Here is a 123803-nt window from a genome sequence, read left to right on the forward strand (position 1 = left end):
TTTTAGGAATTCTTTTATTGCCAGCCTAGCAAGCCTTCCAAGTGAGGAAGATACTCTCAAATTGTTTTGTGGATAGCAGAATGAATAAAGCCCAGCTTTCCATAATTCACATTCTCCCTTCACACACATATGTGCATAAAACAGCACCAGTTCAGTGCTATATAACCCCTGTTTTAGCCCTCCATGCTCTGCTCTCCTGAGGACAACTACCAAAACATCAGCTGAAGGGGAATGAATAAAACAATATCTGTACCTAATCTTTGAAACCCCACAAAAAGAAATCAGTCAGCAGTGCCTTAACTTCCTTGCCAATTTTACATAATTAGAAGCAATTCTACCTTTGGAATTCTGCAGCAAATCTTCACTGACCAGTACGCTACTGAAGAAAGAATCTGCTGTTTCCAGGGCTAGCAATAAGACAGGCTGGATGCTTTTACAAATAACCTAAAGAAAACAGAGTCCTGTCTATCTATTCACCTGAGTATAACAATGCCAAAGACACTAAAATACATAAAACTTCCCTTATGATTATTCTGGATCTCTCTAGACTACCCCCAATTATAAAGATTTGCTTGAGGAAAATTATGAACACATAAATGCAAAGAAGGATGCTTGCAAACTTGAGAATTTACCTTCCCCTACACCACAATGCTACAGGTTTAACAAATGATTCTTTTGAGTCTGGACGTGGCCCAAGCTCTCTTTTGCAAAGCCAAGTTGGACTCAATTCCTGTTAATAGAATTTCCATCACCCAATAAATCCTGATCTGCTGGAAAAGTAAGTTGTTACACTGAAACCATCCATTATTTAGATGAGATAATTATCTGTATAAACTTAATCTCTGCATCAATCAAGGAAAGACAAGCGTAAATGGTGTTTTTTCTCCAAGTATTTTAAGTAACAGGTGAAAGAGAATGGGGGGAGCAAGTAGGTGCAAATATCAGAATGCACGTTGATGGCATTTAAAACACCAGTCTCCTGTTGCCCTTCATTCAAAACCAGCTACGGCCATCAAGGAAACTAAATTTTCTGGCAGTCTGCTTTTATTACCTACCAAGGAAATGCTGAACGGGAAAATAGGTGCCACAGCCACAGACCAAGGAGCCCCCGTGAGTGGGGACAGCAAATCCTGCAGCTGTGGAGACCCCCACAGAGCTTTTACCCCACCAGATGTTCAGAGGAGGTCTGCAAAATACAAGAAAATCTTTTTGCCCATGCACGTAGAAGTCTTCCAGGGAGAATCAGGTTCTTGCAACAACTCAAAATTCAAAGATACCATCAGTAATACCAGCTGCATCTGTGGGGTGATGTTACGCATCCATCAGTGCACGTTTCCACGCATTTTCTCCTCCAAAATACAGCAACCCAGGACAAAAGGCACAAGCACACTGCATTCCACCCCAGAAAGGATGGAAGAATCACTTCATCCCAATGAGCAACACATTTTGTTCAGTAATCCCTCCAGGAGTGTGTGCATCCCGGAGTCTGCTCCAGGGCCACACTCCAAATTTCAGATAATTTAAATTACATCCAACAGGTTGCTGTAATGGCCTATTCTATGTACTATATGGATGGCCCATTCTGAATAACTATATAGAACTTGCACAGAACAACAGACTGCTACCATAAGGTGAAGTTTGTAATGGAGTTTAAAAGATAATACTAATAATAGCATAATAGAGTATAAAATATATGTCATATATACTATATAACACAGCATGTAATATTTTATATGTAATCATATAATCACGAAATTATATTAGTATCTTAGATGTTACACATTACATCATATAACATCATATTACAAATATATCAATAATATTAAAATATTACAACATTTCTGGCATTCATTAATTTTAATATTTAAATAGAACCAATAGAAGGTGGTATTAATACATCATTAATACGTAGTATTGCTTTGCTGCATTGTATTGGTAATTATATTAATGATACTGTATATCATGTTTTATATATTATGTAAATAATACTGTGCATTGTTATATTATGCACATATATTATGCATATGTGTAACATGCATATTTTATATTAGTATTATATATATTATACATATATATATGTATATTTTATGTGTCTACATACATATATACACACCTATACATATATATACTCATACATACACGTATATTAGCATATATTAACATATTAATATATAAACATATATTAGATTATTTTTATATATTATATATGTATACATTATATATACACACACATATGCATACACATATATATACACATACACATATATGTCTGTATATATTATACATATATACCTGCATATATGTATAATTACATATAAAATACATAATAATATAGATCATACACATATATACATATAATAGTAATATGTACGTATAAAATATATATATGTGCGTATATATATATAAAATATAAATATATATAAATATATAACAATATATAATAGATATAATACAATAGTTTAATAAGAGTTTTAAACATGTCTACCCGGAAACTTTTGAGCTAAATGACCCAAGCACCTCCGGCGAGCCCAGCAGGGTACAGTGTATCCAGAGGCCTCCTCATTATCTCCCGCTGCTGCCGATACTTCCAAAGCTGTAACAACACCCTCCGCAGGATTAAGGAGCCCGGGTACAGCGCTCCGGAGCGGCCGCGGAGCCGCATCCCGGGGGGAGCAGCAACCCGTGGGAGCAGCAACCCGGGGGAGCCGCATCCCGGGGAGCCGCATCCCGAGGAGTCAAACCCCGAGGAGCCGCAGCCCGGGGCAGCCGCTCGGTGTCGGGGTCCCGGTCCCGCACCCACCTGCGGGAGCTCCGCCGGAACGCGCGGTCCGCGGGCGGGGCCGCGCCCGGCAGCGCCGGCTGTGACGTGACGGGCACGGGAAGGAAGCGACACAGGCTCGGGAAGCGCTCCCGGGGGCGAAGGGGGGGGCCAAAGTCCGCAAGAGACAGTAAAATTATTATTATTATTATTATTATTATTATTATTATTATTACTATTATTACTATTATTACTATTATTATTATTATCAACAACAAAACAACCCAACAATAACAATAACAACAATAATATCAGCACAAAGTTTTATTAGTAAATTACAGATTCGGCGTGGTAGTCGGTGTGTTAGTCTCTCAGCTACCACCTCATGCTAGGAGTGCATGGAGGTGGGGTTTGGATAAAGGGGGAGGGTGAAAGGGGAGAGAGGAAAAAAAAAAGGGAGATTAAAGATGGGGAGGAAAAAGGGAAGGAAGGAAGGAAGGAATTCGGAAGGAAGGAAGGAAGGAAGGAAGGAAGGAAGGAAGGAAGGAAGGAAGGAATTCGGAAGGAATTCGGAAGGAATTCGGAAGGAAGGAATTCAGAAGGAATTCGGAAGTAATTCGGAAGGAAGGAAGGAAGGAATTCGGAAGGAATTCGGAAGGAAGGAAGGAAGGAAGGAATTTGGAAGGAAGGAAGGAAGGAATTCGGAAGGAAGGAATTCGGAAGAAATTCGGAAGGAAGGAATTCGGAAGGAAGGAAGGAATTCGGAAGGAATTCGGAAGGAATTCGGAAGGAAGGAAGGAAGGAAGGAAGGAAGGAAGGAAGGAAGGAAGGAAGGAAGGAATTCGGAAGGAAGGAATTTGGAAGGAAGGAAGGAAGGAAGGAAGGAAGGAAGGAAGGAAGGAAGGAAGGAATACAAAGGAAGAAGAGAGAAAACAAAAGAAAGAAAAAGAAAAGTAAGAGGGAGGGAGGGAGAAAGAAAGGGAGGGAGGGAGGGAAAGAGTCAGTCCAGCTGATGGGATGGCCAGGATCCTGGGGACTTCGAGAGTCTTGCGTGGTCTCATATCCCCTGCAGATTAACCTGTGGCTGATCGCTTCATACCCACTCCTGTGCAGATGCTGCCTTTTATTTGTTATGTCGGAGAACAAGGATATTTGTCCCAGAAAGGTGCTGCCTCGCCTCCATATGGCCCCTTTTCCATTCTCACATCTTGCTTTTCCTCTCAGGCTCCCCATGGCCAGCAGCAGCAGCATTGCTCCAGTTTCCCCACCAGAGCACAATCCCAGCTGGCAGCTACCCCGCTTCCCTCACTCCATGCCCTCCATTATGTACCAGAAAGTGGGCAGCAGCCTCAAAATCTTCTCCTCCATCCTCCTGCAACATGGATTTTGGGCATGCACTCAGGTGGACGAAGGAATACCTCTAGAGATAATGGGAAAAATCCACGTTATTGGAGGGTATCATGAGAGCACAAAAGGGTCACAACAATGAAAGCACACAGGGAAAGAGCTGGGCTTGTTCAGTCTAGAGATGACCGAGATGGGATCTTATTAGTGCATATAAATGTCTCCAAGGCCGAGAGCATCCGTTTGACTACTCTGAGGTGTTTCAGTTGTTACGTGTGTTCACTTTCCTTTCTCCAGAGAAGTTTTAAATAAAAAATAGCAAGTGTTTACTGCTGGGCAACTAAAGCTGCAGGCTTATGTTCTTTTAGTGGCTGTATTTCTGTCAGGATTTTGGTTTTCCTGTAGTAGTTGTCCCTAGGCCGGGAGACAAGTATTTTGGGTACATGCTCAAGTCAGCTTTCCTTCTTCATCTGTGCTTTGAGAAGCACAATAGCATATAGGGGGAAGGCTCTCCAGGAGAGCAATCCTACCCCACTAATGTGACACATGTAATTAACTAGCATTTAAATTAACATCAGGGACAGTCAGCCCTGGATCCTAGTGACTCCTTTTCAGCCATTGTCTTGATCCCTGCTGTCGAACAGAGACGTAATGCTGGCAGGCTGACGCTGGCTGCTCACGTTTGCCCGACATCAGAAAATCCAGTGTCAGGCTTTGGCTTTGGCACTGGTACAGGACAGCCCTGACAAGCCTCACACAAGGGAATTGCTGAGCTGGCTCTCACCTGGCTTTTACTTTCTGAGAGAGGGTGGAAGGAAGACATTCAGAGAGAGGGCAGAGGCAGGTTGGAAAGCAGGCTTAAGTGAAGAGATCAGCATGCTCTTGACATCTCAGGTCTCAGATTAATTTTATCCCTCTCGCTCCCAAACCAAGACTAGCCTTTTCTGGGACATGTGTCTGAAATTCCCAGAGGAACCTGGAGGAGACAGGCACACAGCTCCCCAAACTGATCAGTTTATTTAAACAGAATTGCTGCTGAAAGTCAAGAAGGGATCCGGCTGTGTTCCTTCCCTGGTTTCAGTAGGATTGTCATGTTGCCTAACACAGTTCAATCAGCCAAATCACTGACTGGGCCTGGCAATTCAGAATTTACTTGCACTGCCACATGTGTTTATTTGTTGTGCATCCAGGTGTACCTGGTGTGAACTGTTTCCCCCTCAGATCAGGCTGTTTATAATATGGTGTAAGTGCGTAAAGAAAAAAGGAAAAAAAGTTGAAAAAGAAGGAAAAAACAGGAAAAAAAAAAAAGGGAAAAAAAGAAAGAGGTTTCTTTATGCTACAAACATCTGCTTTGCAATTAACCAGTTTTGTTTTGGCAGGTTTTTGATACACTACTGTAGATATCTGAGCACAAAATTAGTTTTGGTTTTAATCCAGTATTTATGACAAGAATCTTCTCAATCTTCATAGTGACAGATGCACACAGAATTACTACTTGGAGCATGTCTCACTGTTGCTGTGCTTAGGAATGACATGGATTGCTGTGAAGTTTGATATTTAAAAATGTGTTCTGAGATCTGAAAGAAGTGCAACTCCACACTAATTTTCATTATGGCACATAGCATTTCTTGAAATTTCAAGGGCATTTATGACTCAATGGTTAAATTTGCTGCATAGGTACCACATTATGATGCACAAGTCTTCATTTTTTTTTTTTAATATATTTCTTAAATAAAGTGTGGACATTGTTTCAAAGTCTGAGCTAAGAAAACCTTGTGCTCTGATGGATTACATTTAATTAGGTTCTCCTCCACACCTCTATTTTAGTTTCCTATATCATTTTGACTTAGAATCACCAAATCATAGGATTGTTTGGGTTGGAAGGGATATTCAGGATCATCCAGTGCCACCCCCTGCCATGGGCAGGGACACCTTCCACTATCCCAGGCTGAGCCCTGTCCAACCTGGCCTTGGACACTTCCAGGGATCCAGGGGCAGCCCCAGCTTCTCTGGGCACCCTGTGCCAGGTCCTCCCCACCCTCACAGGGAAGAATTCTTCCTAATAACTGCTTTAAATCTACCCTTTTTCAGCTTAAAGTTATTCCACACCTCAAATCCTGGGGCCAATTTTGAGCACCTCACTCCAAGGAGAACACTGAGGAGCTGGAGCAAGTCCAGAGAAGGGAATGGAGCTGGGGAAGGGTCTGGAGCCCCAGGAGCAGCTGAGGGAGCTGGGAAAGGGGCTCAGCCTGGAGCAAAGGAGGCTCAGGGGGGACCCTGTGGCTCTGCACAACTCCCTGACTGGAGGGGGCAGCTGGGGGGGTCGGGCTCTGCTCCCAGGGAACAGGGACAGGAGGAGAGGGAACAGTCTGAAGATCTGCCAGGGGAGGTTTAGGGCCTTAGGTTTGGATATTAGGAAAAAAACTCTTCACTGAAAGGATGATCAAGCATTGGAACAGGCTGCCTGGGGAAAGTAGTCATTTTGTATGGGTGAAAAGTGAAATTCTTATTACTCAAGTAACTTGAGTACAGAAAAGGTGACAAATCAAAAAAATAATCACAGCATCACGTACTCAGTAACTTCAATAAAGAGTGGAGGAATGTCAGAAAAATATATTAGAGAATTTGATTCCTATACGAGACCAAATTTTTGCTGTGAAAAGAACAGCTTTTAGAGATCTTAGCCTGAGGAAAAGCACCTTGAAGAATATCCTTTAAAAAAGACCACAATATGCTCCTTAAATGATGAATGCCAGTGGAAGAGCATTTTCATTTGCCTGAAGGACCTACAGAAGGGAAGAGTCTGCCTGCCCATGAACTTCCACTGTCTCCTAGCCCAAGGATTATCTGAACATCAAACATGGTGACACATAAATGACACATTGTGTAACAGCGATTTGGGCAGCACTCTGAATTTATTTTTGTATCTCATGTTTTCTATTGCAACATTGCCGTGGCAACACATGTCCAAACATTAATTTACTGAGCACCAAGAGAGCACTGGGTTCCAGGCTAAGCCAGAGCCCATTGGAAATCAATGCTATTCTTTCTCTTCCCTTTAAAAAGCTTTGGGTCAGGCCATTCTTGGTATGTTTGCGCTGAGTGCCAAGAAAGACTTACGTTTAGTAGCTTTTTTAATAATCAAATTTACGTTATACAAATTCCAGCTCAGTGGAGAGTACTTGAGGGAGATGGAAGCTTTTATGGGATCTAGGATATGCACTTATTTTCAAGCAAATTAAGGCTGGTCTGGTAGATGGTGTCAGCAAATGCCCTACTCCCCTCATCTTTGAGATTATATAGCCAAAGAAAAACGGGGCAGTGAAATAATGTGTATAATTTTGGTCCTTGTAAATTACGTGAGGGTTGCAGCAGTCACTTTGGTAACCAAAATTTTCCCATCATGTGCTTACTGTATCTTGGACTGCACATAAGTGACACGTGAACAAACGGTGTTTGTTTGACATTATAACATAAACAGCAGAAATTTCATTTTACTCCTGTACATTCATACCTTCTTCTTAGAAATATCTCCCTGTGCTTTACATGGTTTTGTCTCTCAAGGCAAAAAGAGCCTCTCCTTTTAACATCCTGCAATTCTCATCACTTGAAAAAACATTTGCAGTTTGAAAGAAAACGAGGGACAACCTTGAGTGTGAGGCTCTGCTATGGTCTTCAAATAAAGAACAATTTCTTTTTCAGGCTAATGACATACTCTTCAATGTGTTAAGTAATGAAGTACTAACTAATATAAAATGTGTTTCTTTTATTTTATCTCCATAATATGTGTTTCTAAAGGAAATGGATCTTCTTCTAATACCTCACGCTCTTAACACTTCAAATTAACGCAAAATATAGTTACTATCATGCAAAAGTTGATTTCTGCTGTTATTCCCAATTGATTACTTTATGGTGAAACACAAATCATATTCTGCCCCTTTGCTAAAAAAGCTAATAAGAAGTGTTAGAGTGTTAAAACTGTGTATTTTGAAATCCACCTGAATAAAAAACATGTGCATTTACATTTGAAGTTACAATTGTTTTAAACCTAACTACCTGATTAAAATCATCACGTGGTACACAAATTCTATTCACATGTTTTTTTTTCAGGGATATTTTGTTTCTTTCTGCTGTTTCCCCATTTGCTACCAAGTAAACAATTGACTGACTACCAGCATAATCTATACTATAAAGCATTGCCTTTAATGCCATGGACTTTTTTTGGTAAGTATTTTGTGCTTTGTTAAGTTTATAACGGCAGCAGTGTTGTGTTTTGTGTTGATTTAAAATCCATTATAAAATGATTTCAAAGTTACAACTGAAAGGTGCATTTAACCCTGATATAGCAAAACGCTCACGGTGGTTCAGCTGCAGAAGGGGATGCCAGGTCTAGGGATGTGACAAGTGGTTTTTATGATAAAATCTTTTTTTTATCAGTAAGATGGAAGATGAACAAAGGCAAATGGGTGCAGCCTCAAAATTCCTACAGAATCTCTCCCCTAAAGAAAACTTTTCCAAAGCATGGGGAACTACTTCTTTGTGGGTTTACTGTTCTTTTCTTAAATAACTAGTACCTAAACTCAAGGAAAAACGTCTTCATCATTTGCTGCTAGGCCTTTACCTGGGTTGTTTTTCTGCCCAAAATGTGAACTAGCACAATATGATGTTACCATGACTTTTTTTCCACAGATGAGAGCTCTGACTTTCTGTGTAAAACCTTGTGTTACCAAAAATGTGTGGAGGTAACTCCTGCCTTGGGTGTTGCTGTAATTATGATCCCACGGCAGAAAAGTCATAAGGGAACAACGATATGAAGTGTCTCACCAGACTTTATCAACTGCTCTGAAAGCTACATAAAATAAATAGCCAGAAAGGGGTGCCAATTCTATTTCAGCAGCGTTTCCAATTAAAGCAATCCTGTCACAACTTGTGCACAGGTGCTGTAAAATATGAACTCTTCATTTTATTCCTAATCAATGCACCTAGATCATCCTACTCACCCCCTCTGTTCTTCCTGTTAATTTCAGCATATTTCTGTGTCTTCATTCAGTACTTCACTGGAGATTCAATACTTAACTGGAAAGGTTACATGTGAGCTCCCACAATTTAAAAAAACAGCATGCACTCATTTTGTTCCTTCTATGCAAAAGTCAATTTTTAATCCAGAAGTAACATTTAACAAGACTGTGTGGCTTTCAGTAGGCATAAAGGAGAAAAAATTATTGTTTTTCTAATGACTCCTCCATCTCCTGATCAGCTCTCTGTTTGTGCAGGTGTCTGTGGATTACTGGGTTGAAAATAGGTAAAGGAGGGAGGGTTCCACAATATTCACCCCTTTTTTTCTCAGCACTTTCTCTGTTAGTAAATGAACCCTCAACACGGGTTCAGCTACGGGTGCAAGCTGAAAATTCTTTATTCTAGGCATCTCTACTGCCCAAATAAAAATGTAGCTAGTTAAGCACTTTCTTCTTCTTCTTCTTTTCTTTTTTTCTCCAGCTTGTTTAGTTTTCACTTCTGCGGGACTAACACATCATTTGCCTCCCTCTGGGCTCTCCGTCTTGTTTTATTCTGTCACTGTGGAATATCATCACAGTGTGTCTTGTCAGGCTGATAACTGGGCAAACCCTTAAACTCATACCTCTCTTTCACTGATCTACCTAGATCTTGTCATACAACATATCTCCAAACCATTCATTTATCTCATTTATTTACTTATTTATTTATAAATAAATTTATTTACTGTTTATTTACGCATTTAAGATTCTTGTCTGCAATGCTTCAGCTCATTAGAAAGACTTTCAGCTACTTTCTAGTTGTGTTGGAGACAGGTATTTTCAGTATTTCAGAAACTAATGGGACATGTAACAGGTATTTAGCCGCTGCCTTACTCTTTACTATATATACTGACCTGATTTTCTGCAGTTTTCTCCTACTTGCACTGTTGTTTCATATTCAAGTAAAGAAAAAGGATCCTGCTGTCAGGCAGCTTCAAGAAAAACTCTTGTTCATGAAGCATATCTGGAATATGACTGCATGGTGCCCAGGCATCTAAAAAATACAGTAGATATTCAACAAAATTGATTTTTGAGAACACCTGCAGAGGTTTTTTGCAGTTACGTTTCGACGTTTTGTGTCAGTATTGTGTGATGCATGTATTTATTTTTTTGGTGAGAGAAACAGAGAGAGAGATATTGAAACAATTGTTCTGAACAAGGTAAAAAGATACCTTGGTAGATGAGAATAATTAGTGAACTCTGGGTTAGTACTGCCATGCAAAGGATGAGCTAACTTTTATCTGAGCAGTACAAGGAGGAAGGTGTAAAAGAAAACGCAGAACTCTTAATTTGGCTTCAGTGGGGCTGTGTAAACAGGAATTTGGTGAGTCAGCCTACATGGAAAAGGAGCTTCACTAAGGGTTCCTCGTAAAAAACTATTTTCTTTCCCTGATTTATGCAATTTGTTCATCTCTCAGACATGCAGAACTTATTACTTTGCGTGCAGTTTTGGGCAAAAGGTGAAGGACTACAGTCCTACTTTTTACTGTCTTCCTGCTAACCAGTAGAAAACTGGCATCTTGAGAAAACAGTGTTTAGTGTGGACAGGAAAAGTTCATGCTGCTTTACAGATTTTTATTTCAGAGTTGGGTGCTAAGGATAGTGCATAAGTACTTGGTCAATACAACATTACTGATCAAATACATGAAACAGCAGACGAGGTAACAAATCTGGATGGATGCTGATGATGACAAAGTGCAGTGTTAGTAATTCTGTAGTAATTTCTTTCCTTAAAGTGAAGAACAAAATTAAACTGAAGTGAGAGACATATGGTATTTGGGGTACCCCTGGAATCTATAATGACTTGTTATTGTTACTTTCATTATTTTTAGTAGTTGTGCTCTAACATCTGCCTAATAGTTTTGGAGGGGTGGATAATTCTGCAGAACTTCATGGAATGATACTAGAAATACTGCATGTTACTGAACACAACCAAATACAATCCCTTTTAATGATATTTATGTTTAATTGTGCAGACAAGTGGAAGGTTTATAAAGAAGATAATTACATATTTATATAAGAGTAAGTGCAAGATTAAAATAACTTTATCTGTTCATGCTTCAATTCTTATTCTAGTGTTCCTCCCCTCCCCCCCCCCCCCCCCCCCCCAAGTTTTTAATACCAAATACTATCTAGGTAGTTTTGGTATATTTTAGCCCAGCTAGTCTCACTCTGTTGCAATCTGTGACTTCTTCCTAGCAGTTATATTGGAAGTAAATACAGCAGCATTCTACCCATAGTAAAGTTACTTAAAATGTTTATTTTTTATTATTTTTATTTAGCCTAATTGCCTTGAGGAGGTGCTGAGGACTGGTTTCCATTCCTATTTTAGAACATCAGTAGGAGGTATGGGAGGTAGGTTCCTGTTCTTAGCCAAGAACTGAGATGAGAAGTGTAAACAGAAATTAGTAAGTCCAAAAATTTTAGGTACTGTGGTGAGCTGAAGTAGGTCAATCTTCTATTTCTCATGTTTTTACTGCAGTTTATAGAAAAGTAATTACATTCTCCTCAGTGAGGTAGCTATTAAAAACTAGGAGAACCTGTTATTCTTGAAAATTATCACTGCAAGCTATTACAAAATCAGTATACAGACGAGGAAGCACTTCATCACTTCGGGGTTACTACAAGAAGCAAGTGCAAAGCACTAAAATTTCCTTAACAAGGTACTTGCAGCTTTGGTTAAAAAGGAATTAAATAAATCATTCGTATTGATCAAGGAGAGCTAATCTCTGCCAAGGCCATTCCAATATGGAATTACTCAATCAGTGCAGACCAGTTTTTCTTGAAGCAACACTGGGAAGAGCCATTTACTACTTAACCTCATATTCGCCCCAGGTACAGAAGGACAAGGCTGCCAGAAGGCATTTGCAGCTCAGGAATGAGGCGGATTTTAAATTAAGAAGTCTGCGCATAACACCAGAACAGGTGGAGCATCGTGATCTTGGGAGATCAACTTCAAAATGTTAAGAGCCTGTCTAAATACGGTACACACTAATTAAACCACAGACTAAAGCATCTGATCCAAATTTTGTGTGGTGATAGAGTGGAAAGAAAAGTTGTTCAGAGCTTGTCTGGCTCTGCCTCTCTGTTTTACTCCCTTCTGTCGTTCTGTTCATGCGGAATTTCACTCCTCATTTTAATGGGTTTGCTTGCAGTGAAGCAATCGTAGCACACCCCGTAATTCCTCAAGCAGAGTCACCGGCATGCAGAACCGTTCCTCAGCTCTTCCAAGGTATCACCGCAACTTTCCCTGTTGTCCTGAACTCACTGGGCGAGTGAAACGCAGGGAAATGTTGGTTATTTGGCAGAATAGCGGCACCCTGTGGCTCGTGCTTGACTTGGCTTTGAAATATTTAAAACCCTACCGTAAAATCTCTCCGGCTTCCTCTGGTGCATGCTGGTTATTACCATAACACAAGTCAGAAGTCATTCTAGTTCATGAAAGGGGGCAGATTTCTTTTTAGAGACCTTGATGCTCCGCATATGAGATTAGAGTGCTCTGGGGGGCAAGAATATGACTCCATCTTCAAAACCAAAAATTTCGTGTGTACTTATTTTCATTACTTGCAGAAAGCCATGAAGCCATCTCTGAAGTAATTTACAGGCCATTATATGTCCAAAAATAGGGATTAAAATTAGTCAAACTGACCTGGACTTCAAGTAGGTCCTCAGGTAGGGCTTTGTGAACCTGATCCCCTGGTATTTAGAAAGCTAGTATGTATTATTTTGATTAATTTCTGAAATAAGGGGCCTGCTGCTAATTTCTGGAGGCCCTGTGTTCTGCTAGTGCAAAGGATTCTTAATAATGAGGCAGTGTTCTGACCACCTTCCTGTATCACACCTCCTGTGCCCCCTGTGACACCTCTGAGTGTCACTGTCACTCATGGCAACTTCAAAAAATCCTGCCACACCTGTCAAAAAAAGCGAGGCAGTGACACAGCGTCAAAGGAAGCCACTGTCTGCACTCTTATTTCTCTGTTGTTTAATTTATTCTTTGTAAACCGACCCTAATATCACTGCCACTTGTCCCACAGCCTGTGTAATGAAATTTCTTTATTAAATCTTTGCAGGGGCGAGTGCTGTACTTGGAAAGAAGTGAAAATGACGATATGTTTCTGGTTTTTGCTGGCCACCAAATTTTCAGCACTCAGGAGGGCTCAGCACAAGTCTCAGGTGATGGATTTTGTTCCAGCAGCACAGATGTGCGCCTTGGCCATGCAATAAAAGTAATAATCAGTGTTTCTAGATGAGTAAAGTGTAACTGAAGCACCCAGAGAAGTCCAGAAAGAGTTTCCACTGTGTTTTGGGTGGAGTTTTGGTTGTGTAGGTCAAAACAGCACTTAACTAAGGTCATGCTGCCCAGAACCAGAACCAGCCTGTGAGTGAATCTCTTCTATCTGTAGGTTTATATAACTTACACATGCTTATTTCATATGCCCCATCCTGATTTTGCACCCATATTTCAGGGTTTTCTCTCAGACATTGAAGCAGCAGCTGAACAGCCCCTGGTAGCTGACATTTCCTCAGATATATTTAAATAAGAACCACAGTTTCAGAGCAGAAGTTGCCACTCCAGTTGGGGCTGGGGTGGAGGCAACACTACTGAGGCAAGAAATCCCAGAGCAACCTGACAACAAATGTAAGAAAAAAAGGAGGAAGAGAGCAGAGAGAGTGGTTGGTAAGTGTACAATTGCGTAAGTGAGAAGAAAGAAGATCCCTTTTATTTAGTTTTTCTTTTTTGGCAGGTATCTATCAGATTATCCCCTCTATGCAGAAACATGACAGCAAAAGTGTGGAGATACCTGACTTGCTTTAAAATGACTGCAGTGGATCCATAGCAGGTTAGATACAACCCTGTAGAGCTCAGTTTGCCCTAATGATAAGTTAATTGGCATGTCTAAATACTAACAACTGCTGAGTGTTGTTATCGGTATTTACTCACAGGCTCGTATTTTCAACAATCAATGATGCCAATAACACCCTTCCGGTTTGAGTTGTTGGATATTCCAGCACAGGCTTAGGAAACAACTCCATGTTGTTTAAAGGAAACTTACAGAGAAGAGATCCTGAAAAAAAAAAAAGTTTCTTTCTCCTGAACTTTCAAGTGGGGCTGTGAAAGGAAGGCATGATTTTGAAATAAACATCAGGTTCCATAAGTACATTTGCAATCATTTATCCACTTAGGTTCTAATGCAGAACAGAAGTAATGACTTTGACACATTAGAAGAAAACACAACTGAAATCTGTCAGGATGACATTTCAGTAACTGTGCTCCATCCTGTCTGTAGTGTTGGATGGAGCCATTAGCAGTTCAAAACTCTCTGTAATTAGGTGCTTTGAACATTACCAGAAGTCTGAAGCCAGTGTAGAACAAGATTTTTAGGTCAAATCTGCTTGTATTTAATGTAAACTGTACAAAAGTGATAGTGAAATAATAATAAAAAAATTGCAAATATTCAAAATACAGTATAGAGCATGTATGTTTGGGGTTTTTTTTCCCCAAAATTTAAGTTGTGTTTAATGTTAAAATGTATTTTACCATTTGGAAGCATATAAAGCTTCCTGTGTTGTGCAACATGTAAGTAAGGGGTAACTGGCAGGCAGGCTGGCTAGGTTATTACAAAATTTGCTGGAAACTTAAATGAAGATTCTTATACTGTCTAACATACAAAACTTCTTTCTGAAAGAAAGTAATTTAATGGTAAGCTGATTTATATATGTGTAGATCTTTATATTAATCTCATAGACCTAGCAGCTGCTTTGTAACCTGCAAGTATTTAATAACAGAAAAAATTGCTTTAAAAATTTACCCTGATTTTTATGTTCTCTCTGAAAATTTCCTGATCAATAAGACTGCAGAAGTGTTGCTTTTTCTTCCCTCATAATCTGTTTTTTTGAAGATGTTATTCCATGGGGGGAAAAAAATGAGGTATGTAAAGTGCCACAACTTCACCAATTTGGTTGTAAAAATATATACTGCTGTTATGGGTTATATGCAGTACAATTGGAAGAAACCTAATTATAATTTATGGAGAGTAGCTCACATTCAAGCCTGGACATCTAGTATTAGGAAAGCTAACAATGAGCTGAATAAAGGAGATGGATTCTTCATCAAAAACTCAGGTCAGGTAAAGCCCAGAAACATTTTAGGCAGAAGCACCTTTTATTTTCAGAGACTAAAAACAACCATTTTTTCCCCTCCTTTTCTGAGGGAGGAGAATAAAACTCTTTGAACCCTGGTAGCTTGGAAAATTCTTGTCCTGATTTGAAAAATGACTCCTCAAGAGTTTTGCTCAGTAGAAGGCTATACCTCAGAAATAAAAAAAATGTAAATAGCTGCTTAACATAATATAATTTAAGCTATAGACACATTCCTGCTTCACTATAACAGTGGTTATTAAACTTATTTAATAAATTAAAAAAATATATTACTACCTTATAAGATATAGTTATTTAACAGTAGTAGTATTCTGTTCATAGACTTTTGCAGAGAACAAAGACTAAAGCTCTAAAAGAATCCTTTTGCTGTAGATATAAAAATCCTAAGCAATGTCTTTCAAAATAAGAACCCTTCCTCTTAAATATCTTTTTTTTTTCACCTAGACTTCTACATGAGACAGGAATGTCTGCTTTAAAGTGTATTTTGGAAGCCATACTCTGGCTTTCATCCAGAGCTCTCTGAACCGTGCACTGCAAACACACAGGAGAGCAGTTTCCGCCTAAAGTCTGGCTGCCAGTGCAGCACTTGGAGCTGGAAATCAACACAGAGGTGTTCGTGTTGACATTATTTACATTATTTCCTCCATTAGATTTGTTTATTGCAGTGTTGGGAATGAATTGGTATTTTCTACATAACAGCCTTGACTCCTTTCACCTGCGGAAGCTACCCAAAGAGTCTCCCTCGCCCCTAAGACTGAATGGTTTCCATGAACTTTGGTTGTTGTGTGGACTTAAATGCATTATAGCATCTGGAGTGGCTGCAATCACAGCACAGTGAATACAATGAAAAGTACTGTGCAAGTGTTCCCTTTCTGTTTTATTTCATCTTTTCTGGTTGTGGATCTATAAGGCACCACATCAGCTTCTGTATCTCTCAGATGCTGAAGTGTAAAAGTAATTAGTTATTTCTGGTTTATTATGTGGGAGAAAGCAAAGGTGATAGCCTAGTTTCCAGAGTGATGTGAGGGCAGTACATCATTAAAAAAAAAAAAAAAGAAAAAAGGGTGAAATAAATAAATAAACAAACAAACCCCAATGAGTAATAAAAAGTTATAAATTAATATTGAGCTGTGGAGTCCAGACACACACTGAAGCCTCTGAGCCTGATCTATTGCCCCCAAGAGCACAGTGATTTTGTTATCAAAAAATGCATAGCTGTAAATATAATAGCCTTATTGATTTCTCTCCCCTTAGGTACCAACATGAACAGCAGCAGAGGAGAGCTGTGCTAAGCACAGGCACATCTTGCAATGCCTCAGAATTTCACACAGCATCTCCACGTTTTCTTTTCAATCCTATTTCCATGAGCTTCGAAGCTCTGAGATAAAGCCAAGTGATGATAACAAATAACCAGTGGCACCTAATTGAACTTCAGGCTACTGAATTAGATAGGAAGGAATGTGGCAGCGTTTCCTACTTTTGCTTTTCTAGCCTGGCAGGCCTTTGTAGTCTTTCAGATTTCCAGCTCTGCCAGAAAACGTCGCTGCTAATACACACCACTCATGTTAAATTGGAAGAACATCCCCTTAAGTGTTTAAGCCAAATTCGAAATGCAAAAGAAGTAATCCCAAACCACAATTTTATTTTAAAGAAGTAAATAAGAAAGTACTAAATCCTTGAAGAGGGTTAATTAAATCTTCCACTCTTTTAAATGCCACAGGATGTTATATTTACACGGTGAGCTAAACACATGAGGGATCTCTGAGGATTCCCACCACAGCTGGCAGGGCAGCATTCAGTGCCAGGTAGCTCATGGTGCTCCAGAGTCTGGGACCCAACTGAGTGATACTCTTCTTCTGTTTGCTTCACACAAAAGCTGTGACGGATTTACACTGTAGTTTTACGAGGCTCTCACCATCTTCATTTTTCTACTCTGAGGATGAATTCGCCTAATAATTAATTATTCTGCTTTTAGTTTTCTATAGAACAGATTAGATTTGAAAAAACAACCCTGTAAACTGAAGAAATTTGTAGCTGCCAATTTATGAGGCGGTTTGCCTCATTTTTCTCTTGTTGAAGTTCTCTTTAATGTTAAATTACACAACACATCAATTTCAGGGGGTTTGTAGCAGAGTTCTATCTCAGGAATTTTACACGAATGCCTCTGCCACCAAATCTGTTTCCTTTGCTTCCCTACTAAAATGTAATCACACATCAAGAAGTCACAGTGAACTGCAAAAAATTAATTTTATGTTCTCATAACGTACTAAAACCTGCAAGAGAAGCACTGCATCTTCTTGTGGGTCCAAGAAAACCTTTTATCTGAACAAAGAACAACAACTGTGTCTAAATGTTACTTGAACAAATCAGATCTAACTTCCAAGTAAGGTTCTTCATTTATGTGAATGGGTTTTTTCCATATTGTGCAATCTAAACACAAATCTGGCAAACCTAACAATGTTCTTATTAAAAGCTTCATTAGATTAGGGAACTTTTTGCAAATTATAGAGCTAATTTCTGTCACCTCAAACAAGCATACTAATATATATCATCCATACACACAGGGTCTGGTATTTGAACAGGAGAAATTACAGTTTTGCACTAGCCACTGAATAAATAAAAATTGTATGCCGTGATTGTGCTGACCACAAGCACTTTTCCAGAAAATGCGAGCAAGTACTCAAGGGGTGTTTCTGTAGTGTAGAGGTTATCACATCTGCCTCTCATGCACACATTCCCTGGCTGGTAACAGGGCATAAAACACTCAGTTAGTTCCAAATTTACCAAGTTGGACTCTGTGATTTTAAGGATCTTTTCTAACTTCAATAATTCTAAGTAGAGAAAGCTGAGGTTCGTCTGTTGTCACCACACAAGTAGAAATTACTCTGTTGGATTTGAGTTGTGCCTTGGTATGGGTGACATTTACATATGTTCTTTCTCACTCCTGTGTATGTTATCAGCCTGAAAACCCACAATTATTGCTGCAGAAGAGCAAGCATTTTCCCAGATACACAATTTTATTAGCAAGCTTCAAGAATTTGAAGTGGCAGGTCGTCAGAGCCTAGTGCAGTCAGGTATTTTGGGCAATGTTTTTCGAAGTACTAGAGGTTCACTTATAATGGGATGAAAGCTTACTTTTACGAGGTAATACTGCAAAACAGTAAAAGCAAAAAAAGTCTTTTTATTCTCTGCAATGGTGATTATCTATTCTGTTTATTTTTACACCAGTCTGTTAATTTATATTATGCTGTCTTAAAAATAAAAAAAGTATGTTAACCAAGAGGTACCCTCAGAGCCATACCTTCAACTGAGACATTCAAAACGGGAGATTACAGAAAAAAATTAATTAAAATTTTGTGTTTGTGTCAGTTTTTTTCCCTGCATGTTTGAGCAGCTATTTCATTGAAAGTGCTATTGCTTTCTTTTCCTTATCTGCACCAGGAACCAGAATTCAAAAACGTATTTGAAATCCATGGGCGCTGCATTGATGGGGAGTCAAATTCTTTGCAGAAATGTTGTGCATGCAATAACATATAATACAATAAATAATGCTGATATAAAATTATATACGATATAATCACATATTTATACTCATATATTTTTTAATATAAATATATAATTTGTCAATATTGTATATAAAATCTAGGATTACTATGACTTAAGAGTTTGTACCTTATAGACAGTGGTTTCTGTTACTGCTAGCCTAACACCAGCTATTACATGAAGGCCATATGATAGCTTGATTGTCAACAGTACTAACAAACGTGGTAAAGCACATCTGATTGATTATGTCAGTGATTGTATGCTATTTATGGCCCAGTGGCTCCAAGGGACACAACTGGTTGCATAAGCTAGAACTTGTTTCTTGCACAAGCCTTCTTGACAGACCTGACTGTTCCACACAAAGGTTTAAAATCTAGCACAGAAAAAAACCCCAAATAAAATACTTTAAAAGATGCTCGGGTTCCAAGAACAAATACAAAGTCAGTAGCATAGAGATGGTGAAAAGATAAGGAAGCCAACAGCTTCTGGGAAGCATCTCATGGAAATGGGATGCTTCAAGGTAGTAATGTCCCTGAATAGTGGTGTTTCAGAATGGAGCATAATACCCTCCCTGGGAATTATGATTACTGCATACTGAAATGTTACAGAAAAAACTTGGTTTTGAAGAAGAAAATGCTCTGTCAATCAGGCTGCTGTAGTGGTTTTTCCAACAAAGCATGTATCTGTCGATAAGACTGAAGATGCTGAATGTTGTTGTCTCATGACGCCAGCAAGTATTTTTTTTCCACCTGATAATAAGTTTTCTGCTGTGTAAGAGTTACCGTTCAGGAACTAATTCCAGTCCTGAATGTCCTTCTTTTTTACCTATGTTTTCAAATCAGAAATAATTCCATTTTATATCTAAAGCTTTCATAGTTTTTTTCACTTAGATATTTGAAAGCCTGTTATGTACCCAAAGCCACATAAAAAAATTCAGTCAGCACTTTTCAAATTTTCCTGTTTCTCTCTGATACCACATAGTTATTACATATCATACCAAGATTCCCACCAGGGGTCATGCCCAGAATTAGGCCCACAGTGCTTTTGCTGGAAAAATACTAAGAAATGCTTAAAAAATAATCCTGAAAGGCAGGATGGATGTCTTCGAAAATCTGCACAAATCAGATGCTATTCTTGCATTATCTCTTTCATACAATTTTACTTAATCCTTTCTCATTCCTCATTTGGATTACTGTTTTTGGTTTTACTGCTTATTATATCTGCATTTATTTGGCACCTTACTTCCTTTCCCTTTTTTGCATTTTCGTTCTCCGGTCTGCTGCCTCCAGTTCCCAGAACCTTCATCTTTGAAGTCTAAGGCCAGGCTGTGATCACCCCTTCATTTCAACTAGGCCTTCTAAAGATCATTCTGGTTCCAGCGATCCTCTTTTCCCACTTTTCCTCTTCCCAGTTTGAAAGCAAACAGCAATCCACTCATCACTGACAAACACTGTAAGCTTGAGGCATTCAGGAAATGCAGCACCAATCCATCTGAGGTTAAAGAATGATGAAACCACTTGTAGCTCATAGTCATATCTCTATCTTCTGAGAAGGAATACCTCATCCTCCAACCATGACACTATGAAATTGTGGACACGATCTTGTGAGAAACAAGCTCACTCGATTTAAAATTTTAGTGGTTTATTAATAGACAATAGGGGACAAATTAAAAAATTATCCAGCAAAGCAGAGGGGTTGCAGCACTGGGTACCCCGCTACAGACAGGGTATAGCCAGAGGCACACCCTTCTAGTTAGAGGATACAGCTTTATTCTCCCAGTGATGAACGTAACTCCTCCCTAGCCCAGCCTCCTTGAGGTGCTCTTACTGGTTCACTATTCTCCAATGGTGGTCTCCCAGTTGCTGAACATGTAACCAGAGCTAACACCCATTTCCCTCCCCTTAGAATACAGAACCCTTAACCAGAACACGTAACAATTAACTCGAATACATACTAATTAACAGTAACAATTAACAATCAACTCACTCTCGTAAATCTTTACGAAAGCCAACCTTGTTAGCTATATCAATCTGGACTGTGACTGCAAATTTTATATTAATTTCAGATTAACTGCATTAGAAAAAACTTTTCTATGCAACAACTGGATCAGTCATGTTATGTATTTCCACATCTAGCTATTTTTAGATCAAATAATTTAGCTGGAAAAATAAATAAAAGTGAAAATATTGAACAGCATGGTATGTAGGTGATACTTTCTGAGCTGTCTATATACATGTATATTTTGTGCTCATATAACTCTTTTTCTCAGTAGACAGTGTTCAATACTCCTTTTCACGACCTGTGTTCTTCCTTCTGAAGCTTTACTACTACCCAGTGTCACTCATGTGTGTTCACAATCTCTTGTGGGTGTAATAAATGCCTTGAGCTGCTGATACAGGCAAGCAAAATCTCCCTTGTGATTTCTGCTTGGTGTCTAGAATCCAGATATTCCATGCAGTAATTTGAAAGCTTTTCTTTCTCAAGAAAAACCCAGATCAAAGACATCATTATTTATTTTTTTAGAGAGTCATTCTAGTTCATTTTCTGAGGGCTTTTTTAAACCATTAAGCTTCAGGTCAAAACAAAACTGTCATTAGTTCCATTAGGGTGAGATAATAGAAATATCTTGATTATGCTTTTTTTTCCCCCCCCTTGGAAATTTGAATATATTGCCTACAGATGGTATTGCAGCTATTACAGCTGTGCTCCTTCCTCACACCCCACCATGACAGGAGAATAAAATCAGACCATGCTTCCACAAACAGAAAGATGCACAAATTACAGCCCTGCAAAACGCAAAGAGCAAAATTCCATCTCTAGGCGAGAGAGAGGAAGGAGGGAGGAAGGAAAGTCTGGGGAAGGTGCTGTCAGCTGTGGCAGAGACAACGCCCCAGGACAGTGCCCTCAGGAAAGGCAGAGGAGGATGACAGGAAAATGAGCACGGGATCTCCTGGTGCAGGTGATTTTAGACCATTTCATTTGGACAAAACTTGGTGCTGTGGGTCAGCAATTTCCTCCAGAACAGTTGTAGGGCTTTTTCTCCCCACACTGTTGCCCTAGGACACGCTGGATCTGGGTGGGCCCAGGCTGGGAGCATTTGTCGCTTTCAAGCGGCAAGGAGCTGTCAAGCAGCCCTGATACCGTGGGGCTGGCACTGCTGGGGCTGACAAGATCTGCATGGTCTCGGGAGGCTACAAGGAAAGGCAGAAGGGTCAGCAGCGTGGCCACCTAAACCCTGGGCAGAGGAGTCCATCGTGGCACCCACAGCCCTACTGGAGCCCAGCCCACTCTCAGACCCTGCTGCCAAGCCCTGGACACAGCTCAGGGGCACCCAGGGGCTTTGCCTCTCACTGCTGCCCCGGCCAGCACAGACCTCACTCTCCAGGGGCTTCAGATGTTCCTCAGTCAGGAGCAGCTGCACTGGGTTCCCCGGGCACTGCAGAATCAGCACAGCCACAATTCTCAGCACCCACAGAAGCAAACGAGGGACTGGTTGTGAGCACAAAGAGCTGCAAACCAGACAAGGCTCAGCTGGGCCCTTGTGCTTACTCCTTCCTCCTCAGTGTGAGCACACGCTCAGCCCATACAGAGCCCAAAATTTCTGCTCTGGAATCTCACCCCTCTCTCTCCACCTGCTCCCTCCCTCCTGGCCACAGGCAGATGCCGGCATTGCCCCAGCCACGCCTCAGACCTCCCAGTGCCCAGCTTCGGCCGCTCTCCCGGGATGGGGCTCTGCCGGACAAGGAGGGGAAAGCGCTGACCCCCAGCACCACACAGAGCCAGGCACTCCCTTGCTCCTCTGACTGCACCATTTCCAGTTCCTCCATGGAGCACAGGACAAGAGGCTCAAGCCAGAAGGTGTCACGGCCTAGGTTGGCACTGCCCTTCTGCCTGGCGCCTGAGCAGTTGGAAACAAAACAATCCAAGCTCTTGAAAAGTTGGATCCCCATGGTGAGCACTGGCCACACCAATGGCTCATTCTGCTGCTGACAGGGCCAGGAGAAGATGCCAGGATGCAGAGCCTGTCCCTGGGTGCAGCCTTATGGACATCCAGTCTCCATTTCCACCTCTCTCTGTTTCTGCTGTGCTTGCATCTTGTCTACAATGACACTGCCCACCCAGGGCCTCAGCAGGGAACTCCCCCAGGGACACGTCCCCTTCCACCTGCAAGCGACAGACAAGCTCTGGCACCACGTGGTGCCGCTTCTTGGGGATGCACCAGTTGCCACTCTGAGCTCCAGATGGGGACTCCACAGCCAGGTCTCCATCCCAGGGTCGCTGGGCTCACCAGGCTGCACTGCAACCCACGGTCCCCAGCAACACCTATCCTGAGAACAACTCCCCAACGCCGCGAGAAATCTCAGGAACCCACAGCCCCTTTACACCAGCACGGCACCCACAACCTGTTTCAGGACACCTTCCTCACCCTCCCTGTGTCTCTGCACTCCCCTCAAACCCAGGACTTCGCTGCCAACACCCCAAAGCCATCCCAAAGCCACGCAGTCCCTCTGGCCACTTGGGGTCTCCACATGTCTATGCTGTAGCTACTACCATCTCCCTCAGCACCACATCAGACTACTCTGGCTCGGCCAAGTGCCTGACAGCTGTTTCAGTCTCATCCCATCGATGCACACCCTGGGACCAGCAAGGAGCAGCCCTCCAGCCCCTCATACCCAGCACTAGCCACGGCTACCCACAGCTACCGTCAGGTACCCCTGCACCCTGGGAGCTCCCGCCATGGGGGGACTGAGCTCCCACTGCCGGAGTCTCCCTTGAAAAGGCCCGCCTGGAGCTCCCGGGGCCATCTCCAATTCCAGCCCGCGCCTCCTCAGGCGGCAGCGCCGCTGCTTCTCCTCACGCCCCTCGCCGCTCCGGGCAGCTCCCACCCAGCCCGGCCGGGGCAAGGACGGCGAGCGGCACCAGCGCCCACCCACACACCCGAGACTCAGGGAGCCCGCAGCAGCGGCACCCGCGGGCGGGGGGCACTCGGCATCCCCACAGCCCGGGCTGGGGCAACCGCGGCATCCAGGAACCCTGTAGTGCCTGGGGACTGCACCCTCAGCACCCCCCACACCTCATGGGTTTGGGGAGAAATCTGTATGGGGTGGCATGGCCGGGTTTTAGTAGCGGGGGGGGGAGGGAGGGTGGGCTACGGAGGTGGCTTTTCTGAGAAGGCGCTGGAAGGTTCCTCCCTGTCCCGCAAAGCCAATGGCGCCGGCTCCAGGACGGGCCCTGGCAGAGACCGAGCCAAGCGAAGGTCGTATTAACGCTTCTGCGATAGCATATTAAAGTAGGGAAAAAAAGCCCCAAACAAACCAGAAATTCTCGAGAGTAAGTATCTTAAACATATTAGAATATATGTACGTTCAAGAGTCACGATGCCCTTCCTTTCCCTAGCAGTGCTGGAGACGAGCACATGACATTTCTTCTTCTGTAGATTTGCGTCCCTCCTTAGGTCTCTCACTGCGAGACCTAAGCATTTAGTCATTTGAAAAGACGATTTCATTCCTCGATCACATGCTGGGTAGGTAACTATCTTTCACTAGGCCGAATAAAATGACCTCTGAGGTCCCTATGTAGCTCGCACTTTCGCCTCTAAGCGAGCGGAAGCCGGAGATTCCAAGACTGGGGAAAGACACCGTCCGCGACACGGGCGCTGGGAAAAGCGGGTAAGGGGTTAAAAATGTCTGTGGGTCTGGCCGGGGGCGGTCCGGGACAGGCGGAGGAGGGGCTGATCCCCGCCGGCCCCGCCGCGCACACCGCCCCTTGCTCAAGTCCCGGCGGCGGCGGCTCCCGGCGGCGGCTCCCGGCGGCCGGTCGGACGGGGAGGGCGCCCTCGGGACAGGTAGGCACTGACCGGACCCGTCCCGTCCCGTCCCGTCCAGTCCCGTCCCGCAGGTGCCGGGTGCGGGTGCGGCAGCCTCGGAGAGGAAGGCGGGGCTGCGGCAGCATCGTTCCCGGAGCGGGGTTTGCCCTCGGTAGAAGCATCCTCGGGGTAGCGGATGGGATGCGGGGCCGCCCGCGGTGCCTCCGCCTTTGCAGAGCATCCCGGCGTGTTTGTCCCCGCGTTTGTGCGGGGTGGCCGGGCTGGTGGGGCGGGATGCGGGAGCGCTCCTGCGGCTCTCTCCAGCGGTGCCAACCCGGGACGAGTCAGTTCAAGCTCTCCTCAGAGCACTTTTTTTTTTTTTTTTCGTTTCTCCGCTAAGTGTCTGTTTTCCAAGGTTATCCTTCGTTTTCACGGAAGGCTTTTGGCAGTCTTGAGCAGAGACTGGAGCGAGCGTACGCACTGGAATAGAGAGATGCTTGTGTATAGATGTAAATTAGCGTGACCTGCACGTGAAAATGCACATCTGTTTAATACCTTGATTTCATTCCAGCATATGTGCCTCAGCAGAAGCTGTCTAGAGAAATTGTCAGTTGGTATCCTGCACAGGTTTTCTTTGGGTGACAGTAATAGTAGTGAAAACATTTCCTATTTTGTTTTTCAGGCAAGGAGTAGGTTCGATTTGGAAATGTAGGCACAAATCAATTAGGAAAAATATGCAGCTGCTTTTCCTCGAGTGAGCTGGGAATCGAGAGCTTTTGGTAATCTTATTAATTACTTAAATGTTGTTGCCAGTCATTGAGTACTGAAATGTAGTCAAAGCGAACATGCATTTCTTAGAATCACATACAACTCTGAAGTTTTTCCAAAGCACCAACTTCTCATTATAGAGTCAGTTTAAAACCTCACTTGGAATGTGTCATCAGTATAGAAGATGCTTCATAGCTTATTTTATCAAGTGGGTAACTGAGCTTTGGCAGCAGTGTCTTAGAAAGCTGGTTAACATAATGACTCTATTTAGGAAAAATGTTTTTATCCAGCATCTTGGAAGAACAACAAAAAAAAAAAACCTCCAGAAAGACAAGCCTGGAGAGTGGCATTTGTTTCCGAGCAGATAAGCTGCAGACCTTTGCTGAAAAGTCTTAAGATTTTTTGATTGAGCAGCGTTTCTGATGTGAGACTGAAACTGAAAGCTGGCTTCAGTTGCCTTGTCAACATCCCTAAATGGTACTTGTGCCCAGTAGCACAGTACTGGGAGGAAAGCATATGTAATTAGGTGTGTGTGTTCTTCTTGAAGTGAAGGGAGGGTGCAACTGTCTGAACTGGAGACAGAATTTAGGAAAATACCAGGCCAGGTGGTCAAATTATCTGTATTGGTTTCTAGTTACTGGCCCTGCAAATGAAATAGTATTGTCTAGTTTGATTGCCCATCTCAAATCAGAAAAACCAGGTGGGCAGGTGTGCTCCAGATTTTTAAAAAGCTGGACAAACTGTAATTTAGAACCAAGTTTCTACTTGTTTGGCTGTGTAGCTCATGCACCTGCCCAGCATCTATATATGTCACCTTTTGTAATAAAATCTGTTTAATTTTTTTCACACAGCCAATGATGTGGCTTTGTTATGCAATCAAGTTTAAATGTATATTGCTCCCACAGGGGGTGAATTTGTAGCATTATGATTAGTATTGACTGTTAATATGATGCAGAGATGCCATGGCTTTGTGCTTGGCTCCTTAGTGTGTGGTTTTAAGTCTGGAGTGTTAAAAGTCTCTGACAGAAATGAGCAGTTCACAGGACTGGCCATGAAATTTCTGTTCTTGCTCACTGATTATAATCCATATCTGGCAAAAAAGTTCTAAACTGTAGGCAACTCAGTGACCTGTGTGAAGTCAGCTGGCTGTGTCTATTTAATTTCCCTAGAAATAGAGTTCCTCTTTTCTGGTCTATCAGGTGGTAAAGTGGTCCAGAGGTGTCACAGTTCTCCAGGGGCAAGGCTGTGCACCCCAGGTTTGAGTCCCCACAGACAGAAACTGTCTTACCTTTGCCTCAGGGGGGAGGCACCTCAGCCCTTTGTGTATAAATTTCACTGTTTAGATGTCTGCTTAAAACTCTGATGTGATAGCTAATGCCATCATTTCAAATGTGACTGGTGGGGTGGGAATGGGCACCTGGAGGACCTGTCCAGGGGTTACAGTCTTAAATGAGCTGTTTTGAGGTGAGCAGAAGGGTTTGACCAAGTGAACAGTCCTTTGGTGACTTGCATAACCATGTTTTCCACAATCAGCTGTTCAGCTGTACGGGTACACACATCCCGCTAGGGAAGCAAGTGCAGTTTAACAAAAGCAATTAACTCAATCTATGCAAAGAACACAGGAACTGTGCATCAACATACTTAAGTTTGATTAACATCTAGCAGAGTTTGGAGTGGCCTTTTGACTGCAGCTGGTAAGGATCCCTTGAATTTATATTCAGATTAATTGGCAGGAGTTTTACATGGTTTCTCTACATAGCTTTTTCTTGTCTAGGCATTTTCACTTTATGAAAATGACGTGGGGAAGCAAGGGAAAAGGGGAAGCATGTGGCTTTTGAGGAAGGTAAAAACCAGATTCTTTGTGTATGTGCCACAGTTTCAGTCAAACCAAAGATATGTTGGCTAAAAAAACCCCAAAGTTATGTAGATAGTACTGTAAGATGGATGTGGTCCCGTATTTTTTTTTTTTTTCCAATTTATTTTAAGGGAACACAGCATAGATGAGTAATGTTTCTTTAGGTAAGGACTGGAGTGGTGTAGTGAAATGACAGTCAAAGTTGTTACATCCTTACTCCTGTGAAGTGGTGTCTTCCTTGATGAATGATGCCAGTAGAATCAGATTTCAGTATGTAGTAGTTATGTTACTGACTCACTGCCAGGAATTTGATCCTGGATTTTAATATTAACAGATTAGTTTGTCAGTAATTAGTACTGACTTCATATGCTCCCGTCAGCATAGCATAAACGTAGATATAACTGCAGTATTTCTTCATCTCTGAGAAGAATCTGTGTCTTGATATTCCAAATGGTTTTCTTCTTACTTGTGAAAAGAGTATGTATCATCTCAAGCCATCTGTCAGAAAACTAGGAGAAATATTCTGTGGAGGGATTTGCTTTACTGGAATAGCTTTATTGATTATGTCAGCATTCATGTTAATTAACCCATTCAAACTGTCTGGTCTTTAATTGATGTTTTGCCTGTGTAAGGATTTGTGGTTCATGCCTTTGGATGTACATGTTAGGTTTATATTAAAAAATGGACAGCTATCTCATCTTGTTTTATCTGTGTTTCACATCTGATTGTCAGAGAAATTAGCCCATAGTCAGCAGTGAGATACTAATTCTGAGCTCTTTTGATGTGCAAGACAATGAAAAGATACAGCAGAAAACATAATTTTAACTTTGACATTGACTTGCTGTGTGACCTCAGGAAAGAAATTTAATTGTTTTTCTGTTGCTGTAAAAGGACACCCTTCTCAGGCTTCTCAGATCATTTTTGTTGAACACACAGAGATGTGAGTGTGTGCAAAATTCTTTTTTCAAAGACATTTGAATATAAAGACCTCATATTACTGTGTCATTTTAGAATTAGGATTACTGGCATGAAGACCTGCAGCTTGTATGGCTCTAGTGTCCATCACTGCAACCACAGGAGATGTAGAACAGCGCAAGAACAATACCAAAAAATGATCTTGCCTTTTATAATCTAAACTTCAAGATAAAAGGCAAGAGGAAATAAGGAAAGACAATGAAATAATGAAAACAGGTGTCAAGCTACAGTCACGTTATTTTTCTTCAAAAGTAATGGAAATTCCTACATTTAAATGGATTAATAACAGCTCTTTTTTTCAGATGAGAGTCTTCAAATAGGAGACAGTGAAGAACTACTTCTCTGCAATACCAGGTATTGCCAATGATGGCTGGAACCCAGGCCTTGCTAAAAAAGGGGTCAGCATCTTGTAAAGTACTGGAAATGTTGGGCGTGGGAAGAGACCATGAAAGGCAAGGGGCATCTCAGAGAAGTCGTGACCTCAGGATGGTGCAGAAGGTGAATTTTTCAGGCTGGACAAGAGGAGACAGCAGGGTTTGTGGTCTGGGTAGAATCTTCCAGGTGAGAGTCAGGGTGGCCCTGACCCATCCTGGTGGTGTTTCTCTGGGGCAGTGCTCATCTGGAAGGGTCTGCTCCAAGCAGGGGGGGAGAGAGGGTGTAAGGTGTGGAGAGGGAGAAAGGCTGGCTCAGGCTGCTTAGTAAAGAAAAATGATCCAGAGGAGGATAATGTGTCGTAGTAGGTTGTTGTGTGTTTAGGGCAACTGGCATGTGTATGAGTAGTACCAGCGTGGAACACCAAACCAGGGCTCAGAAGAAGCTACATTACTTTGATGGACTGCAAAGGAAAGAAAAATGAACTGGACAGAAAATGGTATGTGAGCTGGTAGTTTGTTGTTCCATGCACAGCCCCATTTCTTTTGGGAAGAAGCCATTGCTTCCCAAAGTTTTCTGCACATCACAACTATTACATCATGAGTTCTTCCCAAAAAGTGCCTGTTTCCTTCCGGGGTAGGTCCTGTAAGTCCTGTTCAGAGTGACTAGTGCTGTATTTCAGGAGAAGCTCTACAAGACAAACGTTTTCAGTACAAAATTATTCAAGAGACAGGGCAGGAGGATGTTGTTTTTAACATGGTTTGGTTTCAGCCCTGTGAGACTGTTTTTTATTCATGAAAGCAGAGACATCTGTGCAGGGTTTCAATGAGTTCAGCATGTTTAAAGCAACTTTTGAAGTTTCTCCTATACAGAAATCTTGTCTATCTATTTTTCAGAAAAAATTTTTGGAGGGGGAAGGGTTCGGTGTTCTTGGTGAATTTAAAGATTTTACAGAGCAAGTAGTAAAATAACATTGTCACCTGGTAAGTTACTTGTCTTTGTCCTGTGGAAATGCTTTGATTTTAACTTGCAGGCATTTTTCTGAAGTACAGGAGAAAAATGTTCAAGGTGGAGATAACTTTGACTTGGGATTTTTTTTTTTTCCCATCCCCCCACTGTTATTTGGAGCACAATCCTCTGCTATCAAAGGCCTTAGGAAAAGTGATTTAAAGTGATTAAAATAAATGATGGCTATGTTACGTTACTTTCCCCGCTCTTCATGTGGCCCATAGAGAAGCTTCATAATCGGTTGATTTGGATGAGAGCTTTTGAATCCTGACTTTTAAAGTTTCAGCGTTGCTGGGCTGATTAACTAAAGAGCAGCAAAAGAGTTTCGATCTCAGGGCCCTGCCAAAAGGAGCCCCCAAAGTGAGTGTTTTGTGTGAAAGCATGCCTTGCAGTTTGAGCCCAGAGTGACAATGATTGTAACACAATGCTGCTCATGTGACAGTGAGACAAAGAGGCCATTATGCATGGCTGACTGGCATCAGATCCTCCAAAAGCCAATAGTCAGACCAAGCTTGATCACCCTGAGAATCTGAACGCACTGGAAGCACTTGCACGTTAAAAAAGAAGAAAAAGATGTGTGTGTGTGTGTGCACGCCAAGGTCTGGTTAAGGTATAAGTACAAAATGACATAATTGATTTGTTTATGTTTTTTTGGAAGCTGCTGTCAGGAATCAGCAAAAAACATGTAACATAGCATTGAGAGCAGACATAGTGGGAATAAGATGGAGTATGCCAACAGGCCAAGTGGATCTTCCCCTTCTTTTGCTTCTTTGCTCTGTTGCTTGCTTCTGTGTGCTTTTGAGCATGTATAGCTGAGTTTTAATTTCCTCTAAAGTGTTTACTAAATTTTGGACCACACTGGTCTGTCAATACACACATGTTATTATCACTGCAACTCAAACACAAATAATGGGTATGTGTGTTTGTGGGAAGCATTTGTCTGGTGATTTATAAACCCTCTTCAAAGGGTTCAAGAGCTCTTGATACATGAAGAAATGTCCCTGACAAGTTGTGAGCTGTGGCAGTCTTGGTCCCAAAGGCAGCAGGCTGGAAATACACTGAGTAAATAGGATACAGCAGCTGGAGTGGAGAGCTCTTCAATTAGAAAGGTATTTGTTTAAAATCAACTGGTTTGTCTTTGCAGCCTTGAGGGCTGGATTGACTTCTCCAGCATATGGGAGGTGGCACCTGATGATGGCCAGAGTTAGTGGTGAGCACACCCTGCAAAGAGGTTTGGCCTTATTCCCTAACTACTGCTGTATGTCACTTTTCCTTTTTACTGTTTTCCTACGATAAGAAAAATTTCACAGTCTGCACAGGCTGCCCAAATCCATCACTCTGTCACCATTGAAAATTGGAGGCTGCCTCTTTAATATCCTCTTTTTGCTTATGAAAACCCCACTTAACTCTCTGGTCTTCTTCCCTCCGACTTCCTCCTGCTTAGATGGTGAAAGTATAAAAGCAGAACAATGATTTGGGCCCTTTTTCCGGCACGGCCGCAGCCAGTGCGGGAGCTGTGTGTGGGCTCCTCCGGATCTGGCGGAGCCCCCTCGGGACAGAGCACTGGACAGGATATTTACCCCTGGCTCCCCTGTTTAACTCGTGGCTCCGCTCGCTCCGTAATGGAGCTTTCCTGCCTTTTTAGTCCATGCCACATGCGGGTGACCCGAGCAAACCCTGTGGGAAGACAGAAGCCCTGTTGTGTGTTTGTAGAGCAGTTGCTCGGAAGCTGATGTACAGCTGTGGCTGGGCTTGTTTGGAAGTGAAGAGTAACTTGATATTTTAATCTTTTTTTTTTCTTCTTCTTCTTTTTTTTTTCCCCCTTCTCCAGACTGATACTGCAGATAACAACTGTTTCTGAAGGGTACCTACCAGTGAGATTGAAATGTGTATTTTAAATTCAGGGATAGAGTTCATGAAGATTTTATCAGACTGCAAAGAATGTCCTTGCCTTCTTTTTTTTTTTGTTACTATATTAGTTTTAGCTAGTTTCATTTCTTTTAAAATAAAAGGTGTAACTGTACAGAGGCTGAGAGTCCAGTTTTCTTACTTGCATTGAGTAAACCAGGAGTGACTCAAGTGAGATCACTGAACTTTCAGAGTAACCGAGGTGAAGTTCATGATCCCAGACAACGCTGTTCACGCATTTTAGGGTCTGTGAAGACACACATCTGTGTCATCCAAATATACTGAAGCTGCCTCCACCAAAGCCAGAAAAACTGGCCTTTTTTAATAGATAATTACACCTTCTTTTAGACAGAAGTGGAATTGCCAGAACTTCAATGGACTCTGCTGAGAGTGCATATGATGCTCTTTGTGCTTCAGGATTGGATTAAAGGCATTACACATTGCAGATTCTGCTCTGCAGGTGTGCCACAGGTCTCCATCATTTTAAAAGAGAAGATGGTCCTGAAGAAAAAAATCACTACTTCCAGGGAACTGATTTAAACTCTGAACCCACAAAATACTGCACTTTTAATTATTGAATAAGAAGATTGGGTGAGTAGTTGTTGAAAGACTAAAACAAAAACACAGCAAGAGAGAAGCTTCCTTGTTTTAAGTATCCCCACTGCTTGTCAGTAGATTTTTCCGTCTCCATAACCCAGTTCAGAGAGCTGTGAGACTTAATCTCATCTCTGGAACAATATTGTTCCTCTGCAACTTTAATGCACTTTTTAGATATGCTCCATTCTTTCTTGTTGAACACTAGTTCACGCCAATTTGCATTATGTATGAATAATGACAGCCAGGATATGCATTCATGGTAAGTGAACCTCAAAGGATGCAGTGACTTGGGATTCTGGTCTGCACCACTAATACGCAGGAGAAAATTTTTTTTGTGGTTTTGGAGATTGCCAACATTTCTGTGCATATTTTGACAGTGGATCAACTTCAGAGAGGAGATTTTTGTTTAGTTGGTTTGCTCAAGTAGTGCTGGGATGCAGGAAATGCCCTTTCTCATCTAGCCCTGAGAGAAGTTGTGACAAAAGCCTGAGGTTGCTGCTGCCTCTTCGTCTGCACAGGGGGGTTTTTGGAGTTAAGTAGAATCCATTGCAGTCACTCCAAAAATGTCTAGTGCCACTGAGTAACATTTCTGGAGCCTGCCTTGTAGATACACGCTTAAAACTTTATCTTCTTCTCCTGTGGGGGTCTCTCAATTCACTTTTTAAAATTACCCTGCTTTCCGTTGCATGGCCTATCACCAGGGAAATAGCAAAGCTTTTGTACGCTGTTGTTTTCTCTTAGGCATATGTGTGTCTTTTTCTTCATTGCTGTTTCCAACAAGAACACCAGTGAGAAAAACAAAGAAACGAGAAAGACTGACAAGAGGGCGTTATTGGCCTCTTCAGAGGTGACCCAAATCTGTAAGAAAAATTCTCAGTCGTGACATTTGGTGCAGTGACTCCTTTGTAAATATTTAAGACCCAGAAGTCTGTATTTCATGATTTGCTACGCCAAGTTAGTGCCATAAGCAGGATGCTCATGTGGCAGAATACCAGACTGAAGGCATGGGTCCTGAGTTGGTTGAAAATGGAGACTAGCAGACCTAAATTCTGTTTTCAGCTCTGCTGTTGACTTGTTTTGTGAAACAAGATGAAACATTTAGACAGGAGCTCAATACTTTCCATGTGCAGTTTGGTTATTAAGAGTAGCTTCAAGAACAAAAAGCCTTGTAGTGTTAGAAGAAGTGTTGTAGATCTTGTGGGGAGTTATGTCAATTAAAATACTGTTATGTGAGATTACTAGATAATGTGTATCTAAAATAAATATGCTTAAGTGAGTGCTATCTTTTGCTATATTCACTAGGTTGAGGGAAAACAGATATCTGCAAAAGGAAAGAGACCTCAGAGTAGAGAGCTATGTGGAAACTTTCTGGACCCCCTTGTAGCGTGGAGCAGCCTTGAACTCTCCTGAGGGCGCAACAAAAACCTTCAAACAGTGAAAAAGAGCATCTGCCCTGGCTTGTCTCACCCATTAGGGCAGACTCCTTCCAAAAAACAGTCACTTGCTCTCCTGGAGGGGGAGTATTAGAGTGTCCCAATCTGCCCTCCAGAGAGAAGAAAGATTTATACATGGATTAGTTCAGTGGGCAGCTGACAGGTTGGGTCAAGCCAAGCGCCCATCGCTTGCCCAGCCTGTGGTGGACAGCTCTGCTTCAGCTTCCAGCACAAAAGCATCCTTCTGCCTTTCAGGTGCAGATGCAATGGATATTGGTGCAGGTTTTGTTGCTCTTCCACACATACTCTTACCTTTCTTTGCACTCTCTGGAGCAGCAGAGAAAATTGGTAAGGAAGGTCAAATAATCCCTTACTCCTTACTGGATGAAGTGGATGAAAAGTAGCTTTCAGCAATACTGCAGCTGGCCTGTCTGTCTTCATGCTGACAATAGCAACATACATTTCTGTGCTCTTGGTAGAAAGCCTCTGTGAAATTGGAAAAAAGAAGTTAGTTGAGCGAGAAAGTGTCGTTTTGGTTTGTCAGGATGGTAGAGTTTGGGTTCTAGAGTTTGGGTTCTAGAGCCATAAGAAGATCAAATGGTCATAAAACCAATTACTGGCCAGCTCAGGATACCTGGGGTTTTTTACCAGGTGTCATGATCTCTGAATTTCAGAGATAAAAAGCAGTTTGATGAGTTCAGGTTTCATCCCTAGTTTCCATACAGGTCAGAGGAGAGTGTCCATTCTGGTTTTGCTCTTTGCAGGAGCTCCCTCTCTGTGATTGTCCAGTCCCTTTGCAAATGCTGCGCTGTTTGTCACTGTCCCCTCAGCCCTTTGCTCATCTGCTGGCAAAATAAAGCACCACTGAATGTGAAATTTCACATGGTGGCAATTTCCAGACTCTGGGTTGCTTATGTCTCTCTCATCCATTAATGAGCATGACACATTTACACATTCAGATAACCAGTGCTCTTCCTTCTGAAAACAGGGACTGCTTTTATCTTAAAAAAAAAAAAAAAAAAAAGGCACAATTTGCAGTAGTTACTTTAAATTTTAATGAGTGACTGAACCAAGGCCAATGTTCCTGTAGTTTTAACTGAGAGGCAGCAGAAGCTGTAACAGAGATGCTGCTAGTGCCAGTTGGGCTATAAGTTGTAAGTCTACTTTACAAAGTTTGCCTGTTTTCTGGCACAGACTTGACACATACACTCCAGTCAATCAAAGTAAAGTGCCTAATAACAGATGTGGCAATTAAGCTGAAGAATTCTGTCTCTCTCGTTTAATTTTTATTACAGAGAATAACAGAGTACCTCATTAAACCCACCATCACAGAGATCTTTTTTTTTTTTTAATTTGGCATAAAAATGTCTGCAAAAATTAGATCTCTGAATAGGGGGCCTTGTTATTAAAGGTGCTTTGTCAGAAAACGATACGAACAGACCATTTTTGTATGACAAATACGTGCTTGTGATACTGCTGTCCTTTTGCACACTGCAAAGAGGTACAGGCTTAAAGAAGTCAACATGTGTCCTGAAGGATAATATTTTGTGGGATTTAGGGCCTTGTGCTCAAGTTAATAAAAACGTGGTCTTGATTCTTTTGGGTTCAAATTAAACTGCTCTCAGCTGAAATTAGCAGCAAAAGTTTAAAAAGGATTCAGATAACCTGTAACCCAGGTAAATTAATACATTAAAGTAAGAGAAGTTTTCTTGAAAAGCAGTATTAATTGCAACCAAAAAAAGTTGTCTTCTGATTGTTAGAGCTTCTAAGGCATTTGCCATCATTAGTTTCTTTTACTGCTATATTGGGCACTCTTTTTAAAAAAAGATTCATCATTAGAGAAAATCAATTTAAGAATTTAATGATTTGAGGTGTCTTAAAATTTATGGTAAGAGAAAACCAATACTGATGTTGGTAGCAGTTTTATTTCTTGGAGGTTCTGTTTATTCACTAAAGCACAGCATCTTGTCCTACAGCTTCAGCTGATACTCTAGGAGTGTATTGAACCAGTTTGTGCCTGTGTACATTTGCCTGCATGTTTATATATCCTCAGTGTGCAGAAAACTTGCAGACAGCACTGGCACCTGACAAGTTGAATTTCTCCCCAGGATATTTTTTTTTTTCCTCTGCTGGCAGATAGGGAGGCTAGGCACTAGACTTCCACAACTGCAAACATGGTTTTAAGTTTGTATTACTGTTTATAAAGGATGCAATGTGTTAAGCCAGTTTACTGTGAAAACCACATTTTTGCATATTGCTCACTCTGTAGGCCTCTTGAGGTAATGTTTTAATCCCTATGAAAGTTCTTCAAGGCAGAAGTTCTTCAAGACTTAAACAGAGATAGGATTTAATAGTGGGTTGGTTAAAAAAACTACGATTAACCAGTCACTTTTGGTTTTGCATTATGTTCTTGCATTTTCCCCTTTGAGTGCAGGAGTACCACATCCATTCCAACCTCTGCAAATAAACAAGATAAAAGATAGAAGTGAGTGAATGAGCTGCCAAAGGAAACGCTTTTGTGTTCCCCATTCATCTGCTAGAATGTTTCGAATTTTCTTTGTAGGGTGGTGGTGGCATGTGAAGCTTTGTACAGTGAATCATGGATGCTTTGTTTGCTGGAGGTGGAAAAACTGATCAGTAATGCATTGAAATGTTTCAGAAGCTGTTAGGGGAAGTGGCATCAGAATTAATTAATTTTGGCTTTTCCAAGCAGATCGTTTGAAAAGTGATGTTTGTAAGCTGTGATAAAGATTTACAGGAGTGCAATGCTTGGTGTAAATCATGAAAACAGGAGCTAACTGGATAGACAACTTTATTTTCTCTTGGGTATTATGTGCAAAATGGCATTTCACTAGATGGTTTACAAGGACAAAGGCACTGAAGCAGAGTTGCCAGCAAATTTTTTCACAAATTATAGCATCTTGTGAGCAACTAGTAGTTATTAACGAATGCAGGAGTTCGTATGTCTGATTTCGTAATGAAAGAGTCCAGTGAAAGGCTGTGACAAGTGCAGGGAGCTGCAGACTGAAGAATTTTGCCAGTGATAACAGAGGCTGTGTCTAGGAAAGGGAAGAATCTAATGTATGATGAAAATATATGTGGAAAAAGAGAACATGCATGTGATGGGGGAGGGAAGGAAACAGAGGCTGTCTTTGAAGAGGGCTGAAAAGCAGAAGACTTTTAAAGGAAGGTGGGCACATTTGAAATTGATCCTAAATTGCATAGGAAGCTAAAGTAATTATCTGAGTCCTTTGATTGTAGTGTTTTATATCCTGGCAATAAACTGGAAGTGACACGGTGTTTGGAAAGCTGGTAATAGGAAAAGAGGGGTCACAGAAACTTTGGCCAAGAGAGGGTAAAACCATGAATGATAATTTCCACAGCGGTGGAACCAGGGCACTGGTGTATTTAGGCAACCACAGGATTGTCCCAGGCAACTTGTCAGCAACCACAAAGTTTTCACAGTTACATTCACGAGTGCAATGTCCTTTTTTATGATTTCCATTAGGAAAAAAAAAAAAAAAAAAAAGAAGTATCAGAAATCTATGTGCTATATGGCTGAGGGACTATGACAGAAATTTGATACAGATATCTTGATCATGTAACCCTATAATAAAGCTTTCATACATGCTAGTAATACCAAATTTCAGAAATAATTCTCCTTAAACGCATGCATTCAGGCATTTTTACTTAATCTTATAATCTTCACCTGTGCCATTAAAACAGACCTGGGATTAATATAAAGAGATGTTTCAATAAGGAATACTTTATTTGAAAAAATATTTTAAAATATATCAATTATGCAAAGAAAGGGGGAGGAGGGGGAAGAATGTCTGTCTATGTGGATATGATTTTTTGTCACAAGCCTATACTGTATAGACTCTATTAAATTACATGTTATTAGTGTTTTCTTCTGAGAACTAACTGTTAACTCCCAACGTCCACCCTGGGAAAGATGCCTGGGGCTGAGAGGTGCCATCTGTGTATGGACCTGACATAGTTTTTTATGTTTCACCTGAAATGTCTTGTGTAAAAGAAGCATATCAGGATTTATGTTTGAGGTGCTATTTCATTTTCCCCGAGTGTGCTTTTCAGATACTTTGGTTTGGATTCTACACAGCATTAACTGTCTTTATTTGGTAACTTTTCATTTGAGTGGGGAAAAAAAAAAGGGGCAGCATATTTAGCCAAAGGATTTTTGTTAACAGCTCATCCTGTTGTCTCCCCCTGGAAATAATCTTTAAACATACAATACCATGTGCTGTAGGTAACCTTAATGGTTCAACACCTATACTTCCTATGTGCCTGAGAAAAAAGGAAATATTTTCAAGTGAAACGGCCCTAATTTATCAGACAATGACAGCTACAGTGAAGTGACCCCATGTTTGTGATGTTTGGCAGCCTTCCTCTGAGGAATAATAATGAGTCCATCTGCAAAAGTATCTGGCATGCTGGCATTTGTCTTTACCATGCCTCCTTGCCTTGTGCGGACTTGACTTCCACTGAACTGTCTTTTCCTGCCCTTTTAATGCTAATTTGAGGGAGAAGAGGACTGATAAGTGGATATATGGCCTGTGCCAGCTTACCAGCTACAGAAAATCTCACTGAATGGCAGTAAGTGAAGTCAGCAGGACAAAGAGAATCTTGCTTTTCAGCAAGTTTCCTAGGGGAAACCCTCATGTGATCTTTGCATTAAGAACAGGTCTTGTAAAAGACACTGCTGAGTGTTCTGCAGGGAAGGACAGAGTCCTTGAGGACCTCGTTGCGATATTCCCGATATTCCCGATATTCCCGTGCCTCGGGTCTGTGCTGCAGCATGATCAATGCCATCCAGCCGTCCGTTCTTTCTGGAATCCTGTGGCATTGCTAGTGCACAGCCAGGTGTTTGGCAAAGTTTTCTGTTTCCTCTCGTATTTGCAGGTACCTTACTTCATTCTGTGCTTGTAATTACAATCCAAGAGGTCGTTTGATGCTTACAAAACAATGTGCTGTGTGACAGCTACCAACCTCTCTGGGTTTCCACCAGAAAATTTTTGTGTTTAAGTAGAAAAAGATCCAAAAATACAGTTCATATCCAAAATTTACTCAGTTTTACAGGTTTAATGCAGTTTGAAGGGTGCTATCATTTAATATTTGATCATGTATTACTGCATTTCTTTTTAGTGGGAATGGTAGAGAGATGCATTTTGTGCAATGATAGCATTACTTAAAGGACTGTAATGCTGTAGTTTTCAAAACTGGTATTTCCATCACATATGGGCAAATAAAGCCTAGTCTCCTCCAGATTTGTGCATTATCACTGGATTCTCTGGAACTCCACAATTCAAGACTTTTTCTGCTCTCTTGCTTCCAGTTTGAGTGACCAATAAATTTACAAGTTATTGGGCGTGAGGCCAGAGCACATAGATAAACACTGGGATTACATAAACCTCATTTCCTTAGAAGCCTCTGATAATTAAAGAGAGCCTGAAAAATAAAAATGATCTAATCTATTAAGCAAAGAAAAATGGCAATTGATTACTGATTTATTTTTCTTAGTAACATAACTTGAAAGAAGTAGCAGCATATCTGTCTCCATCAAGGAGACTCGTTCCAGCACATTCAGCCTCTGATTTGGTTACTCTTCAGACACCAGTCTAAATGAGTTGTTTTTCCCACGTGCTTAGCCCATCTTCAACACCTTTGGGCTCTCCAGATGTGTCAGTCTGTTTCAGAGTGAGCTTTGAAAGTAAAGCAGTACAAGAGAAGAGGGTCAGATCTGATTAAGCTGCATCAAGAAGGGCCCTTATAGTCATTGATCGTGGAGGGTGTGAAAGGGTCCTTCAGATTAGGGCACTATTGGGTTATCCTTTAGCAAACTCTCATGCTGGCTGTCCAGATCCCACACATTTTCGGTCAGGCAGTCTCAGCTTTGCCAGCTTTGTCTGTCCTGAGATCCCCTTGACAGTGACCATCAATGCTGCCTTTGGAGTGATGTATTTTGAGGATTTGAGAAAAGACCAGTCAGTTTCCATTTGCTGTGACTGTATATCTTCAGCCAGCCTAGGGTCTGTGTGATAATGCTCCTAATTCAGGTTATTATGTATTTGCTTTATGAGTGAGATTTCATGTGACAAAGTGTCAAACTGATTTACTGATTTCCAAAGGGAAAACTCCTTCTGCTCTTCACCCACTAATTCCCTAATGTAATCGATAAAAGCAATCAGTTGTGGGGGTTTTTTTCACAGAAGCTAACATGGGATTAATCATCATTGACAAGATTAGGTCAGATTCAAATTTTGTTCTGCCTGACATCAGTCATGAGTGAGATGTTTTTATAAGCAAATTGTGTCCCTGGTAGAGAAGCTGAGCCTCAGGAGTGAAGAGTGTTATGAAAAAGACTCCATAAGAAGTGAAAGACCAAACAATTCCTCACCAAAAAATGTTTAGAAAAACTTTTCTCTCATGTGGAGCTGCAATTTCCAGTTGTAGGTAGCAGTCACCAAGTCTGCATGGGGTGCTGAAGTCAAAGACACCTGCAAGGGGCTCTGCACTGACGGCTGGTTTATAGTTCAGCCTGAAATTTGAAGGAAACTATGATGGACAGAGAGAAGATTTTGTGAAATAGCATTTGCTGTACGTGTAGGTTGATGCCATGTCAGTGCAATTAAGAATAGCCTATGGAGAACAGTTTGATGTCCCTGTGCCCTATCACTGCAGAAAGGCAGGACTGAGTGCTGTAAAACCTTTGAGATACTACGACAGAGTACGAAAGGCTCTCACTACTCTGAAGTTTGTCTTCTAACTAAATGGCCCGTTCCTGCTGCATTTTTCATGTTTCAGTGGTAAAAATGCTTTTGCAACAGTAATGGGAAAGCTGCATCAGCATTTCCCTTGGTCCTGGGTCTATTATGTCATGCTAGCAACTGTGTCGTACTATTCTCTGTTGCTCATGCAGTTCTAATCCTGGTTAATTCTCTGGCAGCACTTGATTTTGCTGACCAACAAATACTTGTTTGCAGCCTTGAGCATCCTTCACTTCTTTTGCGGTGCCCATCATACCTTCCCCTGCCCCCCCCCCAGTTCCACCTGTATTTATTTAGCTTTTATTACCACAAATCTGAGGCAGAGCTGTGTGCCCTCAGTTTTGCCTGTGGCTCTTCTCTGGGTGGGTGGAGAGATTAATTTGTAAACGTCTTAATTTTCACCTCATAGAGAAGAAACATTTTTTTTGCTTTTTTTTTAGTTATTTGTTGTTTCTCTGGTTTTGATCCTGAACTCTACATGGGAAAAAAAAAACCCTAAACCAAACCAAAACTGTCAACACAGTTGGTAGTGGCAGGGAAAGTGCCTAAAAATCTCAGATATTGGGTATTAAAGCTTAAGTCTGTGTGTTTATATAGTGCATGTGCAGGACTTTTCATCTGCTTGCTAGTGAGACACATGGCAGTTCATGTAGTTCCTCACATTTAAATGTATTTTAGGGGAGTACCTGTAGTTGATGGGAGTATATTCTGTACACCTGTTGCACCATTTTGAAATGAGCTTGTTGGTAATTATAATAAGCCTTGTGACCAGGTTAATTTTTTAATATGACTATTATTGATTATCTGATTTTGATATAATAAATATATGAGTTAAATTTCCTTAATTAGTTTAGAGAGACTTGGGGAAGTACTCTACAGTTGTTTCATGCAGCTGCACTGCTTTCCTGTTGACATTTTTACATCACAGGCCTGGATTAAAGCTGAGGGAAACAGAGAAGTCTGAGCTGAATGGGCACCTGGACCTGCCTTAAAGTTCCCGCCCAAAATAGGAGTAATGATACAGCTTTGTCTACGAGAGATTTTGCCTCAAATGCTATAGAAGAAGCTAACAGGCAATATGATTTTGGTGGTCTGTTGTGGAAGAAAGTCTTGGTGGTAAATACCAAGGAGTAGCTTAAATTTGCTGGGTTTTTTTCTTTCTCATGTATCTACTAATCACTAATTTGCACAGGGAAGGCATTCCCCCAAATGAGCATTTTCAGTACTTAAACTACAGGTTCTGTGTATGTGTAGATATTGAAAATACTCTTGTGTTATTGGGTGAGATAATTTGAGCAATATATGGTATGAAAAGTGAATCTCTGAACAGTTTTCCTTAGTGAAAACTGTAGGCAGCAAGAGTTAAATGAGTCATCTACATATTTTATTGCTAATATCAACACTTTAGCAATGCTAATCAGCTGTACTGATTTTCTGTTTTGATTTTCCTTAATAATTAAGCAAAAGATCTGGAATGCAATCAAGTTTTACTCTAGGGGGTTCATACAATTTTTTTTTTTAATTTTAAATTTTGTTAAATGTATCCTGCAAAAGGAAAGTTGCTGAGGTTGAGAATAAAAGAAAAAAAAAGGAAATACCATTTACAGTGTGCTTAATCAGAGTGACTGTTTTCAATGAAATCACCACTTCACTGGAATTATTAGCTGAAAATACATCTGCTCTTTAAGTAACTTCACATTGACTACTTTGCTGCATGCAGAGAAATAGTTACAAACCATGAAATATCTTTCAGCAGCCTGATTTTTCAAGAAAAATTTAGCCAAATGGGATCATCTCTGTATCCTCAGATACCTTAAATATGAAAGTTTCTTGTGGGAGCTTTTTTGAGTTGACTTCTGAAGTCAGGGTAAAGTAAAACTCTTTAGTACCTTTTTTTTTTCCCATGGCTCTGTGGACTTTTTTCTGATAAAATGAAGTTATTGAGGTAGTTTCATTCATTCTGTTCCTTAATATTTAAAGTAAGATATTTCTGTTTCTGGATTAATTTACTTTGTTAAAAATACTTGTATTAAATTAAACATATTTATTAGAAATTATTTGCTCAGTATACTACAGATTAGACTCAAGAATCTCATTTTTTTTGTTATCTCAATCTCTATTATGCAGCCACTAATAGAATTTGTGCATAAGTGAGGAAATAAATGCAGATGTTCACTGAAACAGAAATGTAGCTTAAGTCATTATAAATAAATTACATATTAATAGCATTCATTCTGGCATTTGTGGATTAATGGTCTGTTGGATTAAGAGTGTTTCAGCATGCAAATTAAAATAATCTGCTTAGTAAAAGCATTAGGATAATCTTTTTAAACTTTCATGTTACTACAACAGCTTTTTTATTGAATGTTCATTCTGTTCGGAAATGGTACAGCCAGAAGAGGAGGGGGGAATTACATTTTGGGGATTCAAGTTTAAAGAGCAGTAACAGTGGAGGGTGACATGTGAGGCTCTGTTGGCTGTGGGCAGCACACGGAGAGGCACAAACCCTTCCTGTGAGCAGGCGACGTGCAGGGTTCCTGGTGCTGTGTCACAGCTGAGCCTCTCCACTCATGTGGTCTTGAGCGAGTGCCAGCCTTTATTCCAAACTGCAGCTCTGCAGTCAGAGTGGGCAGAGCCTGGCTGAGCACACCCAGCCTGGTTGGCTGCAGCTGGAGAGGACACTGGGACCTCTGACCAGCTGACTTCGTGTGAAGCTGCTCCATTTGGGTTCTTCTTCCAAAATGGGCATGATATTGCTGCTGATGTGCAAGCAGTGTGTGTTCCTTGAAGTACCCCTTGCTTTAGGTTAATTATAGATGGGTCAACATTATTAGCTACTTTATATTCTGCATGATATTATTAATGTATTATAATTTTTTTTTTTCTTACAGACATCTCTTTGGAAAGATGGTTCTTCATTTCAACTCCCTTTTTGGCTTCCCTGTCATACTCCTGTACCATTGGATGAGTTCAGCTTTGTGTTTGAATCTGGAAGATCCCAATGTGTGTAGCCACTGGGAAAGGTAATACTTTCCTTTTGGAAAAATAAATGACGCAAATTCTGATGTAATAATTTTGCTTTGCTTTACTTGGCACACTTCAAATTTTTGAAAGGTTTTGTGTTGAGTTAAAAAATGGGAGGAAAATTTCACTGTACTTCATGGGCAGGTGAGTTCATGGATAAGTAAAAGACTATTTAACAATGGGCTGAAATGCAATCATCTTTGCAGTGCGGGTTAGGATGCAAAAAAACACTACAGTGGTACCAGCAATGTTACACAACCATCTGGGTACACGAAGTGAGTAAAAATAGCTCTTTCCAATTTAAGTGAAAAGAAGTTTTACATATGCAAAATATAATTAACCATATTGGAAGTTGGCCAAATTTGATTATGCTGATTCTCTCCTGTTCAGCACTCGCAGGATCTGAATTAAGATTTGTTGTTTAATTATTTTGATGAGGTTCAAAAATTTATAACATGCAAAATGAAATTCATCATCAATGTCACTGGTCTTTTTGTTCATCCAATTTCATGTGAATTGCAAAATGCCACAGTGGGTAGGAGAGGTTGGGCCTCAAGCATCTGCTGAACTTCTTTCCTTGTGTAAAGGTTATGATAGTGAAAACAAGACTCCTGGTCTCATTATAACTTGTGCCTGTAATTGATCAGCTGGTCCATGAGAGAGTCTAATTTTCACAGTTCACTCGAGGACATCAGTATTTCCTGCACTTAATGTAAACTGTATTCTATTCTTAGTCATGGGGAGTGCTGCTGTAAGTCACTTGTGATTGTTATGGCTGAATCTTTGCAAAGAAAATTGAAACTCATATTTACTTTCTCATAAAGTCTCTCTCTTTAAAAAAAAAAAACCAAAACCAACCACTTAAGGACTTCCCTCGGGAATTTATCTCAGCTGCATGTGAAGCATTTGGCGCCTCTGCATCAGCTGTTGTGTACAGTTCATACCACAATGTGTATATGAAGTATTTGCCGTATTAAATACCTGTTTACAGTAGTCAGGCATTTGTCTACAGTTTTACTGGATACTGTCCTATACTGTGTGTGCTTTGTTTACAGTTTTTGTAGATAAAAGTGGTTTTGGGGGAAGCTACAACACAGCGAAAGCAAAATGGGAAAGAAACCCCAAATACCACTATTTACACTGCATCATGTGTTATCAAAGAAGCTAATCAGAGTCTGCAGAAGGAAAACACACCTAAAAAGGCATCTAGCAAGCATGACCATTTTGTTGCATGAACTTTTTTTCCTGATTCTGCTGTGTCTCAGAAATGGGGTAAAACTCCAAATAAACTTAATGAAACATTCACTCTGCTGCTCAAAGAAGGTGACAAAGGGACAGAAGTACGAAAGAGGAAAGCCCCAGATACAATCTTCTGACTGCCACTGTCACTGGCAGCATTGTGTGCTTTAAATAAACCTCAGTCAGTACTAAAATGTTCCTTACAAATGACCTGCAAGAAGAGGTAGAGCATGCCCTGCCTCAGGCAAGCACCAGCATCCCCCTGATACTGTGTTGAGCTGGGACAGCTGGGTGGATTAGGGATGCTTGCCTTCATGCGGGAAGACAGTGAGTAGGGCGTGTGCATTTAGGGCTGTGTGGGTCTGGATGTGCTTCCCCTGGTAGATGGTGACAGTAGCACGAGGAGACTGTGGCTGTCACCCTGAGTGGATGCTCGGGGGTCAGAGAGGGTGTGAGTGGAAGTGAGGGAGAGCTGGGCAGGCTATGAAGTGTTTTGGCTGGTGCTGGGAGTCAGTCCTGCTGCAGGAGCTGGCCACGCATTCCTGTACTTTCAAACTCCCTTGCGCAATCCAGGACTGGCTGCCAGCACAAACAGCCTCTCAAAGAGTTTTCTAGGATGATTCAATATTTTCCCCTTTTGTGACATGCTCCTCTTGCCCTGCTGACAGCTTTGGAGGCTCTCAGTGTAGATTTATTTCTAGGACACTGTATAACTGTGTAATTTGGCAAAAAATAATAGTAGTATTTCTTACAGTGTTTCTGGGGGTGTGGTATGGTATGGGTGGTTCTCTGTTAAAAATTATCCAGTAAGCAAAATAAAGTGTGGTCATAAAGTGTGGTCTTTAATATTTATTAATTTCTGATTGCTGAATAGACTGTTTGGTGGTATGACTGTTAGGTCATTTTTCAGTAATTACTACTCAGGTGTATTTCTGTGCTAACATTCACTTAGTATCTAAATGCAGTGGATGTCTTCCTATAGGCACAGATACAGTTTTTACAAGAAATTTCTCAGAAAGTCCTATTTTTGTATTTTTCCATTTTGAGTGATAAGAGAAGAAACCTTATTTTCTGTCTCCTTAACCAGTTGCATTAATAAAACTTTCCACAGGAGAACACATACTACACACTACTTCCGTTTGCTTCTTATTTGAGATATAGGTGTTCTAGTTCTAAAAAAATTTAGGCATACATTAGTTGTCTGTAAATGTCAAGTAGGAGAATTTCATCAAATGTGTCACACAGTAGAAACATGATGACTCTCTGCATGTTTATTTTTCTTTGCAAGCTTGCAAGTATGAATTTGTTGCACATGAGTATTTTGTTATATTTATTCCATTCTGAAACAGGATTCTGTAAAAGACCTAATTAAATGAGACTGTACTAAAAGGACTTGTTTGATGATCTCCCTTTTCTCTCTCTGTTTCTCCCCAGTTACTCAGTTACAGTGCAAGAGTCATATCCACATCCTTTCGATCAGATTTACTACACCAGTTGTACTGACATCCTAAACTGGTTCAAGTGCACACGACACAGGTGATGTATAAATCTTAATATTGTCAATCTGCTGATATTGTTGGGATTCTTGATTCAGAATTAGGTGTGATATGTAGGATTTTTTAGCTGTAGTGTTCCAGCCTGTCTAACTGCTGTGATCTCTGTCACCTGGAAAATGCCTGTACAAGCAATGTCTCATATGTTTTATTAGCAGGCTGGGGTGTACCATCCCATGGAGTGCTAACAGAAAACAAACAGTTTGGGGAAAACTAAAATCTCCAGATCCTGCAAGGTGTATTTGTTCAGAAATATCATGAGAGACCCGTTATTCCTTTTGTTCTCAGGGAAGTGTATCCTTCTTGAAATGAAAGTAAAAAGATTTGTTAAAGGAAACTTCTTGTGCAAGCAGAAAGCAAGCAAGGGGTGAATGATTAAAAACTGGTGACATCTGCAAAGAGCATCTTCCTCAGAGCAATATGCCCATAACTATGAACCATCACAAGTGAAAAAGTCCCTATTCTTTTCCTGCTTTCTGACCACCCATGAACCTAAGGCATTTCGGGGAACCACTTGGACTCTTGAATTCAGGAACAGATAAATCCAGACCACTTCGAGCATTTTCTCTTCTTATGACATTCACCTGAATGTTTTTTAAAATGTGTAAGGGTATATCCTGTCTTGTTTCTGAACCCAAGGTATGTGACAAGCTTTCATGCCTTTCTTTAGGATCAGTTACCGTACTGCCTACAGACATGGTGAAAAAACGATGTACAGGCGCAAATCCCAGTGCTGCCCTGGATTCTATGAAAGCAGGGACATGTGTGTCCGTAAGTTCAGTCTTTTTTTGGCTTTGAAGTTCCATACATTGATCACTGTGCTGGTGTGACTCCCCTCTGATGGGTGACTTGGGGAGGCTGAGTTACAGGAGCTCAGTTTCTCATCAGTGATGCATGTGCAGCTCTTGTTGAACCCAACTGGGGTTGTGCATATGCGAATGACAGGATGATTGGATTTCAGATGTCTAAGTGGCCAGCCTTGCTGTGATTCTAACTAATGATCATGTGGAAAATGCACAGTGCAAGCGTCAGTGCGTTTTCCAACACAGTAAATAAACACAAGGGTTAAAACCAGGAGGGAAATGGAAGTTTTTTCTCCTTGGAGCAGACCCCAGCAGATTCTCATGCTGAACCTCTCTTGGAGATGCAGAGATCTGTAACAACTGTTTGGAGGTCTCAGCACCACCTTTTTTAGGTGGCACACACCCTTGTCTCCTCATCTTACCCAAAATTGGGAAAATTTGTGTCTGGAGTCTGGCAGCAACCTTGGCTCAGTTCTTTCTCTTTCTTGTGTGGCCTTGTACAGACCTAGGGAGGTCTTAAAATGGTATTTGTTAAGAGCGTGTTTTATGTCCTGGAATGTGAAAATACAGCTTTGATTCAAAACATTTTCTGCACATGCAAAAGCAAGCTCAAAATGTGGGGTTTTTTTAATTGATAGATCTGATATCAGATTGGCAATGATTTTAGCCTGTTTTGCATGCAGTATGTATGTATTAGACTGACAAGGACCCATTTCTGACTACATTTGGTTATTATACAGCATGTATGAATAACGATATTTAATTTTTTTATTAGGTAGAATACTTTCTGAAGTGTGTTACAGTTTGACTCATCCTGCGATGAGTAGTGTGATGATGATTCTCTTATTTGACCACAGCTTTTACATAGCTATAGCACATGTAGTAAATTCATTTGTGTTAACACAATGATACTCAGAACCTGAAAAGTTCAAATCCCATTGGACATACTAATTCCTCCTGTTATTACATGAGAATATGCCAGATGCTGATACTCAGCACATATCTGCTCTGACTTCTGAAGCGGTTGTGGAATGCCTCAGACCTTAACTTATGTGAAAATGCACATCCTTCAGTGTAGCTGAGTTTGCATTTATTTGACCTTGGAAGGCAGAGAGAGACCTTCAGTCTTCATGGTCTCCAGCTGGAGCATTTCCATTACTGTAGTTTTATTTTCCATGCAGTGTGGATTATTTTGTTTACTTAGTGGAGGATGTAAGATGCCTCTAAAAGGCTAAAATCATTGTGGTGCTGTTGATATTCTGTTGTTTGTTTGTTCCTTTATTTGACTTCTCAGTTTGCAAAGGTAAATTAGAAAAGTCTCCTGGGTAGATGATTTTGGTATGGCTCGATATTGCATGAATTGAAATTTCATTGCTGCTTTTCAAAAATAATAGGAATCTGTGTTTTATTAGTTGTGCCATTTCATTTTGTCTTCAGGTGGGTTGACAAGAAATCAATTGTATTTTAATTTTAAATCCAACATATGGGGTCAGTACTTGGACTGTTTTATAGGAGTGTAGATATCTGTTAGTAATTACTAATTAACTGTCACTAACAAAAAGTGCTTGGTGCTGTCCTCATGAAACTCCTGTTCATAGAGGATATAAGTCATGTACAAATTTCTGATCTCTCTCTTCACTACTGACAGTACCTGTGTAGAACAGTAGGTTAACTGGACCTCATTATTGTTGTTATTTTTGCTCTTAAAAATTTTGGTACATGTATCAATGTTTCTGATGGACTTTCTGAGGTGATGTGAATGCAGTTTATATGCAGATACAAAGGCAGAACAATAATTCCGTGAAGTTCTGTAAAGGAGCTTACTCCTGGCCTTAGCAACTCTACCCCAGGCTGAGTGACTGACTAAATTTCTTATTTATTCCAAAGAATTTCGTGCCACTTGTGTGCTAATATCAGTTGCAATCCCTAGGAGATTTGGCATATGTTAGCTACAGACTAGAAACTTTTCCAAAAAGTGCGATTTTTTTTTTTTTTTTTTTAGCATGTTTCTGGAAAGAAAGATTTCAAAGGTTTTAAGACATCTTCTAGTGTCTTTCTTGTATATGGACACACAAGCAATGGTTGATTGTTCCTGGCAGCTTGAACATTAACTTCACATGGTTTCTAACACTGTAGTACATTTCTAAGAACCTTAATGGAGAACTGTGCCTGTTGAATTTCCTTAAGACATGAAATAGAAAACGAACCATCTGTGTTAAGGTATAACTGGATATTACTCATTTTAGTAGCAAATAGCCATCAAGCACAGGAAGAAAGGATCCACCAAAGGGTATGTTCTAGCATACCGTAAAGAAGTGAAGGATTCATTTGAGAAAACATATTTATAATGTGGTTCAATAGATACTTGATTTTTTTCCCACCATAAATGCTTGTTTTAAATGATTTGGAGGAAGTTGAAGTTAAACCTTGCAGTCATTTACTTCATGTGCATAATTACAGTGAAAATGTTTCAATTTTATGTTAGCTGATTTATGGCTGGCTGTTGAAAGTGAAAAAGCAACAGATCCTAAAATGCATGCATAAACTTCCATTAAAGATAAAAATACATTTTTTCAAGTTTTCTTTTAACATCAGATAATGAAGCAAGAGTGTAGAAAAGATCTTGAAGAAACAATAAGGCACAAGAGAAAATGGCAAATAAGATGTGAAAGTGAGTGTGCAAGAGTGAACCCAGATTGCTTTTCATACAATAATTGAGCTTTCCCTTGCAAAAAAAAGAAGACATGGCAATTGCTGCCTGGGAGTTTTTGGTGTTTCTTCACACTGGGCAGTATACAAAAACCCTTCATGTTAAGTTTTTCACCTGCCCTTGTATGTAAGTATTTTTTAAAAACCATGTCTAACAATTCCACAGAAAACCAAGAGAAAGTAGTTTTTCTGTTCCTGTTGTCATTCATGTCTTTCCAGCTTCTTCTAGGGGCTTTTCATGTTGTCCTCACTTCACCTCTTTGTGGCTCTGTGTAGTAAATTTTGGTGCTCTCATCCCTGTGTCCACTGCAATAATTTTTTACCTGTGCTGTCTCTTACAGATGTAGGATTCTACAGATGTAGAATCAGTTAGCCCAAAAGGTGTCTGGAGAATAATTTCTTTTGGTTAGAGAACAGGTTTTTATGTATATCCAGAGCATGGATCTGTGTGCTCAGCGTGGCATGAGGGGCTCTGCAAGGAGATAGTCTCGTTTCTTGCAACTTCTTTATTTTTGTGTTCTGTTCCAGCTTCCTCACTGTGGAGGTGGTAGAGCATGGCCTTGTTGTATTTAAGGCTCAGTGCTCAGAAATTTGGGCTGAGCATGTTTGCATTCCCTGGGTTATTCATTCAAGTGCACACACTGCATGTTTACAGTGACCTCCTGTTGCCTCACGGTTTGCTGGCAAGGTTTTTTACACATTTGTCTTGTGGAGAGCCTCAGTGCCCAAGGCAGCACTAACTAGGAGAGAATCTTCAAAGATACCAGTGATTCACATCAAGTTACAAGACTAATGGAAAATTGTGATGTATTATTTAAACTCAGTCTTTCCGTAATAAATAAATAGAAATCAGCGCTTTGTGTTAATGCCTTGCTTCATCAAACATCAAAATTATTGTTGTCCCAGCTGATTTCTAATTAAGATAATTTCAGTGCACATCTGAAAAGTAGCTTGTTAGAAATAAAAGTTGAGAATGAAAACTAAAGGCTGTAAAAATAAGCAGTTCCTGGCTGGGATCTAGTATAATCAAAGATTTTTATTTTATATATGACTGATCTTTGTGTGGTTTTCCTTTTTCTTGGACACACTAAATCTAAAGATGACCAATGTGCTTGCTTCATCATCTTTAATTAGGAAAAAACCCAGAACATTTGCAAGTATTTTACCCAGATACCTAATTCCTCCAGAACATCTTCAAGCCATTCAGAACCTCAGTGGTTCACATGTAGCCTCATTAAACTTATAATTAACATCCACTTTTTCTTTTTCCCCTTGTTAACTTTGTGTTCATTGGTATAGCAGTCAGATTTCTGCTTTAGTTTCTCTGGAAATGTTGGTACAAAGAAAAATTTCATCCTGTGCCCTTTTTTTAAGTTTTATTGTTGTTCAGAGTAGAAGGAACTTATTACAGTGTATATATTTTGGAAAGTCAGGGGTATTTCATGATTAATATGATGCCAGCAAATTGTTGCTGGTCAGAGATTTTTTGTCTTGGGTGTATTATATTCTGTCATTGATAATGCTGGATATCAAAGCCATTTCTACTTTTTCTTAGATGTTTCAAACAAAAGGTGTGTTTCGAAGTGAGACTTGACTTAGAAACGTGCTTGCAAATCATAAAATAAAAGAAAAAAGAATAAATTTTAGGCAGCCCTGTTTAGCACTTAGAATAAAGGTTGCAGTGAATCATAAGGTTTGTATCTCATGCGTTACTTTAATCACTGTCATTGTTTCTTTATCCTTCAATTGAGCTGTGCAGTCATTTTGAAAAAATTGATATTAGAATACTGGTGTGTTGCAAATCATATTTTACCCATGCTGTTGCAAAAGAGCATTTCTTTGGATGCCTGCTGACGTTCCCTTCTTTTTCTTGGCATGAGGGTTTGCTTCAGAGAGTCACAGGATGGTTGAGGTTGGAAGTGACCTGTGGAAGTCAATCCCGTCCAAGTTCCCTGCTCAGGCAGGGCCATCGAGAGCCTCTTGCCCAGGACCATGGTCAGATGGGTTTCCAACCTGGATCATACTTTGACTCTTTTTTCATTAAATTTGGACAGTTTCCTCAGAAGTATTTGAGTAATACCAACACAGTTTTAGCTGGAGTCTTCAAACTTAGGAGAAGTAGAAGAGACTGAAGCAAAATACATTTCTGAGAGATGCCACCACACATTATTACACTGATGTTTATTTTGCTTTTAAAAAGGATACTTGAGACATGAAATAACTGGGTTAGGACTATTTTAGAATATTTTAAAGAATATTTTTCCGAGTTGTAGGAGTTCTCTAACTAGTTTTTTTATTTCCTTCTCTGACAGCTCACTGTGCTGATAAATGTGTCCATGGCCGTTGTATTGCTCCCAACACCTGTCAGTGTGAGCCTGGCTGGGGAGGACCCAACTGCTCTAGTGGTGAGTTTTCACCTGCTTCTGCCTGTCTCATACTCTTTCCATGGTGTTGTCCTCTCTTTTCGACAGATAATCATCAGTTCTGTGCTTGGGCTTCTTCTCTCTGATCAGAGCTTTTTTCTGAGTTATCAGGTTACTCTGTGTAACCTGATTTTTCTTCATTTACTTGCAAACAGTGTTCCCATGTAGCAGCACTCATGAGTTTTTTTTTGTGCTCAGAAACATGCAGATAGCACAGTATCTGGAGTAAAGATATAATTTTATTTTACATGTAAGAAAATCTCAGAGTTTTTATTTTAGTAATGTGCAAAGTTTGATGGTGCCAGGTGATATTTAAAAGCTATGAGCAAAGCCTTTCTAACAACTCTGTCCTCCTTTTTCACTCTGTCACTGACTGGTCCATTTTCTCCCTTCTCTCTTCATTCCCTGAACTCTCAGTGTCTTTCCATTATACTCTGGTCAAATTTCTCCCACTTTCTTCTCCTGTCCCTTTGCCATAAAAGCATGTGCAGGAGACGAGAGGAGCAGAATTGTGCAGACCACAAATCCTTATCCTTTCTTCCCTTTGGCTGAAATACAGTTTCTCAGAGTGACTTTCAATTCATTATAATTCTTTATTTATTCCATCATTGTGGCTCCCTTTGTAAGGTGTTTAAAAGTGTATTTTTGAGCCTAACATAAAACCACATATTTTGTTACAATCAAGTTCAAGGTGGGTCTCTGCTAGTGACTGTCCAGCTGAAAGGAATATATTTTAGGCAACAGTAAAAACAGCTGTATGTATCGTTTAAATTTCATAGACCTTATAAATTTCTAACAAACAAACCGGAGCTGGATGTCTTGCAAGATACTACACTGCTAGTTTACTTAGTACATTATTCCTATAAAATTAACAACTCTCATTTATTTTCCCTTAAAAAAAATAGGGAAATGGGGTTTTTTTTCTTAATTTTCAAACACGGTGCTATCATAATTCAGTTCATCTGGAGCTGTTGTTCCAGCAGCATATTTGGTGGCATGGGGAAGAATGTAACCATTTTGAAATTACCTACTACATTTCTTGTGTAATTTTTGTGTATGCTTGTATGGGATTCATATATAGCTCTAAAGAAACACCCAAGTTTTGCATAAGGCATAAAACTGAAAGAGCCATTGTTCTTTCACAACAGAGTGCTCCTGTAAGACTTGATCTTAATCTAATGTACTGAATTGTCAAAATAAATTGTCAAAACATGCTATCTTTCTTTTGGAAAACCTTATGTATTGAGCTCTTCTGTAACTAATCAAACATGCAGAAGAAATGTGAATCAGTAGACAGCACAGATTGCAAAAATACTGTTATTTATTGAGATTTTCAAGTCTGAAAGTGTGCTTTAGATGAGACAGGAACCTCTAAATCTGCCTTTGGAAAGAACCCTTCCTCTCACAGGGTTTCTGTGTCCATTTTTCTAACCTGAGTGGTATAATTCACTCTGAGTACATGTGCAGCTCTTTTCCTCTGCATCTTCCTCAGCTGATTGCCTTTGATTGCAGGTCACAGCAGCCTCAGTAGCGAAAACACTTTCTGGGGTGACTTCACTGGCGGCCAAAGCTGAGAGAGCCTTTGTTTGTGTACCTTTGGTTTGCGTACCTTTGAGCTGAGATCTCTGGAGAGGCTGGTGATCCTCTAAAGGCTCCTGTGTGATGTTAGGGCTACCTGGAACTGCCAGTATTTGTTTGGGATCACTGCTATAGCCCTAGGAGAAGGGAGGTAGGCTGAGGAAGGGGATAGTTCTGTGCGTCTGCTACAGGAACATTTGTTCTGGGATTTATCATGTTCTGTGTGGACAAACCAAAGGGAGTTGCTGATTTGACTCAATTGTCCTTCTGAGCTTGAGAGCTGACGTTTGTTGCTATCTGTCCATGATTTCCTTATCTGAAGAGGTACAGCACAGGCCAAACTGAATTGAAGAACAGTGGGTAGTGTTGGAAGGATAGTAAGTGAGAGGGGTTTGGCTTTCTGAGCTTTCTTGTTGCTTGCCTTACATAAAAGATTGTGATATTCTGCCTTTAGTTGTATTTTCTGCCTGATCCCCAATTTGGTTGTAGTTTTACTAACAGAAAGGTACAATGATACAAAATAAAGATCTGTGCTTTTTTAATAATTTTTTTTTTTTTTAACATAACAAGTTATTGATTCAGTAGGAATACGTACAAGTTGCCCTACTGTAATAATGTCCATCAAACATTTTAATTACTTAACTGAATGGTGGAACCATATTTGAAAGACAGGCCAGTGTTTTCGTAAGGCAAAGGTTCAGGGATTTTATGGCTGCTGATGACCAGATAGAATGCCCTGACTGAAAAGGAGATGTTATCCTCAAAGTGTGAGGTATTAGGCCAATTTCCAGATGTAGTCATCTGTTCATTTTCGTGGACCCAGACATGTTGGAAGGAACTGTTCTACCTAGGGACCAAACATTTTGTAAAACTGCAGAACTAAACATTTTCTTCCAAACTGCTGTCCTATCTCTGTCGGAATTGTTTATTCTCCTTACAAAGGAATTTTATCTGCAAATATCTGAGAACAGATTTAGTCCTGCTGCAGCATCTGTCCATCTGCCAACCCCCCAGACTGATTTTTATCTGTGGTTTCTCAGGAGGGAATAAATTTTTTGGGTGACTCCCATTTCCTTTTGTAGCAAACATTACCTCCTTATTGCCATGACTCTTTGCCAATTCCCAAATTGCTTAGGTCAGTGGTTGCTCTTAGTTTAGGGAGAGGAGGCCTCAGGTTTAACCAGAGTGCTGAGCCTATCTTTTTTCAGTGCTCAGTTCTAACCCAGACCATAACTCTGCTCCCCACCACATCCTCTGCCTTTCTGAAAAAATTACATCCCAACTGAGTGGAAAATGGGATTGGATCTATTCTTCAGCGAGGGAAAACTGAGTGGTGGCTTAGGAGTTTTGTTAATTAAATAATCTCTCCTTGGGGAACATCTCCTCTGTGAGGTGTAATTTTTCTCCAGGTCTTTTCTTTTTATTTAAAGGAAATAGAATGTATTATGCCGTGTTTTCTTGCAGTGAAAGTCAGTGGGAGGTGGATAAAGAAGATTATGATAATGTAGATACATCTGAGAGGAATACACCACTTGGATCAGGAGATCCCTCCTTTGCAGAACACTTCCATTCTAGTGGGAGAGGTGACAGTCATGCAAAACAATTTATTTTAATAAAGATGTATTGATTGAACACAACAGTAAGGACAAGTGAGTGGACAGAAGATGTATTGAGTGAGTGAATCAGCACAATCCACAAACTGTCAGATCCCCTCTGAAAAAATACTTTTGACTTCCAGGAATATAAGTTGGACAGTTCTGGGCTGGGGACAAGGGCAAAATTTACAAAAGTGCACAGAGTCCTAAATATAGGTTAAAAAATAGATTTTATTGAAGAACAAACAAACTGACACAACGTTTCCCTCCCAAACTAGATTACTGTTTTATCAAATTTTTAACTGGCGTGTGTCAGATTGGGTTGTTTTAAGGGTGCTTTTGACTGACCACAGATTGAGAATAAAACAGTCTTCTGAGAAGTTGCTACATGTGGTAATAGTTGTCTGTATAGACGTGGAAATGATCAAACCCTGTTGTACAATTGTAATTTATGTTTTCTCCCTGTTTTCTGCTCACACTCTTGCAGCACTACTTACTATAACAGAGAATACGTGAACCTGATTGTCAGTTTTGAGTGTGTATGCAGTTCAGATCCACAACCAGCCTCAGGTGGAGTGCCACGAAGCAACCAGGACATCCACTTTGTTTTTCTTCTCATGCCTAGCAGTCTGCAAATAATTCCTTCAAAATCGATAGGACACTTTCTGGATAAGCTGGAGCAGAGGCAAAAATCAATATTACACTGACTTGTCTGAAATGGTTGTAGCCTTGTGATCCCCCCAGCTGGCCTGAGTGGTAAAGGAAAAAGGGAATGGCATGTCTTTGGTTTATGACCAAAGCATGGTTAGAATTGTTTGTGAAAATGGGAATAGGATTCTTCCATTTTTGTTGTGCTTAAGTAATCTTGAGATTTGTTTGAATCACTGGGTTTTAATTTGTAATATGATTCTGTTGGTGATTAGCAGAGCTTTATTGAGACTATAGTCTGAAGTCATGGGAGTAGAAAAATTGCCATGAAGACGTAATTTGTCTCCAGGGATTTGTAAAGCATGAGAAGAAAATTGGATTTTTCCTTAATACATTGAGCTGCAGGCTTAAGGCTGGCATCTCAGAGAAACCTTTACCTTTAAATGGGCTTTTTAAGGTAACTTTTAAACTACAGTAGCTCTGCTACTATCAGATTTCCTTCATAGCCGTGGGTGTTTTGTAAAGTTCACAAATTCCGTGAAAATCTCGCTGTTTTCTTCATGGGACTTGGCAGATGCAGACTGTGGCAGAAACTGGATCCCTTGGCATTAATGTGTGTGAGACACTCACGTGAGCCATGAGCAATGCCAGTTTCCCAGTGGAGCCCTTGATTTCCTTTAACCCTGCAGAGGTGGATGTGTGACTTTTGCAAGTGAGGTGGTGCAGCTGCCAGGCAGGTGCCTGGAACCACCTTGCACACCCCCATGGCACAGAATCCTGAACTGAGCTTTTTTTTGGCCAGGGCATTGCTTTCCTTTTTCTTTGTCAAGAGCATTTTGACTAATGGAGCTTGCAAGATGTGCTTAGAGAGTTAGCTCATCCCTGAGTTTTCCAGGACATCCAGCAGGCTGCAGAAATAAGTTCTGGTTTTAACCACATCCTTGCATTAGGAAGGCTTGGTTCCCAGAACTGGGGAGCTGGTAAACACACAGGCAAAACTGCAGAGTATCCTGGCAGAGAGCTATTTACTTCTATGGAAAATGTAGAGAAATAGCTCATTCAAGTAGTGCAGAACAGCCCCCAGCCCAGCTCCCAAACAAAAGTGCCAGCAGGTCATAAACAATCTTAAATTTAACCTGTTCATATTTAATGTGTCTTCACTATGTTCACTACCCATAATTCTTCTGCAATTACTGCTGCTGTAACTTCCCTGACTGACTTCTCCTCAGTTGTTCCAGCTGAATACTTCATTTTCTCCTCTAACAAGGCTGAAGATCTTTGAGTTGAGAAACTAAGCCACCAGCAAATCAGATCAGGTGCAAATAGGAAAAACAGATACTAATGGAAGTTGCCATCACCCTCATTTTTAACAGAGTTAGTACAGTGTTTCTGTGGTAGGTGGCATCAAAATTTCCAGGGCTGCATAGCACCTCTGCTTGTCTAGAAATGACTATGAATCTGAAATAATAAAATTCTTCCGTTTAGTGTATTTTTTGTCCTATGAACCATTTTGGTCTAGGAGTTCTAGGGAAATTAATAGATTTCATGGCCATGCCTCAGAATTTTGCTTAATTACAGTATCAGTCTTTAAGCAAAAGTAGAAACAAAAAAATTGTTTTCTACAAAAAAAAGTTATTAAATTTACTTATGTTGGGATTTACTGAAAGGAAGGCATTCCAGTAAATGGTAATGGTTTTATTGCTTTGTGAATGTTTTCTGGACCAGAGAAACTTTTCATTTCTGCTTTTCATCGTTTTGGAAACTCAGTAATTTGTACTGTTTGCCTAAGTTGATTTTTTTTAATAAGGTCTGTGGCGTGTTTTTTTCCTAGTAGCAGTGTATAAGTCTTTTTAGTGCTGATTTAATTTCAATCTGCCTTATATATTGGCAGGCTTATATATTTTCAGTGGCTTGCTAAGTAGGTTTTCAAGGATGTGAAGGATACCATTTGTGCTAATTTAAAAAATAAAAAACCTAAGATGACCTTCAAGTCATTGCAAAAAAATAAAAAAACGGGGAAAAAAGCAAACTTATGGTTCTACAAGGACATCTGTGCAAAATCAGGGTCATGGACAGGATGTGGTACAAGCAGGTTCTTAAAATTTTTCCTATAATAATAATTATTTTTAGCAGGTTTTACCTCAGTAACATGATAAAATGATCACCAACTACCATCTGTGTGTGTTTTCCTTATCAATTATCCATCCTTGTATTCTGCTGTCCAAAGCACTTTAAAGAGTCTTGGAAATTTATGGCATGTGAAAGGCATATAGTTCTAGTCTTTCATAAGATCTGAAAAACACATTTTCATTGTTCTTCCACTTCACGGATCAAAAGGCTTCTATAAAGTAAACAAGAAAAAACCCTGAATTAAATTTCAGCTTAGCATTTTGAATAAAAATCCTTTCTTACACACAAAACAAAAAGTAACAATGAAAAATACGCCACAGGGTAAAAGGCCTACAGTATAACAAATGCAATCAGATAGAAACAAAAGACTGAAAGAAAATTCCAGATCCAATAGAAATGGCATTCTGAAAAAAAAAAAAAAATTCCATGCATTTTTGTGTCTAGGATGTAGGTAAAGTAGGTCTTTTAGTCAAAGACATTGGTATTTTATAATTATTACAAGTGATTCTCTGAAGTAAAAAAAGATTTTTTTTTTAATATGCATGTGCCTATATTTTCATAGCATTTTGAGATGACTAGAACAGAGCAAAAAAAAAAAAAAAAGAATTAAATGGAGAATAATCCATGGTTTTATGAAATAAGACTTTAAATGTTTTCAACAGGATGTTTTTATTCTAGTTTTCAGAGTAGCTGGCTTTGTTTCCTGGCTTTTTTGACTCATCTCTGAAACTTCTGTTTGCCATGTTCCACATTTGCTGTCTTGCTTTCCAGGCTGACAGACAAGCCGATGTCACTAGGGGCTTCATGCATCTTGTCAAAGTTAAAACACACTTTGAGTATTTATAGCTTTCAAAATCAGCAGGGATTTACTTTTACTTAGCTTAAATTCCAGTTGGGAGAATTATTATCTGTTTCCTATGCTGCAGGAATATCCTGAGGGAAGCAAATGCCATCCATTTAGATCTGCAGCTAACCAGATGGAAATAGCAGAGAGTAGTTTCAAGAATACTCTCTAAACTTTCCAGTAGGGGTGATGTGAGTATAGATTACTGAAAACATCCATATTTTTGTGGTTTTTGCTCAGTGAATCAATGGATTTCCCTTCTGTTGATCTTGGAAGTCATGCCTTGGGGCATGTCCAGGGATTAGCAATCTTGTTCGTAGTAACAAGACTGTCAGTGGGGTACTCCTTTGGATAAATCAAAGTTTTCTCAGTATTGGCCTTTTTTACTCACATTGGGTGATGTAAATGTGAAACTGATGGATGAAGGGCAGACCATAAAGGTCATGAGAGCAAGGACAAGGTATTGGAGATCTGAGAATCAAAGAAGGGATGCAAAGGATGGCACAGAGATTTAGAGTTGCCCTCGATGTGACAAGGCAGGAAGGAAGGGAAAAGAGAGGGAAGAAGGAAAGAAGCAAAAGTAAAAAGGAAGGAAGGGAAGGAAAAGAAAAGGAAGGAAGGAAGGAAGGGAAGGAAAAGAAAAGGAAGGAAGGAAGGGAAGGAAAAGAAAAGGAAGGAAGGAAGGATGTCGAAGCTATGAGCATCTTCAGTTTGTTTTACATGCTGAAGCAAGGGAAATCACACTTCACTTACTAAAGGCTGTAGTTCCTTGCAACTTTCTTAAGAAACTGTGCTGAGACTTTTGAGGGCAGAGAGATAGGAATATGTGTATTTGCCAGTGTTAGGTTATTTTAAATTTATACTTCACAATATTGCATTCTGAGGGAGGGAGTATTCACTCCCTGCTGTCTGTGGTAGGGAATTTTTTCAGTTTTTCTAAAAGACCATAAAAATACGTAAGCCTAATGAAGTGATAAGAATCTCCTCTGTTTTGAAGCAGTGGTATGTATTTCCAGGAACACACTGCAATGTGTTTTGTAGAAAGATGGGTAAGATAGACTAAAATCTCATTTAGTTGTCTTGGTACTGCATATGAGACACCTGCAAAAAACTGACAGCAAGAACAGTAAATCTTAGTTTTGCTGTAGTTCTTCTGCCTCCCCAATAACAAAAAAAGATCCTTAAAAATAGCATTGCAATAAACATTGTCTGGCTTGAGTATAAAGGTATAAGGGAAATTGTGGCATAGTTAAAAAGGTAGTTGCAAGTTAGAGTTTCTAAGGAGGTTTTTCTTCTGAACTGATCTTTGGCTTGATCTGATAGCCTTATTTTTTTTTCCTTATTGGCCAGCCTGTAGAGACGTGCAGAACTGTAGGTGATCCAGGTGGGTTTGTCAAGAATAAACTGGGACTTGTTTGCACTTTTCTTTTTGTTGCCCTTTAATGAAATCAACATTTTTAAAAAGGAAGAAAAAAACCTTACAAGCATGTGACCATATTTAGTTAAAAGTGTTTTTTGTTTATAACGAGCAATAAAGTAGTTGCCAAATTCTACACACATGTTCCAGATTGTTAGAAAAAAAATCATTAAAAAGAATAAATTAAGTATTGGGGTTCCCACCACCCCAGTTTGTAAATCACAAAAACCATTTGCATAAAACCACATTTAGCCCAGCACAATAACAATGTGCATTACAGTTATTTTAAAAGGGAAATCATATGCTATACAACAGAACTTTACACCTTCAAAGATGCTACAAAAGGCCCCAAATTGGTACCAGTTTCCATCACAAGCTTCAGTTTCTTCTCCAAGGTGGTTTTCTTTCACCATTGAATCCTTGAGCTTCTCACTGTTTCTCAAGTCACTTGGCCCTCAGTGTCAGCAAGAATTTTTATCATGGTAGACCTGCATAGCCTTAGAGATTCTTACCATAGTGCTCATATTAAACAGAATTCCTGCAATGCAGTGCCCTTATTCCAGAGGTGAACTCCTGGTTTTGCTGAGCAGCCTTTGGAGAGCAAAGTTCTCCTTCCTGTGGCTGTGTCACTGTGTGATGTGCACAGGGCCTACTGTGGTGACAAAAAAGATATTCCCAGATGATAATGGAAATGGATAAAAGGATAAAAAATACAAGAAGATGTGGCGTTAATAACATGGTGTTAACAGTGGTGATTATGCATCTTTTCTGTTTTCCCCTACAGCATTAGGTGAAGGCAGAAAGGACACTGTGAATCTGCTGCAAAAGCCGACAGGGAGCCTAACTCACTCTTCTGTTTAAAACATAAAAACCTGAGGGTAAATGTAATGTGTGAAAGGCAAAGAAGGTGTGCTGTGTAAGACAGAACAGCAGTAGGCCAGTTCTGTACAATCAACACAGAGAATTAATGCTGGTTTACTGGCTGGGGTTTGCACCTCTGAGTGATTTAGACTTTGCAGGAGTGATTGCGGCTGAGAGGCACCATCCTTGTACTGAAATTCTGAGCATGGGGCTCTTGTCTCTGTGCATTGCTCCCCTTTCCCCTTTTGCTGAGAGAGATGATTTACAGCTCTGGATCTGTTCAGAAAATCAGTGTCTGAGGCTCTTGCGTGTGCCTGCCTGTGGTGTGTGCCCTGAGCATGTGTGCCTGTGACCTGGTGCAGCCAGCACAGCTATTCTCATTAAACTCCAGCTGACACTCTCTAACCTGACAGTCCTTAACTCCCAAGACTCTCCCATTCCACCAAATTAGCAGATGTGTGTGACTTCCAACACAACTTTCTCAGTCTTTGAATCCTAGAAAGCAGCAGAAATAGTCTGATATAATAATTGATGAATTTAAGATCCAAAACTAATTAAAAGTAATCAAAACTTGCTACAGGAAACATTTCTACCCTTTGCCTTCTTCTTTTCTAATAGTAAACTGAGCATCAGTTTCTGACAAATCACTCTGATTTCCTATGCAGAATATTAGTGATGATCAGTCAGGGGACAAAGAGGTGAAAGACCTGATTTATCTGTCTTGTTCAGTATTATTATTTATTCCCCTTAATCCTGCACATTTCTCCACAGTTCTCCCCGTAAGTCAAAGGTGGATGGAAGGCTGGTGACAAAGCCTTGTGTGAAGGGGTTGGGGCAAAACTGCACCGTGGTGGGGCCACCACTGTCCTGGTGGAATGTCATGAGAGATTGCAAAGTCAATATTTCTTATTCACCTGCTCATTGCCAGGAGAATGGTCTTGAGACTGGGAATCCTTTGCCAGCCATAGGATGTGTTTTTATTTTAATGATTTCCTGCAAACATAATGAGAAGGTCATGCCAGGAAACTAATTAATGGGTATGCACTGGGCAGTACATGCTCCCCAAGTGAGGCTGGGTGCTGGATGCAGTGGCAGATGCTTGGTAGGAGAAGTTTCTGGTCCCTGTGGCTCTCAGACTCGTTGCACTGGGTCTTCAGGAAGCTGCAGCAATGTTGTTGGCTGCACCAAATACCCCATTCCCAGCAGCTGGTGAAAGAACACAACCTCTCACTCTCTCACTTTTCAACCAAGAATAAATCTTCTCTTGCCAGTCCCATCTTTGTAGCGAGGGCATGTTCTGGCTGCCTCCATCCTTGCCTGAGCTCTGCACTGAAACAGTTGTGGTGTGACAATCAGTCTGGATTCTCCTGTTTAGCAGACATGCCCAGACAGGGGTTTTTTTTGTTTGTTTGTTGGGGTTTTTTTAATTGATTTTTTAATTTATTACTTAATTTTTACATGAGGAACGGCAGAAATTGAAATTTTGCCAAAGGAAGAAGACTTTCAATTGAATCTGGACTAACGTGTTAATTAAAAAAATTAAAAAATAATAAATAAAAGTAGGGGTTTATGCTCACTCTTGACAGAACACGTGACTGTCTCAGACATCTCGACAGACATAGATGTATTTTTATATATCCCAAAATAGCTAGTTTCCTGACTGGTTGAGCATGAGGATTACACATTCTGCTCTATGCAGACATCGATAATGCTGAAAGTTATCATGTCAAAAGGCAATTGGAGAGATGCAGTGTGCTGTAGGCAGCAGTGCACTACAGAACTGTTGTAGACCTGTTGTTTGTCCACAACAAACCATCTTTAAAGAGAGAGGCCAGTAATAGATGGGCAGTTGTTCTTACAGCCCAGCAGCATTGCTGGGTGTTTATAATACATAACACTGCTTTCTGTTGCTCTCCATTTTATTATGTGTAAGTACTCACAATATCTCCATTTATGGATGCATGTTCTAGTGACCTATCCTAGAAAAAAAAAACCCTTAAGGAGTAGATTCTTGAAAAGACCCTAATTCCTTTTTTCTTTTTTTTTTGTGTAGCCTGGGTGAACAGCTCTTACAGCTGAGTAATTCCTACCCTGAGGAGCATTCTTGAATTACTTTGCATTAGTCTAGGAAAGTGTGCCTGTTCTCTGCCTGGCTTTTTTGCCCCAGGAGAAGACTGGGAGAACAATGGTTGTCAGTCTTCAAGAGGAGAGCCTGGGCTCACAGTCGCTGCAATTGAAGCTTTCCCATTGTGCTGCTGTTATCAACAGAACATAAAAATAAAATCAGATCATTTGACCATATGATTAACACATTCCTGTTGAACTCCAGGTGACCTTAATCTTCTGGCTCTTTACAGGACTCCTGTGTTTCTTAGGATAAAATTTCTTCCTTAAGTTCTTCTTTTGATGCTGAAATACCCTCTGAATGGTTTGCTTATAGGGCTTTAATGGGATGCATTGGGGCAGACAAGAAAAGATGGATTTGAATGATCGTAAAGACACTTTGGATAACCAAATTTGTAACATCCAGATTAAGTTTAAGCATATAATTGTTAATTTCCTATTGCTTGATGAGGTGCTTCTTGTGTTTTCTTTTGCCCTATCAGTATATTGCAAGATTGCAAAGGAAATCTTTGCAATTACATGAACAAGGAGGAATTCTTTGAATTGTCCAAAATTGTAAGTCTACACCGAGCAAGCTTTGCAACTTCCTTGTGGGATTCAGACAGTTGTTGGTGGATTTAAACTACTTTTTTGTAAGTTAGCAAGAGTTCCCTCTGTAAAGGGAAGCTCATGGTTTGATGGTGGAGAGTCATAATGAAGAGTTTTGAGAACTAAGGGATTCAGGCTTGCATTTTTTTCTCAGCCTCATGTTTTGTAACGCTGGCTTTTCTCAAGAAGAATCATTTGCATGAATTGCATAAATTAAGTCTGGCCTGCCTGCTACAATCCTTAAGGACCAAGGAGGAATACCTATTTCCATTTAATAACTTTTTTCTTCTTGTTGTACGATCAACACGCATCACCTCCCGTGCTGTAACATAAAAACTACTCTAAAACCGCTGCACTTCTCTCCCTCTGCCCGCCCAGCGTGCGACAGCGACCACTGGGGACCCCACTGCAGCAGCCGCTGCCAGTGCAAGAACGGGGCCCTGTGCAACCCCATCACCGGCGCCTGCCACTGCTCCGCGGGCTTCAAGGGCTGGCGCTGTGAGGAGCGCTGCGACCCCGGCTCCTACGGCAACGACTGCCACCAGAAGTGCCAGTGCCAGAACGGAGCCACCTGCGACCACGTCACCGGGGAGTGCAGGTGTCCCCCCGGCTACACCGGCGCCTTGTAAGCAGCGGCTGTGTAATTTTTTGGGGAGGGGGGGGTTACAAGTTTTGAAGAGTTGAGTAAGCGGGTTTGGGCAAACCCATGTTGCAGGGCATGTTCAGATGTGCAGCCAAGAGAAGAAGCCTTGACCCAGACCATTAAAAACGCACGAAAAGGAGCAGCAGGGGGTTCTTCGTGGCTGTCACGAAGGCAGTTTGGCCACAGGTTTGGAAAATGGCATTGGAACATGGAGTTGTTTGGCCTTGGTCATTCCAGAGCTGTGTCAGCAGCAGTGAATGAGTGCCAAACTGAGTATAAAGAAACGGCTTGGGAAGGAGTAATTCCTAGAATGCCAGGTCTGTTTCCTTAGATCTGTTGTGTGGATGCCACACACAACACTCGGTGTGCATCCCTCCGTGTGTCACACTGCTCTCTTCTCCATGCTTTTGGCTGGAAGAACTAATGATGGCAGCAGTAAAAGAGGTGTCTGGGGCCTGTGGTAACGAGTCTCTGTGCTGTCCCCACCCCCTGCACAGCTGTGAGGACCTGTGTCCCCCTGGGAAGCACGGCCCGCAGTGCGAGGAGAGGTGCCCGTGCCAGAATGGAGGAGTCTGTCACCACGTCACCGGGGAGTGCTCCTGCCCGCCGGGATGGATGGTAAAACACACGCTCTGAAATCCGCACAGCCCCCCCCAAAACTTCCATATTTGTACATTTCAACAGGAAAAAAAGGGTAGCAAACGAGGATAGCAAATGCGGTCTGCTTGTAGCCAGGAGTAATGAGAAACATATTTTAGCATAAGGGACTGAAATAAAATACTTGCAAAACCATCTGTTACTGAAAATGCTCCAGTTCTGCACTGCCTTTTTAACTGTGTCAGATTCTGGGAAGCAAAAGACATGAGTTGTGCTGTGACAAGGCAATATCCATTAGATCTTGCCTGGAAGTCATTGATTTCTCCATGTAAGTTGATATTATAGGGAGGTGATGCCATTGTATATATTAATAGTGGGATTTGTGCCCATTTTTGTATGTCCAGTATGCATGGAAAAAAACCCTAAACCTGTAGGTACTGTGTTCATTATTGGTGAGGAGATGGGACATCAGATCTTTGACATTATCTTTAGGCTTCATCCCATTTTATCAGAGGATGGGGAAAGAAGACCTGACCTTGGAGCTGCAAATTGCCTTCCCTTGCTACCAGGCTGCCAACTCTTGAGTTGGCAGATAATGAAGTTGGATGGTGATCAAGGCCCAAATAAATTCTTTAAATACATTTGCTGATTATATTGATCATGAACATTTGATAATATTTTCTGTTTAAATGTTCATTTTGTGTGAAAATTCACATTTACTGATCATTTAATTACCTTGTGATTATATTGTATTGACATAACCTGTGCCAGAGGTCAGTTTTTCGCCAACTAGAGAGCGTGGCTATAAAATACAATCTCTGTTTGTGAGTTTGAGTAGCACACCTGACTACCTAGCTTGGAATATGGCTATTTTTACTTTTTATTCCATTTCACACTAAAAGAGACAAAATTACTGGTCATAGAATACAAATGTTTGCATAAATTCTTGACTCCCTTTATCTGCCTAAACACAGCTACTAAAAAATGAGATAGCACATGAAGCAGTGAGGAAAATTTTATACTAGTAGGTGTGTTAACTAGTACATTACTTTTTAGACCTCTGACTAATTTTCCATTCCAACTAATTATTTAAGCGTAAGTTTTAATTTTAAAGTTTCAGTTCTGTGAAATACTACTTTGTCAGCATAACCTTTTTTTTGCTTTTCCTGTAAGGGAGGTTTAAAGTAGCCAGGTGCAAATGCTGCAGTCTTATATTAGATGAAATACCTGGATGTCTTTTGTCTGATGAAATGCCTGTAAATACCTTTTTCTTGAAATGGCTTCTTAAAAGCCTTAGGTTCTGATGTTTCCTTCACCACCTAGGTGTAATTAGTTCCAAGGATGTAAAAGGCAGTGCAGAAATTCAAAACCCATTGAAAGGAGCAATCATGCTACTTAAGCTTTTAGGACATGCTGCTTTAAGTGAAATTACAAACAGCTTTTTCATTCATCACAACAAAACCCCAACTTACCATAAAATAGAGTAATTGGGGCATTAGAGCAACTGCTGATTCCTACACCTCTATTCACTGGAGGGCATTCCTTTGTGCATTGATATATAGTACTCCTGGTAAATAAATTGGGAAGAGCTTGACATCAGTTAGTCTTAAATGTGTAAGTGTTTTCACAGGTGCTTAGGGAGAGTGTTTTTCATAAGCTTTTATTTCCAGCATGGAAATCCTAGAAGATTATTCCTCCAGTGCTGGAACATGCCCCACGTTTAAAGCTGGAGAAGGGTCTGGCATTTCCAAGATCAGCACTGGGCGAGTAATACGGGATCTCCTTGACCTTCCCTCATTTCTTCCTTGTCCATTCAAGCTGCAGTCCCAACTCTTAACACTAAGTTTTCTCCTCTGCGCTCACAGGGCATGGTCTGTGGTCAGCCTTGTCCTGAGGGTCGTTATGGGAAGAACTGCTCTCAGGAGTGCCAGTGCCACAACGGAGGGACCTGCGACTCAGCGACAGGTCACTGCCACTGCAGCCCGGGCTACACAGGGGAACGGTAAGGAAAACCCATTCCTGCCAGCCTGCTGAGCCTGGGGGGCTCTGCTACAACAGGGAAACTTCAGAAGCTGGTAGAAAGAGCAATGAATGGATCTGTGATACGATTAAAAGTGCTGGTTTTGATGGTGAAATGTTTGCTGTGTCACTCAGCTGATGCTGGGTTCCAAGTTGCAAGTGTCCATGTGGAAGAACACTTCTGTGAAGGAACTGCTGGGTTTCAGTGTTTTCCTGCTGGGCCCTGAGCTCTGGCACTTCTTGTGTGGAGTGTCGTGCAGAGTGGTGCAGGCTGGGCTGTGGTGGAGGCGTGAGGAGGGAGGTTCGTGGGTTTGTGCAGATGTCTGGCACTCATAGCAGCAAGGGAGGCTCGTTCAATCCCTCTTCAAAGGGGGCAGGCTGGAGGGTTGTCTCCTAAAAATACTCCGCTCAAATGAAATGAAGCATTTCATTTTCTGATGACTAAAAGTCAGCTTTGGCAGATTGGAAAGATAGTAGAGTGAGACATCACCTTTGAAGGCAGTGGAAAGCGATGAAAGAACGTTTTCCTGCATGTATTTTAAGCAGCACACAACTCATTTTCTGGTGTCAGCAGCAGCCTAATCACTGGGGTCAGTCCAGAGGATCTCTGCCAGCAGCTGTGGGTATTGTAACCATATGCACTTCCCACACGAGTGTTCACAGGACATGGGGAGTGCTCTGCCAGACATAATGTGGAAAAAGACCTCGTGAAGAAGAGAAATAATTAGTCTAGAGCCATTTGCATGCCAAAGTTATATTTGTGTCTGTGAAGAAACAGTGCAGAAGGTGGTAGATGCATTTAGACAGACATGGACAGGGCTCCAGGGAAATTCAAGGGAGTAACCACACAAGTGTCTACACACTGCTCTACACTGGTGTTTCTAAAAGTAATTAAATTTTTCGTATTGCAATAATTTAAATCTGACTTTCATCTGAAATGCCGTACAGGCTGCCCCATTTTGATCAGATTTTGCAAATCTGAGCCTCCCTCTCTTCCCACAAAAGAGGCTGTATTTTCAATTCTTTCATTTTTCAAGATAATTCCAAGGGCAGGAAGGAGTCAGAGGCAAGATTGTAGACCTGGTCCTTATTTCAAGTCAGAGAACTGTTACCAGCCATGTGTGGGCACTGTCTGAGGGTAGCCCATACACACCACCACCAAAGAGGTGGGTTTTACCAGTTAAAAAAAAATAAAATAAAATTTCAAGGTTAAATTTTTTCTAGTTTGGCTGGGATTCCTGGTTGTCACTTGAGGAAAATTCTTTCACAGCTTTATTTGTATAACTTCTTCAGGAATAATTGATACAGGGTAATTAGCTCTATTATTATGCTACACCTCAGGAGAGAAGAAGATTTAATTGGTGACTTCAGTTAGGACAGAGTTATGAATACCTTGAAACTTCTGGATATCAGTATCAGATTGAGAAAAATACTGCAGAAGCATGAAATGAACATGTATACCCATTTTAATTCTGTCAGAGGTCTCTGCTAATTTCTATTACATTTTGCAGTTCCTTGTATCCTGTGTCTTTGAAATTCTGTGTAGTGAACCACCAGTCATGCATAAAAACAAACTAAACCAAAAAGCCAAATTTATAAGCAAAACAGAAAAAGAACAAAAAAATAAATAAAAAGAAAGAAAACCATTAATAATGTGCTATACTATCAAGTAGTATTTTTGCACAATCTCTAATTGGACTGGCATTCAGAATTTAACAAATCCTTTGTAGAACACAGAAAAGACAAAGCTGGAAACATCAAACTCATAAGACATAGCCAAATGAAATTTCTATCCAGAAAATCATCAGTTAATGAGTTGCAAATTTTAGAAGCAGGATACTGAAATTTTATTTCTTAGTAGTCAAGCTAAAGATACAGACTGATCTTTAGGTTAAACAGTGTCTTCCATGTATAGAAAATTAAGGAAGTTAATTTGGCTAAAGCATCTGTCTTCTCACAGTCCATGAATGAGAGAGGAAAAGCTTGGTGAAGAAGTCTCTTAGGATATATTTTCCTTAAGCAGCAAGAGAAATCATTGTTACTTTCCCATGTGGGTTAAACTCAAGTGTTTACTGATTTCAGTTTTCATCTGTCAGAAAAATCAGATGAAAAGAAGGGGTTTGGGCTCCTGAATGTTTTTCCAAGTTACACAGATTTCCGCTCTATTTAAGTGGCATTTTCAACCAGTAGAAGACATGCCTCATAAACCATATTTCCTTTGAACCTCCAGAAGCTGTCTTTTATAGGAAATAAAGCAATTTTTTGTTTCTTTATTATTTGGGGTTTTTTTCCTGACAGGTGCCAGGATGAATGCCCAGTGGGGACCTACGGGCTGCATTGTGCAGAGACCTGCAAATGTGTGAATGGTGGGAAGTGCTACCACATCAGTGGTGCCTGTCTCTGTGAGCCAGGGTACACCGGTCAGCACTGTGAAACCAGGCTCTGCCCCGAGGGAATTTATGGCCTCAAGTGTGATAAAAAGTGTCCCTGCCACATGCCCAACACCTGGAGGTAGGCTTTACACCCTCTACCCTGTTTTTTTCTTTTCCTCAATAGAGCACAGAAATCCAAATATAACCTGAAAAGGGATGTTTCCTGATTTTTCTAATACTTCCATGCAAGGTGAGGCAGCTAAAGACTTGCAAGTATTTGGTATTCTCTGAACACAACGAGAAAGAAAAGACAAACCCAAAAGAGCGTTTGAATTTTTACTTGCAAGCATATTTGATCATAATATTCACTGCTGTGTTTGGTCTCTGACCCATGAAATAAATACTAAGACAAAGCGTGACTTTTATCTATGTTTGCCACCTGAGTAAATCATGGTCATAAAGTCATAAAGTCAGTACACATGGTCTCTCACATGTTCTGATTTACTGTAGATGAGAAGCGACTGAATTGAAATCAATGGATGTGTAAAGTTTTCTGAGTTGGGTGTGAGAAGCTTGGGCATTTCTCTCTTTCAGTCTCTCTCTGTATATAAGAATTGCTGTAGGTGACTATTTTAGTACAAAATTTTAGAAGCCCACCTATTGTGAGTCTGGGTTTGAAACGTACATTTTTTGTCATTTAAGTGCTTTTTCTAGTGAGCAGGTAAAATCCAATCCCTGGAAATCAAATGAAAACAGTTTTCCCATTAGCTTAGCTTTTACACATCTCTCCTTATTCAGGCAGTAATGAGCCCTATTTTTTTAGTTTTTTTGGATTTTGCCAGCATTTGAGCATATTGTTGTGAAAATAATAAAAGCTAGTTATTTGGAGACAAAGTTTCAGCTGTGAGGGAGGGATGTCAGATGTCAGTTGAGGCGAGACAGCGTATTTATAGAACAATAGTGGACAGCTTTCTCTTGTTACAAAACAATTCTTCTGATTACATACTGTGGTCATTGTGCATTCACTTACACTTAATTGCATTACTAATAACAGTACCTTGGAGAAGGTTTGTGAGCACAATCTAAATTTTTGCTGTTGAAAGTAGCTGTGAGGGGGATTTACAGGAACTACTGGGTGTCACATGGAATGCTGCTGTACATTAATAAAAGATGCACTTTTCCTCATAGGTAAAATAAAAGCTTTTAGTCAGAATTTAGCAGTGATGTTAAATCCAGGGATGTGCATGGAAATAGCTTCTCTGTTAATTCTCTGTGAAAAATTATTTTGTGGGTTGTCAAGAGTTGTCAACTCATCTTTTGTTGACAAACTGTGACAATGAACTGAATTCTTTTCCCTTTCCAGGTATACACTTTTACAGTTGTGTACTTGTGCTTCTGCTCATCCCATTTGCCTGAAATACCTCGAAAAAAATACAGAGTTGCTTGGATGTAAAATCGAGCAATTTATTATATGGGCAGTGTGTTCAGGAATAAATGGCAACGTAATGCTGGGCCCTCCAGCTCTCAAATTAGGCTAGCAGACCAAGTACTGTTGTGTTATGAATTATACTTAGCTACTTCCCTGAAAATCTGTCTGCAGACTGTTGGCAGCAGCCTGGTTTGACAGGAATGTGTTGCACTGTATACCATTTCTAATATTACAGGGATTACTTCTGATTCATGTTCCACACAGCTGTTCCTTCATTTATACCACTGGAAGAGATGGCTCGTGGTCAAATCAGATCACAAATGTTCACGAGTAAACAACAGCATATGGCTGGTCTTTTTTTGGACATTTCCCCCCTTGTATAGACAAATCCAAAGGCACTCAAGAGCCCTGAAGGTGGAGGAGCATATTTACCAGAGCATCACGATGTGTGAGAAAAACAAGTATTTTCATTGCTTCACAATTGTGTTTTACATATATGTAAGCTCCCTTCACCCTGGGTGAGGAAGTGACCGAGAGCAGCAAACAGCAGGAATCGGGGGGGGATCTGGGTAATGATGCAGAAGACAGAACTCCCTGTGGGCACTTGAGGCTTTCGAGAATCTTCTTAGAAGCCAGTTGTGTCTGGTTGTCCTCGTCTCTTGATGCCAGTGAGCCATGAGACAGCTCTTCAGTCATGTCAGGGAATACCCTCAACCCTCTCTTGCCTACCACAAGCCCAGCTTGGCCTGGCTGATCCTGAGAGGATCTTCATGGCACTAATCCATTCAGCAGCAAAGTAATCCCAGGGCACGAAAAAAAAGGGGTGGAATTCCTTCTGCAAATAAACTTTGTGTGTCTGAAGGTCTGGGGTTCTGTTTTGGGGGCCCTCGATACCATAAAAGCTTTTTTCATCTGGGTGTGATCACCGGTTTAGATATCCTCAAAGAGGAGCTATTGGTAGGCTTAGAGCTCTAGGCTATTAGAGCTCTAGGTTATTAGTATTAATCAATACAGAAGTGAACTAAAGGTTAATTTAGAAAAAAAAAAAGCTCCAAAAAATATTGCTCTAAAATAAGTGCTCCTAAGTTCCAGAATACAGCTGTGTTTTCAGTCATTTTCTTCACATACTTCTTCACATATATAGCTGAAAAATGCACGTTCTTTTTTCTTTATTACTGTTTTATGATTGAAAAATTCACATCAGAACAGCTCTGACAATAATTCATTATTTGCATTTGGAGTGGGCTAAGCTGTAGGGGTTTTGCTGCTGCTGTTGGTTGATGGCAGCTCCTGGAAATGAAAGGCAAGCCCTTCCTTGCTCTTGGTTGTACCAGCAGTCTTTATTAAATGCTTGGTAGAGCATAAAAACAGCTATACTTGAGAGATTTTAATCTGTTTGAGGGGCCCAGAGGACAGCAACAGGTAACAACCCTCTTGTACCAACCCTCTTGGTCCAGTGCAGCCTGCAATTAAGATTTATTCCTGACATGAGCACTAGTGGGGGTTTTTCTTGTCTCATGCCCTTTCTGAGGTGTGTATGTAGGATTTATTGCAGTATTATTGGTGTAATACATGTTTGGTTTGTGTAGTTTGGCTCTGTTTTTAAAGATTAGGGCATTTTAATTTTGCATTTTTCTAATGGGCCTGTACGTACAGGTGCAAGAGCTTTTCACGGAAATTTTATATTTATTGATGTTTATATTTACTTTTTTAGGGTGCTGCACCCTTTGGTTGGATATTTTAAAAGCAAAACACATACATGAAGCATATAAAAATCATTAATTTCATCTAAGTCCTTCAAATATATAATATGAACTGTCCACAAGTATTTTTTTTTGTCTCTATACAGAGTAGGGTTGCATTTCTAGCTAGTGTGAACAGACAACCAGGAGTAAAAGAGAATATACTGCCAGTATCTCTCAGCATCTCTTTATTTCCCTACCTTAATATTTAAGCATTATTGCCAATTAAGATAACTGCATGAGAACCCATCAAAAGCCTTCAGAAGTGCTTTGGCTTCCTACATCTAATTACAGATCACGGAATACTAATTTTGGTGCCAATCAATACGTGTGCAAGGATGCTTCAGTGACACTCACTGGGGGGCACAGAATATCAATGCCTCTGCCTCACATCCAGTGCTTCCTCATGCGTGTGGGCTCCCCCTCTCCTGGAAGGGAAAAAAATACTCCCAACAACAAACCACACTTCCAATCAGCAGTTTATAGGGTTCCAGGATTTATGTCTTAAAGTGCCAGTGCTACTGAATATCTGTTATGAATATATTCTGATTCTTATCCTAACAGCTATTTGGTTGTGGATTTTTTTTTTTTTTCATTTTCCCTGTATTCTTCCTCTCATGGGAAGTTGGGGTCCCACAGGAGTTTAGGATAAGGGACAAACCAGATTATCTTGCTGCATCTTGTGTCTTCATAATTTAGCATGTGTTTTATATGAGAATAGTTCCATTTCATCTTGTTTCATGGCAGGTGTGCTCATAACTGAACAAATAACCAGGGCTGTTCGGTATGAACACCATGAGTTTTGAACCATTTCATGAAAAGGCTTTTCCTCTCACTTTGTCAATACTGTCAAAGGTATTTTAATATCTTGAAGACCCACGAATTTTTATGGTGGCATAGTGCATGCATTAAATATGCAGAAAGCAGAGTATATAGTGACATTCCAACTTTCACAATTCCTGCTTTCCCTGATCAGCAATGGTTGTGTTCAGCAGTTTTAAGCTCTTGCTTTGGCAAGAGCAGCCCTCAAGTCCAAGAGCAGTTGCAACTAATGTTGTGTTCCCATGTTATGCTGCAACTCTTTCAAAGATTGCTGTTATTAATGTTACAGCACCTAAAAGTGCAGGAGGTATTTTTTCAAACTTTCGAATGGTCAGAAGAATACTGTTTCCAATATATCCCCACACACAGAGTCAGCAAGTCTTGCAAAACCAGGCTCTTGTCATGGGTCATTTAATTTGTCTGGAGGAAGGCTTTTTTTTTTCTTTTTTATTTCCAGCACTCTTAAAGGAGCTTCACTTCAGTCAGTGGCAGGCAAATATCTCCAAACAGTCTTCCCATTGTAAATATATTGGATTTGGATATTAAGGCTTTCCTTTGGTGAGAATTAAGCAAATGCTTTGTCTGCCAGAGTGCTACAGAGCACCCCATTGTGTCCCCTCTCCCAGACTATATATCTTTGCACAGCTGATGATGTCCATTTGTTATGAGGCAGCAGCTGCCTGCGTGGCCCTTCAATGAAACTGCTGTTCCAGGTAGAGGCAGCTGCTCTGCCACCAGGTATGGCCAGCAGAGAGGGGAGATGCTCCCCGGAAAGGTCACTGCTCTCATGGTATAGCTGGCTTCTGCCCAGTGCTAATGATTTTGTACCATTCCCTGAAAGATTCCAGTTGTCCTCTTTCAAACTAATTTAAAGAGAAGAGCGTCCTTGCTTTGCTGCTGGGGTGCTCTGTTGTTTTCTTGTGTTGGATGCCATGCTATTTTTCTTGATCATGTTTCTCAGACAATATGCTGCTGAGCTTCTGCAGTGTTACGAAAATGTTCCTGTTAGAGTGGAAGTGTAAAAACAAATTTTGGGGGAATGTAATGACTTCATCCTCTTAATATTTGTAACCATGGATATCTATATTATGATAAAAACTGTGTTTCAGCAAGGTTTCTTTTCAAATAGATGCAGAAAAATGATATCTCTTCATTTCTTTCCATGTCCTCCAAAAATGCCTGTATGTTGTATAATGTTACATTTCCTGTCTTAATTGGCATGTATTTTTATATAAATACACCAAATTGCCTTTTGAGAAATAAAATCATCTCATGCAAGGCCCTTCACACAACCCACCTGCAACAGCATTTTGTTGTCTCATGGAAAGAAAATAATATTTGTGCCATGTTTAGTCCTGAATTACTGACTTAACCTTTCATCCCCCACCCCGGCAGCTGTCACCCCATGTCTGGGGAATGCTCCTGCAAGCCAGGCTGGTCTGGGCTCTACTGCAACGAGACGTGTTCCCCAGGGTTCTACGGGGAGCAGTGTCAGCAGATCTGCAGCTGCCAGAACGGGGCTGACTGCGACAGCGTCACTGGGAAGTGCACCTGTGCCCCTGGATTTAAGGTAAAGAGGTCTCACAGTTTCACAGTTTCACAGCCCCACTGTGCCCAGTCATGCAACAAATTCTTCAAGGTGCCACCTCGTCCTTTCTCCACCATGCCAGGGTGTTTGGGTGTCACTGCTTGTGCTGTAAGACCCTGAAAAGGCAACATTTCTGATGGGTTCTCAGTGCTGAAATGAAGGCATTTTTACAAAGAGAAGTCAGTTGCTTTGTAAGATGTTGATAAGAAGGAGGGTGTGCTGTTGAGATGTAAGTAAAGGGAGTAATGATGGGTTTCAGTCATCAACTCCTCATGCTCCATCCACAGAAACTCGCCAGAAGCACTTCTTTTTATAGTTCAGGACAGATTATTCTGCAACTTTTACACACATTTGCTGTTACATGTGCTTTGGATGCTAATCCAACATTTTACAGTATGACTGTTCTTGTACTAGTAATAACTGAAAACCTCAGCCAAATTAGTTCTCAAAAATATTTTACATACCCACATTATTTTCCATTACACTGCTTTCTTACTGTGTTTTAGTTTCATAAAGAGCTGCTTTATTACTGTCCATTGAGCTAACCAGGACCTGAGCTCTCACAGCATTATAATACTTACTTAAAAAGGTTTCAGAATGTTTAAAAAGCAGGAAGGTGTCCCTCTCCCCTAAATTTGAGAGAACTTAGTGACAGCCTGGGACATGCATGGGCTCTATGTTTTCTGGCTTTTGCATCACTTGAGTCAGTTGTATTGTCTGAGCCTCCTCAGATGGTTTTTATGCTCTGTTTTTTTTATAATTCAGGGTGCTTCTTGTGGTACCCCTTGTCTCCCTGGAACATACGGAGTGAACTGTTCCTCCGTGTGCAGCTGCAAAAACGGGGCCACCTGCTCACCTGTGGATGGTTCTTGTGCCTGCAAAGCAGGTAAGTGTCTCCTCAGATTCATTTTATTTCTCTGTAACTGTAAAATGAAACTGGTTTTTTGAAGTAGAGAAGAGGAAACTTAATGAGAAGCAGCCACTTTATGATTCTGCTGCTCTGGGAGGCAAAAACAAGGAGAACATGTTCTCAGTGAAGCACTCTGCTCTGCCAGGAGGTGTGTGGAGTGTACCCTTTATCTGATGTCAGCATTCCTAATCAAAACCATATAGAACCCCAGAATGGTTTTGTTGGAAATTACATAACTTGCCTAATTTTTTTTTAAATTGTTGGTTTTCACTAACTTTTAATTAATTGTTTTTCATTATTCATAACCAGTATGTTAACTATAAGCAGTGTGTTGGTCTTGAAATACTTTTAGCCAGAATTCAGCAGTTTGTCATGAGCAGCTATTGTGGGAATGCAGCTTGGGGAAAGTTACTGAAACTTCAAGTTTTCCTTAGCTCACTTTGACATGCTTCAATGAACAAAGTGTGGGGGAGAGGAGAGAGAGAGAGAGAGATGTGTTCAAACTGAACACAAGAAGTGCAGAATTTATGGGCTACAAAGACATTTTGCAGAAACCAGAAGATGAAGAAGACAACAAGATAACAAAGATTCCACATATGTGTGTTGGAAAGCCACTACCTGGGGAAAAGATAACAAAAAGACTAAAAAATACAGACTAATTAGCCTGAGAAGTGAGAAATCAATTATCAGTGGAGGATAGAATTCTAATTAATGAAAGAGAATTACGTGATTTAGAACCAATGAATAATAATTTCTTTGTTTGCTGAAAAATTATAAATATGTGAAAAAGTTGTATGTCTGCATCTGTGTGGAGGCCAGAATTTTGCCAGCAATACACACAGACCCTAGCCAGGAAAGGAATAAAGTAATGCCTGACTTGCTGACACTAAAAAGACAGTGTTAAAGGAGTTTATTTATGCCAAGGATTTTGGAGGATTTGGTAACAGTTTGGGTTGGAAGAGACCTTAAATCCCATCCAGTGCCACCCTCTGCTATGGGCAGGGACACCTTCCACTGTCCCAGGCTGCTCCAAGCCCTGTCCAGCCTGGCCTTGGGCACTGCCAGGGATGCAGGGGCAGCTCCAGCTGCTCTGGGCACCCTGTGCCAGGGCCTGCCCACCCTGCCAGGGAACAATTCCTTCCCAATATCCCATCTAAATATCTCCTCTTTTAGTCTTAAACTATTCCCCCTGGTCCCATCACTGCTTCCCCTTGTAAAAAAGTCTCTCTCCAGCTATCTTAGGCCCTCTGATCCCCTTTGTGGATCCTCCTCTGGACTCATTTCAACAGATCCACACAATTTTCTGACAAAACCTTGCCTAACCTCGTTCCCAGTGTCCCTCAGCTGTGGTGCTGGGATTGCTGAGAAGGGAGGGAGAGGCTGCAGAATGCTCCCAAGCAAATCCCATGACCAGTCTACCTTGTAAACCCTTCCTGTCTAAAAAATGTTTTTTGTCAAAGCATGTGAACTGAGGAGAAGTGTTAGAGTTTCCTAGACAAAGTGCCACTAAATTTTTCAGGGACTGACAACTATTTAAATGAGTTGTGCAGCAAATGTGGAACTTCTACTCTTTCCAGAGACAGTGGAGCTAATTAAGGTAGATACCGCAAATTAGCCAGATTGTGAGGAGAAAAATATTCCTTGAGCAATACAGAATCCTATTTTCCTGTGCACTGTGCAGTTTTAGTCATACTACAGTGAAAAAGGACAGCAAGAAATAAAATTAAACCTAGGTACTTGTCATGTAAACAAATGAAAATTATAAATCCTGGGAAGACAGTTGAGGGAAAGTGTCTCTATTTCCTGGCCAGTGTGGTACCACATTTTTTTCCTGGAATGACCCCTAAATTTGAAGTTATCAATGAAGCACGAGGCAGACGGATTTCTGTGCATGTGTTTTGCATAGCCTATTGATCAGGCTCAGTGCAGAATTATTTTTCCCTCCACTTACTGTAAACAAGGTACAAAATTAGAAAGTTGGCCTGTGTCACTGGTGGTGGTAACATATGACTGACTGCCTCACACTGTTCCTCTTGGATCCGATGGATGATCACATTTTAAAAAATCTATTCACATCCCAGTCTATCCAGTCTGCAAACCATTGCTGTCAGGCATCATCAGTGGTGAATGCTGCATTTTAGAGCCATTTTCCATTACATTTCTTTTTGTATTTGGAGAGAAGTGCAGAAATCATCTAAAAGCTCTTCGGTGTTTCCTTGGAGAATCCAATTTACTCAATACTTCTATGGTTGTTTTTTTTGTTCTTTTTAGATAGCTGTTAAAACCATATTACAGGACTGTCTGTATTAAATGCTGGTGGAACAATTACGAAAGCAGCAGCTTGAGCCTAGGGATAATACTCCTAATTATTTTCAGTCTACACCTCAATACTCTCAGTGTAGTTAAGTGCTTCTCAGTGAAAAATCAAGGTGTCTCTATTTCCATTTCAGATCTTCCATCAGTCTCTTTTGGATGTTGGCACCCATCTGCAGATGTGTGCTGTGCACAGATGTTACAAGGTGCCCTTGAACACCTTTGTTTCAACCTGGACAAGCCCTCAGCTGAAGCTGTTGATAAATCCTGTAGTGAATGTTACCCCAGTATTGCCCATCTTGGAGACATGCCCCAAGGCAGGCAGAAGGAAGCATCCTCTGAGAGAAATGGGGGAATTTCTGATTAATTTCTGACTTTAATCCCTTTTTTTTTTGGCAGGTTGGCATGGTGTGGATTGCTCCATAAATTGCCCCAGTGGCACGTGGGGACTGGGCTGTAACCTGACCTGCCAATGCCTCAATGGAGGGGCTTGTAATGCTCTGGATGGGACCTGTACCTGTGCCCCGGGATGGAGGGGAGAGAAATGTGAACTCCCTTGCCAGGTAGTTCAAGAATTCCACCGAATTTTGAATTTTTGTAGGAGAATATTGGGCAGGGAGGGGTGTCTGTCATTCTTTGTCTTCATGGGAATGTGTCCCTTTGGAGCACACATGATGGGGTGCAGGGTCAGGGACAGGCACTAACAATTCTTCTAACAATTCTTCATCAAATGCTATCAAACTCCTACTGTTCAGATACTTTTAAGTTGTGAGAGAAAAATACAAAAAATACGCCCCAAATCAAATAATGCCATTTTAATTACCTTTTTCTAATGTCTGTGTTACAGTATGAATAAAGAACTTTCATTCTTTCTCAGTCAAAAGTGAGAACCTACTCTTAACCACCCATTTCCGTGTGAAGTCTTTGCTTTTCTACTGGGGCTTTGACTTCTACTCTCTCCCAGACTTTGGAAAATCAGAAATCATTGTGAAGACAACGGCAAGCTCTTTATCAGTTCTGTTCCACCTTGTAATCTGTAGCTTCAGGGAAATAAAATACATAAATTCAAATACGTAATTTCAAAAGTTCTTAAATTGTAAAATTCCAAGTGCATTTGTTTCATCGTGTAACTGTTCAGTTTCAATTCTATTTCATACACGAAAAAAAAGATAAATATTTTATAAAAAATTGATTTTTTCCAGGGTCCGTTGTTTTCAGTGATGGGCTTCAATTTTTTGGGAAATTTTTAACAAAATTAATCAGTAAAATAAACTGCTCTCTGGTCTTCTTTTCCCTTCCCCTGTCATTTGTTAACTTCTGCAATATATTTGCAGAGCAGGTTGTTGGTTTGATACAACTGCAAAGGAATTACCTGAAGTGGGCACACACCCTGTAAATTCCCCTCTCATATCACATTTTAAGCCTCTTTCAGTTTGGACAAGCTCTGCTGAGCAATAACGTGATGGGAGTAGCTGAACTATAGCAGAAAACTGTAAATCACCGTTTTGAATGAAAATTTGTTCTGCTGAACTGCACTCAGAACACTCAGGAGTGATTTTTGGGGCTTTATTTTTGGTTTTAAGACAAAACACTTCGGTAGAGAGTAAAGTGGCAAAGAACGTTGAATATATTCTGGAAAGCTGATGGCAGTTCCACCTGTGCAGTATTTCCAACAACACATCTCCATCAAAAGACTGATTTTTCTGTTTCCATAAGCAGCTTTGTTTATCCCTTAGTGCCCGAATCTGAAGGATGATGAGACCTCCCAAGCTCCATTAGCTCTTCCAAAACTGACATTTAAAAAAGACATGTATTGTTTCAGAGCAGTTGCATCACTATCCCAAACTTAGTAAAATAATGCTGAATTATTATACAGTAACATAATTTCTGTATCAGATAATTCATCATGCCCATGCTCATTGTCTTCCTCTCATTCTCTCCATGTGCATCAATGTCCACAAGCATTTACCTATTTCAAATGCAAATTCTGCTTCAATTTCCAGAGCAGGGGAACAAACAGAAAACTAATTCAAATATGTCCAGTTGTCTGAAATGTTTTCTTGTCTGAGCAGAGACTTTATTTAAATCAACGTATTTCAATTTGTTTCAGTAACTTCAGAACATTATTATCACTGCTCAGATTGTTGTTCAAGATTTGAAGTACAGTTTGGACTTCAGTCCAAGTACAGAGCAGCCTAAAAATACTGCCTTTCAGCAGCATATTTGAGGATTTCCTTTCATTCCAAATCTGATTATATGCAAAGGAAATGCTTAATCTTTTCTTTTTCTGTATGTAAAAGTGCATTGTTGATAGGAGCAAAAGGCCCCTTACACTGAAGTAATGTAAGATTTTGTTCTACTTTAGACTTGAAAGACTGGCAGTTGAATAGCTAAATCCTGTGGCACTTGGTTGGAATATATGCATGAACATCAAAGAACAGCAGATTAATTTTCATATAGGTTTTATTCAGATTTTTAATGCGACTGACACCAATTTTTAGGCTTGAATGTAAATGATTGGGGTTTAAACCTGACATGTTTTTTTCCTGTTTTTCCTTTGCTGTGGGTAACCCTGAAGTATTACTGTAAATTATACTGGCTTTTTTCCCATGCCTTTTTTTTTTTTTTAATTTGGTTTTGATACTTTTTATTCAAGTTGATGGTTGTACTTTGCCTTGTTTGGAGACTGCAGTTATAAAGAATCTGCTCTTCTCAGTTTCTTAGGTTGATTTTTTTGTGAAATTATCCACAAATCTGTGTGCCAGCTTCTGTGGAAGAAGCAGGAAAAGCATCCATGCTTTGCACAGCTGAATACACCAACAGAAGTGTTTCAGCTTGTAACTTCAATCTCTCTTGTTGGTTCAAAAAATATTGCATAGGTAAAAATAAAAGTTTTGTTCTGTACAGTGCTCCACAGACAAAGATTATCTCCTGATGGAGCATAGAGCATACACTGTAGTGCAGAGAGAAATGTTTTTAATCAAAAGAGAAATGTTTCTAATCAAAAGAAAGTGATAGTTTGCATTATTTATGCAGTGAACCTCACACTGAAGATATCTTGTAATTTAATGGTTTTCACTCGTTTCCTTAAAAATTATGCCTCTGTGTGGTACCCTTTTTGACCCATAAGCAGAGATCTCAGGGTTTGATGCAGAAAGGAGAGTTAATTGCTTTAGTCTGGGATTTTTCAAGAGAGTATAATCCATTCTTTATCTTCCCCTCTTTAATGAAAGAACGAAAGCGTGGGATGCTGACATGTTCCAAATGCCCAAAGTATTTTACATTAAGATCAGCCTAAAGATTCAGGAGAGATCTGTGGTTGCATTTTGAGGCAGGGCTGACCATAACTTGCTCTCCTCTAACTCCCAGCTGTCATCATCTCTTGTTTTTTGTTGCCACAGGATGGTACCTACGGCATGGACTGTGCCGAGCGCTGTGACTGCAGCCACGCTGATGGGTGCCACCCCACCACGGGCTACTGCCGCTGCCTCCCGGGATGGTCAGGTACAGGAGACATCCTTGGGAAGCACAAACAGAATTTCCCACCTAGTGGCACTTGGTTTTGTGGGTAAAGGAAGAGTTTGTGAGGCTGGGAAGGGAAAATGGGCTGGTTCTGTGGCAGCCGTGTCCCTCCTGTGACTCACGGGTGGGGAAGCTTGGTCCAGTGTGGGATCTGCAGAAGACTGGGAAACTTTAAAGCTTGGGCACCTCCACAACATAATTCCTTACAAAAGTGGTGATCAACTGTAAATATCCAAGGTTGTTCTGGCAGCTTTGGAGTAAAGCATGACATCCAGGAACTCAGGAGGCTTTGTTCAGGCAGCCACAAAGAGGATGAACCTTGCAGAAACTGTGCTGCCGTTTCAGAGTCTCAGCCTTTTTAAAGTTTCTCTGCACATATTTTGTCCTGTATGAAAACTTCCTCAATTCTTTTTTTTTCTTTTTACATTGTGATTTGAAGAACTATATCTGTCTAATCATTCACCAAAATTTGTGTTTGGCACTGTTGTTGCACCTTCTTGTTGGTGGAGAGCAAGATTTTTTGAGAACATGATGAAGCCATACAGAAGGGCAGCCATCATGAAATATTCCCTGTATCTCTAGGAGGGAGTTTTAGTTCGTGCAAGGACTTCTAAGCTTTAAAGTTGGAAGAGCTCTTTGATCTTCAGTAAAGTTTAATCGACACTGTAAGTTTGTCCTTCTTGGAGTGTTCCAGACTTGCTGCCTCACTGTGATGCTGCAGTGTTGCAAGGGTCTCACATCACCTGTCTGTGTGGGCTCGTTCGATTTAATAACGAGGAGTCAGCATGAAAAACAAACCTTAAATGAGCAAAGCATGTTTGTGCTCTGAAAAGCAGTGATTTGGGTTTTATTTGTGATTTCAGATATATTCCACTCTTCTCTAAACAAATGTTTTTCCTAATTGACCTGTAGGTTCATGATAGAATTGTTTTCTTTTTTCTACGGTGCTTTTAGACAAAGTAGGTGGAGGTGAGCTTATGATTTCCTCACAGATAGATACAGTCTTAGTATTGTTTTCTTCCCAAGCCTTTATTTTTGTAAGCTCTTTCTTCCTGGCTCTGTGGATGGATTGCAAGCATCTTGTTTGAAGTACATAATACTCTGTGTCTACAATTCAGTTTGATTAGTTGTAGCTGATTACAGCTTACCTGCTGTTTTTTCTACTTTCTGTTCAGATGAACATGACTTTTGTGATTATTGGGGGTAGGAAGTGGAAATCTCTGGGGGATACAGATACACAGGCAGGAAGAGCTCCTGCTTTGCTTGGGGAGACCAAACCTACCTATTATTTACTCACTTTTTCTGTATATTAGCTCTTTGAGATGGCCTGTCTCACCATTCCCTCTCAGTGTGAGTGAGAGAGGCTTCCAGAGCCAGCACTCACCTAACCAAGACAGGATTTTTTTGGTTCAATTCTCTTCCCACAAGCTGCAGTGTGACTTGCCATCAGCCACTCAAGTGCCTCAGGAGTGCAAAAAATAGTAGTAGTTATTTGGGTGAATTATGAAAAAATATCATTAGCCTTATGCCATCTATTTGCTGTCTTTCCTGACACTACTTTGTGTTAATTTTGTTATGATATTAATGTCCTTACTTTCAGGTAGTTTCAAGTAATTGTGTGTGTGTTTGGACACATTTCCACAAACTTATATTTGAATCTGCCCAAAATGTTATCTCATAAATTGCTAAATGTATTAATCAAAGAATACCCACCATAAAAACGTGAACAGTTGCTGATCCTGGGCAGCCACAGTGCAGGTAGGTAGAGCTGTTCACAAGTCCCAAATGCATAGCTTGAAGTACATCCTGTGAGTCTTCTAAAATTCAGACAGATAGTCAGGATCAAAGGTGTGTTAATCAATGGATCCAGGTTAAAACACACAGTATTGAGAGGCCAGATTAAGAATCTAGCAGCTTTTTATATATAGAACTTACCTGGCCAGCATAATGTAATTAACCCAGGATGTGACTGACAGAGGCTTCAAGTGCAACACAAACCTTGACTGTGCTTGGATTCAGGTATAGGAAAGGATAATATAGTAATAATACACATAATACAATATATAATATATATAATATACATAATATATATAATATATATTATATATGTAATATATATTAATATAACATAATAAAGACATAATAATTCTGTCTAGTGAAATCTTACTTTGCCTTCATACTTAGAAAGCAAAAAGACTTCACAAGAAAGAGACTTAAGGCCTAAATATTGATAAAATGGAGCCCCCATCCCTGGATGATGTCATCAGAACAGCATGTGTGTGACAGACTAGTTTTGACATGTTGGTGATGTCTAGACACACTTTACAACATCCACAGCATAGCTCATTTCATACTCAGTGTCTGGAAAAATCCTCCTCCCACACTTCGCATGTCAGAGCAATACCCACGAGGAATTCGGGCTTTGTGCAGATGCTTATATTTGGAATGATTAAAAAAAGGAGGGAATACTTCAGGAAAGGGCTCTCAAATAGCTGTGCTGTAATGCTGCATTGCAGGAATAGCAGAAGATTGTAGGATTAAGGAGGGAGGTTGTGCATAGATTTGTGTGGAGAAGCAGATGGAGGATGTGTGGTGAACACAGGAGCTTCTAAAGTGAAAGAAATTACGTAAGAGTGGCTTAGACTGGGGTTTTTTTGGATGGTTTTTTTGGTTGGATTTGTGAAAGTAACCATCAGACATACTAGTTTTGGGTGGGTAGTGTTACCTACCTAGTTAAAAAAAGAGAAGGAAAAACAGATTTTGGATTAGTCTAATGCTTATCTAACCCAAATGAAGGATTTAGTTGTTTAAAACCACTGGGAAGGTAGTGTTAAAAAATAAATACATTTGAGGAAGCTTAAAAATGTGAACTTGGGAGTATTTTTTCTTTTTAAGATGATGCCAAGGTGAACTTCCCAAAATGTTTTGATGGCATCAAAATTACGCAGAGTTTCCAAAACCATATTTTAAATGCAGCATTTTCCTCAGCCCTGCAAACAGAACAGTTATCTACACTTCCCCCAGGGAATTTCGTCAGAGGGAGTAGTTTATGTAACTTTTCAGAAGCAAATGAAGGAGTGACAGGGTTGTCCCATAAGGCTGGGGAGCAGGAAACGCTGCATAGGAGGGTGGGTCAGTGACCTCAGGGTGTGACGGAGCTCTGAGCTGCTGATGTGGGCATGAGCGCTTGGCCTCAGCCTGCAGACAGAGCTGCAGCTCCCCATTGGTTCAACAATCAGATGCTGGAAGGTTTAGTCTTTTTAAGTAGTGTTTAGTTTGTTATAGAGTGCGCCCAGTGTATTCTCTTTTCCTTCTTAGGTTCTGCTTAGGAACAAAAGCTCAGTTTTTGACTGTTGTGTTAAAAACCTTGAGAAATAATTAAACTTGGCTTTCATTAGAGCTCTGTTTTTATTTAGGGTTGCTGGTTTTCATTTGGGTTCTGTTTTATTGTAAACAAAAGTGACTTAATTTATAGGACCCCTGTTAGAAACCCCACCCTCTTTTGTAGCTTACATCATGTTTTCCCTCTGCAGCAGCTTAATTCTGCTTAGGGAAGCAAGAGTTAAGGGTGATGTTTTTTTCCTGGCAGTCTGACCATTCCGTCACGTTCCAGGAGCCACATGACAGGATGGCACAAATGAGAAACATCCGCCCACACAGAGGATGATGTCTGCCCCAAGCTCTCATCCCTTGACATTTTCACTGTATCTTATAAATAACTTCTTTTTCATTTGGAGGGAAAATTCATTTCTCAATAGCTAGAAAGTGGAGAAGAGTGAGAACTATTAAAATAGAAAGCAGAAGAAACACACAGAAAATATACTGTCCCAATGGGTAATGATAGTTCTCCTATTAAATTATACCAAAACTTCAGGTCAACTTCCATTAAAAAGGTACATCTAACACTTTTCTCAACAAGCAAACAGCAAGCACCACGACAGTTTCATCCCTTAATCTTCTCTGTTCTGCAAGCAGCTGTCAAAATAAATTCTTCCCAAATTGCCTGCAAGATTAGAGAATTCCTATTCTTGCAAACTGAGGTTTCGCATTAAAGCATTAATCAATTAATTAAAGTAATATGATTAATTAATTAAAATGGCACCATTTTTTTTCCTCCAGACAGTTTGTTTATTAGTGTAATTGCAGTGATGTGGGTGTTCCTAATCACACCTCTCTGCTCTGCTTTCACTGGTGCAGCTCTGCCCTACCTTTGCATTTGCAAGGAGATGTCATGTCAGGGTGGTGTGACATTTGTTACTTTCAAAATCGATTTAAAGGCTATGTGATGCCAGGGATTATGGAATACCACCAGTCTGCTATCTGTACCAAAACAAAGGCATTGGTTTGTGGAAAAGACAGATGCAGTAATACCAGCCCGCACATCACCAGCGGGCGTAGCATTCACCCACAGGCTGCAGCAGGACGGGTGTCGGTGACTTTTTCTGTGCTGGACACCTGCTGGCATTACTCAGCTCACCCATCACCAGATGTGTTGTTTCTGTGTCCTTCCATGTGCCTCTGACAGTGTTTCTGAGAGGCACATTTGTTGCTGGATTAGAAGGGGGAGGTCTGCCATCTGACACCCACCCCGCTGATGCGAACAGCCAGGTGCGCTGGGAGGCTGCAGCTCTGCCTCGACCCTCAGCTTTCCATGAGTATGCATTTTTTACCCTCCTACAAAAGAAAAAAACCCCAGAATTAGAAGAGTTCTGTTGTGGGTCTTCCTCACGTTTAGAGCAAAAAATCAGCTGCTGCCAGTGCACCCAAGCCAAGATTCTCTTGAAAGAATGTGGTTTACCCTTCCCCATGACTAGTTTTCCCTGAGCTCCTGAAGGATGAGGCCCCATTGGGACAAATACTCACTGCTGCAAAATGGAAGTGATAATCTGAGAACTCTCTTATGATAAATGACAAATTTACTTTTCAAACTTAGGGAGAGGAATTCTCCAATAAGAGGTTTGGCCCCAGCCCACATCTAGATTTTGCTGTGTCTGTATCTCTGTTGATCTTCACATGGAAGAAATACCACTCTTTTATTAAAAAATAGCTTTAAATCAGTGATTAGGTGTATCTGTTTTCTACCTATGGAGAAGTTAAAAAAGAGAGAAGTGTTATTTCCTGGTGGCTATCTAGAGACTGAGAGATGAAAAGAAGAGCACCTCTGGAGTGGATAACAGTATGTAGTGAGAGTATGGCCTTCAGAAAGATACCAGAAATGTCTCACAAGGGATTCTTCCACTAAAATTTGCAGATAAGGATGTTTGCCTTCAAACTCAGATGTTCTTGTTGACAGTCTTTTGTATCTGGCTTCCTACCAAAACATGCAGCCACAGACTCTCCTGCCGCTGCAGTGAAGCAGCTGAAATCTGAACTTCTAGAGAAAAATCTCTGATCCTCTCATTAGCTCCACAATTTGGGACACTTTAATTAATTCCTCTGGGTCCCCTCAGCTGTGGAGCAAGGTACCTCCCTCCCTCAAAGACAAGTTGCTTCTAAATAGGACCTGTGACATTTTTCACTACTTCCCTTTCTTCGGGCTGCCCATCCATTATTTGACAGAGAAATTAGGAAAGTAATTCTCATCATCAGAAGTTACAGCTGCCTTGAATAGAAGTGTTAGTTTCTCTCAAATATGAAGGGCGAGCTCTTGGACCATAATGGGAAAGCATCATTAGCTTTAATGACACTCAAGATTTCCCCAGCCTTTGAAGGTCTTGTTCCTTCTTTAGTTTGGGCTAATATATGTCCAATTTTGCACTGACACCTGGGAAGTACACCAGTATATAAACAGGTTTTAATGCTGAGGGGCTACACTGTAAAGTTCCATATGTGTTAGCGTAAATTGCACAGCAAATACACCTTCTTTACAGAAAAAAAAAATTCTTCTTAAAGTTTGGATAACCTTTTATCAGACTAATGGAAACATAATAATCTGGAAAACAACACTTATTCCAATAGCAAATTTGCTGGGGAAGAGAGTAAGAAATAATTGGCAATTTTTTTTTTCCCCTTCAAGTGCTAAAACAAATTAGCTCTTTGTTGATGTGACTTGGATGCATCACTGAGCCTCAACTTAAAAATATAGCATGGGGAGTGTGTAAATACTCTGCTAGCATGGGCAGAAGCAGTGGTGTCCCTAAAGAATTCCTTACTTCATTCATGCAATTACGAATGCTGGGGGAATGCTGATTTGGATGTGAGGCCCCCAGCATAAAGCACTGGGCATTAAATGCACGAGCATTTCTTCAGAGCAGCTTAGCTGAAGTTTATCATGACCATTCAGCTATTGCCTAGCAACTTGTGAAGGCCATCAAAGAGCTCTTTGTCCATAGCTCTGGCAAAAACATTTTCTTGCAGATATCCTTATCAGTATAAGAACCAACATGAAAACGTAATAAAAACAATTTTATTGTGTAAGAGATTAATACTTGCGTGAAACTGTGGCAATCATAAAGCAGTTGGTAACGTTGTAAAAGCTGAGTCTAATCTTTCTTTGCAAGTTCTGTAAAAATACTTTTTTGCTGAACAATTTCTGGCTTTTCTATCAAAGCATAGCTTTCTTTGCTGAAATTTCATAAAAAGCATCACTCTGGAAAATAATTTTAATTCTTTTTTTTAAATCCCTTTATTATTTCTGACCTGTTCTTCCTCAAAAATACACGTTTGGTTTTTACAGCTGTAAGATACGAAACTCAACTTGGTATTTTTAAGTGCCCTGTGAACTTACCTAAATAACATAAATAAATAGTGAGTGACTCTGAAAACTGTTTTAATAGAGATGCAGTAAATCACTAAATGATTTCTGCCTTGCTACATTTGTTCTTGACACTCAAAGGAGTGAAACTCATTCTCCTTATGATCAAGAGTGAATATAATAAAATTATAGTGAAACAGAATCGTATTCAGCACTCTTGCAGTATGTTATGTTGTCATCATTATTACTCTGTGGTATTTAGTGTACACTGTTTATTTACTAAGTAGAGTGATGCCACTCTTCACTTCCTCATAAGGGTTGAAAGTGGGAGATAAAAGGCAGGTTTTCCCAGTTTCCTTAAGGGATGATTTTCCCTGATGTGTACTGAAGGAGCCTTTTTTCCCCTTCTTTTCATTTTTAGTGGTAGTTGTTGGCTGTTTTAAGCCCCGTGGCTCTGTGCAGCATGGGACCCATTGTCTTCCCCATCCCAGTGTGCCCGCATCACCCTGGGACACTCTGCTGTCATAAAGCATCCTCTGTGCACAGATCAAGGCAGTATAATTGAGCCTGGTGTTATTGTATGTCACTGGTCTACATAATCTCAGATAATGCACTTTGCTAGCTCTTGGCAACCACTGGCTTGTTAATAGTGACCATTATACACTGAGCACCGCTGACACCCATTGAGGCTGTGAAAAATGTCTTTTCTCCAGCAGGGTGCACCGAGTGCAGCTATGTGAGATACGGCAGATCACCCTCACGTGGACACAGCTCCGAGATACTCTGCCTGTGCTTTCACAGAGACCCAAATTCTCAAGTTTGGGAACACCAGGCAGAGCAGCAGCTGGAAGAAGTGGTCTTGTTTATGGGAAAAAAATAAAAATTAAATGCAGTGATGTCATACTGCTCATGTGCACCAGCAACTCTCAAAATCAAACCTCTCTCTTTAATCCATGGATCCATAAATGAGTTAATGAAAAGGTTGAACTGGGCTGCTGAGAAACAAGTCAGCACTCCCTCTCCAATGTAGATGGAGACAGGAGAATGACATTGTCTAGGCAGGCAAAAAGTGAAAAAGGAGTGATGTAAGCAGCCTTTCATTTTGATAGTAGGATTGCTTTAGGTCAGTGCTAATGATTATTGTACAATCAGGGCTTTTAGGTGGCCTGTGTACCATCTGTCAGTATCTGGATTTTTAAAGTCAAGTGTTTTTCTGTCTTGCTGGCACAGGTTGGGGCAATCTGTTCAAACACATATTTGATTCTTCAGAATGTTGATTGTCCTGCAGAGAAAAACAGTTCAACAGCATGGAGTTCCACCTTTCCTCTAATTAGAGAATTGGTCTTTAGATATGGGCAGCTCTGCAAGGGGCACATGCTGGGGGTGTTGAGGAGTCACCTCTGAGTCTGACCTATCAGCACACCATGTAATTATTCTTCAGGATTTTTACAAGCAGTAGGTTTTGCTGTTCAAAGTTAAAAGATTTTTGTTTTTTCCTTGTCACATGTAAAACTGTTTTGCTTTTTTTAGGACTCTGGCAGCCAGTGAACCTGTGACATATTTTGCTGGAAATACTTACAAAGCGAGACATGCTTGTGGTTGGATCCAGGCCACTTTTCCCTTAGTGGAGGGTTCATTCAGTAGAGGCATTACAATAAAACTTGATTGTTAATGCAAAGTGCTGCAGACACAATACGGTCTGAGTTCCACGGTGGTGCCTGCTGGGATTTAACATGCACAGTGCTTCTTAAAAAGCAGGAAAATTATATTTAATGTTGCTGCATTGAGAAAAAAAATTACAGTCAAACAAACAAAAGAACCCATCAAACAAACTATGATTGGATGATTGCAATGGGTAGTTTGTATTGTGATCTATGTGTAGAGATTCAGGTTGTGGCCATTTTACAATCAATTTTATACCAAAGCAGGTTAAACAAAGCACTGGCTGACCAGCATCCTTAACACTGTGGCAGCTAAGCATTTTGGAATGCTCACATGGTGTGTTTGGGAACCCTTTGTGTGCACTACATTTTTCTGTCTGGTACGATGCTGAGCAGTAATCAGCTCATCACTAATTAGAAATCATCCAGTGTCCCGCACCCCATTATTACACAAAAATTATGTCAGACACAAAGAATTCTCAGAAGGAAAAGTTCCTGCAATACCTTTTGTTGTGCATTTCCCAAACGTAAAATCTGAAACCAAAAATCTTTTGCTGTTTTGAAGCAGCCACTGTGGAAGAAGCAAAAGCCATTTATGTACATCTCATCAATATGAGGAATATGAGGGAAATTCACTCTTCTGGGGGAAGGCAGGAACAGAGATGCAAGTTCATCTTGTACTTTCCTGATGTTAGTGATGTTTTGATAAACAGGTTGTGTGAGCTGTGTTTTAAAGATCAGTGCTGTGAGAAGCAAAAGTTTTAACCTAACTGTGCATAAGAGCTCTTCAGAGATGTTTTGTTTGTGGTTGCAGGTATTCACTGTGACAGTGTCTGTGCTGAGGGACAGTGGGGTCCAAATTGCTCCTTGCCTTGTTATTGCAAAAATGGAGCATCCTGCTCTCCAGATGATGGGATCTGTGAGTGTGCACCAGGATACAGAGGCACCACTTGCCAGAGAAGTAAGGACAACATAAATGCTTTAAAAACCTCTGTTTCTCCCTCTGTTGCTTGGCATACAGATCATATACAACATCATAATGCCTTGCTTACTGTAGTGTGAAAGACTAGGAAACCCTCCTTGACTGGACATTTTGTCAAAATACATGAATATACAGAGAAAAAAAAAAGTGTTATCTGTAATGAACAAGTGTTTTTATCTACTAGTGCTCTTCTTGTTATGGTACAGCTTTCCTTTTATTCATTGTCTGTGCTGTGGCATTGTTATGGACATGACTTCCCAAGAAATATCGTAGGGGATTCCATTCTAAAGCATTTCCAAACATGACTGATGATGTCAGGTTTGTAATACAGGTAAATAAAACACACGTGAGTTTCAGAAACCAAAAGCCTTCCCATTGAGTCTGGTAGGAATCATCAGCTTAGTTAATATTTGAGTTTATAACACTTACTTTGTAAGAACAGTCGGTAGGATCAGGCCTCCTAGTAAGTAGAGGATATCAAATGTACCCTTGGTTCCTTTTGGAAAACTTGCCTGTGTAAAATTCAGATTGCAGGAAGAGAGATACAGATGAACTAAGGAAAATCATGCCAGAACCAGGGAGGGAAACAGTAAGTCTGCCCTCCCAAGCTTTGTCACAGTTTTCCAGTAGTCCAGCTGTCTTCAGTTTGAATCAGTGAAGCTGTGAGGGAAAGGTGTTCAGGGAAGAGAAATGTGAGTTTTCTGGAACTGAAGGGGAGCCCAGCTTCCAGAGCAGGTCTCCCAGAAACAGGTTCCAGGAGCAGGTGGGTTAAGGACAAGCAAAGATGCTCCTGGGTCTTCCAAAAGAGGCTTAAAATACAGGAGATGACCTGAAATGGTCACTGAGAGGGAGAAGGAGAACCAGAGGAAGATGAAGTTGTATCAGTCCAGGAATGGCGAAATTTCAAGCTGAAGGTTGTGACATGGCACTGCTAAATCCCACATTAGTGTTGCATTAGTATTCCTTGAGCATTTCTGACTGTGAGCAGTAATTGTTCTCACTATCTAATCTCCAAGAGCCCTGCAGTCAATCAGTGAATCCAAAGTGTAACACTGGCATAAAAACGTTCCCTTGTGTTTTGGACCTGTGCCTGTAACCTGGACAGGAGGCTCCAGTCCAGTGCCCCTCGGAGGCACGGTCTGCAGGCTGGGAAGACAAAGGTCATACGAATAATTTGGATCCTGGTCAGAAAGTGCCTTTTCAGTAAACAGGAAGATCTTTTGGCACTGTTTCACTTGGGGAGGTTAATCTCTTTGGAGAGATCCTGGCCATATAACTTGGTATCAAGTGTGTAATTAAAAGACTGATTATTGAATTAAAGTAAAATATTGAAAAGATTCCAAGGTGGTTTGGTAGTGCTGATTGCAGCTGTTCAGGTATTTCTCTTGATCTATTACATAATATTCTAATTTATCAGGAAATAAATGCCAAAAGGGATTAGATCAACAAAGGAGAAGCAGCCTTTTATTCCCCCCTTTTTTTTCTTTTTCATTTTGAGGAACTCATGCTTTTAGCAACACAATTAACGGGACAACTCTGTATTTCTGGTCTCAGGCTCTCTGAAAGTTAGGGTGACTCTGGACCATGTAAAAGAAAGGTTGATTGGAAAACAGCTGTGCTTTTTATCCAGTGAAGTTATGGCTATTTGAATTCCAAGTTAGGAAACACATCAGGAATCAAGGTCTATGATGACCATACTCATCTAGAGATAAAACTATCCTCTCTGTTACTTCACATGTGCTTCAAAAGACGTCCTTGTTTAGCCAAAAAAAGTATGTATGCATTCCAAACATTATCCAAGTTCAGGGTGGCTTGACATGTAGTGGAATGTCAACAAAGTCATGATGAACCAGAACACACCAAATCCTTGAGGAGAAGGAGCAGATCTTATTTTGGGAGTCTAAATCACTGAGCTGCACAAACAATGACCACCACTGGGGTTGGAAAGCAGAGCCAGTTCCAAGCCAGGAGCAAGTGTCCTGCAGGGTGGCTGCTGGCAGGCAGCAGTGACACTTTGTCCCCTCTGGTTCCAGTCTGCTCACCGGGGTTTTACGGACACCGCTGCAGCCAGACCTGCCCGCAGTGCGTGCACAGCAGTGGCCCCTGCCACCACATCACTGGCCTGTGTGACTGCCTGCCTGGATTCACAGGAGCCCTCTGCAATGAAGGTACAGCTGGCCATAAATGCTCCGTGGGATGTACACACCAAGGGCTGGAATGATTTTCATTCTGTCACTTGGGAGCTGTAAAACCAAAGATACTTTCTGTTACGGAATGTTCAGTTTATAAATCAGGAATCTTAAGCTGCTTCATCCTTCAGGATGAAGCCCTCTGTACTCTGAATTGCATTATTTGTGTAGTGACTGTGGATATTGTGCTCACCATAATTTATAACACCTCACTTTAACCTTATGCTAAGCAATACCTCTTGATCCAAATATTGGTTGTTTCCTCCTGAAATGAAGAAAGTAAGGTCTTGTTCTGATCACTAAGGAGTTCTAATTTTGCCAATGCCTTCTCAGTGTGTCCCAGTGGCAGATTTGGGAAGAACTGCGCTGGAATATGCACCTGCACCAATAATGGGACTTGCAATCCTATTGATAGATCCTGCCAGTGCTACCCTGGATGGATTGGTAGTGACTGCTCTCAGCGTAAGTACCAGCTTTTTATTTCCCTTTAATTTTAGAACAAATAATCAGGGTCCTGTTATTTAAATTACCATTTTTATGGTAATTTATGGTATATTAAATTTTATGGTTTCTTTGGTAAAGAAACACTCTCTTAAGTCAGAAATTAGGACTTCATGGTAAATAATGGGGAGATCCTAAACTTCTGTGTCCAGGCCAAGAACAAAGGTGAGATTTTCTTGGACACAGCTTGGACACAGCTTGGTGCTCTGGCTGCACAACCATCCTTGTTCTCACTAAGCATTTGAACATTTTGTTAAGAAATTTGTCACTATACCTTTTTTTTAAGTGCTTGTAACTCTGTAATGGATTCTCTTTCTTCCTTTTATAAATGTTTTCACATTTATAGACATTTTTTATGTCATTCTGCCTCACTCAGTGAGTATTGTCTTGGTGCTCTAAACTCAGTGGACTCTTCATTACTGACTTAAAAAGAAGAAGCGAAGGCCCTAATTTTCTTGCTTTTTGTAAAGTTATTTTATTAAATAGTCACTCTCTATATGCCTGGATGGATCTATGCAATTCACTAATTATGGGAAAGAATTGTTTTAAGGAAAACTCTCATAAGAAGCATATCCAATCCCATAAGGTGCTAAAATCCACACAGTCTGAAACACACACGTGCCAGAATTTCAGTCAACCCATTTTTGTGAAGGAAAGAAGCTGCACCATACCCTGATACATCAAACATTGTGCAGGGTTTTCCAGAGAGGTGCATTTTTTAATAACATGGCTCATTGGTTTGTATCGTTTACGGTTTGACTGGCCCTGGTTACCAGGCTCTGTACAAGTGCAGGGTAACATCTGGTCAGTTTGGGAAAAAACCCCTAAAAACAACTTTCCTGGCTAAATTCTGTGAAGTGATTAGCATGCACAGCCCAGTATGATACCAAAATAAATCATGGGCCCATTCCTGTGGAAGCCAGCGGCTACAAAGGTCCCTGTTTTTATAGTAAAATAAGTAGGTAGTTGGGAGATTAGCAGAATAGGGGTATTTAGGAGGAGGAGGGACTTACTCACTGAATCAATATCAAGAAAATGGTGCCAGCAATATGAATGGAAGTGTTTATTGAGGCTGTGCTCACGGACCGTAACAGAGGAAGTTTATTTGCTTTGTATAAAGGCCTTTCGTTCACGTGGAAAATAATGATTCCATTAATTTCTTTCAGAACCAGCGACCTTTTTTAAACTTCTAACCTTTTGCCTTTATGTGATTTTCATTCCTTCTTAGCTGACCACTAGTTTCAAACACAAAACACTAATCAAAAATTATTACAAGGCACAAGTGAAAGTAACAAAAACCCAAACTTAGTGCTTTTTTTCAATACATGGTAATACAGTTCTTAAGGAACTGAAATTTGGGAAAAAAGATGATACTTTGGAAAAATACAGCCCACATATACATGAATCATTATGCAAATGTTTAAAGGTTTCAAGAATTTTATTGGTCTCAGGCAATCAAAGCAGTACAAAACAGTAAGGAGTTACCAGCCTTTTAAATTTACACAGAAATAAAAGCAAGGCTTCAGTGTCTGACCAGTTTCTTCTCTCCTGTGAAATACTGACACTGCACTTCCATAAAACTATTTTTAAAGTACTAAAGAGCTATTTATTTTACTACTTATTTTTAAAATACTCAGTACTACTTAAAGTACTGCTTTCTTTACTAAAGAAAAAAACCCCTCAGGATGAGAATCCTACTCAACAGAAAGGGTCTGTTCTTAGAGAACCCTCTTCACTTAGTGATATTCTACCATGAAGAAAATTATCTTTTGCTGTCTCTGAATAGTAATTAGTATTTTGGAACCACTTTGCAGTTCTAGTGGCAGCACATAGCATCAGATTCATCCATCACGACATTTCCAAAGCAGCCAGTAAATTCTGTCTCATAATGAGTCGACGTGATTGCGAGCAAAATAATCTCTATTCTGTGGATAATTACTTGGGGTTTAGAAATATTATACTGATTATTGGACCCATGGAAGTAACTGAGTTAACCAGATTAAGGTACAGACTTGATTATCTTCACCACATTTAGGCAAACACATAGAATTTAGCAGTGGAAGCAGGAGAAGCAAACTTAGTACTGGGTCTAAAGCTCTAGGCTATACAGGATTTTCACATTCTCTGTTTTCCTTCAGTTTTGAGATTTAAAAGCTGTGTCCCCTTGACTGTTTGCAGATTAAAAAATAAATGAGGAAAGGAAACCTAATGGCTTTCTCCGAGAAAGCTGCTATGAGTGTCCTACTTACTGAGTATCAAGTATGCATTTTTCACACATTTAATATTTTTCGTCGCTTTTTACCTGAAGTAAAATGATGCCTTAGCTGAAATAAATGAATAAATCTGAGACTGTTTACTCAGAATAGAGCAGCCCAAAACATGCACTTGGGAGAAAAACAGCAAACACCAAACAAAGCAGTGCTCATGTGTGAATGGAAGCAGCTCCATTCATGTGCATCAAGGAACCTTTGTCATTTGAGGTTAATTAATTGCTCTGGATTGTTCCAGCTTGCCCACCTTCCCACTGGGGACCAAACTGCATCCACACGTGCAACTGCCACAATGGAGCTTTCTGCAGTGCCTACGATGGGGAGTGCAAGTGCACCCCGGGCTGGACTGGCCTTTACTGCACACAGAGTAAGTGGATTTTGTGCTCATTCTTCGTCTGAACACCAGTGACAGAATTATCCTCCAGAACGGCTTGGAGCTCAGCATCTGTAATTCAAATACTGATACAGAAGCTGTTTCCTTTAGAACCTTGAAAGACGACTTCACTAGACTGTAACATCATAATTTCTTCTGGAATTTTCTTCCTTTAATAATACATTAATACTGTTTTGGGGTTTTTTCCCCAAGAGCTTTTTGTTACAGCAAAACAGCTGTGCAGTGACTGGGTGTAGGTATGGGGCCGTCATTACATGCTGGCCAGACTTCATACGAAGTTTGAGAAATAAACATTTGTTAGAAATAAATATTAATAAAGTTGGCTTCTTATCTCTGCCATATTACACCTTCAGTTTGGTTTACCTTCAGTTCAGGTTGCCTCGCTGACTGTGATCCTGGCCTCAGCCCCTGTATTTCACCTCAAGAAATATAGGACTGCTGACTGTGTTTTGCATTCATTGTTCAAATACATGTTTTATATAAAATCAGAACTCCTGTTTCAAATGAGTAATGTCACAGGGGCAAGAAATAACAGATACATCATAGGACCATATGGATGCAGTTCTGGGAGACATTAACTATGCTGGTTCAGCTGTCAGCTATCAGGGGTTTTTTGCTTCCTGCTGGTGAATAATGATCTCTTGCAGTGGTGTGTCTTCTTCATACTGAAATGGTTTCTTTGTGAGTAGCTCAGGTACAATATGTTGTTATTTTGGATTTTTTAATGCTTCAACAAAAACTATGAAGGAAATATGTCCAGAGGTTCACTGACTAATGGACAGACTCCCAGATTGCTCTCTTCCTCCTCCCTCAAATCTCTTTTGAAGCCCGTTTCTTCAAGGAGCTGTCCCTGCTGTCTTTTCAGAACCTCTGCTGCCAGCACCATTTCCCAACCCCATTTTTGCCTGATGTGTGTTTGAAACCCCTTCAGACCAGGCAGGTCTTGGTCCCTTGTGCCACGAGAACTCTCCATTTCTGGAGCTGCAGGAGTGAGTCCCGCACTGAACCAGAATGTTCCACTCCCAGAGCAGCTGTTTCACCCCTCTCTCCCCTTCCCTTTGCTTGTATTGCAGGGTGTCCCCTGGGGTTTTTCGGGAAGGACTGTGCCTTGATCTGCCAGTGCCAGAACGGAGCCGACTGCGACCACATCAGCGGGCAGTGCACGTGCCGGACGGGCTTCATGGGGCGGCACTGCGAGCACAGTGAGCACCCCCTCTGCCTTGGGACACAGCCTGTGGGGGCACAGGGAGTACTGATGGGCAGAGAGCTTCAGGAGCTGGTGGCTGTTTCTTTGCACTGTGTTTGGTTGTAACGCTAAAGGAACACCCAATTACTCCGTCATGTAAAAGCAACAAAATGAATCCAAGGAATTGTCATTAGCATCCTGTGAAAGCAACAAAATGTGTCCATTAGCATAAACCACAGTGACAGCTAATAGCTGGAAAACTAGAGATAAGGACTAACTCACCAGTGCTGGATGAAATCAATCTTCGCAGTGTGGTTTTACAGCACAGCTGGATTGTAAAACCGTTGTAGGTGGCGTTTTGTTTTCATATGTGTGTGGTTCTCTCCTCAGGAAGGTCAGGGATAACACCACTGACATCACTGGTGGTGTAATGTTGTACAACCTTGAAAGAATAATCAGGCTCGTGAGCACAGGACTGTTTGTCCAACCTTTGCTGACTTTACGAAGCTGTGCTCCCAAATTTGTGCATTCTCATGACATCTGTGTTTCTCCTCAAAACATCAGTGATGTTCAGGAAGAGATGACTTTTTAAGATAGTCTCTTGATGTCAAAACATCACTTTGAATAATCTGGCAAATCTAACTCTGTTACAGATTTTGTATTTTATCCTACAAGTTGATAATAATGATTTAACAACGTTAAGCTAAATGTTTTGGTATTAATTCTAATTTAGATCTTAAAATGCCAAAATGTATTATGACATAATAGGTTTTGCCCACCCATTTACTTCAGTATTTATAATCTTGTTTTGTTGAGCATAATCAAGAGAAGGAGGAGGTACATAAACATGAAGTTTTTCACTTGAGTTGGGAATTGTCAAGACTGCAAGAACATTCTCTGGCACCCAGTGTGTTACTTTATTTTGTAAATTATTCCAAATTAGGAATGCATGAAAGATGAGTTAAATTCTTTTAAAAAGACAAAAAGAAGTAAATATAGTTGCAGAACTCTTGAGAAGTTTCAGGAAATTGAGTCACAAAAGGTGAAGAAATACCGCGTTTGCTGAAACCATCAGAACTACTATAATGTGACGGGCCACACAGTACCAAGAGGTGGCAGTATGAAAGAAATAATTCTCATCAGTGTAGGATAATTCTCCACCAGCATACTTACATGAGGTAGGAGACACTTTGATTGGTAATTAAGCGTTGTATTCAAGTCATTCAGGGAGAAAAATAATTAAGTACAACTCTCCCAATTACCTTATTCTCCATAATTTAGCATTTTTCTCCTGTTGGTAGTTTCTCAGTGTATACATTATAGTACCAGAGCATACTATGGGCAGCAGTTTTATTTCTCTATAAATGTGTGGTGCATTTTAGACTCACTGTTATGGCCTTTTCCTCTTGCTGTTTTACATCAGCACATCTGTCACACCACAGGACTCCATCCAGGTGTCTGGCTCCACGTGCATGATTACGTGACTTTTCATGCACTGGCATCTGAGTCTTCTGGCTCTTTACTCACACCTTGCCCATTTCTTCACTGCCTTCTACCCTTTTTCTCTTCTTTGCCTTCTTTCTTTCCCCGTTTGATCCCTCACTGCACCACCTGAGCATCAGCAACATTGCAGGTAAAGGATGAATATACATCTAAATACAATTTCTCTCTCTCCTGCACACTGAGGGGTCCTCTTAGGAGCCCTTCCAGGAGAGATCTGATTCTGACAACATATTGCCATCTGCTGACCAGGGACAGGAATGTGTGGGGTTAGACTCATGTGGTGCTGCAGACCTGTAACTCCAAAGCTTTTAATGAGTTTTTGCTTGTTTTTATTCTGTGCAGAATGTCCCCAGGGCACATACGGGTATGGATGCCGCCAGATCTGTGACTGTCTGAACAACTCCACCTGTGACCACATCACGGGGACCTGTTACTGCAGCCCAGGCTGGAAAGGGGCCAGGTGTGATCAAGGTGAAGCCCAGACGCAATAAAATTAACTGTAATGGTTTCACACAGAGGCTGGATGCACCAATTAAACACCCATCCCTGTATCATTCAGTAAATAAATCTGACAAGTGCATTTAAGTAGCCCACTCTGGTAATTTATGTAGGTTTTGTAGGCTTTAAATTAGATGCCTCAGTGATAATTAATTGGAGCAAAGTACTCAAGTGAAGATTGCATGAAATACAGGGTTGTGCTGCTGAAAGCTGCTGATGGAGCATAGGCTTTACCTGCCCCATGTTTTTGCCCAGGGAACATTCCTGCTTTTTCAGATTAATGAAAATACCTCTTTCTGGGAACATTCTGAGTGTTTTTCCTTAAGGTTAGGGTTGGTTTCTGACAGAGTTCTATTCTGGCATTATTAAATACAGTTAGATTTAGAAGTGAGATTTTGTCTCCTGCTCCTGACACGTGACCCCTCTCGATTTATGCCACTTACTTTCATTTCTTCTTCCATTCCAGCCGGTGTAATCATAGTGGGAAACCTGAACAGTCTCAGCCGTACCAGCACTGCCCTCCCTGCTGACTCCTACCAGATAGGAGCCATAGCAGGCATCATCATTCTTGTCCTGGTCGTGCTTTTCCTGCTGGTGCTGTTCATCATTTACAGGCAGAAGCAGAAAGGGAAGGAGACACACATGCCCACGGTGACCTACACCCCTGCTATGAGGGTCATCAATGCAGATTACACCATTTCAGGTAAGTTACGTTTAGAACAGATTTTTTTTTTCCTCCATCTCTTGGCTTTGTGCTCAGATCTGCCCCTAACGGGGCTTGAATTCACATAATTCTGCTTTTGGTGTCTCACCCTGGAAAAACGTGTTAATTGTAAGGAAAATACTGCACATACCTCACTTTACTGTGCAACATTTTGCACCCTCAAATGTTTTTTCTGCATTAAACATGGACATTTCTATTCCTCTGCGCCTGCTTTTATATACAGTTGGAGTGTGGCAAAATCTGGTTTCTACAAGGGACTTTAAATTCAGTGCCAACAGCTTGAATACAGAAAGAGTGTAGAAAATCAGGATTTCACACTATCTGTGGCAAGATTGCGCAGCGAAACAGACAGCAAAAGGTTTGCAACTAATTAAGGGAAGGAGCAATGAAACAAACAGGAGTTTTTGACCCATTGAAGTGCCTCTGAGTTGGGATTCAGTGGGTACGTGGAACTTCAGGCAATGGTGCCTTCTGAACACCACTCTTAAGGAAAGCAGCAGCCGAAGGAGGCAGCAGGAGCACTTGTCAGAGTGAAGAAAAAGCAAATCAGCAGAAGTCCCGGTGTTCTTGAAGCACCAGAAGATGTTGGTGCAGATTTGATGGTACAAGTGACAATAATGATGAATAGACAAGAAGAACAGAGCAAGGGAGCACAGCAGAGAGAGAAGCTAGCAGGTTGCACTTGTGAGTGCTCCTTGCTGAAAGCGAGGACACGACTTGTCACTTACTGCCCCTTATCTCTCATTTCTTTGAATGAATAAAAAAGATACTTAGTTTTGTGTTTGTTGGGGTTTCTTTAAGAAACTCTAGGTCAGATTCTGAAATCAGTACAGCACTGTCAAAAGCATACCTTAAGAAAGAAATGCCATATTATTTTCAGTTGTTCATTTCCCTTCCTTTTTCTTTTCAGAAACCATCCCTCATACCAATGGTGGAAATGTCAACAGCCACTATTTCTCTAACCCTAGTTACCATACTCTGACCCAGTGCTCTAGCCCACCTCATGTCACCAACATGGAGAGACTGACCTTGGCAAAGGTAAAGCAGAAAAACATGGAAACTTCTCTGTCAGTCTTTAATTTATTATACTTTGTTCCCTCATCTCTCCTGTTTGGCTTATTTTTGCTCTTCCTGATTGTCACCTGGAAAATCAGCAGCTTCCCACCAGTTTCATTTTTATTTTATTCTGTATCTTTCTTTGAAATAGGCAAAAAACAGTCAGCTGTTTGTGAACCTGAAAAATATGGAGCCTGGAAAACGAAGTGCTGTCATGGACTACACAGGAACACTCCCAGCAGACTGGAAACACGGTGGCTACCTCAATGAGCTCGGTAAAAAAAACCAAAACAAAACAAAAACCAGAAGAGAATGTGAATGTTATTCATTCTGTGTGGGATGCATCCCTTAAGGCAGGAAGAGATAAAAAAGTGACCCCATGTGAGGAATGGTGGAACAGTTTGATGCCCAGTGCAGACATGATGTGTAAAATATGTCATACTATTTTTATTAAAAGATTTGCTTATTGCTTAGTTTTATAAAACAATGGGTTTCATACCGTAAGGGTCTGCTTGGACAAAATTACAAATTCTTACTAAATAAGTGAAAGGTCGCATATAGTCTTTTTTGAAATCACCACAAAATGCAATCAGTGGTTTAAAAAGTATATTTTCATTATCTGAGCAACTTCAGATGTAAGTACTAGATCTTCCCAGCTAAGCCTCCTGTTTGCTTAAAGACAGAGGATTATCTGCAAGAAGAAAAATTCCCAAGAAGTTGTGAGAGTTGCTGTATCCTGCTCTTACGCTGCCTTTTCATCCTTTTCCACTCTCATGCATTCCAAAAAGGCTGGATTGTACTGACCACTGTGGCAGGTGTAATTCAGAAAATTCCATTACCTTCATTTCTGGTACTTAACATATATCAGACTCTGGGATTCAGAACAACAGTATGCAGCATTATGTTTTTTCCTGCTCTTTCCCAACCTTGGTCAAACCACAAATCAGGTTCAGATCTGTTGTGTTTGCTTTGGGGTTTGTTTGGGGTGTTTTTTGCAGGAAAGGGTTTCAGTCATAATGCTCAATATTCAGCTTTATATTTTCTTGTACTCACACAAAATGCTCCTCAGAGACACTTGCTGTGGTTAACCCAAGGCAGGAGATCCTGAGCAACAGGGAGGTTCCAGAGGACTGGATGAATGCTGGTATTATGTCTGTTTTCCTAGAAGATCAGTTAATATAATCAGATCAGAATTACTTGCCTAACCTGAGGCTGCTGGCCTGAGAATTATACTGGTAAAAACAACAGAACAGCTGACATGAGATCTAATAAATAAAGATGGGGTAGGAATAAAATTAATTATCTTTGGGTCTCCTTAAATAATATCACTTCCCTCTTGAAAACTATGAATTTTGTTTAGATAGTGCATAGATAAAATAATTTTAGGCTTTTATAATGCTTCCAGCATAGTACTACAGTACAGCCTAATTAAAAAATCAGCTCTCCACAATATCAATCAAAGCTATTTGAACAGATCTGTAACCAGGGAAGTGCCAGGTCTCTGAAGACAGCGGTCATGCACTGCTGTTTACATTTACTGAGAGAAATGTGTGAGTAACAGGGCATTGCAGAGATGTAGACTGAGGTGCAAGGTGTTCAGGACACTGGGACTGGAACAGCGTGACCCTGATTTGGGAGTGATTAAATTTGGAAGCAAAGCATCGAGAACTGGAGTGAACTCTGCACACCCTGAGATTCTCAGGTCAAGGTGGGATGCCTTTCTGGTAGATAGGCTTATCCAGACAAAAAAAATAGGCTTAATCCAACTTACTAGGCTTATTCAAGAGTGAGTAACTGGGGTTATGTGAGGTCAAACTTGATAATTTAATGGTCCCTTATGACCCACCTTCCCTGGAAAATGTGCAAAGCAAATAGTAACAAGTGCTTCTGTACCCCCATCCTGGGAAGTTCCACAGTGCTCATGAGAGACTTGTTCAGCTAAGGCAGGAATGAGTCCCAAGGGAATTTTTAAACACTTAGAATCTGTTGTCTAATCGCTTTTGTTTTCTTTGATTTTAAAACTACTCTGGTTTTTGTATCATTTTTTCCTCAGGTGCTTTTGGACTTGACAGAGGATATGTGGGGAAGTCCCTGAAAGGTGAGGTTGTTTTCTGATGCATTTAGATGAAATGACATAGGCATTCCTTTTACTCTTCTAAACTACCTTTGGTTTCTGGGTGAAGAGAATATAGGAATAATCCTGGACTAAATTCTTCCTAGACACTGAACCAGTGCATGATTGGTTTGTTTGCTGGTGTGGGATTTTTTTCTTTTTTGAAGGGAGGACAAAAAACCCCCACAAAAACAACAAACCAAGTCATTTTGAGTCCCCTGTATGTCACACAGATCTAATGTTTTGTCATGCTTGAGTCACAACACAGCTCAATTCTAGACTGCAGCAGATGTTAGGAGGACACATGCTGCCTCTGCTGAAAGGCTTTAAAAGAGTGGCAATTCCAGTTGCAGCTGGCATGGTCTACATAACCACAAACCTTCACCACATTCACTGCAGGCCCTTGGAAAGCATATCAAAATACAGAGACACAAGCAGGAATGAAAAGCTTTGGAAATTCAGGGCAGCAATCTGATATTTTGATCATCTGAATTACCCAGTTTTCTCATAAGACTTTACAGTGTACCACCCCGGTGCGTGTCACTGTTTGTGGTACCTGATTAGGGCATGCCAAGGGTGCCTGGATATCCACACAATGGAAAAGGTGTAGCAAAGTCCATATGGATAATGAGTTAAATACACAGACAGAAAGCAGCTGGTTTGTCCCTTCGTGTGTAATAGGGGACAATTAAACTGACAGAGTGATTTATTACACCTGGTTTTTCCTGCCCTTAGCTCACACCAACCCCCTGCAGCTCCAGGCTGGGGCAGAGGGGCTGGAAAGCTGGGAAAGGCCCTGGGGGTGCTGGTAACAGCAGCTGGACACAGCCCAGGGGTGCCCAGGTGGCCAAGAAGGCCAATAGCCCCTGCGCTGTCCCAGCCATGGTGTGGCAGCAGCAGGACCAGGGCAGTGGCCATCCCCTGTGCTGAGACCACACCTCAGATCCTGGGGGCAACTCTGGGCCCCTCACAACAAGACAGGCATTGAGGCATTGGATATCAGGAAAAATTTCTTCACTGAAAGGGTTGTCAAGCATTGGTACAGGCTGCCCAGGGAAATGGTGGAGTCACCATCCCCAGGGGGATTTAAAAGATGTGAAGATTTGGCACTTAGGAACATGGTGAAGTGGTGGATTTGGTGTCAAATAAATGGTTGGACTCAATGATCTGAAAGGTCTTTTATCACCTAAATGATTCTACAATTCTATGATTAGAAAAAACCCAGTTCAATTAAGTCACAAAATCATGAGCACCCATCCACTGACAGATCCACCAAGGTCAGTCTCACGTTGGATATGGAGACAGGAATGAGCTAAGGAAGTCTCAGTTTAAGTAACACAATATATCACGAAGCAACACTGAGAACAAAGTACCACAAGCACCACAAAATGACTTCCCAGCACGAACAAACACATCTCTGAAGCCAATTATTCATCCTTCAGTTAAATCCTGACATCACAAGCCACCTGATGTTTCCTTTCCAGTTCTCCCACGTGTGCCTTACAGAAACTTAGAAGCAGCTGGTTATTTTAGTGGGGCTGCATACCCAAACTTTGCACCATCCAAGCCATCCCTAGAAATCATGCTGCCATTTGCCCAGACTGCTCTTGCGAACAGTCTCAGATCAGTTATTCTAACAGTGTCCTGAGTTCAGCACTTGGAGGAGCAGAAGTGCACGTTAAAAACTGAGTCTACAGATTATCTTTATATAATGCTAGTGGCATTTTAACCAGAACTGAAGATGCTCAACCTTTGCATCAGTAATTTGCTGGTGGCAAGATCAAGTCCATTAAAGAGCATAGATGTTGAGATGCTTTCATTGATTGTTGTAAATAATTCTGAAGTGTTAGGACTGATTTCCATTTAAATATTTATTTCTGTGTGACTTTTTAAAACTTGGCATTAAAGAACACCTTTTTTCTGGTAGCAACGTCCATAACATGTAGCATGCGTGAGACAGTAACACATTTTTCTTTTTGTAGATCTGGTGAAGAACTCAGAATACAATTTAAGTAACTGCTCACTGAGCAGCTCTGAGAACCCCTATGCTACTATCAAAGACCCACCAGCTCTGGTGCCAAAGAGTTCAGAATGTGGCTATGTGGAAATGAAGTCCCCAGCGCGTCGTGACTCTCCCTATGCCGAGATCGCTGGCTCTGCCACAGCCAACAAGAACGTGTATGAAGTTGGTAGGTACAAAATCTACCCCTAGATGCTGGGGTTGAGAACAAAGAGCACTGGGCTTTTTATTCTTTGATTCAGTTTAATCAAAAAAACGTGAAAATCACTGGAAAAACAAAATTATGTGTTCAGACTCTGTGTTCTGCTCAAAAGCCGTAACAACCACCTTATTACTCTTTTGGTGTAATTCACACAAACAGGGTTTGCAGTACCTTCAGCTCTGTTCTGTAACCTACAGGTACCTCTGAATTTCCCTGGTCTGAAAGCCTTGCTTTAAACAACAACATAAGATAAGCTTAGCATTTGATTGCAATATAGTTCAGCTCTAGGTTAGACTAAATGCAGCTGGCCTAAGTGTATGAGAGGGATAGAAAAGTTCTGTTTCCTTCTCTTCATCAGAATAAAATGGCATCTTCACCCACAGACATAGTATTCCAGTAATATGGGCCCTACCTAGTTACTGTATTTCTTTAGTTACAGAAAACTTTGGGGTCTTGTGGAGCGGTAGCTATCCTGATCATCTCTGGGCTGTAATAAATTGTGTCCAGTGTCACAGGATATATTTTCCTTTCCTGTCTGCAATTAGAGATCACTCTGAAATCCATCATTGTGCTTTTCAGGACTGTTAAAAAAAGCTTGATTGAACACCCCAAATTCAACCTTTCTTATTTTTTATTTGCCCACATATAAAGAAGAGATCCTGGTCCACTTGGTTCTGTCAGTAAAGAAACTCATGGCAGGGCCCTGCCGCAAGTGTGAAGCCAAAATATTGCCCTGTGTTTCTAAACCTGCATTTCAGGACTCAGCATGATGAGGAATCTTTCTGAAGCAGAAACTGCAATGAAATATCAGAGTTTTTGTTCTGTTTGCTGCTCCTAACGTTGAGTGCACGTGCTCTCTCCTCGCAGAGCCCACGGTGAGCGTTGTCCAGGGCGCGTTCGGCAGCGGCGGCGGGCGCTTCGGCCAGGATCCCTATGACCTCCCAAAAAACAGCCACATTCCGTGCCACTACGACCTGCTTCCCGTCCGAGAGAGCCCCACGCCCTCCACAAAGGGGGTCAGCAGCGAATGACCCCACAAGAAGCTGATGCCTTCAACCCTGAGACTCTCAAGGGGCAGAGTGGCATGGTCGTGCTCCTTCCTCTCTAGTTTACCATCTATCTTGGCTCCTAATCTGTCCGGCAGATAATTGCTGTACCTTAAGCAGAATCTCAGCACAAGGTCTGTATTGCGTATACAAGTGACAGATGGACAAATGCCACACTCTGGGGATCCTGATTATTCTTCTCTTTTTTCATGACAGTAAGTTTTATAGAAACAGGTATGCAGCACATTTATACTGTAATATACTGGCTTAAAAAAAATAGTAGTTTGCAGATTAGTCTTGATAACATCACATTTTAGCGACTTCAAATATAGGCTTCATGTCTGTCATGTTTCAGAGTAGTAATACTCCCAGGACAGTGCAATTTACCAAATACCACTTTGTACAGGTGATCTGATTCACCAGTTATTCACCAGTAGAAGGAAAACTGCCTTGCCAAATTTTACCTTCCATTCTTATCTTTAGTCAAGACATATTATAAGAAACAAGATCTGATGGGGATAAGTAAGCACAATATTGCAGTTGTTTGGGAACTCCATCATCAAGCTCTGCTGTCCATTGCGGGTGGTGGATGTACTTTGCTTGAATAGTTCTGGAGATTAAGTAATTGCATACATCAATATTACATGATGCTTCAAGATCTTAGTACTGCAGACCCAGCACCAGTCTTCAATAAGTATTTTGCTGCAGTTCAGCTTCATTATGTTGCAATTCTGACCACTGTTTCTGCCACACACAAACTAATAATCCACAACATATCAGTTATTACTTAAAAAAATTTGTAAATTGAATCAGTTTATTTTTGTCACCATAGACTGATTATGTAAGGAGTGGACAAAGGTGATGACTTCTGTAAATCTTAACTGCAAGGAAGGGTTTACATTTTATAAAAAGGTAGTAATAATGCCTGTAATATAGGGTAAAGATAGTAAAGTGTTCTGACTTTTTTTTTCTTAGAAATAACTAAGCAAACTCTGTGCATACTTGCTAAAAAGGCACCTTTTCTTTTTTATAGTTGATGTAGGGAAACACATGCTTAAGCTGGTCTTTTGCATTGCTAATAATGTGACACATGTACCCCCCCCACCTTCATTAACTTCTGTCTCCATTTTTACGCTGTGTGTCTGTGTTTTTAGTGAACTAGCTTGTAACTGCAAAATTATTCTAGTGTGTGTCCATTTCTTTTGCATTTTTGCCAACTGGCCTTTATTTTGTCCAGTTCAAGGGACCTCTGGGCAGAGCAAGAGGATCAAAGTAAGAATTCATGTCACACTGATGTCTGTCACAGGTGATTGGAAAATACATAACAGTTCAGCTTAATTCATTAATTCAGGGGAAAAAAAATCAAGGTGTTCTTGTTGAGAACAGCAAGAATGTGGAAGAAAAGTAAAAAACAGTTCCTCCTTAAAGTTTAGCTGACTCTGTTGACCATGCAGATGGAGACCATCTCTCCAAAAGAGCCTTTTTTTTTTCCAAAAGAGGCTTTCACTCTTTCCAAAATAGTCTATTATGAACTGTACGATTCGGTGGAAATTAAATTCACCAAGGTATCCGTCCATTGGACAGGATTTTCCCCAAACACGTCAACCTAAGAGTAAAACGGTTGCTATAAAGACATCCTCTTTGAGTGGAAAGTTACTTTTAGGAACTTAGGAGTGATCTGCCAGCATTTAATATGACCTGGCAGTGCCTCTGTAGCACCTTGTCCCGAGGGTTGGTGTGTCCCTGATGGATGGGGAAAGGATACTGGCTGTTCTGCAATTCCCCGGGCATTTCTTGTACATCCTTGGAATAAAGAATTCCATTACCTTTGGATTTTGCAAGTACAGAAATTAGCTAGAAGATTTCAAAGGCTGGTTGCCATTTAATCCCTGTCTAAGATGAAGTATTGCCTGGGTTTGTATGCATATAGATAAAATGTAGAGCTACTGGTATATACATCTTTTTTGTATTGTGTGAAACAGACTTCAAAATAAAACCTTTCTTCTCTAAAGCCATGAATAGAAACTGCTGCATTTAACAATTGGGAGCTCACAAAAACTTCTTGCTCTTTTTGAAGACCATGAGGTAAATTATCTTCATCATATAAACAATTCTTTTAACATGGAAAAGTAAAGAGCTGAACAAATGTTGGGAGGTTTTTTAAATTTCCAGTGTATCACATATCCTCACATGATACATTCAGTCAAATATTCATGAAAGTAGATGAGTTTACTATAATTTTGCTTATTGTGTGTGCTCTAAATATACACATTACTGAGGTCTGCCTTTCTGCATGTGGGTAAAACTCCTGCTGTGTAGTCAGCAGTAGCAATGTCTGTGTAAATCCGAGCTGGATCTGCAGTACGTACAGGGCAAGCAAATGGCTTGTGAATTTATTTCAGAGAAGGATTCTTGGTAAGGTGCTCAGAACACTGATTTCCTGGAGTGCACTCTGCTCTCAGCTTGAGAGATCCCCAGCTCAATCCTCGTGACTGCCAGACAGCTCTTCTTGTAGATCCCACTGTGATCTTCACACAACTTAAATACTTCTGGAAGTGCATTCTGTATGGTGGAGGAGACTGAATGGGTCAGTTATGTAGCAATTTTAGGAAGCACTCAGAGAACTGGCTTCACCACAGACAGGAATGGAAAGGCATGCCTTGCCTCTATATATTCACATTACAATAGTGACAAAATATAGCATTGAAAATGGAGGTAGCTCTCCCCTAGCAACGTGTCACCATTTTAATAAAAGGCTGCACAAAGCTATTAGCTGACTTTAAAGTAGTGAGTATAAACTTTAGGCTTTAAATACTGTAGGCATCATTAATTCAGGCCACTTAGAAGCATAATGAACCTCACGGCTTTTTACTATATCAAAGATTTTTAATCACATCACACTGTTACACATCCAATCTGTCCTTATCTTGATCTACCCAGAGAACTTCCATTAACTTTAATTGGAGATGCACATGCAGATTATGGGAAGGAAGATTTCATTGTACTCAACACTTTCTGCTGAGACAATCTGCAAGTTCATATTGAAGTGAAGTTAGGATAAAATAAAATCAAAAGCAAGGAATGTGTTCTGTAAATACATTGGATTTTCAAGTACACTAACTCCAATTTCTTATCTGTGTCCAAATAGTAATTCTTACACCGAAGCTCTAAAGTCCAGACCTAAGAATACAGAGCTAGTTTTGACAAAAAATGCTTTATATTAAAGATTGTATATACAGTATCTGAAATTACTGAAAACAAATGAGAGTGTGTTTATCAATTACTGTAGAGAAAACCTTGTCATTTGATACACTCATACTAGTGCTAGAGCACTGAACATAACTTCTTTCAGTTTTTTAGCCCACAAGACTTCACTTTGATATGATTGAATTGTATTATATTTTTAAAGAAAACCTATCAAGTATGCCTGGCTTTTTTTTTTTCTTAGTTGTAACAAAAGTGTTTGGTTGTGAAAACATATATATTTTCCAAAGATGACTGATGTTCATCATTCTCCCTCTCACTACCATATATTTCACTTCACTTCACATACCTGTAGGTTAATGCAATAAAGTTTCTAATGAAAGATGGGAAGTGCTTTGATTTTTTTTTCCCCCTTGTTTTTCATTTGCCTATGGGGGATCTTGAAATAGCATGGGAAACTTAACCAAATGTCATTTTTGCTCTCATGGTTAAACCCCAGCTGGCAATTACTCACTCCTCCAGGGAGGAGAAGAGAAAAGGGAATTCCATGGGTTGAAATAAGAACAGTTTAATAATTGGAAGAAAAGTAAAATAAATTACTACTACTAATTATAATACTAAACCAGAAAAATCCATCATAGAGGTCTAATGTTTCAGATCAAAAAAGCAACAATTCATTATTGTAAAAGGATAGTTGTACTTTCCAGGCTTTTCCATGCAAATCTGAGAAATACAACTTGCTCTTCCTTCAATGCTGTTGAAACAGAGGGCTTAATCCTAAATAACTGACTTGTTTTACATTCAAGCAGCCATCTTATTAATAAGAGAAGAAAATAAGAAAGAGTGATTGTGATTAACCACATACAGTAAATAATCATTCGTTATAAATTAATATTCTCCATAAAGAGTCATGTTTCCACTTAAGAAAAAAAAGGGCTTGGACATTTCACAGAGTCACAGAATCAATTAGGTTGGAAAAGACCTTGGAGATCATCAAGTCCAACCTGTGACCTGACACCACCACCTCAATTAAACCACAGCAGCAAGTGCCACATCCATTCTTCCCTTACACACCTCCAGGAACACTGACTCCACCCCCTTCCTGGGCAGCCCATTCCAATGCCCAATCACTCTTTCTGTGAAGAATTTTTTCTACTGTCCGACCTAAACCTCCCCTGGTGCAGCTTGAGGCTGTGTCCTCTTCATGTTGTCCCTCGTTCCCTGGGAGCAGAGCTTGACTTCCCCCGGCTGCCCCCTCCTGTCAAGGAGTTGCAGAGAGTGATAAGGTAACCCGTGAGTCTCCTTTTTTCCAGGCTGAACAACCCCAGCTCCCCCAGCCACTCTTCATACAAGCCCTTCACCAGCCTTGTTGCCCTCCTCTGCACACATTCAAGCATCTCAACATCCTTCCTAAACTGAGGGGCCCAGAACTGGACACAGCACTTAAGGTGTGGCCTCACCAGTGCCCAGTACAGGGGAAAAATGACCTTCCTGCTCCTGCTGGCCACACCATTCCTGATACAGGCCAGGATGCCATTGGCCTTTTTGGCCACCTGGGAACATTGCTGGATCATGTTCAGTTGGCTGTCAACCAGTACCCCCAGGTCCCTTTCTACCCAGGCACTGTCCAGCCACTCTGCCCCCAGCCTTTAGCACTGCAGGGGTTGTTGTGGCCGAAGTGCAGGACTCAGCACTGGACTTGTTAAACTGCATGTTTTTGGACTCGGCCCATCTATCCAGCCTGTCCAGGTCCCTTTTCAGAGTCCTCCTGCCCTCCAACAGATCAAGACACTCACTCCCAACTTAATGTCATGTACAAATTTACTGATGGTGGACTCAATCCCCTCATCCAGATCATCAGTGAAGATATGAAACAGGACTGGCCCTAGCACTGATCCCTGGGGATCAGTGACCTGCTGAGCCACTTAGATGCTCACAAGTATATGGGACCAGACGGGATCCATCCTAGTGTGATGAGGGAGCTGGTGGAAGAGCTCTCCAAGCCATTCTCCATTCATTTATCATCAGTCCTGGCTCAGCAGGGAGGTCCCAGAGGACTGTAGGTGCCAATGCGACCCCATCCACCAGAACGGCCGAAAGGAGGATCTCAGACACTCCAGACCTGTCAGTCTGACCTTGGAACCTAGCAAAGTTATGGAACAGATCATCCTGAGTGCCATCACACAGCACCTACAGGATGGCTGGGGGATCAGACTCAGCCAGCACGTGTTTAGGAGAGGCATGTGGAGGCTGGTAGGCCTACTGATTCAGAAACCTCAAAAGTCCCCTGGAGGAAAGGCTCTGAGCCTACTACCTCCTACTCATGGAGACCACAGAAGCCTCTCCCAGGATGCTTTGTTTGATTATGTTAATGTACCCCAGTTCTGTTTCCCTGACTGGCCCACTGGCCTCCCTGCCCCTTTTCTACCCTGTATGTCCCTGATCTAGGAAGTTCCCCCTTTCCCGTTCCCCCATTGGCCCCTGTTCCTTTGCCACTCCCTCGGATCTTCCCTATCGGTTTCTTTGCCCTAGCCCCGCCTGTGTACCACCCCTGCACCCTCAGATTATTGGTCCCTGATGCTCTCTCCACCCCCATATATAACCCTGGAGCCTTCCCTGATCCCTTGTCTTCATGCCTGGACCCCTTCACATTGCTGGAATATGAAGACCCTTCCTGCTCTCTTTGTTGTCCACCTGTTCCTGATAGCTATCCAGCGTGCGTGAGCCTGTGTGTGTGTGCTGTGTGTAGTGGCCTTACCGAGCAGCTTCCTACTTGGAGACGCTTTTGGGAAGGTCGCAGCACCTACCACGTGGCAGCACCTACTGCGACAGGGGCAGCGTTGCGGTGACTCAGCCCATTCCTGGGCTGAGGCAGTCAAATGCCACTCAAGCCAGGGCTATCCATTGGGTGGACTTCCCCTCCCAAGACAGTGGGTCGGAGGGCGGATCACTGGGTGGCACCGAGGTCTAGGCCGCGTCTCCCTGGGTGGCTCCCGCGCTCAAACCACCTCCCCCTGTTCTAGAAGGTTCTCCCTTGTTTGGTTGTTTATTGGCTCCCTGTTGTGACTCTTGCCTCCCTGTTTCCCTTATTGGTTCTTGTTAGATTGCATCCTCCCCCTTGATTGTATCCCATTGGTTGCTGTGATGATGCGATATTTTTATTGTATTTTCATATGTTCTCTGTACCCCAATGATTCATCCCTACCTTCCCCACTTCTATTCCCAGTTGGTTTGCCCCAGACCCAAGCCACTCCTCCGGTGTTCCCTACATGGTTGTTGTCCTCCCCTTGTTCTAGTCGGTTCCCCATCAATCACCCAAACCCCTCCCATTATTCCCAAAAGTTCTGTGCCTGTCACCAAAGCCCTCCCTAATTATCCTTATATGGCCCTTGTCAATCCCCTGAGATCCTGCCCCCTCAGATACCTTTCCTCTTGGAAATCCGCTAAACCACGACGCCCCATTGGGGCATGTGACCCTTTTCCCTCCACCCCTCAAGATTATTGGTTTATGTGAATGTCAATCCCTGTCCATATCCCGCCCTTAGAGATCCCTATTGGTCCCCTGTCAAGCCACCCCCGTTGTAATGCCTCCTTATAAGCTGTTGTTCAGATCTGATCGGGGCTTGTCCTCTGTGGATACCCTCCAATAAAGTTGGATTACCTCCCATGGCAAGCCTCCTCGCTACTTTTTATCTTCTCCCTCGTCCTGACTCCTGACAGCCACTGTGCCTGGAGCTTCAGCCCCCCTGTGCAGAGCTGAACTCCAGAGGAGCAGTTTTAAAGCTGAGAGCCTCCGGCTGCTCCCCACTCCTGCCACACACCGCTGGAGCTAGCCTGAGCAGCGGTCAGTAGCAGTCACTGCGACAGCTGGCGCCCAATGTGGGGCCTCCCTGAGGGTCCGACACCCCACGGAAAGGATTGTTTCTGAAATCCGTTGGCGCGTCAGCACCCCGGTGGGAGCAGACCCATTTTTGTCTGGTGGTGCTCCCGGGGACGGACACGGTAGTCCCTCAGCGCCGGAGGGATCATGGCCAGGGAGAGGGACCCTGCCTACAGCTCTTCAGTCCGTTGGAGCAAGTGGTGAGTATCCCCGTTGGCCAGGGGATCAGAGTGGGGCCACAGTGTTTATATGGAGGGATGTCCCCTTTGTGTGGAAGGGTGAGAGTGTGAACCCGAGTGCTCCCAGACCCTTTCTTTTGGTTCTTTTAAGTTTGCATTTTACTGTAGGTAGGGGTAAATGCTGTGCTGACAGTTTTGTCTTTGAGGCCCCCAGTTTTATCGGTTTTGTGTTGTTCGAATTTTTCAGAGATGGGCGTGCGTTTGCCAGCACAGCAGCGGGGATTTTACTTCCAAGTTGTGGGACTCCTGGAGGGAGGAGGGAAAAAGTTTGAAAAGGGTTTGTGTTTCCCGCAGGTGTCCCCAGGAGATGTGACCTCGCTGCCCTTCTGGAATGTGGTGTGAGCGACGCTCACTCAAAAGGTGAATGAGGGAGACACCCAGGCATCCAAATTTATCCCGTTGTATGTTTTAATTCAGTTAACAGTTAGAGGAAGATTGGGAATGGAAAAAAAGCCCCCCAGTTCTTCCCCTGTTCTTCCTCACAGCTCTACCCTTTCCCCTGGTCCCTTGCTGGGTGGTTCCCGAGGAGCAACCCATGTAACACAGGGTAGCTGCAGTGGTGCCAGTCTCCCTGGCTCCTCGTGAACCCCCCAGTCCCCTGGTCTTAGTCAGCAGGGCCCGCCGGCCAAGACTTCTATCCTTAAACCCTCTACCCCAGTTCCGTCTCCCAAAGTTGTTAGGTTCGATATCCGCAGTTCACACCCGTCTACCCCTGATTCCAGTTTTCTCCTTGTCCATCTCCATGTCCCTCCCGATCTCCCCGGTCCTCCCGAGCATCTCCCTATCCTTCCCCTCGTCCTTCCCGTTGCTCCCGAACCCCATTACCTAGCCTATTACCCCATTACCTCCCTACCCATCTCCTAGCCCCTCACTCCTATCCCTCCCGAACCCTCACAATGGTTCCCAGGAGGCTCAAAATGGAGGGGACCATGTGGTCGGACCCCCCTCTTGCACTTCTTCTCCCCATAATCCTTTTCCACCAAACTCTTCCTTTCCTCCACCCAAATTTCCTCCTTGCCCCTCACCACACCCCTTTTCCCAGAACCCCGAGCCCCTTCCTCCTCCCTCATGGGACGTCCTCCACAACCGGTCTGCCTTTTCCGAAGTGGATACTGGTCCTGTCCCTGTTCCCTCCCGCTTCTCTGCTGACCCCGCCTACCCACTTCCGACTTCCGGTTCCCACACTCCAACATCAGGTTCCCACGACATCGGAGCCGGATGTGATGGGCCAGGGGCCTGGAACCCGGAATTGGGGCCGGTCTACCACGCCACACCTGTCACTTATGGTGGGGTAGGAGGAGCCCTCCGAGGATGGAAGCCTTTTTCCTACCAAAACAAAAAGGAGCTCTGCAAAGCCCAAAGGCAGTTTGGCCGAAAGAGTGAGTATTTCAAAGGTCTTCTTAAGGCCACATTTTCCTCAAACGAACTTGTCCCTTGGGACATTAATGGCTTACTTACACGTCTGTTAACCCCGACCAAAGATCTGTTGTGGGAGCAGACATGGAAACGGTCCTTACAGCCACTCCTTATTGAGCTCTGCAGAAGCAGAGACACGGCTGTTGATGCCGACCAGTCGGCTTTGACATTTGACCACCTGTGCGGCGAGGGGGACTGAAGAGAACCTGAAGAACGGGCCTGAGTAATCCCGAAGGCTGTTCTCGCGAGGGTCATGGGGGCAGCAGAGAAGGCCTTCCTTTCTCTCCCCGCACCCGATGCAGAAGCCCCTAAAAGTTACATTAACATAAGACAAGCCGCCGGTGAGTCTTTCATTGAATTTGCCAACAAAATCAGAGCACAGGTGGAGAGGTAGGTCGCAGACCAAACGATACACCCGATGGATCATCCTCGAAGTGGCCAAGGAGAATGCCAATGAGGTGTGTAAGAGGGTGATTGCCAGGATGCCGGTCTATCCAGAACCATCGCTCCCTGCATTGGTGGAGGCCTACATGAAAAAGGCCACCACCATGGACGTAAGGCCTCCACCGAGAAGACCGGCTCCACCTGCGGCTCTGGCCGCCCACCAGCCAGTTCCCCCACAGGCGCCCCTGAGATCAACGCAGCCGAGACAGCAACAAAAGCGGAGAACTCCAGGAATTATATGTTTCAAATGTCAGGGGATAGGGCACATTGCAAGATTTTGCACTAATGCACCGATGGGTGCGGTAAGGGAAAGGGGGGGGGAGGGCGCCGCCACCAGCACCGGTGCCTGAAGCCACTCCAAAAAAAAACTAGGGAGTGCAGCACGGTCCTGCCTTGCATGGAAATAAAAATGAGGCAGGGCCTGTGGGGAAAGGGGGAGACAAGAGAGAAACATTTATCACCGGACACAAGAAGTTACCTAATCAAGACTCAGACAGAGTGTTTCTTTCCACTTGTAGGGACCCCAAGGATATATGGCACCCTCAACAGCCACTGGCATTGACAACCAACAGAGATCAGTGGTTTTGGTCAGATCAATGGACAGTGGTTGCAGTGGACCCACTGGGAGGAAGACTGATGCCTTCAGAGTCCACCTGTAAGTACATGGCCATCGGAGACACCAAGCACACACCCCAGGAGTTGGAAGTATGCCCAGCCATTCTCAGAAATGACCCGGCAGGACTTCTAATTGTGGCACGGTGTGTAAACCCACCTTTCTATTTGGCTAAAGGGCAGATCATTGCCCAAGCCATCCCCATTCCATCGGGAATCCCAGTAGACCATAATGCACCAGGTATCTACTGGGCAGAAGTGGTGGGTGAGAACAAACCGATTATTTATTGTAATGTCCAGCGAGGCAATGAAGCCATTTGTCTTGAACGCGTGGTGGACACGGGGGCAGATGTCACGATCATTCCCCGCGGGGAATGGCCGTCACATTGGGAGTTGCAAACCGTGGCTGGACGTATCCAGGGAATTAGAGGGACAAAATTGGCACAAATATCGAAGAGCACTGTGCAAATTGAGGGGCCAGATGGGAAACTGGCCAATTTACACCCGTTTGTAACAGACTATCAGGCACCCCTGTGGGGACGGGACACCATGTCACAATGGGGGATGAGATTGGAGATCCCGAAAACCCCTGTGAAGCACCCCACTCAAAAACTCGATTGGACAACTGATTCGCCTGTATGGGTGGATCAGTGGCCACTAAGTGGAGATAAATTAAAGGCGCTCAACGAACTCGTTGAGGAGCAGTTGGCTCAAGGAAACATTGAGCCAACTTTCAGCCCTTAGAACTCTCTGGTCTTTGTTATGAAGAGGCTGGGGGGAGACAAGTGGCGACTCCTCCATGACCTTCGTGAAATTAATAAGATCATTGTGGACATCAGGAATCAGGATGCCTTCTCCAGCAATGCTCCCTCAAAATTGGAATCTGGCAGTAATTGATATCAAGGATTGCTTTTTTAAAATTCCCCTCGATCCAGCTGATGTTCCACGGTTTGCCTTCTCGGTTCCCACCACCAACCGAGAAGCCCCAGTGAAGTGTTATCATTGGCATGTTCTCCCACAAGGGATGAAGAATTCTCCGACAATCTGCCAGTGGTACATCGCTTCATTGCTGTCCCCAGTCCGTGCCACCATGGGGAAAGCCGCCATCCTGCATTATATGGATGATGTGCTAGTGTGCGTGCCCGATGACCATTTACTTAGAGACACACTTGACCAAGTTGTAAGTGTTTTGACCAAAGCAGGGTTCACCCTGCAGGAAGATAAAGTCCAGAGGATGCCCCCCTCACAATAGCTGGGACTGGAAATTACAAAGAGGACCATTGTTCCTCAGAAATTGGAAATTAATAACAATCCACAGACATTAGCGGATCTCCACTCCTTGTGTGGTGCTTTAGGTTGGGTGAGAACCTGGCTAGGGATTACAACCGAATACCTAGCCCCCCTCTTCAACTTGTTGACGGGGAGAGAGGAGCTGAGTTCTCCTAGGACTCTTACCCCAGAGGCAAAAGCCGCCCTGGAAAAGGTAGATGTGAAGATGCATGAAAGGCAGGCACATCGATGCAAATTAGATCTGCCTTTTAAATTTATTGTTATGGGAAAATTTTCTCACCTCAACTGTCATAAATGAAATCCCTAATTATGTTTGGTCTTTGCATATTAAGTGTTTTAATTAATTCTGCGTTAATTATTTTTAAATTTGAATATCAAAATTAACCCATCAGCCCAGGTACAAAAACCAAGTTTTATCATCACTATTTTCAATTGTTCAAAGTAGTTTATTAAAAGAGTTGCACTATTCCCAGTTAAAAATCCCCAGTTAATAAAATTCCCAAGTGCTCCCTTCTCAAACCTCAAACCACATGTAAACCACAAGAGTTATCTTTCCCATGTTTATTGTATACTTTTACAAGTATTTTAAGATGTTTTGGATGTACTTTAATATTTTTAAAAGTGTTTTTATCTTGTACCTTAATTCAAAGCCTAACTCCAAACCCCCAGTTTCTAACATTCAAAAGCTATTTTTAGCTCCTCAGCCATTACCCTGCAGGCCAGCCCCATGGCAATCTGAATTTTAATGAAGGTACTTTCCCGCCTTTACTGCAACTGGTATCACCCCCTTGACAACAACGAGCCATTGGTGGACTGAGATGATCTCACAAAGGGAAAGCACCAGTCATTTCAGACCAAAGGGGCAGACTGTGGGTGGACTGTGGGCGGACTGGGGCGGAGCAAAGGCACTATAAAACACAGTGTGCAGAAGCAGACACATCCACAACTTCAGGTTAGCTGTCGGTGGAGACCAGTGCTAAGCACTAAAGGCCTACTCCTATCAAGGAGCTTTAATAATCTTAAAACTCTTGGATTAGCCAAGAGTCACCTCAGCACTGCAAGTAATTTTTCACCATCTGAGGTTCAGTGCTACTTCAGCCAAAGATCTCAGATCCCTGCTCTCCTCGAGCATACCCCCTACCGAGCCATAGAATCCCAAATCTTTTTATGTTTTCCCAATTTTTGTAACTTTTCTGCTTTAAATAAATTATTTTAATTTTTTAAAGTAAGAATTGTATTTTTCCTCACAACTCTTTTGGGACCTTGTCTGGGATCCTTCTTTTTGCCCTAAAATCCAGGGATTTTAGTTAATTTTACTATTTTTGAATTTTTGCAATTTTTGTTTCCCCTTGGATTTACCGGACTGCTGCAAGGATCACCGCAGCAGAGAAAGGACACCTCGGGTGGAGAAGGACTTGCTAAGGCCCGACCCCTTCTTAAAAGGTATTTAGTTAGGGACCTACCCGTTTTAGGGAAACCTTCAAGTGGAATCCCTCTTGTGAGTGTGGGGTTGGCCCTCCCCAGTGTGAGTGCTAGTGTGCTTGAAGGGATTCATTTCTAGGGGCGCACCATGAGGGATCACCCTTTAGGGATATGGAGGAGAAGATCCTGGTGGTCAACCTTTCTGGGAGAGGTTTTCACGTTTTAGGGGTGCGCGCAGCCCCAGTTCAATTTTATTAGTGTCCCAGTCTCTTCAGGTCTAGAACCGAAGAGACATAATTTTAAACTCCTTTTTTTTTGGCGGGAAGGGCCGCCATTTTGAATTTTCTAAATTTTGGTGGGAAGAGCTGCCATTTTGAAATCTTATTTTTGGCAGGAAGGGCTGCCATTTTGTGTCCTTTTAATTTGTTCTAGGAACAGTCTTTTTAATTTATAATATTAAATACCTGACCCCATATTGTTGTTTTAAGTGAATGTGTGAGTTTGTTTTAGTTGGACTCTTGTGGTCTGTGCTATCTAGCACCTTTATACTCTGTTGGTTCAGATTATTTGATTTATTGGATTATAGTTGTGATTTGTTTTATCTGCTTTAATCCTAAAATACCGTCTTGGCACTTTGGATTGCTGTTTATGTTATTCATTAGAATCTTTTTCCTTTAATTCAATTATTAAATTTGCAGTCAAATCTGTTTCTTTAAATTAACAAATTACTTAAGGCGGGCAGGGCCGCTGTTTTAACCTTTTCTGCGAATAAAAATGACTGTTGTCTCTAATATATATATATATATTAAGCTATTTAAATTTCAATCATATCTTAAACAATTTAAATACCCACTAATCATTCTCACTGTAATCTAAAATTAATTTCTTTTAGTTCACCATATTTGTTTTTCCCACGGATCCACCATATTTATTTTTCCACCAGTCTACCATATTTAATTTTCCCACAAATCCACCATCATTAATTCCCTTATATATCTAATATCTTTACTTATTTTTCTATGCATTAGTTGTATTGTGTTTTATGCTTATAAATCTATTACCATTGTGACTTTTTATTGTGATAGCATATTGATTTTAAGTTATTGCATAATATTCTCTTATTATACAATATTTTGGTTTGTTTTCACTATACAATACTTTGGTTTATTTAATTAAACAAATTCTTCTGCACAAGCTACTTGTCTGCTTTCCAGCAACAAAATGGGGCAAACAAATAGCAAAAGAAAAGACCCAATGAAGAAATACAAAATCTTCCCAGACAGCCCATTAGGGCAAGTTCTTTTAAAGTGGGAAGAAGATGTTTTAACTAAAGAAAAAGACCAGTGCCAAATGATTAGATACTGTGTTTTTAAATGGCCAAAACATAAAATTCACAAAGATGGGCTCAAGTGGCCCAAGTATGGGTCTTCTGAAAAGTGGCTCTGCGAAGCTTTACATTCCTACGTACACTACAAAGCTCCAAAACATTCTGATGAATTAGACTATGCTAAAATTTGGTTAAATTAGTGGCAAAAACAAGATGAAGAACAAGACAAGGAAAAAGAATTGGAAGAGGAAACAAAATCTAATTCAATTGGTCATAATAAAAATTCAGACCAAATTTTACCCATTGCAGAAGAACCAAAACAAAAACAAAAAACTAAATTAAATCACCCAAAGTGGGACCTTCTACACCACCCTCCTCCAGTAACTCCTCCAGCAAGGAGAGTCCAAATCGAACAAGAAAGGGTCCTCCCTTCATCGAGTCACCCAATCGAAAGGGACTCAGAAAGTGATAATGAAAGTGAAAAAGGAATTTCTGTTCCTTCCTGCTCTCACAAAAAGGTAACCGGACACAAGATTTGTTCTAGTCAGGATGGCCCAGCATCTTGCACTAGGAAGAAATCATTTAAAACACCCGACTGTCCCACCTGCCTTGGCAGTCCCCATGAGTCTAATATTTTACCTCTTAGAGAGGTGCCCATGGGAAATGCTCAAGGAGAAATCGGTTATGTAATAGTACCTCTGGCTTCCTCAAAGGTACGAGAATTTAAAAAGGAAATGAAAAGTTTAATGACTGACCCCATTGGTCTAGCTGATAAATTTGATCAATTCCTCAGCCCTAATATTTATAATTGGGGAGAGATGCAATCCATCCTACACTCTTTATTCACCATTGAGGAACGAAAACTGATTAGAGCCGTAGGAGTCACAGTCTGGGACAGAGAAAATAATTCTAATCAGGGCCTGATAGGAGAGCAAAAACTACCAATGACAGACCCAGAATGGAATCCAAATTCTGAAGAGGGCAGGAGGAACATGAAAGATTACAGAAATCTAATTATAAAAGGTATCAGAGAAGCTGTTCCCCAGGTTAATAATATGAAAAAGGCATTTTGTGGGGAACAGGAAAAGGATGAGTCCCCAACAGCTTGGATGACTCGGTTAAGGAACAACATCCAACTCTCTTCAGTGATTGACCTAGACAGTGAAGGTGGCAAGACTATGCTGGAAGTACATTTTGTACTTCATTCCTGGCCTGACATCAGAAGGAAATTAGAAAAATTAGAAAAATGACCAAAAAAGGAACTGGATGAATTGCTGGAGGAAGCCCAAAAGTTCTTTGTTAGGAGAGATGAGGAGAGATGAGGAGAGGATGAAGACCAGAAGCCGAATAATGAATAACAGCACTAATATTCCAATCCACAACCCTCCTACACAAAGAACTTTCCAACTGGGCATCCCACAACAGCAAACCCAAATTTCCCCTCAGCAACAGCCGCAACTGAGGCTAGTTGTATGCGCACACCAAAATCCAGCCCAATTTCTTTACGGAACCCCATCAGAAAAGGGAGTTGAACATAATTGTATTGATATAATTTATATCCAAACAAAGGTCAGAGAGGACTTGGTAGACTCTCCCCTCAATGAAGGAGAAATTCTCTTCATTGACGGGTCATCTCGAGTGGTGGATGGAAAACAGTGCTCTGGCTATTCAGTGGTCGATGGACACCAAATATGTGCGTGCTAGAAAAGGGCAAATTACCATCAACCTGGTCAGCTCAAGTCTGTGAGCTCTATGCCCTAGAAAAAGCACTCCCCCGACTAGCCGGAAGCATCAGGACCATTTACACCGACTCGAGATACGCCTATGGCGTAGTCCACACCTTTGGAAAGATCTGGTCCGAACGGGGATTCCTAAACACCAAAGGAAAAGATATTTTGCATAAAGAATTGATTCTAAAAATTCTGGGAGCACTACAACTGCCTCAAGTGACCTCAGTGGTGCATATTCCAGGCCATCAGTCAGGAGCTACAAAAGAAGCTCGAGGGAACAGCTTGGCAGACTTAGCAGGAAAAGAAGCAGCAGTGGAAGGAAAGGTAAAAGTGATGGAAGTGAACCAACTTCCAACCGACACAACCACAACTGACACTACTCCACAAACTAACATTTTACCCAATGCCCATTTTTACTGATCAAGAGAAATAAAAATTAGTATTAATTGGAGCTAATCAGGATTCTCAAGGCCGCTGGTATTTACCAGATAATCGCCAAATTTTAAACAAAAATTTAACCCGAGAAATTCTACAAAATATTCATCAAACCAATCATTGGGGTTCAAAGGCTCTGGCAGATGACTACCTCAGAACTTTTGGATGCATTGGTGTTTATGAAATAGCCAACCAAATAACACGGGACTGTGTAATCTGTCAAAAAGTTAACAAAAAGGTAATGAAAAAGAACACTGGCGGAGGAATTGAATTAGCAATCAGGCCTTTCCAAAACATTCAAATTGACTTTACAGAAATGCCTCCTGTCCAGAGGTGGAAATACCTATTGGTAATCGTTGATCACCTTACTCACTGGGTGGAAGCTATTCCAACTGTCAACGCAACAGCCCAGACAGTGAGTAAGGTGATCCTCGAGCAAATTATCCCCCGTTACGGGATAGTCCACCGCATAGATTCGGATCGAGGTACCCATTTTACCTCCAAAATTGTGCAACAATTAGCTCAGCAATTAGGAACAAATTGGAGACTACGTACGCAGCTTCAGAGATATATTACAGGCTTTGGATTCTCACATACTCAGCTGTTTTCTAAGCAGGGTTGAAAGTGCTATTAAGGCTGCGGACCTTTTTTGTCATTGGAGTAACACTTTCAGGAAGGTCAGAGGTCACAGAAAAGCTTCAGCTTTTGTTCCTCACTTACATTCCCTCTTAATTCTTGTTTTTCTAACTTTAAATTTCATTGTGAAATTCAGAAATCACAAAGAACAACTTTCTGAAAAAAAAAGAATTCTTGCAATTAATGTAATTTAAAAGTACTTGGCTTTACTAAGTTTTCCTTATTAATATACATAAACTCAGTGGGAGTACATGGCCTTATTTATCAGGCC

At 41.2% G+C, this 123803-nt stretch overlaps 2 protein-coding genes across 7 annotated transcripts in view; one reads left to right on the plus strand and one right to left on the minus strand.

The window, feature by feature from the left end:
- The window catches only part of CZH5orf63 (chromosome Z C5orf63 homolog), a 9457-nt gene extending 6565 nt beyond the window's left edge, over positions 1–2892 (minus strand). Inside the window, exons 1-3 of one of the 5 annotated variants that reach the window (XM_032097002.1) lie at positions 2801–2892; positions 1056–1186; positions 339–444 (exon numbers count right to left, since the gene is read on the minus strand). Coding sequence is in view for 1 of the 5 variants with exons in the window: in XM_032097003.1 (XP_031952894.1) it covers positions 434–444; positions 1056–1186; positions 2518–2726 (351 nt within the window). In the remaining 4 variants the exon portion in view is untranslated. The other 4 variants (XM_032097003.1, XM_032096999.1, XM_032097001.1 and 1 more) reach the window with 4 other exon arrangements.
- Positions 2893–24617: 21725 nt separating this feature from the next.
- Positions 24618–110487, plus strand: MEGF10 (multiple EGF like domains 10). Of its 2 annotated transcripts, XM_032096504.1 has the most exons (26): positions 24646–24703; positions 28565–28616; positions 43257–43388; positions 46063–46164; positions 46852–46952; positions 52006–52098; positions 64280–64526; positions 65042–65162; positions 67007–67143; positions 69459–69671; positions 74921–75095; positions 75879–75999; positions 78736–78899; positions 81738–81840; positions 91028–91174; positions 93229–93363; positions 93718–93846; positions 96394–96522; positions 97623–97751; positions 99581–99709; positions 100203–100439; positions 101371–101498; positions 101668–101791; positions 103570–103614; positions 105612–105818; positions 106719–110487. In XM_032096504.1, exons 3-26 carry the CDS (start codon positions 43273–43275, stop codon positions 106880–106882), a joined length of 3396 nt encoding a protein of 1131 aa, XP_031952395.1. In that variant the 5' UTR covers positions 24646–24703; positions 28565–28616; positions 43257–43272; the 3' UTR covers positions 106883–110487. The 2 variants fall into 2 exon arrangements, with proteins under 2 accessions (XP_031952394.1, XP_031952395.1); XM_032096503.1 differs by lacking the exon at positions 28565–28616 and having other exon boundaries at positions 24618–24703.
- Positions 110488–123803: the final 13316 nt, after the last annotated feature.

Source organism: Corvus moneduloides, chromosome Z (genome assembly GCF_009650955.1).
Source record: "Corvus moneduloides isolate bCorMon1 chromosome Z, bCorMon1.pri, whole genome shotgun sequence".
In the NCBI taxonomy this organism is placed as follows: domain Eukaryota; kingdom Metazoa; phylum Chordata; class Aves; order Passeriformes; family Corvidae; genus Corvus; species Corvus moneduloides.

Coding starts and splice junctions, on each gene's coding strand:
- MEGF10 (XM_032096503.1), top strand. CDS start 43,273: ATGGTTCTTCATTTCAACTCCCTTTTTGGCTTCCCTGTCATACTCCTG. Junction 76,000..78,735: donor TTCTTGTGCCTGCAAAGCAG/GTAAGTGTCTCC, acceptor TTTTTTTGGCAG/GTTGGCATGGTGTGGATTGC. Junction 99,710..100,202: donor AGGGGCCAGGTGTGATCAAG/GTGAAGCCCAGA, acceptor CTTCCATTCCAG/CCGGTGTAATCATAGTGGGA.